Source organism: Lygodium microphyllum, chromosome 29 (genome assembly GCF_053477565.2).
Source record: "Lygodium microphyllum isolate KBCC chromosome 29, Lygodium_microphyllum_v1.1.10, whole genome shotgun sequence".
In the NCBI taxonomy this organism is placed as follows: Eukaryota; Viridiplantae; Streptophyta; class Polypodiopsida; order Schizaeales; family Lygodiaceae; genus Lygodium; species Lygodium microphyllum.
Genome location: NC_141163.1, coordinates 75131561 through 75275739, shown reverse-complemented (window position 1 = coordinate 75275739; position 144179 = coordinate 75131561). Strand labels below are relative to the sequence as shown.

Genomic DNA, 144179 nt, shown 5'->3' with positions numbered 1-144179 from the left:
GTGTGTGTGTGTGTGTGTGTGTGTGTGTGTGTGTGTGTGTGTGTGTGTGTGTGTGTGTGTGTGTGTGTGACTTAATATTGGAAATTTAGACTATTTTGGTGGACCCATTTTTTCTACCTAAAAATCTTGTAAAGATCTTGTTTAAGTACACCATAAGCACATATTCAAAATACTTGTACGAATGTCTTTTCCTTGCTCTTTCTTCACTGAACCTATAGTGTCACGACATCCACCCCTTGTGTGTGTGTGTGTGTGTGTGTGTGTGTGTGTGTGTGTGTGTGTGTGTGTGTGTGTGTGTGTGTGTGTGTGTGTGTGTGTGTGTGTGTGTGTGTGTGTGTGTGTGTGTGTGTGTGTGTGTAAGAGACTCCCCCCTTCAAAGATCATGCTAGACATGGACAACCATGTAGCTACAACACGAGAGAGAGAGAGAGAGAGAGAGAGAGAGAGAGAGAGAGAGAGAGAGAGAGAGAGAGAGAGAGAGAGAGAGAGAGAGAGAGAGAGAGAGAGAGAGAGAGAGAGAGAGAGAGAGAGAGAACTCCAAGACAAGGTGCATATACGAACAACTTCATATGCAAGGCTATGGTCTCTCACTCTTATCTTCTTTTATCTATTCTTCATTCCAACTCAAGCCACCTAGGTAGTTGTGAACTTAACTCTAATTTAACATTGGGCCATGGTATAATGTCTATTGTGTATAAAAATAGCATAAGTTAATAGAGGAGGCCTAATATAACATAGAATTAATCAAAGATCATTTATTGGTGGTTTCTTTGAGTGGCATGTCAAAAAGAGTGTTTATAGGATGACTACTTATTTAGCTCCTAGGGCTAGGTTGGTTAAATCCTATTTGAAGCATGCAAATGGTATAAACTTGAAATTATTATGAATACAAGTGGATTAATTAATCACTATTTTCGTAGAAATGCTTATCCTCAAATAGCTATTTGTGGATGTGATTGAAGAGAATTATCTTAGCTATTGTGAATGTGGTTGATAATTAGAATATTTAAACTAAGAATAATTGAGGCAACAAAAACTAGAAATGATCTAAAATAATTCCCCTACACTCCAAATTTTAACATCATGCACTTTGGAATTTAGTCCAAAAATTTGAACCAAAGAGTAAAATATGGGATGTGAACATCCAAATACCATGTCTTTTTTCCTTTGTTTCCCATATCAAGTAAAAGTGGTGTTTGAAGGGGATTGCCAAAGGTGGGATGTAGATAACTTACCCAAGCCCACCTTGGGCAAACCTAAGTTCATTTTTGAGGACCTTTGGCAAAGCTAAGTTTGTTTTGAGGACCTTTGACTTGAGGGATCATTCTATGGATCCCACCATTTAACTCTAGGTCACTTGCTTCCATGAATCAATAGTGATCTTGTCAAATCCAAAAAGCTATCCATTGTCATCATCAACTCTCCCCCCTCCATAGCTTCTTCTTACATTGACTTGTGCCAAATATTCCTAGTTAAGTCCCATGTTGTAGATAGTCGCATGTAGGAGGAATAGGCCAAAGTGGCCGTATGATAAATAAATGTGCCTTACTTTCTTTACTTGCACTTAAATTACTTTCCTTAATTACATAATAAATTCCTTTACTTCTAGGTTTGTACCACTTTCCCACTCATTATGTCGACTCAAGCCACCCAAGTAGTTGTGAACTAAACTCTAATTTAATATTGGATCATGATATAATTTCCATTATATATAAGAATAGCATGAGTTAATAGATGATGCCTAATGTAATGTATAAGTGATAAAAGATCATTTATTCCTATGATATCTCTTAAGCATGATACTAAAACACAAGTCTAGGGACCTATTGAGAGTGGAAAAAGACTTAATTTTTGACTGATTTTTGTTGTTCTTGAGGCCTGAATGGTTGATTTTGATGGATTTTGAGTGATGATTGGTTGTTTTGGAAATTTTTGAGAGTGTTTTGGATAATATTGATTATGTTTTGGTAACTCATGATGATTCTTAGTGGAAATATGAAGCTCTGTGATGTTCTGACTGGTTCTATTTGAGGTTCTGATTGGTTTTGATACCTTCTGTTTAGCTTCCATTTTGTTCTGATTTTCTTCTGTATGAAGCATGGATTGATGATTGATGAAGAAATATTTTGAAAGCTTATTGAATAGTTTTTTATAGTTTGGAATGGTTTTAGTATGAGTTATGAGGTTCTGTTGTTCTCTGTTGACCTTCTATAACCCTCTGATGAACTTCTGTAGAGCCTCTGTCTCTGTTCTGTTTATGTTCTGTTCTATTATGTAGATCTTCTGTAAGTGTTCTGTGGAATGTATGTGTGACTTTGGGAAAGTTTTCTAACTTTTGGAAAGGATGAGTCTAAGTTCAAAAGAGCTAAAATAAATGGAAGAAGTAGTTACTGAAGACTAAATAAAAGACTAAAGTGATAGAGACAGAAGTTAGCTATGAAGAGACACTGTAGTGGCTCTGGTGCCCTTTCATACCTCCCATGCCTCTTGGGAGGTGCATCCACTACCTAAGAAGGATTATTATGAGTGATTATTGAGTATTATAGTGAGGAGAGGATATACTATTGAGAGAGAGAGAGAGAGAGAGAGAGAGAGAGAGAGAGAGAGAGAGTCAGAGATAGCCAATTCTATCAAAACAATGCATCTATTTATGAGAGATTGAGAGTGAAAACTATGAAAACAATGAAAATAAATACTATGTGATTATTTCCATTAAAAATGGTGTATTATTTTGTGTTTCTTGTTCTATTGATGGATTCTATGAAGATGTTGAAGATTATGGTTGATTCTATCAAATCTGTGGGAGATATCTACTATGATGCTATGTGAAGATTTGTTCTTTTCCTTGTTGTGATTCTCAAAAGAATGAAATAAAAGCTTGTTGATGTTACAAGATAGATTTTCTTACAGTAGGAACCCCTTTTCCTTGGTGTTCCTCTCGGGGCTCCATGTTGAAATTTGTCATCAACAAGCATTAGAAGAGGCTGAAAATGAAGGAAATGACATTGCCAAGAAGAGGAGAATTCAATGGATGCTTGCAAAGTTCCTTCTTCCACTGAAGAGTTAGAGATTCTTATTTCCAAAGCCACTTTCTACAAGAAGTTTATCCCACAATGGCAAAAACATCTTACGCCATCATGATGCAAGCTCTATGTGGTAGACTATTTTCTCTTCTTGTTGAAGCAACAAAGACGTGCATCGTGGTGGCAAATTGTTTGGGAACAAACTGAAGAGTAAAAACAGAGAGAATGACCATCCATGGAAGATTTGGCATTCATTGACATCATCAAGTGGGAGATCGTGAAGAAGCTTCAGGAGTTGTGGTCAGTGGAGGTTCATGAAAATAAGAAGGAAAAAAGTTGGGACCTGTTTGTAGATACTCAACAGCAAGATACTTGGGATGCTTGGTATTCTGACAATCTTCTATTTTTTCAATTAGCAACCCACTGGAAGTTGGTAGACAGAGTGTTCTTTACAACATACACTATTGAAACCATTAGAAGCTGGCATTATTATGATGATGGCATAACAATTATCCTAAGAAGAATAAGTTTTGATACTTTCAAAATGGAATATCTCCCCCTCTGTAGTGGTTTGAAAGCTAAATTCAAAGATGTTGAAAAGAAGGAAGTAGAAGAGATGTTGGCCAGAGAATCCTCTAGAGACTGAAGCCCCTCTTTGATTCTATTCTATTGAGTACAAACCAACTGTTTGGAGCCAACCCCCTGATGAATGGCACAATCAAGAGGCAAGCGTTAGAACGAGTCCAAAGGTACGTAAGAAGAGAGAAGGCAAGAATCAAGGTTGAGAATGAGCTTGTAGCATAAGCCTCCTTTGATGCCCTAAAAGCACTCTTTACAGAAGTCCCCATGGTGACTCAAGGTCCCCTTCCTAGTCAGATTCGTCGTGGAAATATTGATGACAGGCCAGCAAATGTAGTCCCATTGCCAATTTTTAAGGGAGAGTACAATGAAGACCCTGATCTTCATGTAGCAGAATTTATGGTAGCATGTGTGGCTAATAATGGTAGAATCCCTGAGTATTGGTTAGCAATATTCCTCACCACTTTCAAGGGCACAGCGTTTCAATGGTATGAGAGACAAGTAGTAGAAACTTTTGGCACATGGGACAACTTGAAGTTGTCCTTCCTCACTAAATTCAGGTGTGAAGGTTTTGAAGAGCGGATGCGAGAGGAGTTCATGAGTCCTTTGGAGAAAGAGTAGAAGCGTATGTCTCACGAATGAAATCCATCCTGAAGAGATGGACTAACCATCATTTGGATGACGGTATCCAGAAAGGAGTATTCCTTAGAGGCCTACAACCAGAAGTTCGCAAGTTCATGGAATTAAGAAGACCAGTCAATCTGCAAGTTGTAGTGGAAGGTGCAAGATTGTATGATGAAGTTGAAGCAAGGTTGTCAATGACTCCAGGAAGAGGAGTCTTATCTTCTCCCATGCGAGGAATGGTATACCCACCAAATGCAATCCCAGGGATAGTTCCCAACCCCTATTCCTAGATGCAAACATTGACGCAGTATAATGTACCTAATCCACAGTGACCGCAAATAACAATGCCTCAAATGATAGTTCAACCACAACAACAGTGGTCTCAAACAGCTCCTCCAATGGTGACTCAACAACAGTGGAACCCTACCAACTGGAATCAACAACCCCAAGTCTCAACAGGAGCTCTGAATTAGAACCAGAATAGAGGACCCTCTAGATCAACCCAACCAGTGTATATAGTAATAACATAAGTTTCTCAAAACCCTACTACAAGTACTCGAGGAGGTGAAAATCTGAAGGACTACTTATCTAACTCAGTCGCAAGTATCAAGAAAGAGCTTGTGGATTTGATTACAGAGCAACTACAGACATTGAAGGTGAATACCGCCAATATATCCACTCTTGTAGGAGATGGAAGAGATGTGATGTGTTCAAATACATGGTGCGGAAAGTGCCATCAAGCGGGGAATTTATTCACTAAATGTACCTGAAAGCCAACCATTCCTAGAGCCTTCTGTTCATATTGTTTGAGGAAGAACCATATAGAGGATATCTACTCTCTGAAAGAGATGCATGAATGAAGACAGAAAGATGAAAACGCAAGATTCAACTTGCTAGAATCCAAAATGACAACGCAGGATATTGGACCAAAGCCTAAGGAGTTTGGTCCTAATTTTGGTCCAATGAGGTTTCCCTCTCAAAGTTACAGAGGATGACAGTATGTTGGCGGTGGTTAGAGATCAGAGGTGGAATATTACAGATGTGGAGAAAAGGGTCATATCTCACTGAATTGTCCAAACCCTAGAAGATCTAAGAATTACAATCCCTTATATAGTCGATGCAAAGGAGAAAGCCATACTACAAAAGATTGTCCAAGTCCAGCCCCTGTCAAATCTACTTCTAATACCCAACAAAAGATCCAAGAACCTGCTTCCAATTTGGTGGAATTGGAAGTTGCCACAATAACTCCAACAAAGAAAGGAGAACCCATAGTTCCAAAAGAGAACGTTCCTTCTGCCAAGATGGTGAAGTTCAACCTCCGTCGGGAAAAACAGAACAATGCAATCCAAAATAAGGAAGTATACAGTACCATAGAGCCGAAAAGAGCTATAGAGACTGTTGCAGAGACATGGTGAGAGGTCTAGGAAATAGAGGATGCAGAAATACATCCTCATGAAGAAGAAGTGCATGTGCTTCCACTCCTAGAAGAACAAGGGAAGATAAAAGTGGGTGTGGCCCCATTTCCCAGTTGATTGGAAAAGCTTGTGGATCCTATCAAAGATTATGATTTGGTCAAAGACCTAGACATATTTAAACCAAGCCTAACATTCTGACAGTTACTGATGCTATCTCCTAGTTGCCAAAAAAGGTTCAAAAGCATCTTGACAAGAAGACATGGCCTAAGGATTTCTCCCCTAACGCCAACAAAGTCCAACAGAGCCTCAAAACCTGTGAAGGAAGTAGATGTGGCCAACACCTTCCTGGATCTTGGAACCCCAGAGATTGGCGTATGGATAGAAGGATGCTTTATTTCAGATGCATTGATTGATGGAAGCTCATCAGTAAACATAATGACGGATGTTACAATGAAGGATCTAGGTTTGCAAGGAATTCAACCTACATAGTGGCTTATCAGATTGGCAGACCAAAGAAAAATTAAACCGTTGGGCATCCTCCCATACATAAAAACAACCCTGGCAGGAAGAGACTATTGGTTGATATATTTGGTGGTCAAACTAAATTCTTATGGGACCTCATACCCTCTGCTCTTGGGAAGACCTTGTCTTTTTTAAGCCAGAGCCAAGACAGACTGGTTCAAAGGCACCCTAACCCTAGCAGAGGACCCAATAAAGTGATGTTGAAATTATATGGATCGTAAAAAGGCAATGGATCCACATCCATCAAAGTCATAATAGACTCCTCCAATGAAGTAACAGATGGTACAGGAGATGAAGAGACTGCCAAATAGATCTTTCCCAAGAAAATAGAGGCACAGTCCCTAATAGTGGGCACTGTAAGCCAACTACTGAGAGAAGTAAAGTATTTGTCCATGGGAGAATACCTCCTACCTCAACTCGCATTGACTTCTGAAATCACCTCTGACAGCGAGATAGAAGCATGGATGTATTGTTCTCCCTGTTACATGGCAGTCGTAGAGTCAGAAGTAGAGACAAAAGCAAAGATAGAGGCAGAGGCAGAAGCAGAAGCAGACACAGAGGTGGAGGACCTATTCTTTTCCTATAGATCCTCTACAGAAGCAAAGACAAAGCCTCCAAAGGAAGAGGATGAAAATGATGAGGAAGAAAAAGAAGCACATTATGGAAGTGCAATTGAAGAAGATCCTCTGATAGTGGACAATCTTGCTGATGCCCCTATACAGAGACCTCAGAGGCCAAGGATCTTGGGGTGTTGGATGGAATGACCATGGTTCCATTTGGGTTGACCAATGGATCACAAAGTATGCAAAATCTGCATAAGAAATGGATCAAAGGTATAAAAATTAAGTTCACCAATGGCTCCTGTCGCCCTGACCATTCAATCTGGAGAAAATATGATGATGATGTCCCTTGTCAACAGAAGCCAGAGCCATCAGAGCCAGGCTTATAGAAGGTCCGTACTATGTGACATTCCTAAATGCATCCTATGAAGATGAATCCGTAAGTCCATAAGAAATCACCACTCACACAAAAACAAACAAAGCTCTGATATCCTATTAGCAATCTCAATAAACAAATGAGTCATTTGTTCAGAAGGAGGACACTGGTCTTAGTGGAACATCAGAAGATGACACTAATCCCTTGAAGGAGTCAGACCTCTATCCAGAAGCAATCTGTGGGACATTTATCCACGAAGTGGAAGGTGAAAGGCAAGTGACATTCCTGGATGCTGACGGTACTAAACGTCACCTCAAAGTGGGTCTAAATCTTCCAGAAGAAGAACTAGTAGTCCTGTGAGACCTACTAAATGAGAATTTAGACGTGTTTGCTTGGTCGTACAAAGACCTAAAGGGGATAGATCCTACAGTCTGTCAACACCACATGGATCTAGAGCCTAATGCCAAACCGGTAAGGCTATGTTCAACAATTAAAGAGGCACTTCCACTTTTTGCTCTTAATTCCCTTTAAATCCAATTGCTAAAGCCATCCATTTGCTAAAAAAAGGAAGAATTAAGTGTAATACTATTTTGAAATTGACAACTAAGTGCATATAAATCCACCTTAGGGTTGAATGTGGCTATGCTAAATTTTCTTCATCCTACCCACTTAAAATCAATATAGCCAATTGATGCTAATCTTTCTCATTTGATGGAACTTTATACCTAACCTTGACTTTGGTTGCTTGAATGTGATTGATTGCAATATGGATGAAAGTAAAAATCAAGTGGCAAGTGAAATTCATTGTATGTAGTGAGTCACCGCAATAAAGGGAAATACCTATCCCTATCCTTTTCCATTTGATTAATTCCCTACTTCCACTTGCATATCATTAAAGGGATGAAAGAATTCTTTTCAGCCTATTGCATATCATCACTATTTTTCTTAGCCTTAGCATGTACCTTGCCATGTCTATACCCACAAGGAAAAGTGGATGCCGAGCGAGTTGGTAGGAAAATAGTGAGGTGACCCTCCCCTACTGATGATGACCCTGAAGGGGAGCACAATCTGGCTTAAGAGGGAAATTTGCACACCCCTCAAGTCGGATCCCACGCATTTTTTTCAATTCAGGTGTAGGTATATCTCTTGAGCCAAGAATTGACAGTGGTATTTCAGTAAGATTAGTGATTCACAAACGTTATAGACATTCAGCAACAAGAGAACATGGTCATTTAGCCCTCTTGATCACTACAGGTGACAGGGTAATTGCTAATCATTTTCAATAGTTACCAATCAATTACAAGTGTTTCTTGGATATCTACAGGTGCCCTACAATCCATCACAGGTCTACTAAGTGTTTTGGGTGTCTACTAAGTGTTCCTGGAAATTTGCACACCCTCAAGTCACGGATCCCACACATTTTTTTCAATTTAGGTGCAGGTATATCTCTTGATCCAAGAATTGAAAATGGTATTTCAATAAGATTAGCGATTCACAGATGTTATAAACATTTAGCAACAAGAGAACATAGTCATTTAGCCCCCTTGATTACTACAAGTGGCAGGGTAATTACTGATCATTTTCAATCATTACCAATCAGTTACATATGTTTATTGGATACTTACAGGTGCCCTACAGTCCATCACATGTCTACTAAGTGTTTTGGGTGTCTACAAGTACTCCAAGAGACAATTCACAGGGTATTCACAGGGTATTTACAGGGTGCAGGAATTCACAGGACAGGTACACAATTTTTGCCACATAATTTTCTATCATGATCTGATCTAAGAGCTTCATATCTTTCTTCAAAAGAGAACATTTCAAGCTTTGATTTCAACCAAAAAGTTCAGTAATCAGACATCAGGAGCAAAAGTTATAATAGTTTTTCTAACGACTAGTATAGTGGGACTACACCTAGACAGCTGATAGGGGTGCATTGTTCGAGGTCATTACACCTGTTACCCCTCTTGCAAGCTGAGATCTTAACAAATCTAGAATATTCCCACTATATGAGCTTCCTTCGGGTCAAGAGATCATTGGAATCAATGTAATATTAAGCAATATATTGTCAGTTTTCTCTAGAATAGTAATCTTTGACAGCAACTATCCCTAATGGCCAAAAACAAAAGGAAAGGCCAAGTGATAGAAACCATTCAAGAGGATATTAGAGATTATGTCAACTATTAAAATAACACCAATGAAGTTTGTAATCAAGGCCAACAAGATGAAGGTGTAAGTGCTAGTAATGCTCATAGTGTATGACTTGGCAATGATGAGAATCAATTGTTTCATGAATCTTTTAGAGACTCCATACTTTCAAAAGAGTTGCGTATGCTGAATATTGGGATGCATGACACTCATGAACAACTCTCTAATTCATTAGGAAAGATGGAGAAAACATCCAATGAGGTGAATGAGAGTCTTCAGCAGTTGGTCAATTTTATGCAGAATGGATTTGAAAATGCAATAGCAAAGTCTATGAAAAGTGGATTTGAAGATGTATTAGCAGTCACCATCAATGACTTGAAAACTCCAACCACACCTTCTACGCCAAATGTACCCACTTCTCATATTGGAAATACTTCAGCCCACCAACCAAGTAATATGAAAGGAAAAGGAATTGATTAGCTAATAATGTCAACATTTGAGAAAGGAGAGCCATCAACATTCAAGAGTGCCTATTATCAGCCACCACCGATACCATCAGAGCATCATGCCCATCCATAATTCAATTCAAGACATGAGTCCATTTATGAAGAGGAGGAGGACTTAAGAGAATATGAGAATGAAGAGTTTCATGGATATGACCCGTTTCACAAATCCTTTCCTTTCCAAACTACCATCAAGCAAAAAGAATCAGAGATGCATGATAAGAATGGAAGATTTGAGGAAAGAAGGTCATTCCATGATATCTCTAATAAAGAGAACTCATTTTATGGTCAGCCCACTAGTGGAACTTCTTTTGGATTTGGTCAACCAAATCAAGATGGTAATTATAGAGTCTTGGAGACAATTATCCTTTGGGCAGCACTCTAACAGTTTTCAACCAACCTATAATGAGAGGGAATACAAAGAGAAGATCACCATTTCCAACTTCAAGGGGGATAATGCATCTCCAACGGAGTGGGAAGAATGGATAAATAAATTAGAGATGTACTTTACACTTTTTCATGGCCATGATGAAGCTAAGATCTATTTTGGGGCACTCCATCTTGAGGGCTACGCACATACATGGTGGAGATACATGCAAAGAGTTGGTCGCACTTTTGCTTCTTGGGAAGAGTTTAAGAAGGCAATGTTAGAGGTGTTTGTCTCTCCAATAGAAAAAGAAATATTGCAAAGAAGATGGTATGGTCTTCAACAAAGGAGCATGTCCTTTTATGACTTTATGCTTCAAGTGTGGAGAAAAGTGAACACAAGACCATAGGCTGAAATGTAAATCCAAAAATAGCAAGCTCAATTTTGTCATCATTGATGAGCCAAATGAAGATGAAGGTGAAGAGGGAAATGTGTTTCATGTGGATGCAAACCCTATGGTTGAAGACATGCATGATGAGGATGATGGAACTAATTCTGAGTTCTATGATATTGTGGATTGTTTTCCCTTTGATCTGGGTGATTCTTTATGTGCAATTTCTCATGTTGCATGGACCAGTTGTAAGGGGGAAAATACCCTTAGACTTGAGGGGCTGATCAATGGGAAAGTGGTTCATAAACACAAGCAGCACCCATAGCTTCATAAATACCAAATATTTGCATGGGCTGAAATTGCTACCTCAACAAATGCAAGTGCCATTGAAGATCCAAGTTTCCAATAGAGCTTATGAATCAAGCAATGAAATGTGCCTACACACTCCTATCACCTTATCTCATTCATGTCCCATACAAGTGGATTTGATTACTTTAGAAATGGGACCTATAGATGTTGTCATTGGCTGTGATTGGTTAAAGTCCATCGGGAAATTTTTAGTAGACTTGGAAAACATGCAAATGGAGTTCAAATGGAATGGACATCATATAGAATCGAAGGGCATTGGTCAAAAACAATTGGAACTCATATCCATGAAGAATTTGCGAAAAGAAATCAATGCAAGAACATGTATCTTCACTCTTTTGTTTGAGAAACTAGATGAAGAGCAACTATCAAATCAACCATCTTCTTCTTCAAAGAAAAGGGATCCAAGGTTGAAAGAGCTATTCGAAGAATACAAAGATTTATTTCAACCACTATCATCTTGCCTCCAAAGAGAGAGGTTGATCACCATATCGACTTGCTGTCTAATGCAAAACCCATCAACAAACCTCCCTATCGCTTGTTAAAGTTTGAAAGGGAAGAGGTGGAGCAACAAGTCAAAGAGTTACTGCAAATGGGTTTAATTCAGCCAAGTCAATCACCATTTGCCTCTCCCGTGCTCTTGGTTAAGAAGAAGGATGGATCTTTTTGCATGTACATTGATTATAGGCAGTTATTAAACAAGTCTACGATGAAGAATAGATACCCGATTCCACGCATTGATGACCTTTTGGATGAGCTCAAAGATGCAAAGGTCTTTACCAAGATTGATCTTCATTTGGATTATCACCAAATTAGAATGAAGGAAGGAGATGAGTATAAAATAGCCTTTAGGACTGAAAGAGGGTTATACCACTTCTTGGTCATGCCATTTGGGCTTTCAAATGCACCCACTACTTTTCAAGTTCATATGAATAAAATATTGTAGCCTTTCTTATTCAAAACAGTCCTTGTATTCTTTGATGATATCCTCATTTATAGAAAATCCAAGAGGAGCATTTGATGCATGTACGATGGTCTTTGGCATATTAATAAGACACACACTCTTTGACAAAACGTCAAAGTGTTCTTTCATGGAAGATGAAGTGGAATACTTGGGTCACATTGTAGGAGAGCAAGGTATTCTCGTGGATCCTAACAAAGTGAAATGTATTAAAGAGTGGCCTACTCCTACAAATTCTACTTCTTTGAGGGGTTTCCTTGGATTTTCTTCCTTCTATAGGAGGTTTATCAAAAATTATGCTCACATGGTGGCTCTTTTGATCAATAGGTTGAAGAAAGAGGCTTTCTTTTGGGACTCCATAGCTAACAAGAGTTTCAATGAGCTGAAATCTCTCTTAGTTTGAGCACCTATTCTTATATGCTCTGATTTCTCTAATGAATTCATTATATGTGCAGATGCTAGTGTGTGGGAGAGGAGTTAGGGATATTCTATATCAAGGCCATGGATTTATAGACTATGAAAGTCGCAAGCTTGATGATAAGGAGCATCAACTACATGTCTACGAACAAGAGATGTTGGCAATTTTGCATGCTATTAAAAAGTGGCATCACTATATATTTGACAACCATTTCAAGGTTAAAAGCAATCACAATGTGCTGAAACATTTCCTTTCCCAACCAAATTTGTCTCCAAAACAAAGGAGGTAGCTAGCTACTCTTCAAAGCTATGATTTTGAAATATCTTATATGGTTGAAAAAGATAATATTGTGGCAAATGCTTTATCAAGAATGTGAGCATGTTCCATCTCTACAATTTCACTTGTGCATAAGGATTGGATACATGGTATCCAAGAAGAGTATTTGCTTGATGAGCAAGCATCAAAGATGATGAAGGAATTTCAGCAAGACAAAGGAGAAGAGTATCCCATCTACAAATGGCATAATGGTCTTCTTTGGTATCATGGAAGAGTGTATTTGGTTCCCCATTCATCTTTCAAGCATCGAATTTTGCAAGAGATGCACTCTTCACCCTTAGCGGGTCATCATGGATTGTTTAAAACCTTTGACAATATCCATAAAAGTTTCTATTGGAAGGGCATTTGGCAAGATGTTAAAGACTATGTCATGAAGTGTTTACCATGTCAATAAAACAAGGATTCCACACTTCTATCTAGAGGTTTACTTCAGCCATTACCCATTCCTCGAGGGAAATGGACGGACATAAGCATGGATTTCATCATAGGATTACCAACAATGAAGAACAGGTGGAATAGTATCTATGTCATTGTGGATTGATTGACTAAATCAGCACATTTCATCCCAGCAAAGGCTCAATTTACAGTAAAGCAAGTGGCTGATGAGTTTATGGAAAGTGTTTTTAAACTCCATGGTATGCCATTGAAGATCGTATCTGATCGTGATACTAAGTTCATGGGAAGTTTTTGGAGGAGCTTGTTCACTTCTATGGGAACAATTTTGATTACCAGCATGGCATATCATCCCCAAATAGATGGCCAAATGAAGCATGTCAATAAATGGTTGGAAGTCTACCTTTGATATTTTTTCCATGACACTCAAGCTCCATGGGATCATTGGCTACATCTTGTTGAATTTTATTATAATAACACTCATCATATGAGCATTGGCATGTCACCATTTGAAGTGCTTTATGGATATAATTTATTGATATAAAGCACAAATACATTTGGCCCTCTTTCATGAAGATGTGAATCCACAAGCCAAGGCTAAAGTTGAGAAAATGAAAGCTCTTTTACATCAATGCAAAAAAAACATTAGAAATGCACAAGATGTGATGAAGGCTTATGAAAAGAGGAGGCCTTTGGAGTTTGAAGAAGGAGATTGGGTATTTCTCAAAGTGCCTAAATCTAGGAATGCTTCCCTCAAAGGCGGTCATAATAAGTTGGCTCATCATTACTATAGGCCTTATCAAATCCTCAAACGAGTTGGTGAGTTTGCACACAAGCTTGATTTTCCTTCTTCAACAAGGATTCATTCTACCTTCCATGTTTCCCAACTTAAGAAATATGCGTGTCCAACCATAAAGGTTTTAGAGCAGTTACCTCATAGATGAAGATGGTCTCATCATTTATGAGCTCGAAAATATTATTGTCAAAAGAGAAAAGGTTTTAAGGAACCGTTCACCGCTAGAATACCTTATTAAATGGCGAGATTTTCCCACGGAGTATTCTACTTGGAAACCATCATCATACCTTGATTCTTTTCCATGGCTTTTGTAGGAAACAGAGTAAAATCTGAATAGGACAACTTGCTGTATAAATTTTTTGTCATTAAAAAAATTACTCTACTGTCATCAAAATTGGATTTTTATGGCATGGTTGGATACTTGAGATTGTCCTCTACATTTCTATAGCTCATACATGGTGATTGGACATTTCTTCTTCAAGTTATGGCCATTCTTGTGCAACATCCTGTTTTGGACAGTTTCCAACAATATACTTTGATTTCATACTTGTACTTTATTAACATATGACATCTTCTTCAACTTGGAGTTTCATTTCAGCATGGATCCATTACAAAGCTATCCTTGTAATCTTTCCTTGTAAATTGTCCCAATTCCAACTTTGAGGACAAAGCTCTTTTAGGCGGGGATGGCTTGTAATAAAGCATAAATGCCTTAGCCTAGGGTTAAGTATAAAAGGTGGAGACGTAACATGTAAAGGATCTTTAGCCATTTTGAAGAATACAATATTTGAGGTTTCCTTCCTCCCACCATCTAAGAGGGTGCATACTCTTAGCCACCAAGATCATGGGGTGCATACCGTGTCCCACCTTGGCATGAGGTGAGTATTCATGTTGCAGCATTCATCTATGATTCTTAGTGGCTATGGTTTCTTGACACATATGGTGTATTTCTTGTATTTTCAGTTATTTTTCTTACTGTGAGAATTAGCTATTTTGCACTCCCCCTTGTTGCTCCCCATTTGAACCAAGTGCAACATGGGTTCACTTCAATTTGAGCTAATTTGCATAGATAACTGCTCAAAGAATGATACTAGATAAACTATTAGATGACCTTACTATTATATATGAAACTTGTTTCAAGTTTATCGTTATGCGTATGGAGGAGAGCTTCCTTCAAGAGGTAGACTCAAGCATTCGGGGGGGGGGGGGGGAAAAAAAAAAAAAAAAAAAAAAAAAAGAAATTGCTAAGTAGCCTACCCAAATTGTGGTCTCCCTTGATTAAGACACACATGGCAGTATAGCTATGGATATTGCTATTATCTCTAAGGATTGTGAGTCCCAAGTGTTGCAAATAGAGGATGATTGGCCTTTGAATATAATGCACTAGGAAATTACCGTATTAATGGAAAATTCATCTACTAGCTTCTCTTTGAAATTAGATGGTAGAAAGAAATCTTGCACAATTTGTTTTTTTCAACTTCTCATATGGTTATGCAATTATATTTGGAACTATTTAAACATGGGTATACATAGTTTAAGTTGTAAGATAAGATGCATGCACCCAACTACACATCGAGGGAGAGAAACATATCATCTAATCTTGATTATTAAGAACACATATACATAGATGTGTTAATCAAGATAAATACACAATTTTTAATGAAGATAAGATGCATATACCTAAACATCCACGTGGGACAAGGGAAAGGCACCTCCCCTCAAATATTAGTTGATAGAGTATGTGTATATTCTTGCAATTTACAATGAATTTTTTAAACATATATAGATATCCTCTTTTTTTTAATATGTGATATAGAGACACACATGCTTGTGTGTCCAGGGGAGGGGGAGAGAGAGAAAGAGAAGAAAAAGGAATCCTTTCAAGTATTAGGTTGATACAACATGCAAGTGCCACATTGACAGGTTTATACATACATGTCAACTTTACAAAGATATTAGTTAAAAACATAACTAAATATTGTGTGTAAACAAACAATCCTTTAATAGTTTGAAACTTAGGGTTTTTAAGATAGAACTAGTTTAATTTTTGTTTTATTATTTCATTTTACACATTCACTCTTCATCTTTTCACATCCATCACATATCTCCCACTTGTTGCGATGGATAATCTCATGCACTTTGACTAGTGGATCCATAACACTCTTGTAATGAGATCTTTGATGTTTTCTCAAAGTTCTTCAACCTAGAAAGAATAGTCTTATCATTGGATTCTCCCCTTTAGGTCCTAGAAGATTTTGTGAGCATCATCACCACTTTCCCATACTTCATCAAGGGATCCAACATTACTTCAATACCTTTAGAATAGTGTGTGGTACTTCAAGATGGAAAGAATCACCAAAAAGTGGTGAATGGGTATTTGCCCCACCACATAGATCCTTTGCATAAAGCATGCATTATTTCCACGTTGACTACACAAGGTACACTACCTTTGGAGCTCATGGAGCATGAGTGTGCATTGGCAATTTACCTTCTTACATTGGATACCCCCATAGAGGAGAAGAGCAATGAAGATACAACTCCAATGGTTGCTACTATTACATACATAGGAGAAGAGCTACTTTAGGAGCCAAGAAATATTTGAGAGGAATATTGAATGGTATCAGAGCAAGGGTTGGCTCTCATGGTGCCATCTTCTTTAGAAGCACCATATCTCAATAAACATAACCTTGCCTCCTTGATGCCCATTGAAATAGATAGCTCACAATATTTTCTTCTATCGCATGTGCTACAATATTTGATTATGAAGGAAGGAGAGTTATTCTCATTCCTGGTCATGGATTCAATGGATGACCTAATTTACATGGATGTGAATCCAACAATGGCATAAATTGTAGGATATGATGACACAAACTTAGATACATTGAGTGGTATCATAGCAACATACGAGTAGATTATCATGGCTGAGGAAAATTACCTTATATATGAAGCCAAGTTTAAAATAGTATAGCATGATCTATTTAGACCAGGCTTGAGGTTACAACCAAGGAATTTATGAGTCCCTCTACCCAAAAGGCTACCTCGTTAACACATGACGAGATGAAGATATAAGATGAGATGAAAAATATAAACTCTCTAACAATCATACATTTGCATACAAGGAAACTTGAGTGTAGGGTGTATCAAGTCCCCATGAGTCCACCATGTTGAGGCTAAAGGCGCTTGTGTCTAACTACTTATGTATTCATTACACTCACAATACTTGCACACATGTACACTGCAAGTGGTGGGTGCCCATCACTATCACTTCATTCTTTATTATTTCAATGACATTTGAATAAGAAAAGGTCACGATCACACATTGTGGTTGTTGGAGTTCCCACATACAATGTCTTTCTCTTTTGCTCTCTTACTCTATCCACTATAGCTCTTGTTTTGCTCTTGCTTTCACTTATGTGCTTCCACTCATGGTCTACATTTCAACTAGAATCAAAGCCAATCATTCAAGGAGCTTCATTATCCTTTGCTTCAAGGCGGATTTAAAGCTGCAACTCACAGTTTCATGGCAACCATTGTTCTTCCTCTCCTGAGGTATGCATTGAGTCTTCCCTTGTTCCAAATTGCTCCCCCCTTGTTAAGGAGCTTCCTGAGGTTTAGTTAAGCCTTTTTGAGTGCTTATTGAGCTAAGGAGTAGCCATTTTATACATTTTGAGTAGATACAGAGCATGTTGTCTAAGTCATGGACCGTTATAGCAACTTGATAGTACTGTTGTGTTTTAGTTAACTTTGCATACAATATCAAATTTAGGTATTCTATAGCTAGAAATGAAAAACGTGACAAGAGCTACAAATCTAAGCACTAATAGAATTGATTCTGTGTATTTTTTATTCTATGTTTCATATAAAATAGAATATTTATGATTTGAAAAATAAATGGTAAATTCCATAATGCATGTTTGATGCTTCAAGGATGCTATTTTGGTGCTCATATGGTATAGTTATGCTTTTGGGACTGATTTAAGCTTGAAATAACATAAATTTCACTATCAGTTCAGTGTTGTAATAATAGCATATCCCAAAAGAAAAGACAATAGCTTGTATCATGGTGCAATTTCTTTTGGCAGTTTCTTTTGCGCAATATTATGGCAGTTTCTTTTGATTTGGCTGTGATTTTGGGGCTATTTTGTTGTCATCTACAGCAACTTGTTTGTCTTGGACTATGATTTTGGGGCTATTTTTTTGTCATTTACAGCAACTTTTTTGTCGTGGATTGTGCTTTCATCTCTTGCATTATGGTTGGTGGGTCAAATGGCAGTGCTATCTTTAACATTGAGAAGTTGGATGACATAAATTACAACTATTAGAAGGCACAAATCTGGCAAGTTCTAGTGCCAAAATTGCAAATTAAGCCATAGAGACATGAGGATGTAAATCCCAAACATTTTGATATAGAGGATTGGGCTAAATTGGATGAGTTATGTAAATCTACAATCATTTTGACACTCTTTAAGCAGGTCTATCATAATGTTGTCTCTGACAAGAAGACCTCTTGGCAATTATGGGATAAGATTTGCAATGTCTATGATAAGCAGAACCCTACCTCTCAAATGTATTGGCTAAAGTAACTCATGGACCTTCGTATGAAGGAGGGAACCTCTATGTCCATCCACTTGAATGAGTTTCATTCTATTTTCAATAACTTGTCTTTGTAGGGAATTGAATTTAAGGATAATCTTTCTCCCTTGTTCTTGTTGGTTATATTGCATGAGTCATGAACACATTTTGTATTTCTGTGTGCAAATATGCCTATTGATGGGCTAAAATTGCAGAATGTGGAGGGTGCAGTCTTGAATGAAGAGATTAATAGAAAGAATGGCAATGCGTCATGCACCTCTCCTACTTTGATAGTCAAAGACAATAATGGTAGGAGCAGTAATGACTGTTGTGGGAGAGACTCTCAGAAGTCGCATTCTTAGTCACACGGATAGCCTCGCAATAAGTCCCATAGCCATAAGTCCACATTAACTTGTTACTATTGTGGGAAGCACTGTCATATTTGGTCACAATGCCATAAAATGTGTGATGACATGCACAAAGAAAATGAAAATAATAAAGTGTAGGAAAATAATGATAATTGCAACATTGTCCCTAGCAAGTCTAGTGTCAAGATTGAAGAGATTAATGTCATGCAGACTAATTTTGATGATGACTATATACTTGTAGCTTCTTCTCTTAATGCTTCACAATTAACTAATGTCTCGTCTACCTATGCTCAGTGTTGGTTGCTTGATTCAGGGGATTCATTTTATGTCACTCCTCATCAAGAGTGGTTCCACTCCTATCGTAGAATGATAGGATCTATCAAATTGGGTAAGGACCTGGACTTTGATATTTTTGGTATTGGAGATGTCCAGCTGCAGTTTCCTTCAGGCAATATGTTTACTTTGCATGATGTACACCATGTTTTGGTTTTGACCAAAAGCTCACTTTGGATTGGGCAGTTGGATGATGCAAGTTATGTTATATCTTTTGGTGATTCATCATGGAAGCTTATCCATGGGAATCTTATCCTAGCACAAGTTGCCAAGTCTAGCATTCTTTATCACTTACGTGTATATGGGTCTATCGACCATGTTTTGGTAGTGGCTTCCATACCACATATATCGTTATGGCATCATCACCTTGGGCACATATCATTAAAGGGAATGGAAATGCTTATCTATTAGTGTCTTTGGCCCCTTGAGTATACATGTTTTGATTCTTGTTATCATTGTCTTTATGGTTGGTGGACTCATAACTCGCCTAAAAAGTATGGCATCACGTGCATGGGTAAAGCTCTAACCCTTGTTCATTCTTATGTTTGTGGACCTATACCCTACAAGGCATTAGGTGGTATGAAGTATTTTGTTACTTTCATTGATCATTACTCACATAAGAATTGGGCATATCCCATAAAGCAAAAATCAAAAGTCTTCGCTATCTTTCAGCATTGGCTTGCTTTTATTGAGAACCATTTTGGATATAAGCTGAAATGCCTCCAATCTGACAATGGGGGCAAGTATGTATCTAGAGCCTTTGAGCAATTTTGTAATGAGAGGCATATTAAGCATCAACGAATTGCCCCATACATCCCACCCTAGAATGGTATGGTTGAGTGCATGAATATGGAAACTCAAGAGCAAGTTCATAGTATGCTTAGCTAGGCAAGCTTGCTATAACACTTTTGATTTGAGGCCATTACTACTATCATACATTTGATTAATCAATCCCCATGCACTTCTCTTAACTATTAATTGTAGAGGATGTATGCTCTGAAAAGCCTCCATCTTATGCTCATTTGCATATCTTTGGTTGTCATGATCTCTACATATTCCCAAGGATAAGTGTAATAAGTTGGATCCTAAGTCTGTGAGATGCATCCTTTTTTGTTATGGAAATATAGGTGAGATGGGCTATCGCCTATAGGATCCACAAGCTTGGAAGGTCATCCACAACCATGATGTCAGTTTCCATGAAGAGAAAATGCATAAAAAATCTAAGTAGGTCATTGAGATATGGAGGGTGATATTTTAGGAGCCTCATGTTAGTACACAGCTAGCTAGATAGCCTACGCATTGATGCTCCAATGGCCTAGGACTATGATGTTACACAGGAGGTACAAGCCCCACAACATATTTTTCAATACTCTACTAGAGATAAATGTCATCCTGATCAATTTATGCCCTTAATGAACTGTGTTATGGCGGCAAATACTAGTGATCCTCTTACCAATGATGGGGCCATGTGCAGAGGTGAGAGTCACTCTTGGAGAGGGCCATGCAGTCAAAGTATAACTCATTGATAAAACATCATACATGGGATTTGATTCCTTTTTCTTGTGAAAAATGTGATTTACATTGCAACTAGGTGGACAAGTTGAAGAGTACCCCTAGATGCCCCGAGCTAGCCTATAAGGCCAGATTGGTTTCTAAGGGTCTAAAGTAGAAACATGGTGTTGAATTTGATAAAGTATTCTCTCTTGTTATCAAGATGACTACCCTACACTTGGTTTTGGCTTTGGTTGTGTAGCTCGATCTGGACCTCTATCAAATGAATGTAAAGATAGCTTTCTTACATGGGGACTTGCGTTATGAGATTTATATGTAGAAGCCTAAGGGATTTGAGGAAAAAGGCAAGGAATACCTAGTGTACAAGTTGAGAAAGAGTCATTATAGCCTTACGTAGGCACCAAAGGAATGGTACCACAAGGTCGATGCTTTCATGCATGTCCAGGGATAAACCTAAGGGACATGGATCTATGGTTATACACAAAGGAGGCTATTGATGGCAATATTATAATTTTGATACTCTATGTTAATGATATATTGATTGTTGGAAGCACTCATGATAAGCTAGATGCCTCAAAAAATTAGCTGAAGAAGAGCTTAGAGATGAAAGACATGGGACAAGGCTCACATATTCTTGGAATATGCATCATATGTGAATCTAAGGGTCTCCTTTACTGGTTATAGAAGGGGTACGTCCAAAAGGTTCTTGAGCAATTTCATATGCAGGATCTTAAGCCTATTGTATGTCCTTTATCTTCTCATGTGAAGGTTAGTTAGGCCAATTTTCCACAGTCTAATGAGCAAAAGGATGAGATGGCCAAGACCTCTTATAGGGGGGAGTTGTGGCACACTATATGGCTACACCTGGTAGGAAACATTGGGATCTCATGAAGGGTATCATGAGGTACCTTAAGGGTACTACAAATATATGCATATGTTATGGTGGCTAGGATATAGGAATCGTGGGATCCACTAACTCTAATTATACAACACATGCAAAAAGTAGGAAGTCCACCTTTGGCTATGTCTTCATCTTTAATAAAGGCATTGTTTCTTAGATGTCCAAAGTGAAAAAAAGCATGGCCCTATCTACTACATAGAGGCAAAATATGTTGCAACTAATAAGGCTTGCAAGCTCTGATTAGGCCCTCTGGTCTCACGTACCTTCATATTATTGATGTGGTCTTTACACTACATTCAGATTCTATGAGTACCATTCAATTTGCCAAGAATTTTGTCTTCCATGCGAAGACCAAGCACATTGAGGTGTGCTATCACTTCATCAAGGAAGTGGTAGAAGATAATTCTATTGAGCTTGTAAAGATTTTGATTGATGAGAATCCTATAGATCTCCTCACTAAAAGTCTCTCAATGGAATATTTTGCCTTTCTTAAGAAGATGATGGGTGTAGGATGAGATGACGTCTATTTTTTCATCATGTTGTACTTTATGTACATTTGTACTTTATCATTTTTTCCTTAATCTCTTCTCACTAGGGGCACATTCACCTTTAAGTGGGAGGTTGTCGAGGGTAAAGATGCATGTGCCTAACTGTCCCTGTATTAAGGACATGGCAAAGGGTCAAGAGTTGGTGGTAGTTCATTGAAGGGCTTTGCACTTGGGCATTACTTGGGAAGGATTGATCCTCATATTTTCTTCGTATTCCATAACATCTTTTCAGAGGAAGCTTCATGGCCTATACTATGTATTAAGGCACTTACAAGGCTACTTGGTTTCTCTGGGTTATAGTATAATATCCACAAAGTGATGTTTTTGGAGAATACAACAACAATTAGGATCTTCGGTTACGGTTCTAGTTTCTCTGCCTCTAGAGCATTAGGATACTTATTTGCCCTCTAGTGTTATGCTTTGGTAGCAAATTGAGTAGATATAAAATCCATAATTGGCTACAATAGAAGAAAATTTTTACATTATTAAGGAAAGATCCCTAAGGAAGAAGAAGATGTGAAAGCTCTTGAGAACTAGCTTTGTACTTTTCTATCTTAAAAAATACTATGAATTCTCACATTTCATTGTCATCTTTAGTGTTCATTCTTTGAATTTTTCATCAAAAAAACCAATTGAACGGCTCCTAAAGTAGACTGACAATACCCGCACACCTGTATACTGTAGGTGGCCAATAGGCACCCATCATTGTCACTTCAATCTTTATTCTTTCAATGATATTTGAATACCACAAGTTCAATCACACATTGTGATGACTATTGGAGTTCCCACATACTCTCTTGCCCTCTTGCTCCATCTGCCATAGCTCTTACTTTACTCTTACTTATACTTATGTGCTTTCACACTCGGGCTCTACCTTTCATACTGGGTCAAGGTGAAGCCTACATCACCCTTGTCTAAAGTCCATTACTCTTGCTTCTACTTATATGCTTTCACTCAAGCTCTACCTTTCACATTGGATCAAGGTGAAGCCTCGAGCACCCTTGTCTAAAGTTTAACACCTCAAGCCACTTTTCTTGTCCAAAATCTTGTGTCTAGGGTCACTTTCCTGATAAGAAAGTGCCCTTAGATGCCATACTTTGGACAAGGGTATTCTATGCCTCATCCTGACCCAAGATTTCACCAATTGATGCATAATGATCCAATACACCTGCTTCAAGGTTTCATCACATTCCATTAATTCTAGGTAAGTTAGTAATCATACTGTTAATTTGGTCGTGTGGTTTAGGATGAGTTTGCATCGAGGTAAGGTGGAGCTTGACATGTGGATCAATGAAAGGATTTTTCTCTAAAGGAGTACCGCCACAACCATGTTACCAATACAGTGGTTTTTCATTAGAAATGCTCCCTAAAAAGGAAGGGAACAAACATGAAATTTTGATCATTCACTAGGTTTAGAAATTTTTAAACAATACATGTAATGTCCAACTTGGAGAAGATCGTGCTCTTCAAGCAATCAAAGCTCCTTCATTTATTTGACCAAGCACATGGTAATGTATGTGCTTGACACGTTGGGTGAGCTTGCCAAAGTGTCAGACCTGCTTCTCTTGAAGGAAGAGTTGAAGGGGTAGTGTGTCATTTTTAAAGCAAAGAAATAACTCATTTTTGCATCCAAAGGCCTCTCATCTCCACCATTAAAAAAGCTAAGGAACAAAAAAGATTCATTTGTTGCATGTTATTATATTTACCCTTTCTATTTGTCATTGCAATCAACTATCGGACATATTTTTTCTTGATGAATTCAAGACATTTCTTTTTGTTCCAATAAATGTAAATCCATTAAGTAAATGTATGGTTTGCCTAAATCTAATGATAATGTGTGGTATATAAATGTCTGATGACATATTGTGTATTTACATGTGATAGCATACGATGCATTTGATACATTTGTGTAACCGGATTTAATTATGTCAACAATGGTATATACACATGAAATTGTGTATATGGAATAATATAACTCATATCTATATAATACATATGTGATACATCATGCACGATACACATACCTACTACTAGTTGTGATACATGCATGCGTTAAACATATGTTAATGCTCGTGCATTTCAAGAAACAAAACAAACAACTTTACTTAAAATGATTGGAATAAAGTACACATCACATGGGATAAAGTATATATGCATTCCATTGCCACAGAGTATACAAATTGTTTTGGCTTTCTAACCTATAGCATACATGGCAAGACCTTGCATAAGAAGTGGCATAATCCTATGGGGAAAGTCTCTTTTCGTGTCAAAGCCGAATGATAAAGTTCATATCTTTGTAAATGATGACGGTGACATGCTTTGCATCAAATGGGTCGATGAGATCAGCCTTTGTAGCTATTTGCAAGGCTTCCATGGCTACTCTAATGCATGGTAATGGACCATTAGAGCCGTTGGTGCTTCCCAGTACCTTCCTCGGCTCAACAATCAATTGCATGTCTTGCAATTTTTTTCTAACCACCTTCTAGAATGATGCCTTTAGGATAAGTAACTCGTAGCCACACTGAATATGCCTTATCTTATGTAGAGAAATAGTGCCACATCTCAATCTCCTCTTCTTTCGTGGAGGTCTTCATGCTCTAGGGAGAGCATCTACTACTGATGTTGCTGCCTCTAAGGAGGATCTACCTTGTCCTCCTAGCGAGACCATGCATATGGCCAAGAAATGGCAAGCAACTTGCTTGGTGCATGCCATGCAAGCTCGAGGAGGGTGGGATGGAGGAGAGATGAAAGTTGGGAAAGTTGGAATGGAGGAAAGAAAGAAAGCAAGATGTGAATATGAGAAGAATAATGGAATTTCATTCCATTTAAACCCTAAACTTGGTAAATCCAGATTCATGTACATAGTTTATAATGTGATCATAAATCTATAACCTTTTATCAAAATGCGATAGAACTTCATACATGCACCCATTAGGTGGCAGCTTTTTTTGTAAAATGTCAACAAGGCATTGGTCCAAAGTTTGGCATTTGGAGCAACCTTTCTAGCAAAAAAGTAGGTATGGTGTCTCAAGTGACTTTTCTTGCAAAAGTGGCTAGACTTTAGACCTTTAGACCAAGGACATGCTAGCTTTCTTTTTTACCAAAAGAATTTGGTGGAATCTTGGCCACCTAGCACATGGGCATGTGAATTTTTTTCACATTCCGATGAAATTTGGTAATTGCAAAATTATTCTACTTAAAATTTTAAATGAATCAATAATCGTAGAATTAACCTTGTGATTACTAGTTCCTACAAATTTCACACCACATAGACTATAAAAGGCATCAAGAGTAAAGTGTGTAGTAAGAAATGATAACTTTTCATATGTTTTCGTGTTGAAATTGATAAGAATAGAAAAAACTACAATTAAGTAATCAAACTTTATTCATACTTTTAAGCTAGTACAATAGTTTTGCAGTAAAAAACAATCATGTATCCTATGCACACAAACAACACTATTCCAAAAACGATAACACTATAAATAGCATTCAATTCATTAGAATAAATGCATCCTTCATTTCTTGAAGATTTCTTACAAGTTGAAAGTACTTGGGGGGTCACAATAATGTGCTTTGCATGTATTGGACAACACTGAGCATCACTCATTAAGTCTATTAAAAAAGCCTCTAAGCCCCATTACAAAGCAGAAAGACATTCTTTTGTGAAGCGATCAAGTCTATCTTGACAATGTGACAAAAACCACCTCCATCTTTTTTTTTTTTTTTGATAGAGGTATTACACATTCTTATGAACAAGTCTCAACAAGCAACTAGCCTTTGAAATGACAAGATCAAAAGTGTTGATACTTCTCTGTTTCCTTTAGGGCCACTGTACTAGGCCTAAACTTGCATTTCGTATGGGGATGCTAAGACCCCTCTTAGGGTGGCTCAAGGAAGTAAAGTTAGATTGAAAAGGGGATGCTGTAAAGTGTCATTGTCAAAGAGTGCATTTTGAGCCAATACATGCTCCATTGAGTTGAACACGACATGGGACTCAGAGAAAGCTTCTTCGCAACTACCTTAGGCTTAGCCATATTTCCTATACACAGCAAGAGATTTGGAAACTTAGTGAATAAGAAAGAGAGTGAAACCCTAATATATAGTGCTTAAACTTTAAGACTCATTCACATAGATGCAATCTTTCTCTTTCTCTCTTAAATAATAAATTTGGTTCACAATGAGCACATTCTTCATCTTACTATCTTAGCTCTTTTCAAATCCATTTGTTGCCTTCTTGAAGCCTTCTTTCTAGCTAGTTGGCATGGTTTTCTTTGGCACTTGATGCATCATAGTACACTCTTTTAATGGCATTGCATTATTTAATCATGTCTACATCCAATTCATCAACACTCTCATTTTCTCTCTTATGCAAGAGTTGAGCTTCATTTACCACTATAATCCTATACCACCAAGATAGCAATTGAAACATTGGATCATTACCATTCACCCCCCCACTATGATTGGTTTTTCTTTGGTATATACCGTGTGCTATCTAATGTGACTTTTTCATCCCTTGTGTTGATCAAATTTTGATGCTTACATTTTCTACAAAGTATAGTCCATGTGCCTTAAGGATATGCTACACACATCATATATGAATAAAAATATCTAGAAACATTTATACAATTCATATACTTCCAAGATCTTGACCTTGTACACATACCATGTAATGTATAATAAAACTTTTACCCGATGCATGCACCATGTTTGCATAGAAGCTATGTATAGCATCAGTAAACTCTTGCTTATCTCCATCATCAAACAACATCTTTCAAAGTAAATGAGACAATTTATTGAGACTAATCCAAGCCATGGCTTTTTTCAACCTTGTTTTTCCTCATCACTTCCATCAAGAACCACATAATATTACCTATTATACTCTTGCGGCCTAGAAATTGTGATATTTCCTTCCTCATTGATAGGTGCTTAAAGAAGCTTCCTAGACTTGGCTCCCCCAAAGCAATGCTTTTTGGCAAGTGACCAAATTCTCCTAATCTCTTCTTGTCCTTTTGAATCATTATTTGATGCTTATGTAGCCCAATCTCTCATAGCACTCACTCCACATTTTTATACATTGCAATGGCTTGTTTTTCTGGTTGCATTCTATAATCAAAGCAAATATATTCATGCATAATTTTCTCTTAAAACCTAACAAAAGCATACAACGAACAAATTTGAAAATGATCCAACAGAATCTTGAAAATGGGTTTCATGTGAGATCTTATTTACCACATGTTGATGCAACACTTGTCATCTTTGCCAACTCTTCTTCCCATCCTTTCCTTCCATCGTCTCTCTCAAGCAATGTAGGTATGGATATTTTATGTTTGCATCATTAGAGATTCCACATATGCATTTCAAAGTTTTCAAGTCTCCTGCAAGGCGCCATTCAACTATTATTCACCATATCCTTCAATTGAGAGCATCTCTCCATGTTCTTGGTGATCAATGCTTGGAATGCTTATGCACATGAAAAAGAGCTGTAGCACCTCAAATATTTCCTTAGGAACTTCACATACAATAAGTTGTCATACATGGTGATCTAATTGAATACTAAAGTTCCTTGGGTTGTTCTTATCAAATTATAAGCCTCTATTCATCAAAGTGACATTAACTCTTCCAAGATTTACTCCCTTGATAACTCACTTTTATCCAATTTAATTATGAACTATAATTTACTACTATATTCTCCAATAGACATATTATAATGCATTACTATTACTGACTACACTTTCCATAGATCCAGGCAATAATTATTGACCTTTATAAACTTAACCTCATATGTATTTTTTATCCCTACCTTCAATGTTTTCACTCCAATAATATGCTTGGAATCTCCAATCATCTCCAAAACCTTGGTATTCATTAGCCTTCATGCATCTATTAAAGGTGAAGATTTAGGAAGAGGCATGATTCTATTTCTCTTTGGCACATGACCAAACACATCCTTCACATCCTTGAATATTTTTGAATAAATCCTAGTGCTAATGCCAACCATGTCACAAACAGATTGTGCATCTACAGCTAAGAACTTGTTTGAGAAATCTTTAAGCATGGACTTAGTCACCTTCTCCTTCACAATCTTGAACTTTGGGTTGTTCAAAGTGTCTTTCAGTATCCTTGCATTTAGCAATCTTTGAATGGATGATCCAAGCCTATCCTCACTTGGGTTTTCTTTCTGAGCAACCTTGCATGCCTCGATACATAACATTCACTAGTCATTGTTCACTGTTCACTCTTCATAAATTGGCTCTTTCTTTCATTTGTGCTCCTATGTAACATACTATTCACCTTTTTTAGGTCGTCCAATTATAGCTCTGTCTCCTCATACAAGAGGCAATTATCATGAATAGTTTCCTATATTGTGATAATTTAATTACTTTTTTGAGTTATAATTTCATTCAATTGCTTTACTTATCCTACTGGATTATTTTATTTGAAGTTGATGTGCAACAATGACATCGAGACAATTTTTCCCAATTGCTTTGCTACTTGTGAATACTTTGAACGCTTGTCCATTGAGCCACCTAATGCAACCAAACAATCTATTTCACCCTCGCACACATATTTCAGCAACTTTATGATGCCCAAGAGAACTAGAGGTTTATTGGTTAATGGATCAATTAGATAGATTCCCTCATCAAACCAAAAGTCCACATGCTCCAATCCCATCTGTTTGTAGCTTTGCAAATCTTGAGGGTTAACAATAGTATACTCTATTCTTTTGAATAATGGGGCATATTCAACTTCGATCTTGACATGTCACTTCTTTTTTCTTCTATTCATTCTACTTATTGATTGTGGTCCAATTACATATATATGAATTGATTACATAATTTAGTTGAATGGATGTTGAGTGTGTCAAGGTACTCTACATAAACACACAAAGATATTAATGCAAATAGATGGTTTAATGTCTATGGAGATAGAAGAAAGGCACAATTAAACATGCTGAGATGTTAATGGTATTAAGTGCTTGATTCTATGGAGATGGATTGCAGAGGCTCAAATAGACATAGAAAGATGTTAATGGAAATAGGGAGTTAGATGTTTGAGGAGATAGACACACAAAGATGTCAAAGGAAAGCAAGTAGCTTAGTATGTGATGTAGGATGGATAGACACACAGATATATCAATGGAAATGGAATAGTTGACTGTGAATGTAGAGTATACAAATACATATAGAGTACATACATTGGGTACTAATGATTAATTATGAGCAAGAGAGATCAAAGTAGTTTACTATGTCAAGGTAGCTTGCATAGACACAAAGAACATGTCACAATAGAGCTATGAGAGAGTAGTTAAATGGAGCAAAATAAGCTGGAGAGAAGAGATTTCTGAGAGTTTTCAGATTTTAGATAAATCAATTAACCTCCAAAAATGTTTTCAAATAACAAAAATTTTGACTTCTTTTAACCAAAAGCTAGAATATAAAAAGTTTTCAATTTTTTCCAAAAGAAATTCACCAATTTTTTTCCCTTTTTTCGATAACAAATGAATGTTTCCATATATGTTAATGATTTTGCATTGAAAACTAAGCACTAGAATCCCATAACTAACTTCTATTTAAATATGAAAGTTAGTGGAAAAAGAATTATTGAATGAAGAGAGAGAAGAAATCTAAAAAAATCCTTTGTGGATAATATTAAAAAGGCAAAATGAGATTGCAAAAGTGGAGAGAAAATAGATTTATTTTACTTTTCTTCTCTCCACTTCTCCGTGTTTTAAGGAGGAGAGAAAAGGGGACTAAATGCCCATTTTTAGTTAATTTTTTCCTAATGACAAGTTTATAAAGACTATCTTTGAGTATAGAACAACAACAAGGACCAACTTGATGGATAATTATGCTTGGGTGATGATACTAATGTGATAGATAACCTCTCACAAAGTTTTCCCCACGAGCAAACCGTTGCACCTTGCGTGCAGCCAACAACATCAACAGAGCCTTCATTGCCAACTACACACCAAGATGCCAAGGTCTATGCCTTTGTTCCTTAATCGTGAGCTATAGGAGGGACACTTTATCATTGGATAGCACTGAATTCCAAATCATGAGAAATGCATTACAATTTGATAACATTGGATTTTGTTTTCACATCAAATTCAAGGCTTCTTTTTTGTAATAGCTAGCTTCTTTTGTTGCCTAACACAATGTGATGTTTGCTTGTTATATGGTCGATTACGGCTAGATAAAATTGGATTCCTTTCTCAACTTCGTTTTCATATGTTCTCACTATACAATCGATTACAATTGGATAACACACTAGATTCTTATTTTCAAGTAAATTAGAAGCTTCTTTTTCATAAAAGATGGTCATACTATAGAAAGCATTGCCTTGCTTTTCTCCCCCATGTCTTGAAGTAGCCCCCCAATGTTATCAATGATGTTGCCTAAAATGCTAAAAGCAAACCCCCCTCTCCTCCAAGTTGTATGTTAAGAGAGGAAAGGCATTATTCAAACAATAAGAAAGAGGAGTTGTGACAACTAGCTTTACTACAATGACACTCTTGCCATCCAACTCTCTATATCTTGATTTGCTACCCCAACTTCAACCCAATCCTTATTAATCCCCTTTTTTCTCACCTTCTCCTAACCAAGCTCTCTACTATCCACTCTACTTCAAGAGTTAATTAATAATCATTGCAATATGATGGCCCAAAAGAGGAGTAGTGCAACTATAGCAAAGCAAGTCCCAATCACAACGGGAGTGGAGCAACCGACTGCCAGACAAGTAAATGATTGCGATGACAAATGGATACCCTCATCCACATCCATCACCGGTTTATTAGCTAATGACTTTAGATAAGTTATATTTTTCATTAAAAGGTAGACTCTTTTCCTTCTCCAAAAACCATGGTATTGAATCTACTATGTTTTAATTAAGATATCTTATTATTTAACCCTTAGCTTTTAAGAAGAATGTAGTATACTTTTGCAACACATGAGTACTAGAACCATTGCTTGCTTTGTTGCTTTGATATAATACATCAAATTAATAAAAGTTTTGTTTGAAAAATAATTTATTCTTTGTCTTGGCATATGTGTTTTATTATTATGCTTGGGAAGAAGTAATAAGAAATAATCTATTGATGGATTGAGAGAGGATATAGCTGTCACAAGTACGTTGTTGAGTTCCACCACTAGGAACTGGTTCAGTCATCACAGGTGCTAAGATCAGGCCCGTAGGCAAGAGGTCTTCTTGTAAGGATGCCAAGCATGGCTCTAGCAAGACTTTCATGGATCAATGGCTAGATCGGTGACTTTTGAGCCCAAATGTGTTGGAAAAGGTACCTATGCTAGTTAGGGAATATAGTGAAGGCCCAATACCAATAGTTCTAGTATAAAGGAGTTTGCTATATAGAGTGGTGAAGGCCCAATACCAATAGTTCCAGTATAGAGTAGTCTACTATATATCCAACTATATATCCATGATAATGCTTGATGTGATAGTTTCAACCTAGAATAGTTTGTTGGGTATCATATAGACTATCCGGTATTGTTTTTAGATTGACACTAAGTGGTTTTGTCTCTAGAGCTAATTTTTGTTTACTTGTTTGCCATATGCTTGGCCTAAAACCACAACTACCCTCATCTCCAATCCATATCTATTTCCATAGCCAAGTGGGTTCAATTCTTCCCTTACAGGTCTACATCCTTTTAATCCTCTTATAAGAATAACCATCACCCTACTATCATATCCTTTTTATCATGAGATTCTACTCTTCAAGCTAGTATCAAGGTACCACACCCTTTGTCAGAGAGATTGCAAGAGAAAGTGTCAAGGAGGAGATTGTACAAGGAGATGAAGCCTTAAAGGAACAAACATCATGGCACCAAAAAAGAGCACGACCAAAGCAAGACATGCGGTTGCATGAGCAAGTGAGGGCCTCTTCAACTCCAACCAACATCTAGGTACCACATGTGTTTTCAATAATTAAAGAAATAGGGTATATATGATTTATCTATAAATAGTAGTTATCTTAAGTTAAGAATCTATTATGAATCCCTTGCTTGAGAAGTCCATGAGATAATCATTATAGTTTATGAGGAGGATTTCCTAATATATAGAATCTTCTTAAATGTTGAAATGAAAAGAAGACAATATGAAATATCCCTTATGCATAGTCTAGTCATAAAAGTGAACTTTTATTAGATATGAACCCTAGCAAAGACCTATGAATGATCATATCCCAAACTAAATCCACCTAGTAAGATATTAAGGGTAAACATTATGACAAACTGGAAACAAGGTAACATGAGATACTCTTATTAAGAAAAAGAATGCATTTTTCTAGATAATGGTCCATATGGGGATATTAGACAAGTCCAACTGAGGAACTTCAAGTGCTCAAGTTAAGAAGGGGAACCCATGAACATCTTATAAGCCTTGATGGGAATAAGCTTGAGACATTGAAATACATAATTAAAAGTATCTAAGAAACCTTGAGAGACCTAATTTAACTAGACCAAGTTCCTAACAAAGGGAACTATTCTGCGAAGAGAAGCTAGGTTCCAATGACCTTGCCAATACGAATTAAGAAGAATATAAAGTGCAAAGTTGACTCAATGATATCTAACCTTAGGAGAAGCAACTATGAACCCTAAGTAGTAAGAGACCTAAACCTCCGACTAATTGCCTATAAGAAGTAGAAAGTGAAGTCAAGGAAGAACTTTCCATCCTTGTTGGACTTCAACAAGATTAGATCTAAGACTTGATGCAAATGCATATCAATAATCTAGAAATGTGCTTGCATATGAATACACATGATTAGTTAAGAACTTGTTTGCAAGGGATCGATGGAACATGTGGCATGAAGGATTAATTTTGTTGTTTGTGGTTGCTAGAATTTCTTAGTAAAGTTACTTATCAAAAAGTGAACTGGAGAGAGAGAGAAGACTATAGGAGAGAGAGATGAAGTGCAGAAATGAGAGAAAGAGAGTGACAAGGAGAGAGAAATACTAGAGTAAAAGAGAGAAAGACAGGAAAGAGAAAGAAGTCATTGAAGCTAAGAGTAAGGTAATGAAGAGAAGGACAGTAATGTATTAATGTGTCAAAAGATGAGAAAATTTACATGTCCCCTCCTTTTATACCTATGTGAGTGTGACATGGCATCACTATTATTTACATACTAAATCCTTATTCTTCCCAACTTCTTACAATCCATCCAATCCCAAGGGTTTTTGACCTCAAAAACAAACTTACAATGATTGGAAAAGGATGGATAGAACAAAGTACTACTCTATTTTCATCTTTACAAATGGAAAAATGAATAAAATATAAGAGACGTATGGATTGAAATAAAGGAATGGAAGTAGGCCTCTTTTATATACATGATCAAGAATACTTCAAAAGTACTTGGAGCCTTAAAGTCTTCAATTGATGAGCTCAAAATGAAGTAGAAAACTTGTTGTATAAATAGACCCTACTGAACCAAATCTGCCATAGCTTCTGATAGAAGTATCTAAATGAAGCGTGTTACATGTCAAAATGTAGCTCTTGAAAAGTACTTTGACTCTATGCAGGTAACATAATTCTAAAAATTAGGCAGAAAAAAAATTATTCTAAAACAATCTGTTGGTCGAGTCCCTATCTGTACCATAACTAGCTCCATAGTCAGTAAGCTTCAGCCACATCAATGTATCCCTTAGGTAAGTAAACTCATCTAATATGGAATCAAGCCTCCAAGAAGCTTCCTCAAGTGGTAAATCTCTCCATTTGATCAAATATTCAATTATGGAACGAGATTGAAGCTTCTTCTCACACTGACCTATGATAGCCTTTGGGATGTATTGAATAAGACCTTCTTCATCAATAGGTGGCAGCTCATCAACTATATCAACAAGATCACCATAGAAAGGCTTGAGCTGACTAACATAGAATACATTATGAATCTTAGTGGAAGAGGGTAGCTCCAATCTGTATGCCAAGTCTCCAATGCGCTTCAGGATTCTGAAGCGCATCGGAGACTTGGCATATAGATTGAAGGATGGATCTGGTAATAAGCTTGCTCATAGATTTTATGGACCCTACAAGATCCTGAAGCGCATTGGAGACTTGGCATATAGATTCCATAAAATTTGTGAGCAATCTTATTACCATATCCATCCTTCAATCTATTATGGAATCTATATGCCAAGTCCCCAATGCGCTTCAGGATCCTATAGGGTCCATAAAATCTATGAGCAAGCTTATTACCAGATCCATCCTTCAAGGTCGAATGCCAAGATTTGGGCACCTTCAACAAAACTAATTCTCATTCTTGGAACTCTAAGGGTCGCCTATTCTCATTTGCATACATCTTCATCTAGGCTTGGGTTTTCCTAAGATTCATCTTACATTGCTAAAGAAGGGTCTGCATTCTTTCCAATCTATCTTTCCCATGAGGATTGATTCTTTCATTGAAAATGATTGTGGGTAATGGCACCTTATAACCATACATAGCCTGGAATGGTGAAACTCCAACTAGCCTGAGTGGAGTTATTGTAGGCAAACTCAGTCAAGTGTAACCAAGAATCCCATGATTTATGCACATCATAACAAAAATGGTGAAGATAATTCTCCAACCACTTATTTACCCTTTCTGTATGTCCGTCAATTCGTGGATGGTAGGCTATAGAGGGAGCCAACTTAGTGCCCTTGGATGTGAATACCACCTACCAAAAGTTACTCATGAACTTTGAATCTATGTCATGAACATTCACCTACGGTAATCCATGTAATCTAAAAATCTGCTCCATAAACTAACTGGCCACTTGAGAAGCAGTAAACTAGGTCTTGGTTGGAATGAAATGAGTTGCCTTGGTGAGTCTGTCCACCACCACATATATACTATTCCATCCCTTTTTGGTAACAGGCAAGCCGATAATGGAGTCCATGATAATGTGCGTCCATTTTCATGTAGGAATGGGTAATGGCTGCAACAAATCACCTGGCTTATGGGTGTTGCCCTTATTTTTCTGGCAAGGCATATACTTCATGACGAAGTCTTTGACATCTTTCCACATCCCTTTCCAATAGAAGCTTTTGATGATCCTATCATAGGTTTTGAAAACTCCAAGGTGTCCAGCTAAAGGCAAAGAATACAACTCCTCCATAATTTTCCATGTAAAAGAAGAAGTAGAGGGAATGATAATCTTGCCATTTAATCAAATGAGACCATTTTGAAGTTGAAAATGTGAGTTATCTTCCACGAGACCTTGGTGTAATTTCTGAAAAATATGGTGGAGCTCTTCATCCAAAAGATAAGCCTCTTGCAGTTCTTCAATCCAATCACTATGTAGCTCAATTACATTGCTAAAACTTTGCAAGCCCACATACGAGAAAGAGAATCAGCCACTACATTGTTGCTTAGGAGTAAGATTAGACTGAGTCAAAAAATACTTAAGGACCCTATGATCACTTTGAACTCTGAAACGGCTGCCATATAAATAATAGTGTCATTTCTTTATTGCATACAAGATGGCCAACATCTCTTAGTCATAAACATTCATAGCCATTTTCTTATCTATAAGTTTGTGGCTTTCAAAGGCAATCACTCCATGCTCTTGTAACAAAACAGCCCCAATGCCTTCGCCCCCACTAGCATCACAATGTATGGTAAACTCCTTCAAAATATCCCAGCATAGTAGAATAGGAGGAGAAGTAAGGAGTTCCTTTAACTAGTTGAAGCTACTATCTACAAGAGCATCCCAAAAAAAAGCTTCCTTCTTCAACCTATCATTCAAAGGAGCTGCAATAGCTGTATATAATGCTTGATGAATTGAAGATAAAATGAAGATATACCAAGAAATCCTCTAAGTGTAGTGGGAGTAGGTGTCGGCCAATCTTTAATACATTGCACTTTCTTAGGATCGGCCTAGATCCCTTTTTCACTAACAATATGTCCCAATTATTCCACTTTAGTCTGCATGAAAGAGCATTTATTCTCCTTAGCAAAGAGTCTCTGATGTCTCAATACATCAAAAATATTCCTCATGTGTAATAGATAGTTTTGAAGGGTCTTATTGTAAATCAAAATGTCATCGAAGAAGACCAAGACAAGCTGAAAGAGGAAAGGCTACAAAATCTTGTTCATCAGACTTTGGAAGATAGCTGAAGCATTTGTAATCCCAAAAATGGCATCACTAGAAAATGGTAGAGCCCTCGATCAGTCCGAAAAGCAATATTGTTTTCATCATGCTCTCGCGTATAGATCTAATGATACCTTAACCTCAAGTCAATCTTCGTAAAGAATCTAGTCCCCTTGAGTTCATCAACCAAATCATCAATCCTAGGTATTGGGTACATGTTCTTCACTGAGATCTTGTTAAGATCCCTATAATCAATACACATTCTGAAAGATCCATCTTTCTTTTTAACTAACAAGACCAAAGATACATAAGGTGAAAAACTAGGTTCAATGAATCCCATTTCAAGAAGCTCCTTGATTTGCTTGGCTACCTCTTCTCGCTCACACTTGGACAATCTGTAGGGTAGTTTATTGATTGGCTTTGAGTTGGGATCCAACTCAATGGGGTGATCTACTACTCTCTTGGGAGGCAATGAAGTAGGCACCTCAAACAAATCCCTGTACTCCTCAAGAAGAGCTTTCAAGGTTGGGTGACTTGCTAAATTTGTGGACTGATCTTCAATCTATTTATTCAAGTGCAAAACAAATATATGTGAGTGCCTCTTGTACTCCTTTTTGAGTTGTTGAGTGGTGATAAGGTGAAAATTTGATTTACTAAAAATTCCCTGTAAATGGATGAGTTGTCCATCAAAGATAAGCTCCATATACATCTATGAGAAATCCATAGTGATTTTTCCTGATGTTATCAGCCAATCACAACCGAGTACAATATCTATGGGTCCCATTTCCAAAGTTATCATATTTACTTTTGCTTCATAATTTTGAGCCACATGTAAAGAAACCTGTGGGCATATTTGAGTGATGATTTCTTCTTCACCATTGGCCACCTGAACTCCACTATCTATCAAGATGAACATGGCCTTCCCGTGAATGTTACCCTTCATATGAAGTGTATTAGGGCTCCTAGCACCTATCTAAGCATCCATGGAAACGGAACAACTAGTGGCAGCAAGTGGCTCATTATAAATCCCTCCAAGGTCAAAAGGAACACTGCTAGACTTTGGATTCGTATTGGTTGAAATAGATTTAGGCTTCTTGTCCCCTTGTTTGAAATCAACTCTAGGATTGTTTGATATCCTAAAATTGCTTTTAAGGTCTTGAAGCATTGAATGATGGATAAGTTGGCACTCTTAAGCTCCCACTTCGCACGTGATTGCTGCCATAAACATTGCCAACTTGTCCTTGTTTAAAAATAGTCCTTGGCTATCCATAACTAGGCTGAAATGAAGACTCCCTTCTATATTTCCTTCCATAGCGCTCTGCAAGCTCAATAGCTATGAAAAGAGTGGTAGAGTTTTGCACCATAACATCAGCTGATAATGAAGGCTCTAAACCGCACATATACTTGTGGAGTTTAGCTTCATTACTAATACTCTCTACAAACATGGTAAGATTGAGGAATTGGTTGGTATACTCTCTTACACTTAGGTCTCTTTGCTCTAATACATACCATCTCCATGCCAATTTCTCTTTTTCAAGAGGAGAGACAAAGACCTCAACCATAAGTGCCTTGAATGCATCTCAATTCTCTACAAGTATGTTCTCCTTCTTTATGTATCTCCACCAAGTATACACAAATCTCTCCAAATGCAAGGAAGCAAAATGAATCATCATATCATTAGTTCCACGAAATATATCAAAGTAAGATTCCAATTTGGAAATACATTCCTCTAGATCAAATGGTGAAGATGATTGACCATTATACTTTACCAAGATGATCTTATCTTTCAGCTCTCTTTCATGGAAGGGTTGCTACCCCAAAATAGATTGGTCATGAGTATTAGGCATGGAACCTCCAAAATGAGATGGAACTCTCCCAATAGGTGGCTGAGAACCAGTATGAAACCTTCCCATTGGTAGAGGACCTCTAGGAAGTTCGGTATTCATCCCAATAGCTTGGGAATTGGCACCATTCAAACTGCCCAAATAGTCATCATGTCTTTGTGAAGTCTCACCTGCTTCAGCCCAAAAGCTTGGGAATTGGCACCATTCAAACTGCCCAAATAGTAGTCATGTCTTTATGAAGTCTCGCCTACTTCATATTGGCTATTTAGAATATCCCTTCGTCCAATGATTCCATGACCTTGACCATTTTAGTTAAGTGGCTGAAGTGGGACAAAGGATTCATAGTTTGAATGAGCTTTCTCCTTAGCTTCTTTGGATTCCATTTGCATTTGCATCCATTAGGAGAATTGAGCCGTTATTTAAGTATTAGATTCTACTAACTTGTCAATGAAGCCTTTGTTTAGGTAGTGGAATCCACTAACTTTTCAATGGAAGACTTCGTTTAACTAGTAGACAATACCATCTACTCCACTCTTGATAATAGCTCTATATGACATTGGGCATGCCTACTCTCATGTTCACACATGATATTGTTGAGTGCATTGATTTCTTCATTCACTTGAGGCTCTTTAGGGCCCTCTTGAGGTATACTATCCAGCATGGAATCTTTGATTTGCTGTGCATACTCATCCTGGGCCTTATTCTTGCCTTTATGCCCTGCCATAGTAGTGCAATCCTACAATACCCCTTGTCAGAAAATTGGCTATAACTTGAGGTAGGAAGCTCCAATTCCAAACCTTTTGATTCAAATTGAAGCCAATGATGTCCTCTTTAAAATGAGCTATAGCACTTCATAACAAGTTTAGGACAAAAAATCCTGCAATTCAATCTCTAAGTCTAAACTATCTAGACATGCACCCTGTTTTCACTTATAAATACCATGTTTCAACCTCTTGGAAGGGTAAAATGGTGGTTCCAAATTGCTACCAAACCTTGTAGGAGGCTGAATAGAACATGTATACATGTACTTCAGTAATGAGATTGGTACTTGTAAATACCCTACATCGCCCTGTAAAGCCCATGTTTTGCCCTGTTTTGCTCTTGAAGATACTTGAGACTTTGAAGGTGCTTCAATCTTCAATTCTTCAATTGATGTACCTGTGTGAGGAATAAAATGGCAGGACATGCTCTGAATCACGAGGAGGTGGGCAAAGTCCCCTCCAGGTTGATTGGTTGCACCCCTTCGGGATCTTCAATAGTGAGGAAGGGTCACCTTTTGTTTGTCCCACTATCTCCCCCAACATCCATCTTTTTCCTCGGTAGGAATATCAACATGACACTAGCATACTACTCTAATCAATCAGCATGAGATGCATTACTGAAATATCCATTTATCGGCCCTTTTCATGAAATGCAATAGAATGGAAATTTTGAAAAATTGGATGGAAAGAGGATCTTACTAATGCAATTCAATGACTCACTGATTGCTAGTACTTAACCTTTTATAATATTTCAATCTTAGGTAAAAGAATGTGTCAATCAATGAATTAGAGTTACCCTTTTCATGAGATGCATACTTAAATATCCATTTATCGGCCCTTTTCATGAAATGCAATAGAATGGAAATTTTGAAAAATTGGATGGGAAGAGGATCTTACCAATGCAATTCAATGACTACTGATTGCTAGTACTTACCCTTTTATAATATTTCAATCTTAGGTAAAAGAAATGAGTCAATCAATGAATTAGAGTTAGCAATCTCATCAATCAATACGCTTAATCAATCAGATTAAATATAATGCTAAAATTTTTAGTTTAAAGCTACTAATTTAGTGATTGGATCAAATATGCATCAAGCAGACATTGCATTATATGAATGGACTGATTCAAGCAATGGTTGGCTGAGATTTGATGAAAATTATTCAATTCTATAATCTCTCAATCAATTGGATAAATCTCAGCAAATGGATGAATGAGAGATTAAGAATTGAATAAGAGTACCTTTAACATGGCTGATGATAACTTGATTAATCTCCAAATGCTTGATGAAGCCTCCGATGGTTCAATGTTGCCAAAATAATCTTCAAGGCTTGTGTATTTAATGCTTGGGAGCAAGCTTGAAGCTTCAGCTGCTTAAGATTGAAGCATTAAACCCATTTTCCCTAAATTTTAGCTCTGTGAAAGCTCTTGAGCTTCAATCTTTGACAATTTGTGCTCAATCCTTGCAATTTCTTCAAGAATCCTTACTAAAATGATCCCACGTGTTGAAATAAGGAAGAATTATCAAGAAATTGAAGAGAATTGAAAGCTTGAGTTGAAGCGTTCATGGATGTCCATGGACTGCACAGTTAGGGTTTACAAGAAGGCTGAATATTGAAGAATGGAGTACAATCTTTGAAGTTTGCTAAGAGATTTCCCTTGTCAATGGTCTGAAGAAGTATCAGAGGTTGAAGATTCAGCATGAGTAACAGGGAGCAAGCTGCAATCAGCTCAAAAAATCTATCGCATTTTTCGATGATGCCTCTTGCTCCATGGCTAAGCTCTCCTGTGGCATATGGGTTATCATTATAAAGGTCTTGAAGCAAGGAAGTCAAAACAGGTGTTGCTTTGTCCAAATGAGCAAGGGTTTGAAAGTTAGAGGGAGATCTTGATGGTAGACTCCATGAAACCTGTAATGAAGCTCCAAGAAAGGAAAAAAGAGAACCCTCTCTTTACAAAGTAACCACAGTTTTGCTCCCCCTCTAAGCCCGGATAACTCCCATTTGACCTAGTTACCTCCAAATTGCATGAAAATTTGATGAAGACTTGCTACTTTAGCTTTCCACCACCCATATCTATCCTTAAAGATCTCCAGATACAATCTCCTTCTAACTATAAATGATGTATTGATGTGTCACCCATATCTATCCTTAAAGATCTCCAGATACAATCTCCTTCTAACTATAAATGAAGAGAGTGGCAATAATGAAGCAAGGTAATGAAGAGAGTGGCAATAATGTATTGATGTGTCAAAAGATGAGGAAATTTACATGTCCCCTCTTTTTATACATATGTCAATGTGACATGGCATTACTATTATTTACACACTAAATCCTTATTCTTTCTAGCTTCTTACATTACTTCCATATGCATATGATTACAAGGGAGAGTATTGACTTTCATACTAGTTAAGAACAAATCAAGTATACATCTACAAGCAGAACCCTGAACAATTGGATTTAGCCCAAATTATATAAAATTTTCTATGAAATAAAACAATTAGCTTGAAATTACTAATTTTTTTATTTTATTTGTGTTTATGCTTAGATTACATGAAAAAACCTCTAATTAAATGACTAATTTAAAAACTACTTGTAAATCTCTCGCTAATATGGTAGAATAATTAAAAAACTAAAGAACATCTTGTGTGGATGATTAGGAAGTGGCTAGGAAGCAAAAGGATCGTACTCATCCTAAGGAGGTATCAATTGGTCAAGAGACTTCTCAACGAGACAGAATAGGATTTTTTGTAAGAGTCAAAAGTTGGCTACCCTTTTCTATAACCTTCTGCTTTTATATTAATTCTTATTGTGTGCAAATGTTGCTTTTTAAGACTCTTTCCATTTGTAGAGAATGTAATATTATATCATAAAGTACATTTTATTTACTTACAAAAAATAATAATCTTTTGAAGACTAAATTCAAAGTAGTTTAAAATCAATATAAGTAATACTTTATGAGCAAAGTAGATAATATATTATTTAAATTTACCTTTTTTTTTTCAAATTCAAAGTAAACCATCTCTTACAAACAAAAAAGAAAAATGTAACCTTTTAATACAAACAAAAGGTTAAATAGAAAGGTTTAGAATTTTTTCAAAAATAGTTAGGGCCACTTTAAAAATTAGAAATTGCCAATTAATTCACTATTTGAGAGGGAAAATGTAAGCTTTTGCATAATCAATTTTCCTCAAAGACTAGTATGCATGTTTTGTTTACTCCTTAAAATCTTGAACCCTGGAAGAAAAAAATCTCGTGAAAGTGGATATGAACATGTCTAAGACCATACCCATTGAGGTGGCATGAACAAGGCAAGGCACCTTTTGTAGAAGTAAAACCCAAGGTTTGAACTCGCGCACCCATGATACTCAACCCACAGACTCAAACAGGCCCACCTTTTTGCAACTTTTAAAGTTGTTACTCAAGGCTGTTATTTTGGCTTTTTCCCCTTCTCTTTTTGCACCTTATGTAGGAGTGGAACCCAAGGTTGAACTCTTACAGCTACAATACTGAACCCACACACTCATTGGTATTATGATGTATCCGAATGGAGAGGAAACACACCCACCTTTTCGCAACTTTTAAAGCTGTAAATCAAGGCTGTTTTTTTGCTTTTTCCCTCTTCTCTTTTTGCCCCTTTAGTAGGAGCGGAACCCAAGGTTTGAACTCACACAACCACAATACTCAACCCACACTCAAATACACCCACCTTTTCACAACTTCTAAAGCTGTACCTCAATGTGTTTTTTTTTTTTTTGGGGGGGGGGGGGGCGCTTTTTCCCTCCTCTTTTTTGCTATTTGGTGGTACCTACAAGCAGCCTTATAAACCTTATATATCATTTCAAGTAATTCCTTTCATTTCTTTGCAGAGTCAAACATGGCTTTTTGAAAGCTCAAATCAATGCCCGCCTCCCAGACATTAACCAGTTAGACCGAGTCTTAGGCCAATTAGACCGTGAGAATGTGAGAGCTCAATTCAAGAGGTGCCTTAATTTTTTGAAGGAGCCGGGTGCATATACAGCTCATTTGATGAGAATCAATACTGGTGAGGTCAGGCTAGGAGCTTCTAGTGATACATCACCAGCAGATAGTCGGCATGTCTGTTAGCATTAATAAAAGTTTGCTTCATGGAGAGTTTCTTGTCAAATGATTTAATGGTTGAGAACGTACGGTGCAAACAAATAAAATGCCTTATGTAGAAAGTGGTTGTGTAAACTTTATGCTAGTCTATAGAGGGTACAATACGCATGATCCCTTGTCAATATGATCAAGATCCTAACCATATAGCTGATGCATAGAACACTCCATACAAAGACGTTACTCTCATCTGTAACAGATTCCCCACCAGCCTTAACACTCAACAATGGAGGCCTTGCCCTTGGCTGATAAGTTGATAACAAAAACCTATACAATTGCTGCCAGCCAAAAGTACAAAGAGGCTTATGAGCCAGTTTCATAGCACAGGACCAGGTCAGCTGGCCCCACCATTTCTATCAAAGATACAAGGGGCCTCATGAGTCAGCTTTATCACAGGACCAGGTCACCTTGCCATTCTCTCTATCAAGAAAGGACATTGCCTCCACATATCACAGGACCAGGTCAGCTTGCCATTATCTCCATCAAAGATACAAGGAGGCTCATGAAAAGCTATCACAGGACCAGGTCAGCTTGTCATTATCTCTATCAAGAGGAAACATTGCCTCAACATATCAATAGGAAATGTCTAGTAGCATGAGATGCTGAGTCATGCTAATATGGAATTGAAAGCAGCAGTCGTTGGCATCTATAACATGAGAGCTCATAGCTGTCCAAGGAGCAGCAAAGCTAACACATTCTCTTAGACAGCTGCAGGCTGAAATGAAGAAAATGTTCTGCCACAACGTTGCAGCATGCATCATCAAGAAGAAATTTCCGCCTCAACCTGAGATGAGCTTTCTATATTTGTTTTGGACTTCAAAGCTGAGAACTCTAGAAACTGCTTCAAGTATTTCTTTGTCCAACCAGGAGGGGCACCATACTCATCCACAAGGTGTGATACAAAGTTGTCTACCTGTTCTTTCTGGCAACATCAGAGAGCAAGGAAATCAATCAGGAACATGGCCAAAATGTATGACTTACTCACCACTACATATCTATTTCTTGTGCTGAGTCAACTAGACTGAAGAGAGCAGAAACTGGTAACTACGTTCATTAACTTCAGAACTCTGTTGTTAGATAGAAAGTAAGGTAGTTTCTAATTATCATATCAATTCAGCTCATACATGCATGCAGAGGGTCAATGACTCCAACATAATCTTATAGCTAACATGAATTATGGTGATTTGACACAACAAATCACCTCAATCGGGCATCTCACCTGATTATCATAAGGTTTATCAAGATCTATGTACTGAGAACCAGCAGCGATACGAGCCTTAAGAGACATCTCTTCTTCTGGGCTCAAACCTGACAATGAATCACCTGCATTCTGTATCTCAGCAAGCATCTGTAAGAACAAGGATTTTAGTACTGATGTGTGTATCTTCTGAAAAACAGCCCTTAGATACAGGAAGTACGCCTTAGCAATGATGGGTGCGTCATCTAAGACAGCCTTCAGAGATAAGTGTGTCTTACCTTCTTCAGTGTTTCATTTTCTGAAGTTGCTTGATCTCTTTCTTTAGTGAGCTGAAAAGCCAAGTTTTCCAATGCTATTTTCTCCTCCTCTTTACACTTGGCAAGGTCCAGATCTTTCCTGAGTTCAGAAAGCTAAATTGCAGATAGCCCAATTCAACAACACACAGCAAGCTTCAATCAAAAAAGGGATGTCTGAAAACAAGAGCAATTTCTAAAAGTGTGATGGTTATACAGAACCTCCTTCAGAGCAGTATCTCTCTCAGATGCCAATTGGACAGCAACTGTCTCTAAAGCACAGGTGCTTTCTCTTAAGGGCCCTAATTCTTGTTGCAAGGTCTTTTCAACCACTCGCATCCTCTCTGACATTGCATCTACAGCTTTTTTAAGCTCTACAACCTGTGTTAGGCATAAGTAAGTAAGGCAAAGACCAGACACTCTATCTTTATAAAGGCTTTTAAATGGAGCCTCCAAAAACCTGCCTCTGTTATGGCTTCATCTCGTTCTTGGGCTAGCTGCATTGCAACAGTTTCTAAAGCCTCCTTCTCAGCCACAACACGTGCATAGTCAGCAACTTTTGTTCTCAAAGACACCATCTGCAAACATCGAGAGTCTCTCTCTCTCTCTCTCTCTCTCTCTCTCTCTCTCTCTCTCTCTCTCCATAAAAGGTAATTGTATTAATTACAAAAAAAAAGTACAAGACTGCATGGTTACAAGATATAATATGGCTCTAAGCCATCATGCATAAAGTCTAAGACATCACAGTGAAGGTACAAAGGAAAATGAACTATCTTGCCATATCTCAAAACATATTCCCTATACAAAGGCCAAGAAAATGAGAGCTCTTCATAAAAGCACAGCATGTTAAATGTGTCATGTAACATCTACATAGTCCTCTATCATAAAGCATCAATTTGGGCTTGCCTTTTGTTAGCCAAACTTCATCAATGAAATCTTAGCAATCTTACCCATGGGTGTTCCAAATTGTGTGAGGCTGATATGTGCCAACGGAACTACAGAAGCCAACCATCCCCTTAGTTTAGAGTCATAACATTGATTCCCCAAGTTTAAGCATACGGCGAGTGGGCTGCACTAGCTTACCACGCGACTTTTCATCCACAGTAACAAAGCAAGAAAACGTGTGACCACATCAATCAACCTATCACAAGGATGTGTATTTTTTATTCTTTGCTTAGCATTTGGCTTAGGCACTAATCAAATGTGCATATGTGAGGTGTTCATGTGATGTGCAAGTCAATCAAGTCACAATGATGGGCCAAGGATCCAAAGTTTGCAGCAGGTATCAAAGGCAAAAGTTGTAACAAGTTATACTAGTCATGTACTAGTGGGTGCCTAGTGTCTATTTTGGCCTAGAGCAATTAATTGATCAATAAATGTCAATGATGACATTAGGAACTACGCATTAATCAATTAATTAATACCAATACATAGGACCATTTGGGAGTCAAAATGGCCTAATCAATTTGATTGTGCATAATTTTTTGGGCAAGGACAAAGGGCTGAAATAAAGTTTCAAGATAATTAATTCTGAAAATGAATTAAATAGCTGAAACTTTCAATTAGAAATCTGCAGACTGCCTCTTTACAAAACCTTCCCAAGCAAGTAAGGGGAAGGTTGTTGGGGGCTGGTTGAGCCTCATTTCAACATTGTGGAAGCTGAGACACAAAGGGAGGAGGCTGTTCCACCATGCACCAGCTGCTGAGGAGCCAGGCCTGCACCGGCTTCTAGGCTAGGATCAATAGACAGCAGCACCAATTGGGCAGTTGGCAGCAAGGAACTGTTGTTTGGTGCCTTTCTTCACAAAGAAATTGTGAGTTTGTCTTTCCTCAGCATTCTCTAACAATTTTCAGAAGTTCTCAGCCATCCTAAACAGGATCTCAGCCATCTCCATCAAAATTCAGCCATTGAAGGTGAGCATTTGCTACCAAAAAACAGAGAGTTTACCAACTATCTTGGGTCCTACACCAAGAAATTGAAGGTCTAATAGTTGAAATCAACAGCTAGAATTCAAAGATTTTCAGATATTTCGAGGGACCGTCCCATCCTGAATTTGGGGTTTATTTTAACCAACCAAGGGTCAATTGGAGGCCAATGTTCTATTAGATCAAGGGGAAAATCAGATTGATCATATTTGATAGCAAGTAGCATTGGAATTCAGAGGATATTGGAGCAATCTCAATGTACTTCCAATTGCAAAACACATGTAAGAAATACCGCAAGAGCATAGTTGCATCTATACGTCACACGGTACTGTCCATACCCTATGATACGGTACATATCTATACAAAATCGTACGAAAAAATGGGCCTTTTCTGGCCACTGTGTCTAGCGCGTCTCCCCAGGTTCCTATGCGTTCCGCCTACGCATGTCATCTTGCGTGACACTTTAGGGAGGTGGGAAGCCTTGGATACTTCAGTCCACCCCCTTTTCCAGCTATGCACTCCTCCCCCAACCCCCCTTGGATTCCATCCAGCTCACAGCCTTGTTTGACTATTGACCCCTCTTTGACTGTTTGATCCATCTCTCATCTACAAAAGGTGCTCCTCTCCTCCATGCTTCCACACCAATTCAACAAGCATTTGCCATTCTCATCTCCCTCTCTTGGATCTTGAATGGATTTGTGATTCGTGAAGCTCTAGCCTCTCCCATCCCCTCTCTCTCTTGCTCTTTCAAGTTCTAACTTTATCCCAACCCTCTCTCTCTTTTAACTTTCAAAACTGAAGAGTCAAGACTCAAGAATCTCACTCCCCCCCCCCTCTCTCTCTCTCTCTCTCTCCAAGCCTCTGCATCTGTGAAGCTCTATTTGTGATTCGTGAAGCTCTAGCCTCTCCCATCCCCTCTCTCTCTTGCTCTTTCAAGTTCTAACTTTATCCCAACCCTCTCTCTCTTTTAACTTTCAAAACTGAAGAGTCAAGACTCAAGAATCTCACTTCCCCCCCCCCCTCCCTCTCTCTCTCTCTCTCTCTCTCTCTCTCTCTCTCTCTCTCTCTCCAAGCCTCTGCATCTGTCATCGGCACCATGACTCATGAGAAAAACGAGGCCTTCAATTTACACACAATCCATGTGGAGAGGGATACAAAGAAGTCCAACTCCCACCATTGGATGTGCAAGTATTGTAGGAAGCGCTATACAAGTGGTGCAACCCGGCTTCTCCAACATCTTTCCAAGACGGAGAGGCAAGTTGCTCCATGCAAGGAAGTCCCTCAAGACATCATGGATGAGATTCTCACCAAGATGAGAGGGGGATCCACAAGGGGAGAAGGAAGTGGTGCACCAACTCCTATGCTTGCTAATAAGGAAGCATCGAATGTGGGCGTAACTTCAACCGATGCGGAAGAGGCCTCTACCATTGATGGTTGGGACTCCACATCCGCATCTAGCTCTAGCAAAAGACAAAGAATGAAGGCTCCTGCGGCACTGGAAAGACAATCCTCTCTCTCTCAAGCTCCCGATCATGTGCGTGGCAACAACTTGCGAACATTGAAATTGCACACACGGTGATTGAGTGCAAACTTACATTCAATGTCCTAAAGCAAGAGCAATGGAAGAAGATGGTAAAATCCATTGCCAATGTGGATCCATATGAAGGATGGACTGGTGTCACATACAACAACATGAGGGCGAAAAAAATTTATGAATAGGAGAGGATTGATAGAGCCCTTGATCCTATTCGGACTGCATGGATAAAATATGGTTGCTCCATTTTCATCAACGGATGGAGTGATCTTAAGAAACGGGGTATCATCAACATACTCATCTCATATTCACTTGGCACTTAATTTTTGCAAGCCGTAGATACCGGCAAGAGGGGAAGGAAAACAACATGCTCATTCATCTACCACCACATTTAGAAAGCTACCATTGAGGTATACATTGCCTATTAAATTTATTTCACTTTTTTTCATTATAATTTATGCATAACTATCTATCTCCCTATTCTCTAATATCTATCTTGATTTTCTCTTTCCTCCAAATCCCTATCTCTTTTGATTCTTGAATCTTGAAACTTGAAAGGCTCAACTCTCTCTTTCTCTCTCTAACCTCCAAGTATTATTACTTACTTGTTATTTGTGGTTGTAGGTGGGCCCCTCAAATGTGGTGCAAGTTGTTACCAACAATGCATTGAATTGTCTGCGCATGGGCCATTTGCTTGAGGCCAAGTTTCCCATGATTTTGTAAACTGTAGTGATGGGTTAGCACGAAGATCGAGACAGTAGGAGTTCCTTAGGCACGAAGAGACAGAGAGAGTGGAAGAGAGCAAAGCAAAGAGTGTGCACGATTTTAGGTACAATGACGAGTGTGTACCTTTAGGTTTTTAGATATGTGTGTGTGTGTGTGTGTGTGTGTGTGTGTGTGTGTGTACAAGTGCTAAGGGTGTGTTCACCCCCGACAAAGGCAATGTCAGGACGTGTAGCAACCATAGCATACATCAAACTGCCAATAGCTGAAGCATATGGTATCTTGGCCATTTCATCCTTCTCATCATCAAATGTAGGGATGTCCTCTGCACTGAGTTTCACATATGGAGGCAATGGAACCCCAATTGTTTTTCCCCCCTCCATATTGAAACACTGCAAAATCTTCGAGACATACTCCTGTTGAGATAGATAGAGTAAGCCTTTCAATCTATCTCTCAATATTTGCATACCAAGAATGTGATTTGCATCATCAAGATCCTTCATGTCAAAGCTGCCATGAAGACTTTGCTTCAGTGAGTTCATAGTTGTACTCGTACGTAGTACGAACTAGTTCGTACCGTACGAAATCGTACCAAAAAACAAGTACCTTTTTTTTTTTTGTGGTTGTTGTTGTTGGTGGTGGTTTGGATTGTTGACTGTTGTTGTGGTGGTGGTGGTGATTTTGTAGCCTTGATCGATCAACCAAGAAAGGGGGTGGAAGCTTGATTAGACTCCTCATACATGTTTTGTTATGATTTATCCTAGAGCCAAAGGCCATACATAAGGTATTCAAGCAGTTCCAAACGTTTCTAATTGATGTCCCATCATTTTTCACAATATGTTAGTGTCATCAATAAATAAATTCAGCACCATTTAAGAATCATCAAGTAGCTTAATCCTAATGATTTTACCTTTGTTCACAGCCCATTTTGCACCACCCAACCCAAAGCATTAGTACACATTGCTAATAAAACTAGGCCAGAGGATAGCTTGGCCTAATGTACCTTCTGAGAGTACACGAATTAGTGAATGTACCGTCGGTAGCTGCTTTAGCCTTAGCAATGCCAAACAAAACCATAACAAAATTCATAAATCTTTTACCAAAACCTTTGGTGGTTTGTTTGGTAATTGTTAGTCTCACAGGTCATTTTGGCCTCTTGTATACATTAATAAAGCATCTCATGTCATTCTCTCTCTCTCTCTCTCTCTCTCTCTCTCTCTCTCTCTCTCTCTCAAGCATACATGACTCTTATTTGTATGATCATTCATGTATGATGTATCCACTCCTATGTATGTACTTGTAAATTGTAGCGCATGTTGCGCATGCGACATATGCCATAGAGGTTTTGGCATGTTACCCTCAAGTATTCATCTTATATACTCCAATAGCATTGCTATTTAGACTCTTAACATCTATTCTATCATCTATAGTTCAAAATAATAAAGTTATTTTTTTTCGTACTAATATCGTACCGTACCTTATAAAATCTTAAGGTACCATTTAGTACCGTATTTTATCGTACCGTACCGTACCGTACTTTTCGAACCTGACAACTATGAGTGAGTTTAAGGCATGAGTATCCCTGCCATCAATCAGCATGTCATCTACATACAAAACCAAGATAATTAGGCTGCCATCTGCTACCTTCTTAGTGTACAAGCAGTGATCCACTTGACTTCTATGGAAACCTTGAGACTACATAAATGTATCAAACTTATGATACCATTCTCTGGGTGCTTGTTTTAGTCCATACAAACTTCTTTTGAGTTTACATACCATCTTCTATTTCCCTTTTTCCACAAACCATTTAGGCTGCTGTATATATATGTCTTCATGCAAATCACCATGTAAGAATGCAGTCTTTACATCCATCTGTATGAGCTCCATATCTTCAGCTGCAACCAAGCCCAAAATGGTTCTCAAGGTAGTCATCTTGACTACAGGAGAAAAGATCTCATCAAAGTCAATTCCATGTTCCTGCTTGTACCCCTTTGCAACCAATTTTGCTTTGTACTTTGGTGAGGAACCAGAAGTGACTTTCATCTTATAAAACCATTTGCATGGAAGTGTTTTCTACCCTTTAGGCAACTGCACCAAGTACCAAGTGCCATTTTTTTCAAGAGATTCCATTTCTGACAACATGGCTTTATACCATTTCTTACTGTCCTGTCTGTCCATTGCTTCCTTGAAGCAAGACGGTTCACCACAGTCTGTCAATATGACATAATCAGCCACATAATTTGCACCAAGAATGAATCTATCAGGTTATCTAGTAGCCCTAGATGATCTCCAAACCCAATGATCATTGTTTGCTGGTTGTGAGCATTTTCAGCTTGCTATCCTGGCATTTCAGCCTGCAAATCAACATTAACAGCTTGTTGTCCTAGCTGTTCCTGCACATGTTGTGGCTCATTATCATGGGCAATAGCTGGCTGATCATTTCCAGCATTATTTTTTGCTTTACAAGTTCATTTATAGCAGATATTTGCTGCTGTACAACGGGCACATTTTGCTGTCCAAAAGGTATTTCTTCCCGGAATACAACCCTACGGACCTCCTTAGTCTTTTTAGGCTGTTTATGCATGCGATCTTCCCGGAAAATAACATCATTGTTGCGTACTACTTTCCTTTTCTCGGGATCCCACAATCTATATCCCATTTCACCTTCGTCACCATATCCTAGGAAAATGCATCTACAAGACTTTGGCTCAAGTTTGCTGCGTTTTTCTTTACGAATGTGCACAAAAGCCTCGTAGCCAAACACTTTCAGGTGAGAATATGAAGGTGGCTTGCCCAACCACGCTTCTTGGGAAACTCCCCCCTCCCCCCTCCAAAGACCTGTTTGGTGACAGATTAATTAAGTGAACGGCTGTCGTAACAACCTCTGCCCAAAAACCATGGGGTAATGCAGCATGAGACAGCATCGTACGGACCTTATCCTGTATGGTCCGATTCATACTCTCTACAACTCCATTTTGGGGTGGATTATGAGGGACAATGAGCTCCCTCTTTATCCCTTTGCTGTCACAAAATGCCTGAAAGGCCTTGGATACATATTCCCCACCATTATCAGAGCGAAAACACTTGAGTATCTAATCAGTTTGATTTTCAACCAATGCCAAGAATTTTCTGAACTTGTCAAGCACTTCATCTTTGCTATGAATAGGAGAATCCCATACCTTTCGTGTAGCATCATCGACAAAAGTGACAAAATATTTCTTTCCCCCTAAAGATAATCCTAGCATCTGACATAAATCTGAATGTACTAACTTTAGAGGAGAAGATTTCAAAGAAAGAGACTTTTTGTGAGACGTCTATGCATGTTTACGATAAATACAATGATCACAATGCTTAAAATCAGCATAACGAAGACAAGGCAAGTAACCCAAACGAGAAAGCACTTTCATTCATATTGGACTAATGAGTCACAACTGGCAATGCCACAAAGAAACGCTTGGCTACTCGGTCACATCAACAACATGATCACTCACACTAGATACATGAAGAGAATACAGAGTATCACTTTTACAGCCTCTCGCAATCACTCTAGATCCCTTACAGATCTTCCATTTTCCATCATCAAAGGTAGTATGAAAACCATCATCATCTAGCTACCTTGAGCTAATCAAGCTCTTCGTAAGCTAAGGTGCATGCCGTACATGCTGAAGTGTGAAGGCAGAGCCATGCTGAAACTGTAACTGCACACTGTCAATACCTGCAATGTCACATGCATAGTTGTCCCCAAGATGGACAACACCATGTCGACCCCCTATATAGACAAAGAACCACTCTCGATGAGGGGTGACATGAAAGGAAGCACCTGAATCGAGAATCCAAGTATGCATGTCCTCATCTGTATCTGCAAGTAAAGCATGTGCACCAAAGTGTGAAGAGACCAAAAGTACGTCATTCCCACTATCCTCACTGTCATGAGTGACTATATTCACCTCTTCAATTTTGACACTACTCTTCTTGGATTGACCCTCTTTCTTCTCTTCTTTGCTATCATCTCTCTTCTTGCCTTTTCCTTTCTCTTTCTTCCATTTGTAGCAGTCACGTTTAAAGTGACCCTTCTTGCCACAATGATGGCATTCAACATCTTTGCCACGTGATTTACTGCGTCCCTTGCTATCATATTTGCCTTTCTGCTATGATCTACCCCTAGTATGCAAAGCACTGCAAGACTTACTGGATGCATTATTCTGCCAATTCATTTCTTCCATGAGTAGAGCACTCTCTACATCAGCATACAAAAGGATCACATTAGAGTTGCTCATAGCAGTTCTGAATGTATCCCAACTCTCTAATAGAGTGCAAAAAAAGAACGTAGCCTTAAATTCTTCATCAATCAAGAACTTCAAGGCAGCCAACTGGCTGAAAATAGAGTTAAACTCACTCAAGTGAGTAGACATTCCTGTATTCTCTTTCATATGCAAATCCATAAGCTTTTTCAGCCAATACACTTTGCTTGCAGCACTCTTCTGTGTATACAGCTCTTCCAGTCTAGTCCATATAGCGTATGCAGATTCAATGTTAAACAGCAAGGCATCAGAAATTGATAGCTCGATGGTTGAGCGTGCAAGCTCATTTAACTCATCCCAATTTTCATGTTCCATGTCCGCGGGCTTTGGCCCTTTGGTTTTGATTGGCTTTGCTTGCTTCTTTTGCAATAGGATATTATAGCACTGTTTTTGCCAAACTGCAAAGTTATGTGCTCCTTCAAGCTTCTTTATGTGCATGAGATTACTGCTGTCCCTGCTATCAGCCATGATTTTCAGCCCAAATGTGACCAAAAAATCAGCAAGTGCAAGCCCAAACTGTCACCCAAGTGACCAAGGTACAAACAAGTATCAACCAGCAATAAATGACCACATAGAAGTGCAGATTTCAGATCTGTAATTAAATTTTCAGAAGCACCAAACCATGTGCTACAGCATTCTACAACTGATTACAGTTGTTCCAAGGGCATATGCATCACATTACATGAGAATCCCAAATTTTAGCTGCAATTTCTGTTGTACATGTACCCACGGGCATAAAATTTGACACGCACGGTCAAAAGCCCCAAAATTTTTGTGCTCAAAGCATCAACCACACATCTGCATTTTCTTTGTCATGCATAGAACAGGCCAATTCTGCCAAAATAGAGCAATTTCAGTAAAACCCCCAAATTTTACTAAGTGTTGATGTCCAAATTGCATGGAATTGAACTTGCATGTGCATTGAATGACCAAATGGTGCACAAATTTTGCCCAAATTGCAAAAGCCCCAAATTACACAGGGTCCAATGTGCGTCAATGTCAAGAATTTGGGTCAATTTCAGCCCCATTTATGCATGTACATGAAAAGCCCCAAATGTCGGAGGCAAAATGTCACAGATTCCTGCAATTACTGAGACAGATATTACTGTTCATCTTGCTCGCACCAAATCTGGACAAATCCCCAAACTTTACAAGTCCTGCGTGCACTAATTTCAATGAAATTGAAAGAATTTCACTAAAATGTGAAAAAACCCCAAAATTCTCGGGTAAATGTGCACCGACTTTGCAATTTCTGAGTCGAATTGTCCAATTTTGCGTTAAGATCCCAAAATTCAAGAAAAGCCCCAAATTTTTGGGCTTGAATTGCACGAAAATTTGTGTTGTGCCTCCACACATGAACCCTCGATAGGGGAACTTCAAAAAAATAATTTTGGAAAAAAAAAATGTTGAACGACACGTCAACGGACCCACTGTGCAGGTCGCCGCCTAGTACCTCTTGTTGCGTCGCGTGTGGAGGCCGCCACCAGTGTCGTCGCTTGTGCAGCTCGCCAGTTGCTGAGCTTATCAATGTGTATGTAGATCGCCACCCTGTCACGTCGTGCAGCTCGTTCGTCAGCTGCTTTACAGGTGCCGTCCACCAAGCGTCGTTTGGTCCCGTTGAAGAGAAAGTGCCGCCTGATGCCACGGCTACAACTCCCACCAATCGCCTATCCAACTGGCAACATGTCAGATGCCTAACGACTGACTGCCTCACGCCTGCTTGTCAAGTAAGAAAACGACCTCACAACCTGCACGCCTACTTGTCAGCTCTTGCTCGAAATCCGAGAGATACGAACGCCTCAACCGCAGCTCTGATACCAATTTGTAGTGACGGGTCAGCACGAAGATGGAGAGAATAGAAGTTCCTTAAGCACGAAGAGACAGAGAGAGTGGGAGAGAGCAAAGAAGAGAGTGTGCACGATTTTAGGTACAATGACGAGTGTGTACCTTCAGGTTTTTAGATAGATATATATGTGTAAGTACAAGTGCTAAGGATGTGTTCACACCCGAGCACATTTAAAGGCACAAGGGCCTTTATTCCCAACATAAACTCCATGTGCAAGTCATTGTTCGGACTTGCTCATGGAGGACATTGGGAAGCTCAAGTGGGTGAAGAGGGTGGTCCACAAAGCTACATTAGTTGTCACCTTCTTCATGGTAAAGGTAAAGGTGCTTGCAACGTATCATGAGCACAGTACACTCGAGTTAAAGAAGCCTTCTTCAACTTGGTTTACTTATATGTGGTTGTTGCTTGAGCGCCTTTAGGAGGTGCGGTCCAGACAATGGTCTCCACTCTAAGGAATGAGCGAGATGAGCATGAGACAAAGGAGGCCAAAGCCATGCAGCACTTGTGCGTTAATGAGCATTTTTGGCAAAAAATCTGTCCCATTGTCATTGTCATGACTCCCTTTTATAAGGTGTTACGTATGAGTGATTGCGAGGGATTCACCATGGGCCTTCTCATTCACTTCTTTAGAGTGGCATTGGTGTAGACACGTGCTTGCACGGTGATCACAGAGACAACATGCACATGTTCTAGAGATAGCAGAGAGGCAATGGGCATGAATCCATAAGCCCATCCATGGTTTTGCCACATTAGTACATCTGGCCTACAAGTTGCCGACGGTCATGGATGATAGAGAGCTCCATTTGGACCAACTTGCTTATTTGATTCATGTAGTCCCTATGGGTGACTACAATGCAATGCTGGAGGAGCTAGGATGCTATACGAATCAAAGAGAGCATGTGGCTTTTGCTTCTCCAACTTGTTGGAGGAGAGAGTCACTTATGAAGCCTTTATTTTGGTGGCAAAACTTTGGATACGCATTGGAGACTCTTCAACCCTTAGCCATGAGAGTCCTTGCTCAGGATTACTCTTCGGGTGCACGTGAGAGAAACTAGAGTACCTATTCTCTCGTTCACACGAAGATTCGTAATCGGCTTACCACACGACAATTAGAGCGGCTAGTCTATTGCTGCACTAACTTACACATGATGAGGACTATGATGAGCATGGGTAGTCCAAAGCATGTAAATACTTAGCCATAAAATTTAAAATTTGTTGTTTTAAACTTTAAAGTTTATGCTTTACAATTTAGACTATAGCATTTACAATCTTACGTGCATTGTGTAGGTAAATGTTGATACATTCAAGTTGACGAGCAACCAGGGTTGTCTCCGTACGTAGTACGGAGGATTGATCCATACAATACGATACATACAGTATGGTACGGTACGTATCCGTACGATTTAGTACGAAAAAATATACACTTTTTTACCACTCTCCTTTAAGTCTACAGCTTTATTTTTTTCTTTCTCCTTTCTTTTTATTTTCTTCTTTCCTTCTTATTTCTCCCCCAACTCTCTCTCTCTCTCTCTCTCTCTCTCTCTCTCTCTCTCTCAAGCTTCTCACACCATCTTTTTCTCTCAAGCCTCTCCTCTCTCTCTCTCTCTCTCTCTCTCTCTCTCTCTCAACCTTCTCTTTCTCTCTCTCTCTAGCCTCTTCCTCTCTCTCAACTATAGTTGCACTAGTACCACATACGAAAGGTTTGATACTATACCATACTTTAAGTACCGTACCTTACGTATTAGTACCATAAGGTACCAACTTAATGGATACATCTTTCCCATTCAAACTGCACTTTGAGATGAGCTAAATGCTCCTTATTATAATATGATTCTCCCATGAGATTAGGTTATTTGAGATTCAAACAATTTCTCTCAATCTTCCCTCTCTCAAGCTCACACTTCTCTTATGTGTATGATCATGCATGTATGATGTATCCACTCCCATCTATGTAGTTATAAGTTGTAGGTAGCAGTAGCACATGTTACGCATGCAACATTAGGTTTTGGCAAGTTACCCTCCCAGTACTCATCTTATATACTCTAACAGCATTGCTATTTAGACTTGAAATATCTATTCTATTATCTTTAATCCAAAATAATCAAGTTATTTTTTTTCATACTAATATCGTACTGTACCTTATAAAATCTTAAGGTACCATTTAGTACCGTATTTTATATTACCGTACCGTATCGTATCTTTCGTACCTCACAACTATGCAAGCAATACTCTTCCAACTATACATCAAGAGGTGAACGAGGAGGAGATGATTTTTGTGGAGCTCTATAGAGACCTTATAGCAGCAAATATACATGACACTCACAGTAAGCATACTTGTGGGCAAGGAGTTCGAGTAGATGGTAGCAAGGGCATGGTCATTTGGCGCCCTCCGATATCGAGGAGAGGTGGTTCAAGTGGCTTGCAAACATATGTAAGACAAGGCTCTAGTAGCTCACATCTCGTGCCTCATCATGATATCCCCCCCTTGCCTACATAGCTGGCACCTAGGGAGCCATCATGTGATGATGATGGTAACCTCATCAATGAGGATGAGTATGAGAATGTCTCATCATCCAATGCTAAGAAGTCATCTTCACACTCTCTTGATGAGCAATCAAATGGTTTTGATGATGATGATAGTATTGCCTCATCATAGATTCACATGTCTCTCTTTTTTGTATCTACTATCATTGTATGCACATGTCACTATGATGCATTATCCGTGGACTATGCATGTACTAGACTCTAGTTGTATCGCATGTTGTGCATAGTCTATACAACCACAATGGCCACCCTCATCTATTCATCTTATTCTGTAATGAAATGGCTATTTTCACTTTATCATTTAATGATTGATGGTTTTTTTTTAACATGTTAAAAAATTTTCTCGTACTAATATTGTACTGTACCTTATAAAATCACAAGGTACCATTTAATACCGTATTATATCGTACCGTACCATATCATATATTTCATACCTGACAACTATGCCCAAGAGACACCATTTTTTGGGCCAACTGCGAGTCTACTACCCAAGATTAATCAATAACATTTGGACTTCAGTTTACGTGAATTTATTACTTGTTGTGCCTAGTGTATAATCAAGTCATTCGCCGCCCTTTCGGAGATCATGGCTCCACTTCCAAGATACCATCAACTCCCTTGAATTGGTGAGCCCATGGCACTTAATTGGAAGTCAAAAGCGTTGCACACATACTGAATTTGTAATCAGCTAAGTGCTACAGCAAGCATGTCTTCATACAGTGAGATGGCTCTATTGGACGATTCACAAGACAAAGGGGGAAATGCATTGCCTAAGGCACTTAGTATGGGTAGCAAGCTAATAATGTTGTAGACCAAAACGTGGGTCCTAGAATATGATGACAAGTTCAAGGATCGATTGAGGACAGCACACAATATATTCGCGCAATTGACAAATAATCCTCAATTTACCCAATTATTGAACTCATCAAAGAAGGACAGCAAAAGCAAGAAGAGAAAGTTGTCTTCTAGAGATTTGGAGCAGCAAGATGTATCAAAAGAAGAGCCTATGCAGCCTCATGATGTTCCAAATGTAGGCAATGAATGAAAGAAATTGGTGCTGATGGGGCAATTAAGTGCAAATGTAAACCCAACTTGGAAGTGTCAATCCAATGAGATAGCAAGGCATACATGCTAATGTGGGTCACCCTCCAAGCAATGGCTTGTAATGCTTTAGCTATGGGAATGCATGGACCAAATGTACATCGTATGCAGCCACTTATGCAGGATATGCAAGGCCCAATGTATCCAAGTATGGCAATTGCAATGCAAAACCCAATGTATACCAATGTTGGCATGACGTATGAGACCCAAATTAGTATGTTTGCTAGTGCATGTATGCAGCTTGATATGTTTGGGACTCATGAAACAACTACTAGTCGTGCAAATGCACCATTTAATGCTGATCAAAATGTTCCTACAACAAGTGTACCCTTTTTGTAGCCACCTTCCAATGATAACTTGGCAACGAAAGGCAAAACAAAAGACTATGATGAGAGTAGTAAGCAATGAAGTTTGAGGATGTTAGTGGGGCACAAGATAGATTGAAAGCCTTGACTTTCATTCAGATATGGCCCTACTTAGGAAGAAAGTTCACTAAGTCGTCAAAAATCCAAAAGATAACTTCTTTTCTGAAAGGAAATGTATTGCAATGGTGGTCCACACTTTTAAGTTTTGATGCAAGGTAGAGTAGCGTTAATATGGATTTAGTTTAAGCAATTGTTTACTTCTACTTGGTTGACGAGCACCTTCGAAGTTGATGTAATGACCCTACAACATAACTTGAATGCATTGCCATGCAAAAATTTGGAACAATATAATAAGAAGTTTTGGGAGTTGTTGCTGCCTATCACTTCTTATCGTGACGTCCCCCTTTCTCAATAGATTGAAAGGTATTGTTGTGGGCTGCCCAAAGAGAATCATGAATTTTGCATTAAGACCACTGTGATCACCATGTCACAACTCATTGAGACACCATGTCCTACTGATGCTTTCCTATGTGGGAAATCTTTAGGCTTCAAGGGTAACAAGGATAGGTCACCAAAGCAAACTTCCAAGGCTAGGCAAAAATAGCAAGGACATGAAAGAATGCTGCCCAAGGTAAAGAATTAATGGCTACAAATAAATGCTTCATCTATGACCAAAAGGGACAGATGGCTAGGAGCTGTCCTAATAGACAGCAAACTGAAAAGACTGAAAGCAAAGAGGAAGCAAAGGGTAAAATCTTAAAACATCACTTGGTTTAGTCCCTAATGTGCTAAGTGATAAGCCGACTACGGAAGCTACTATTGAGCTTTTACAGAGCATGGGGGAAAGAGATCAATATGCTTTGATATTCTTTCATGCTGGTGCATGAGTGAATTTTATCTCTACAAACTTGGCTGCCCATCAAGGCATCAAAGATGAGAAGATGGGGCCTATGGAGAGATTAGCATGGCATGCAAGGGGCATGTACAGCCCATCAAACCCATCATTGGGAAGCCTTGCATGAATAACACAGTGAAAATTTCAGCCTTTGAAAAATTAAAGGAAAATATGACTTTAGATCTAGTGCTTGTGTTGCCAAATCTTAGAAAGTCATTCATAGTACAATATAATGCTTGTGCAACCGGAATTGGGGCTCTTTTAATGTAGGATGGTCATGTAGTATTCTATGAGATCCGTGTTCTCCATGGTGGAGAGATGATTTCACTATACAGATAGATCATCAAACATTGCACTACTTTCTAGCTCAAATCGAGTTGTGTGAGGAACATAAGAGATGGAAAAACTTCCTCTCTGTGTTTCGTTTACAAATTGTACATATAGATGGCAAAAAGAATGTAGTGGCCAAGGCAATGTCTTCTAAACCTCAGATTTTGGTTGTCAATATGGCTATGCTACTAATTCTGATTTTGCTAATGTTTATGATCAACTATGCAATGGTTAGAGGCCTGAGCATTATGTACTTAGAGATGGCCTTTTAATGATGCATGGACAATTGTGTGTCACGAAGCAATTGAGGCCAAAGGTGATGACAATGAGTAATGCTTCTCATTATGCAGAACATAGAGTTATTTATGCTACATTTAAGGAAATGGAGCACTTTTTCTATTACCTTTTAGGCACGATGTGGGGCAATTTATCTCCACGTGCATTGTGTCAAAAAGTCAAGTATGATACGCAAAAGATGCCACACTTGTTGTAGCCTTTGCCTATACCTAATATGCCCTAGCAAAGCATCGCTATGGATTTTATCATTGATTTTTTTAGGATTCCTACAAGGAATGATAAGATTTAGACTATCATATATAGCTTCAACAAGCAAGCCCACTTCATTTCTATTAGGAAGAAAATAAAGACTGATCCTATGGCACATTCTTTATCCAGCACATATTTAAGTATTGTGGCATGCCTAAGTCGATTACAAGCGATCAAGCTCCATAAATGACCAGTTTGTTTGGGAAAGGGTTATTTGAAAATATAGGTACCACACTGAAATTTTATTCATCCTTCCATCCACAAATAGATGATAAATCCGAGGCAAACTCCACAGGCTTGGATCTCTTAAGGTGCTATGTACCAAAGCATAAGATGCAATGGGAGTAGTACTTGCCTTTGGTTGAGTTTTGCATATAATAATACAGTGCATAGCTTCACTACTAAGGCTCCATTTGAGATTGTAGAAGGTGGCATGAAAGTATCTTCTATTTTGCACACTAAGCATAAGATCTTTGAGATTGATCGCTATGTTGAGAACATGGATGCAACTTATCAAAAGATCAAGCAAGCACTTTAAAGATCACAAGAGAAGCAAAAGAGAGTAATCGATTGCCATAGACATCCTTTGCAGTTTGCATAAGGCAATTATATATACTTGCATTTTGAAAAGGTAAGGCTGAAAAAGATAAAGAGCAAAGAGAGATTGTATCCAAAGCTAAATATGCATCTATATGAATTCTTCAGGTATTGGAGAAGATCAGCAATGTTGTATATAGGCTGAAATAACCTCCACACTCCCAAATACATAATACCTTTTATGTGAACTTATTAAGGTCTTTTCAAGCTAATGTGCCAAAGGATACGTCTGCCGAAATTCAACTTGAGGTTGAGGACCTGGATTAGATTTTGGTAACCAAGCAAATTGCAACACATAAGGAAAGATTAAAGGTAAATTTTCTAAAAGGTATTTGGTAAAGTTTCACAGCTATTCACCAATGAATGCTAAATGAATGGAAGAGAGAGACTTGATAGACCCTTGTCAATTATTGCAACTTTACCTCAATGCTTTTTAGTTAGAATCGACTTTATAATGGACTCAATCAAGCTCAGCAAAGTAAGGGTCCAAAGGATTGCCTAATGCTTGAGGGGAAGATAGCACTTCTACTCCTCCGGTCATGGACATCTCTAGTGTATAGTGGCTCTGCTCGGATGTATTCAACATGCATCGAAGGCACTATTGCTCACAATATGTCTACCATGGGATCACTATTCACTGTACAAGTCATTGTAATTGGTATGCATGTGCATATACATTCCATTGTGACTCTAGATTTATATTTTTGTATCAAATTATGATCATCAAAGGTTCGTTATCACTTGCTAGTTTACGTGGATGTTCATCAATTTTCAATGGTATTCATCTAGTTCTTATGGACAGTAGAGTGTTATACGATACCATTGATAGTTCAGCATTGGTTTATGCTCTATGATTGTTTGGTCAAAACATTTGTGGTACTCTATTCATGGATGCAATTCCATGAGATTCGGACAGCAAATTTGTATTCTTTTTTGTGTATTATGTTTTGCTTATGCTGGCTGGAAATTTTCAGCAAGTGTTTTGCAGTACCATGGTTAAGAAATAGCACCCAATGTTGTTTTACTAGGATGCTTAATGGAAATTTCAACGTAATATCTTTTGCTTTCGGCACATTACAATGCAATCAAGGACGATTGCAAGGATTTCAAAGGAGAAGTTTGTCAAAGGGACATGTTTTTTTAAAGCTTTGCTTAGCATTTGGCTTAGATATTAATCAAATATGTGTGTGTGGGGTACACATGTGATGTGCAAGTCAATTTAGTCACAATGAGAAGCCAAGGATCCAAAGTTTGCAAAGGGTGTCAAAGGCAAAAGTTATAACAAGTTATATTGGTCAAGTGTACTGGTGGTGACATGACTTTTTAAATTTATTAATTCTGAAAATTAATTAAATGGCTGAAAATTTCAGTTAGAAGTCTGCCACTTGACAAAACATTCCCATGTGTATTCTGAATTTTCTCTCCCCTCAGCATTTTCTAACAATTTTCAGTAAGTTCTCAGCCATCCTGGACAAATCTCAGCCATCTCCATCAAAATTCAGCCATTGAAGGTGGACAGCATGAGCGTTTGCTGCTGTAAAAATTAAAGGTTACCAACTGCCTTGGGACTTGTGCCAATAAATCAAAGGTCTAATACTTGAAATCAGCAGCTGGAATTCAAAGATTTTCAGAGATTCCACGAGAATATCCCATCCCGAATTCGGGGTTCATTTTAACCGGAGGCCAATCCCCTATTAGATCAAGGGGCAAATCAGATTGAAGGCTTATTGATCACATTTGATAGCAACTAGCAATGAATTTTGGAGGAGATTGGAGCAATCTCACTATACTCCTTCCAAATGCCAATCTTGAGTCTACTGTCCAAGATTAATCGATAACATTTGTATTCCATTTATATGAATTTATTGCTTGCTGTAATTTGTGTATAATCAAGTATTCACCAACCTCTCGGACACGGAAGGCTCACTTCACATCCCTTCCTCCATGACGATAAGGTGAATATGCATCAAATAAGCTGATTTACCTTTACCATGACTAGGCATTTATTCCAATAAAGCACTTGTGTTACCTCCACTCTAATAGGATAACCCATACATTCTAGTGATAATACCTTGCAGAATAACATGATCTTGCCAACGCAAACTGTCAAATAGCCTCTATGCAGCTGATAGGGCATGCTTGTGTCTCTGAAAGCAAAGATGAAGCTAACTTCTATGCTGCCCTAGGCCTGGTCCCTGTTGCTTTTTTCAGCTCAAAGAAACACAAAGGGGTCATTTGCAAAAGCTTTCCCAGCCCACCAAAAAGAGGCCAGACTCAGGAAACTACGCCACAATCATAAGACACGTATTGTTCCTAGACCCTATAGTTGTGGAAGGTTTGTCGCAAAGTCCATACTGATATCTTTGAAACACACCATGTGCAATGGACAAGTTGTAACAACCCTGCTCGCTGTCCGTGCAGAATCTTAACTTTCTAATAGATTGGAAATTTCATTGAAGATGTTGAATACATGCGGCACATCTTAGGCCAATAAAAATGCCACTTTAACTTTTCCGATATCTTTAAAGAAGCTTTTTTACCTTTGAATTGGATGGATGCAATTTCGAAGACTGATCTTAGGTAACTGATGGATCTCTTGCTCTATTAAATCCATATGTATAAGATCTGCCATGTGCACAAGATCTGTATTCTAAACTCCGGAATCCCTTGTCACATATATGTAATACAATGTACATGGATGATGTGTGCCTCTACATGATACATGTGACTATATGGTGGGCACAACAACTAGTGTGGAATAATGGTCAGTGGAAAGGTCAAGTTCAAAGGAATCAAACCCAGAATGTTTGGTGACACCAACAGGTACAGCTGACCCCTTCCAAAATACAATGGAGATCCAACAATAGTAAGATCAGGTCCATATGAGCCTATGACTAGGTGGAAAACACATCCTATACTTATGTATTCTATTCTCATCATGGCAGATCTGCACTTGGAAAAGAAGGCTATGGTGGTGTCTACATGTTGCACTGCAGCCTGTGTTAATAAATACAAAATTATAATACATACAACCCTATATATAATTTGTATGCTGGTATTGAAAAGCAAGCTTTTATTATAGAAACTAAGGTCGAATCCACAATCTCTCGTAAAAAGGACACCTGTCTAGTACTTTGTACAAAGTACTCTGAATACTACTAGTTTTCTTGATAGCCAGCAGAGCAACATATGGGCTGAATCAATCTGATGCTGAATTGATCAAACAAAACATGTATAGAGGTCATTGATTACTGTCAGGGTTATCTCTGTACATAGTACAGACTGATCTGTATGGTACGATCCGTACAGTACTGTACCGTATGTATTCATATGATTTAGTACGAAAAAACAAGCCCTTTTTTGCCGCTCTCCCCCAAGCCTACACACTTTTTGTAGCCAATCACTTAAATAGAAATGGAGAAACCAAGAATAGGCAACACAATGTTAACTTACTAGCTTAATAGTATTCATGCTTCTAAGGTTCAAAGAGCTTTAATCCTTATATTTTCTCCTTTAAAGTTTATGTCCTTCAAAAGGTCACGAAGTAGAGTGTGATTGAGGTGGTCACCAATGCCATAGGATGGTAGTGAAAGAAAATGCCAATGACAACAAAGGGCTTTGTGTTTCAAGATGGCGATGGGTGGGGATGAACAAGGTGGTATAGACAAGGCAAATGGAGGTAATCATCAACATTAGAGATTGCATTGGAGCAAGAGGCATCTGATTTGTAGTTTGCAGCCACAGTTTGTCAAATACAAATTTAGCAAGTTTTCGAGTTGAATTCTGTCTTAAAAAACTGCTTACAAGTAGCCCACAAGCTACAAGGCAACTGCCGGCATTTATACAGTAATCATAGTTGTCAAGTACAAAAGGTGTGATACCGTACAGTATGATAAAATACAATACTAAATGGTACCTTAAGATTTATAAGGTATGGTACATATTGGTATGATTTTCTTTTTTTAAAACTTGATTATCTTGGACAAAAAATAATAGAATAGATAGTCTTCAATTAGATTTGCCCCTTGATTTGGGCAGTCATTTGGCCTTCACTCGCTTTGATGGAGATGGAAAATGCCTTAAACTCATTGATTTGCTAGTCCCTTCACTTGAGTTTGACTGAAAACAACTTCAACCCTGTTAAATTCAAGTCTTGCAATTTTTGGTTTCTCAGCTTCTGGTGATCTCAATGCTATAATCTTTGGAGCAAGGTGGTAGAAAGGATGGGAGATGTGAAAGAATGCTGAGGAGAGAGAAAAATCAAACTTTCTTCGCAAAGAACTGAAGAAAATCAGTTATTTACTGATGCTACCATGCCTCAACAGCCTGTAGATGCTGTCAACTGTTGTTGATTGGTCTTTTCTTGCCCTTGGCTATCTCAAAAGTTCCTCCAATGACTGTAGATCAGACCAACAGCATCTTCTCCCTCTTGCAAGCTAAATACGCTAAAATGCCTCTCTCAAATCTCTAGAGATGTTTTTCAATCTTACATGGGCATTTTTGACAAGTGGCAGCCTTTCCAAATGGTTTTTCCAGCATTATCCATAATTAAATATTAATTCTCAATCTTTAAATACGAAAAATTAATCTAACAATTATTTCAGTATCCAAAAAATAATTTGTTGGCGTTAGGTATCATTAAATGTCACTTTTCTAGTGTTACCAACTAACACTTATGGCCAAATGAATGGCCTAGGACAACAACTAGCACCAAATACCATCAAGTACCTGTGCGGCATAACTTATAGGACTTAGCTCACCAAAGCCTCATAGTTGGTATTGGCAAGACCAAAGGGCATGTAACCCAAGACTCCTATTTATACTAGAGTTGATAACGTCAAGAGAGGAGGTTGAGGAAAAGCTTGTAGATGATGACATCATTAATGACATAAGTGTGTTGATGTAAGTGTTGATGCAACATGATGACATTATCACATAAGTATTGCTAACATAAGCAATTATGTAAGCATTGATATTCTAGAGTCTTCCAAGGAGTCTTCTTTTTAAAACTTACTTGAATCTTCTAAAAGTTTCTAAAAGATACTAGATTTCTCGGTGTCCATGATATTACCCTCTCCTTTAGAAACAAGTTCCATGAGGAGCAGTAGGATTTCTTAGTAAATCTCTTGGCTTCAATGTACGTCATCAATGAAATTCCTTTACTTTAGCAGGTGCTCAATAAAGGCTAAAGGCTAGCTCCCATGTTTACTCACTAGCATCGTAGCCCCTCCAATGTACAAGCTATTCAAGCATAGTTGAGGAAAACTTTAGAACGGGAAGAAAAATGGGAACAGGAACAAGAACAGGAACTTTCAAAGGGGACCAAAACGGAAACTGAAACGCCACATCATCAAGGCAAGACGAATGTTACATGATATCCTAGTTATTAAGGTTTAAAGACTTTTCTTTTAAAAACTTATATTTATCAATATGCAAAATCATAATTATAAGTTAAAAGATAATGATGAAGCTATAAGATAGAAGTTCTTAGTTAGAGAGAGAGAGAGAGAGAGAGAGAGATATCAAAGTCTCTATTGGTCATAATTGATTCTCATAAGTATTGGTATTGATTGACACACTATAGTTGGAACCAAACAGTGGCCACGATCCTTGTTTCAATTGTTCACTTTTGATGTCCATATGTGGAAGAACCACAATTTTGCTTTTATGAAAGGTCATGATTGAAAGGGTGGGTCCCTTTTTGCTTGTAAAGGTTGTCACTTAAATGATTGATCCGATTTCACTTGATCTATACTCAAAATGGCACATTTGTGACCTAAAATAAATAATGTTTTCTTAAAAGGGCACAAATTTTCAATTTTTGACCATAAATATTGCATCCCATTCCATGGAGACTTCTTATGTCCCGAAATGCTTTGTGAAAAGTTTCAGATTTGGCTTGAAATGCCACATGGCGTAGTTTCGGGATTATGAAACATTTCGGTCCAAGAAATGTGTTTCAGGAGATTTTGACCCCATTTCGGTGTTTCACCCCTTCTTAAGTGCCGTTTCATATAACTATATATTCAAGTCTTCCACAAGAGATACTAGAATAAAAAACAATCTTGACTTCGTACTCTAGGTGTCATTCAATCTCAACCGATAGTGATGGTGGTAGGTTCCTCCCCCTTATTGAGGATATATAGCAAGGCTCCAAGACGAGACATTGAATACTAGGTGAATTCTCATGGATTGTGATAACCAAAGACGATAAGTGACTAGATTCACTTGGCCAATGATTTTTAATGGCCCAAGCATTTGATAATCCGGCTTCTCAAAGAGCAAGAACAACATAAATCTTGCCATAGAAGCCAAACTTGATCTCCAATTTTGTAAGTTGAATGTCACATTTATTGTCGAATGTCATTGTCCTTATATCTTTCTTGAGAAGCATCATTAGGATGACACTCGGATTGCATGCAAATAAATAACTGCATCTATTGCAGAAAGCCTCCGAACATTGATTCAGTCCCCTCGGACTTTTCAAATAGGCTTACCTTCGACTCCTTTCTATAGCTACCAAGGCAGCTACAAGGTGTCAAAGGGCTTTCTTGATGTAGGCTTGCCTCTCAAAGTTCTTGGAGTTGATTCTAAAGATCTTGGATAGCTAACCCCAAAGCCTAAGGTTTCTACACTCTTGAATTTGTTCTTGAATATTTTGCAAGGTGGTGATGACACTATCCATCACCATACCCATCACAACTAGGTAAGATCAAAGTATGCAGTCTTGTCAAATTATTATGTGGGTGACAAGAACTTGACAAGGACAAGGATTGTCACCTCACAACTTACAAGGAATTAACTTAAAGACAAAGAACTTGATCTTTTATTGCAAGAAGAGAAATTAAACCAATGTACTTGAAACAAGATTGATACACTAGTATTTACAATAAGACTAGATTCTCGATACAAAGCAAGATTTTGATACAAGACTAGATCAAAGACTAGACAAGACAAGACAAAAATTGAAGATATATGGCTTATATTGAAGCTAGAGAGGACTTACCTCACAAGAGCCTCACAACTGGCGTTGACAAGATTGAAGGGCTACTACAAGCCCCCTTTTTATACAAGAGGTGGGGAGGTTAAGAGAGAAGATTAAGGGAAAGCTTCTAGATGATGACATCATCAATGATATAAGTATTGCTCATGTAAGCAATGCCGATATAAGCATTGATGCAACATAATGGCATCATCAATGACATAAGCATTGCTACATGAGCAATCACGTAAGTGTTGATGCTCTAGCGTCTTCCAAGAAATCCTCTAGACCTTTCTTCGAATTTCTTTTAGAAGTTTCTAGAAGATACTAGATTTATTGGCATCCATAACATGGAGAGGAGCTCCATGATGCTTTTGATTCCTAGAAGGCCTAGCCATCTTACGGACAAGTCTCTATAATGAGATGCTCTTTTTGGAGCACCTACCAATTTCTCATGGGAAAATAGGGATTGTGGACATTTCTCTCATAGATCGAAGCAAGTATTCTTCAATTATAGCATTGGTCATTGTTGGTACACTTTCATTATGTGGATTCAATTCCAAGGTGTATCTCTAGAGGGCGTTCTCATTAGAGAGCATCCTTACTAAGCATCCTCTAGTGGATTCGTTTGTTTGTGATTGGTCCTGTGGTGAAAGAGCCATTAGGGTCCAATTTTCCAAGATTTTCTCTTATCATCATGGCAGCAACTTCCTAGTCCATCCAGTCATAGGGGGGATTATGGCAAATGGTGCTTGAGAGAGGGCAACTAGTACCCTCTGCAAACTTATTTAACACTCCCCTTCAAGAGTGCTTTGTAATTGGCCCCTCTTTCGGTTTATTTTTTGGTTCATTTCCTTATGTGAATCCAATAGCAGTAGTTGGGGAAGTATTTGCATCTTGATTCCTCACTAAGGAGAGATGGGCCATGTAGTTCACAATTCAGTGTACATTGATTACACATGGCTAAATAGGATAGATGTGACTAAGGTGTACAAGAGCAACATAGTATGATGATCAGTGGTCCAAGCCATGCATAGATCAAGTCCATGGTTCAAGAGACTGGATGGTTAGTGCCACTCGTGGGTGGATGGACACCTCCTAGAGTAGCATCATGATCCTACAAATTAGATTTTCGCTTTTCCATCTTAAACAGCATGAACAATTATAAATGCATTTACTCCAAGATTGTCAGTTCCATTACTCAATCATTTCATCATTGTCTTCTCAATCAACATGGCACTCCTTTAAGGACCTCAAGACAGTGACTTTGGGGGTGCTGAGCCACAAAGTAGCAAATGGGACAATGAACAAAACGTGACTCTTTTGATGGCAGTCTTAAAGTAAAAAACACTTGAGGTAGTAAATACTGTAAGAATTTTAAAGGAGAAACAACGATGTACAATATATTGATAGGATAGAGGACACTTAGTTAGCCCATAATTATCTTTGCATGTGTCTAAACATGTTGATCCACTAATATAAAGAGCAAAGTACTTTGACACATTTACCAAAGAGAGAAATGTTTTTAAAAACAAAACTTCTGCAATTTAGGATAGTTACTAGCATTATACTATGTTGGCCACAACATTCAGCTTGTAAATTGAAGAACAAGAAGTAGCACTTTTTCAGAGAATAAAGTATCTTGCTTTCCAGCTTGGGCAAAAACATGCCATCAAGCATCTAATTTCACATTAGAACAACAAATCCATTGGTCAAGCCCATCATCTTTAGATAGGATGGACATAATCAGTATCTTCATATATAAAGAATCAGAAATGAGGCTCTTAGAACACACTTACCTCATTAACTGCTCTATCACGCTCATTGCGGAGTTTTTCAAATGCTGCTAGTACTCGTGCATCTAGATCCTGTATAAGACTTTTAAGAGGTTAGCATATTGTTCTCACATGGGCTTGGGAGCAATATGCTCTGCATGACTCCAGAGGGAACCTGGAGCCTGTCACTACATATAGCAACTTGACCTTCACTAATGCAAGAACTTTGAAGAGGCCAGTTCAAACACACAAATCTGTAGCTTTTCTTTATTAAAAACAACGGACATACTTGAGGAAGCGATAGGCTTGTTCTTTGAAGTTTCGTTCCATCACGTTCAACCATATCAGTGATGGCCTTGATTGGAGAGGGAGTCAGAGTCACAGGCTTGCCTTGAAACATTCGACTACCCCAAGAGAATGCAACCATAAATTATAATTTGTAAAATCATAAACTTTTTTGTCTTGTGAAGAAGACTGAAACCACAAGTGAACAAAACAAGAGCTTTTTAGAGCATTATCACACAGTTGAATAAGCAAAACAATGAAACTTCAAACAGATACCATTAAAAGAAGGCTTGAGAGTCTCCTCAAGGACACAAACATGCAGCATAAACCATACAGAGCAATTTTTCTACAAGACAAAAGGCACCATTGAGCATGCATTTACGAGCAAGGTGGAGCAATTATTCTTGTGCGCATATGGTACATGCCAGTTTACAGAATCTCAACATTCCAGTCCTTTCTGTGTTTTGAGATGATAAACTCACTAATAAACACGTTACATAAAAATACAACTTGAGATTTCATTTGGTGCCATATGGTTTTTGTTTTCCACAAAACAGACCTTCAAACATTGTCAAGCCTTTTGTTTACCATAAAACAGAGTTTCACATGGGTGTATATAGTTGTTTAACCAAAAGGAGAAGCCATCCAGGTCCTTTTGAAATATGCCATCCAGACCCTCTAAGGGGCTAAAGCAACAGAACCTAGAACCAATTCCCAAGTCTTGTTGAGTGCCTTTGTTTCTGCTTCTGCTGTCTCCTTAAACCAAAGAGTCAAAGGAGTATAACAATAGCTAACAGATTCACTCAAACAGGGAGCATCATCTGTGTGCATGATGTCAAAAACTCCCTCTATGTGTTCCATTTGAGATGATAAAACAAACTAGCTACTTTCAGAAGTCTCCAACCATACTTCATTAAGTCTCCGGTTTAGCTTGTGTTTCCACACATCTTTGCAAAGTAATTCAAGAAGGCAGAGTCGTAGATGGCCTTGCAATCACAAAATAAGTGTTTTGGGTTTACGGTTGTTTTGTGTGATTCATTAGCAATCACCGCCTTCTCCTTCCCTCATTGTTGTTCAGGATTGCACACACACACATTGCTCCTACACTGTCCCGGCAGAGAGACTGTTTTCAAAGAATTGGCATGTCCAATAAAACATTAGTGCTTGCCCACTTCATTGTGGATATGCAACAGGGGGCAGAGTACAATAGGCTACAGAAAAGAGGACTAGCAATCCATGATCCCTGCATCTAACTTGCCATGGATAGTGAATCATGATCCAAGTGAGTGGGTATCCAACACAGCCACACCAGGATAAGCATGTGTGCTCACTTGCAGGTAGATGGCAAGTATGTTGTGCAGGGGTGGCATTCCTGGCAACAAAGTATCAAGGTGTAGAGTAGCATGCACCTGAGGGTAAGATATAAAGCTTAGCAAAGCCTTACACCTTGATGCAAAGGATCTAAGATAACTTGTGGAAAAGAAAAATAACTTGGCGAAGATACAAAAGATCCTAAGCCTAATGTGGTAGACTTAGAAGGAATAAAACCTGAAGAAGATGATGCAAGTGTGGAGTTTAATCCTAAGCTACTGAAAGCATAAGGAAGAGAACCTGAATGATCATTTGAAGAGGAAGGGATGGTAGCAACTTGAGAATGAGTAGACACCAATAACATGGTCATATGAAATAAAATGTTAAACTATCAGGTATACCTATGGGCATGATTTTGCCTCTAGAGACTCCTCTATTAACATACTGATATTGGTCTCAGTCTCCATAGTCACTTATGACTGGTTCCTGCACAACAGAAGGAGCAATAGAGAGGGGTTTCGGTTCACTTAAAATAAACAGATCATATGAACCTGACACTAGGCCTTGGGTAAAATGAAGATGTTGGATCACCAATCATCCCAAAAGTGGCAAGTCCTCCTTCAGTGAAGAGGTGGCCAGCCTCACCAGCTAAATGCTCCAGTGAATGAGCAACTCTTGTCAGAATGTACAGAGATTATTGAGGAATGTAGTTAGGCATCCTTCTATGCAACAATTTTGTGAACTCTAGGTTCATGATCCCCTCAACATCTTTGAATTGAAAGAGATGAGGGAAAGAATGCACTGTCCTCCTTGAGAGAATCATGCTGTCTCAAGGCCAAGACGGCGCTATAGGCTCCCAAGAAAGAGATGTCTAAGACATTATGAGTTAGATTTGTGTCACCCATGCAAACTCGCACAAACCAAGGTTTTCACAAAAGATGTGCAAGATACTCTTTCGAAGATCATCGACCGATTCGATATCCCGAGGGCATGGAGGAGATGCCATGGTTCATGTCAACGCGATGGTTGCATGGAGCTTTGATCATAGCATCTCGCGAAGGGGCAAAGGTCTCAATGAAGGAGTGGGAATTCTCAAAGGGATGTAGTCCAAAGGTGATGAGGTGTTTAGGATTTGTCGTATTTATATTTTATATGCGACATCTAATTTGAGTATTTCAATGTACAGTACAAAATATATAGTGCAGCATGGTCACGCGGATGGTATTTCTGCGTGGAGCGTATTGACAAAATGCACTCCACAATGGACTGTGGTATCATGGCAAGGTTCGAGCAGGACAGCCAGTGACGAGGAACGGATCCAAAAACGGTTATAGATGAGATGGAGTATTTTGGAAACTTGCAAAGTATTGTTATAATGGATTACTATAGCTTCTCCATGATACTATTCCATGTGCAATGGTTCAAAGTGGTACTTGAAGGCGCTAGAGCAACAATTCGACGAGGTCCATCTAGATTTCTCGAAACACATTCCGAAAAAAAATGGACGGATTTGCATGACACCTTTGTGTTGCCGGCCCATTGTGAACAGGTGCATGAACTCATTTTTTTGTTAATTGTATTACGACATGGTACATGTCACAATAGTTTAAACTCTCTTGTACGTGTTTGTGAACAGGTAATCTTCTATCCAAACCCCCGACAACCTCAATGGTGGTATGTTATACCTTCAACTGCTCGAAGTGCAAGAGTATATGATCAAAGCGATGTTTCGAGCATAGATGAAGACAATATACAAATAGAGGGGTCGATATTGCAAGGGGTGGAGGCCATCGAAAGCTTGGAGCCAGCATCACTTAACAATGATGAAAATACAGGAGTCCAAGAATTCTTTGAGAACGAGGTGGACTCATCCTTTTGTGGTGACATGTCTATCAACCTTTCAGTGTATGCGGAGTTGTGTCAAGAGATTGACATGGCACCTACTAACACATTGTAAACTTAAACAAGAATGTAAGACATAAAAGAGAATAAGAATTGATGAAGGAATGATGGTGTAATGAAATGAATGAAGATGCTATACGTGTATGGGTGCTCAAGAAGTGAAGACTGCCCAGCAACCATGGGCTCTCATGGGAGTGAGCTGAGAGAGAGTGCCAGAGTGTCGTTCTCCATGTGCTGATCCTCAATATAGCAAAACCACCAAGAATGATGTCAATGTAGTGGATGGGAGCTAAGGGTGATGAGTTACAGCAGCCAAGTGCCAATTACTGACAAAGATGATGGCGTGTAGCAGCTGACAGAAAATACAGCAAATGGAGTACCACGTGACATGCTGGAATGTCAACTACACCCTGTTGAGAACCACATCATTTAGTATAGTTTCCCTCCTTCATTCCTATTTTTGGTTTCCATTTACAGCCCCAAAAGGGCTTTAAGGGGAAATACCAATTGACAAACATAGACCCAAGATAGAAGAAATGCACACTAAAATGCCAGAGCTCCCATGTCTCTATCAGACTCTAACAAGAGCTCGCAACAAGGAGATGACAGACTAACAACCCTAAAATAGGTAGCCTCACACCCCCTCTCAGATCATGGGAGTGTCCAAAGACCCAACAATCTCATGTGATGAAACATGGAAGCCTTGGGCAAAGGCTTTGTGAAGAGATCCATTGAGTTGTCCTCCATGGGACAGTAAACCACCAATAACTCGAAATCCACAATCTACTCTCGAACATAATGGTATTGAACCTCAATGTGCTTCAAGCGACATGAAACCCAAGGTTCTTAGCCAAAACTAAGGCACTCTAGTTGTCCACACGGAGCTGAGTGGCTCCAGTCTTGGAAAAACCAATCTCTCCCAACATCTGACCGGAGCCATACTACCTCCATAGAAATAGAACAAAGAGCACAGTATTCTGCCTTTGTAGGAGAAAGCGCCACAATAGACCGCTTCTTAGTACTCCACGAAATAGCTACCGATCTAAGGGAGAAAGCAAAACCTATAGTGGACTGTCTCAAATCCACATCACCTACCCAATCACTGTCACTCCATCCAAAAAGAGTAGGCCTTTCTCCATACATGATCCCATACTATCGAGTCCCTTGTAGATGGCGCACAATGCACAAAGCAGCTCTCTACTGAACCTAAGTAGGAGTCTTCATGAAAGAAGACAACAAAGCCACCACAAAAGATATATCCAACTGAATGTAAATCAACCAGATCAAAGAATGACCAAGGCACCTATAACATGTAGCATCTGGAAGGGAATCACCTGTTGCCAATAACTTGGACTCTGGGCCCATGGGCCAAGAAATAGGCCGACACGCAGCCATACCAAACTCCAAAAGTAGCTCTAAGATGTACCTATGCTGGGAAATAAAGATGCCATGTGCCATCTGATAAATCTCCAAACTAAGAAAAAAGTATAGGATCCCAAGATCCGTCATGTCGAACTCCTATCGCAATATCTCCTAAGTTCGATCAACCTCTTGTGAGTTACTCCCTGTGATAATAAGGTCATCAATATACAAGATGACCAGCACACACCTATCACCCTCAACCTTATAATAAAGATTGGGTTAGGCCATAGAGAGCCTTTTGCAACCTCTAAACATGGTTCTCCTTCCCCTATACAAGAAAACCAAGAGGCTGCGAGACATAAATCTCCTCCTCCAAGATGCCATTCAAAAAGGCCCAGTTCACATCCATCTAATAAATCGGCCAATGGTGATGAGCCGCTAAACCCAAGACAGCTTGAATAGTGGATATTTGAGTTGTGGGTGAAAAAGTCTCAAAGTAATCCAAACTTGCATGCAAAAAGAATCATGTGGCAACAAGCCATGCCTTATGCTTGTCCAAGGTCACATATGCAAGGTATTTGGTCTTATAGACCCACTTCACACCAATCTTCTTCCTCTTCTTTGGATAAGGAACCAACTCCCAAGTTTGGTTCCACTTGATAGAATGAAGCTGAACGTGCTCATCTATTGCATCTTGGATTTCAAAAAGCCCTACCAGGGCTACTCTTTACATTTGACATCAAGGATCTAATTTTATTATTCTTGTGCTTTATGTTGATGACATGCTTGTCACTAGGACCAATGTTGGTCAAATTGCAGCATTTAAGGCTGATTTACAATGCCATAAAAGATCTTGGTCTACTTCACTATCATTTGGGTATCCAATTTGCCACTGTTCAAGGGGGCATCATTATGACATAGTCCAAGTATATTGGACGGCTTCTTCGATGCTTTCAATTTGAGGATTGCAAGCTTGTGTACTCTCCCTTGGAGCCTAGTTTCAGATTCACTTCTGATGATGGTAGCAAATTCTTTGATACTGCTTTATATTAGCAAGTTGTTGGATGCTCGAATTATGTATGTTACACAAGGTCTACTCTTCATTTTGCTATTTGCTAGTTGAGCAAATTCATGCACAGCCCTTCAGTATTTCATTGGCAAGTAGTGAAGCATGTCTTTTGGTATCTTAAAGACACCCAAGATCTTGGCCTTTTCTACAAGGTTGATTCTTCACTCTCTTTGCATGGATATTCTGACGGTGATTGGGTTGGATGTTTAGATTCTCGTGTCTCTCATAGTGGCAACTACATCTTCTTGGATACATCTCTTGTTCTTGGTTCAGCAAGAAACAAACTACAGTTGCTACTGCTAGTTGTGAAGCCAAGTACATAGTAGCATTCACAACCACGGTGAAGTGTGTTTGCAAGTTACTTGCAGATTTTATGTGCACCGAATGGCTCCGACACTTATTTATAGTGACAACTAGAGTGCTTTGGCCATTACGCAGAACCCAATGTTTCATACCCGTCCAAAGCATATAGAAGTTCATTACCACTATGTTTGTGAGTGGATGTCAGTTGGAGAAATAGAGTTGTCTTACATACCCACTGAAGACAACTTAGCAATATTTTTACAAAGGCTCTTTCTTGACCAAAGTTCCAAGCTTTTTGGCAATCTTTGAACTTGATTCCATTTGTTCCATGATCTGTCATACTCTATATTGTCATAGGTTGCTATATCCACTTGGATGAACTTGTGCAACCACGGCCTTATATTTTCTTTCATTTTCTAGGATTCTGTCATTTTCCAAGATTAATCCGTCCATTTCATGGAGGGGGATTTGTAGGCCATCTGATGGGCTGCACATGCATTGATGCTCTTCAAAGTTTCATTAAATGAAGTTGTTGTCCCTAGTGTCCTAGACACTAAGTGACACTAGGGTTAGGGTTTACTATGACAGTTAAGCCGTTAGGGTTTCATTTTTTATTATTTAAAGACACTTCCTGCCTCATTTTCACATAAGTGTGGCATTATTTTAATGTGATCGCCTCGAGCATTGTACTCTCTCTCTCACTTGTCAATACACAGTTTCTCATTCATGATTGAGTATTATTGTGCATTGATTAATTCTTTAATTCTCATTCGTTTTCTATTAAATTAATCACACAATTGCTCCAAGCCTAGACCAACATGATGCCAGTGAGATAGGCATCCATATTATCTCCTCCTTCCATATGAACATCTTCGAGTTGCTTATGTAGGTGAGTTGAAGTGGATGCAATGATAAAAGCATGGAAAATTATCATAATAGAGTGCTGAACACAAGAGACAAAGGAAAGAGAAACACTGCACAAAGAACTCAAAAGTAAAAAGATGCTCAGGAAATGGAATCCATATACCAAGATATGAGGCAGTACAGAAACAATGTGAGTCACCAGCTATAAAGGCACTAGCACCTACCTCTCTCTCTCCACCAGAACCTGTTAGAGGATGAATGTAATGACTGTGGAGGAGTGTTTGAAATAAATAGGCAAAAATAATGCCATAACGATAGCAAGTTGGCTAGCATTTAATGCTAGTCAGCGAGCATAAAATGCCAAAATAGCCACCATAAAATGCCTAAATAATCTAGAAAATAACCTAGTGTCCTAGCCCATTGAATCACATACACACACTCAGCCATGAACTAACACATCTACTAACACCCTCTCCCAAATTATGGGTGATTTGATACAATACAATATACAATGATAAAATCCCATCATAGTATGTACAACAAGGACCACCAGAGTAGAACACAAGAGTGCTGAACACAAGAGACAAAGGAAAGAGAAACACTGCACAAAGAACTCAAAAGTAAAGAGATGCTCAGGAAATGGAATCCATATACCAAGATATGAGGCAGTACAGAAACAATGTGAGTCACCAGCTATGAAGGCACTAGCACCTACTTCTCTCTCTCCACCAGAACCTGTTAGAGGATGAATGTAATGACTGTGGAGGAGTGTTTTGAATAAATAGGCAAAAATAATGCCATAACGACAGCAAGTTGGCTAGCATTTAATGCTGGTCAGCGAGCATAAAATGCCAAAATAGCCACCATAAAATGCCTAAATAATCTAGAAAATAACCTAGTGTCCTAGCCCATTGAATCACATACACACACTCAGCCATGAACTAACACATCTACTAACACCCTCTCCCAAATTATGGGTGATTTGAAACAATACAATATACAATGATAAAATCCCATCATAGTATATACAACAAGGACCACCAGAGTAGAACCATGGATACCCAAGCAATAGGTGCACAAGCCACCACCAAGGTGCCTCATAGAGAACCTGATGTCGATGTCAATCATACCAGCTCTTGAAAATAGAGAAGAATCATAGCAACTTTCAATATCTATCAAGAATGTCTCGTAGTAGCATATAAGACCAGCCTATCAAAAACGCCTTTGAACATATGTGACCATGGATTCCCCATCTTTGGCTAGACTACCAAAGTGTCCCCTCATGTGAGCTCAAGCCTCAAACTAGGAGCCAATCCCACTCTCTGTCAAAAAGAACTAGCTCATCATGAACCTGGATGTCAATCCCAACTCCGGGATTTGAATCGGGAAGACTTCAATCGATGCATCACACTCCCTCTTTGGTACTATAGAGTTGTGAGAGATAACTGCATCATCTATACTAGCAACCCAAAAGGGAGGCCCTTGCAGCCATTGCTCGGGCCGCATAGCGGGAGCCTAAACCTGGACCTGGAGAGGAGGAAGACTTGCCAAGAGAGTCGCCACCCTTTATCGCTGTCCTCACTTGCTCCTTCCGAAAAGCTGCTAATGTACTACAGTCCTTCCGAAGGTGTCCTTACTTGCCACAATAATAGCATTGAAACTTCTTCTTCCGTTGTATGGCACCCCTCTCTAAAACTAAAACATTTAAAGCACCAAGAGATAGCATCCTCGGTGAAACCTAAAGCTGAACAAAGCAAGTCTCCAACATAACACAGATAAGTAAATAATGTTTGCATGTTGATCATTAGGAGGAGATACCAGAGGAGCCATGATGAGGAAGATACAGAGAAGATGAAGAAAGACAAGGGATCTTCAAGGAGAAAAGTATGCCAAAAATGCAAACTCACAAGGATTACACAAGTTCAAAGCAGTAAAGAAAGCACATAGAGAAGATATCAACAGTAAACAAAGTGTAGTGATAATAATATGACAATTGGATGCACGTGAACCTTCTCTAAAGCGAAGCAGTGTATCAGAAGGGAAAAAGACGAACCAAAACACAGCCAGAACCAGCCTGAAACCTATCACCTAGCCTTGCATAGAAGCAAAAAAGCAAAACGCACATGCCGATGACAAACAACAATTAGGAACTGCAATAAATGCAGTCAACTTATAGGCAAAGAGATCGCCTCAGCCTGCTCTCCCCAAAACGCAGATGTGGAAGGTCAATAACAACCCCCTAACCCTGAAACAACTCCCAAAAAACAATAATGCAAATGGCAGATTGCAAAACGCTGAGAAAATAGCAGAAAAACAGGCCGAAATTTAGCAGAGGAAGGTCACCCACGCTGTAAATTAGTCGCAGAATTCAGAAAGAGGTCCAATCAGCAGATGAAAAGTTAAAAACTAGACCGAAATAGTGTAAAACAGCAACAAAAACAATGATCTTGCAATCTAATACTATGTCAAAAGTGGATGCAATGATAGAAGCGCGGAAAATTGCTGTAATAGACTGTTGAACACAAGAGACAAAGGAAAGAGAAACATTGCACAAAGAACTTAGAAGCAAAGAGATGCTCGGTAAATGGAATCCACATATCAAGATATGAGACAATACAAAAACAATGTGAGTCATTAGCTGTGAAGGCATTGACATCTGCTCCTCTCCCTCCACCAGAACCTAACAGATAACAAATGTGATGACTGTGGAGGAGTGCTTGGAATAAATAGGCAAAAATAATGCCATAAACAATAGGAGGTTTCCCAGCATTTAATGCCGGTCGTCAGATAGCATACACTACTAAAATAGCCACCATAAAATGCCATATAAAATGTCTAAATAATCTAGGACATTACTTGGTGCCCTAGCCCAATGAATCACATGCACAGACTTAGCCATGAATTGACATATCTACTAAAAAGGTAAGCAACACACACTTCATTGCACACTTGATATGATGATGCAAGCTTCTCCCATGCTTTCTTGGATCTCTCGCATGATTAGATGTGTGGAATGATAGAGCTCTTCACAAATAAAGCAATCAAGGCATGTGCTTGGGCATTATGGCTATCCCTCGAATCTAATGTGGGGTGGGAGGCATTGTAGAAGAGGAAAATGATTTGGCATCATGAGAGTCACCTTGCAATGTGGAAGCGAGAGGTGGTACTGGTGTTGGAGAAGTCGGCCTTTGCTCGGTGCCATTTGCAACATGCCATAGATTCTTTGCAACAAGAACATTCACATCATGTATGCCCACATCGGGTAAGTGGTGCCATCAAGCTTGTGGTCAACAATAAAATGATATTTTCCAAGTGAAAAGAGAGACAATAAATGCCTGAATAATAATAAATCACTTATAGAAGAGATGTTGTCTCCTCAATAAAGTCAAATAATATGAAGTTTTTTTTTTTTGTTTTTTACCTGCTGAGGAGAGAAAAAAATATGCAAAAATAATTATTTTCAGAAATAGAATATTACCCGATCAAGGTGGTAATCAGCAATGCTAAAATCAGAGATTAATGGTTGAAAATGCTCCAATAATGTGGACAACAGCAGAATATACTGAAAATTCACCCAATAATATGCCGAAATAATAAAATTGTCTTCAATGTCGAGAAAAAATAGGGCCAGCAGTCAAATAGTATGATTGGTGGAATTGGGCAAAAGCCCCAAATTTGACCCAAGAAATGAAGAGAAATTGGATAAATTTTTACCCAACTAATGTTCGAATGCCGTGCCTCAAGGTGAATTGAGCCTCAATATTGATTAATTTTGATGAATTTTAGAAAAGCCCCAAAATTTCCGAAGAAATTGGAGTAAAGTTGGGCTCGAATGATGAAAAACCCCAAATTTTGTCAAGAATTTGAAGAGAAACTTGACAACTTTCGAGAAATTTTTACCCAAAAGATGCCAAATGTCACACCTGATGATGAATTGAGCCTCAATGTCGATGAAGAAAGCCAAATTCTTGAAAAGCCCCAAATTTGGCGGCAAAATTAGGGTGAAATTGGGCTGATTCAATGAAATGCCCCAAATTTGTTGATGGCACAATTGATAGAGAATGCCTGAATTTTAATGAAATTTGGACCAAATTGGGTAAGTTTGACGAAAACCCCCAAATTTGGCACAATTTGTGCTTGAGGGGATAGCTGGTGTAAACAGGGGCCTGACTGAAGTGAAAAACAATATGAATTAGTGTTTTTCACTTAACACGAATGGAAGAATTGATTTATTTAACAAATCAATGCTGAAAAACTGTTGGCTGCTTGTCAGTGATGTGGTGGGCAGGATTAACAACGATCAAGCAGCACTTTTGATGTGGCATGAGTATTGGTTGAGTCGTCTGAAATGCATGGACTTGTTAGTATTGAGGTGCATCGGGCAACAACATGATGAGCCTCACAATGTGTTGATATGGCTTGTTGGCCTTGGTGTGTCGGCTAGCGAGTAGCAGGTTGACGAGGGCTGACATGTAACAACTAGCAAGTCAAGTTGGTGAAGGCAGCAAACAAGTCGGTGACAAGCACTCAGCATGGCAGGTGGTGCCACAGGTGTGACAAGCAGCAGGTTGGTGGCCTAACAACAAACAGCAAGACTAGATATGAGAGAGTGTTGAATAATGAAGCGCAACGCACCAGGCTGGTCACCAAACCACAACAGTCTAAGGCTGAAATCTAGTAAATGCAGCAGTGTACCACTAGAAGAAGGCTGAAAACTGATTATCCGAGCCAAAGAATTGCCAAGTGACAACAAGAGAGGTCTTTGCTGATGTAGATGGCTTGCTGGACAGCAAAAACGTAGTTACTACAACAATTGCTCGGTGGGAGAGATGGCAACAGCTTGTTGCTTGGCACCAAATGTTGAAAATGCAGGCTGATCAGGTGCTATGATGATGCAGCAAATGGAGGCCTCCAAAGATCAAGGTGATGGCTAAAAACAAGCCGGCTAGGGCTGGATAGTGATAAGCTACAGTCGGAGATGGCTAGACGATAGATGGTAGGTGGCTGATGTGCATGGTAGAGTGAGAAACCTGCACAAAAAGATAAGGTTGAATGGTGGGCAAGCTATCTATTTATAGATGTTGAAGGGTGCCCTAAAAAATTAGGGTTTTGGGGGACCACTAAAACTCTCTCAAACCAGATACCAAATTTGCATTTTTCATTAATTAAGCATGTTTTGGGACTGTTTAAATATGCTAATCAACTATAAAGCGTGTTTTAGCTCAATAGAGATTGCACCTCCACTCCCCTAGTGATGGACAACTTGGTTATCTAGTGGATCTCAAATGTACTTGATTCGTATCCAGGGTATTGTATGTTGACAATATTTTTGTAATTCGGATCACTATCAAGTGTACAAGTCAATATGAGTTGATATGCATATGGTATGGTTTGTACCTAGGCTCTGAAGCTATGCATTTGCAAGGTTGTTGGTATGTATGTAATACGTGAAATGTACATTTGGATGTGATGTGCATTTGCAAGGCATATATGGGATACATGAATTGCATGCAATATACATTTGAAGGTGATACAAGAGAAATACAACTGCATAAGTTACATATGGTTTGCATTTGATGTATGCTACACGTGAGTATCATGTAGTACATCATTGTGATGAGGCACTGGTTATGCTTGATTTATGTATTACAATGCCTTAGTAGTCAAAACAACATTGGATTTCGGAATGTGGTTAGACATGCAGAGAGCATGAGCATGGTTAAGCAATAGGTGCACATGTTATTGTCAAGATTGTGGGAGAGAAGGAAGGAGTCTCACTTGTAGCTTTCTTGCTTGCACAATGGGGAAATACACACAAAGGTGGAGGCTGAAAACAGTTTTCCTCTTCTTAGTTGTGTAAGCCAAAAGAACTCTAGTACATAGAAATAGAAGAACCCTATATATGGGTCTCAAACCAAACTCAACTAACTAAGGTGGCATACTAACTGAGCCACGAACTAGAGTAGATAAGGATAGCTGTGTCATCTAGCTATTATTCATGGGCGGTATACCAACCGCATCTGCAACAACTGACAAGTCGGTGACATAAATGCGCAACGGTCACCCTCGCATATCACAAGTGGAGCTCGATATCTCAACACTCCCCCTCGAGCTCAATCCCAATTCCTGCACACCAAGCAGGTCTCTGAACTTGCGCAGCTTCTCTACGCCCAATGCCTTCGTAAATATATCAGCTACCTGATCCTCTGTGCTGACATAAACTAGATCAATAAGACCTAGTAAAACCCTCTCCCGCACATAGTGATAATGCACCTCAATGTGCTTTGTTCTAGCATGATAGACTGGGTTATTTGCCAAGTGTATACTGCTCATGTTGTCACAATAAATGACAACTGGCCCATCTGTAGGCTGATGCATATCATAAAGTAGCTTATGCAACCAAGCTACCTCACATGCAGCCATTGCTGCACCCCTGTACTCAGTCTCCGTGCTCGACAAGGCAACTGTAGGCTATTTCTTGCTGCTCCAAGTGACTGCAGCACTCCCAAAAGAGAACACATATCCACTAATAGATCGTCTATCAGAAATACTACCAGCCCAATCAGCATCAGTGTATCCATACAACTGTATCTGAACCCCAGTCTCATAAAGTAGTCCATACTACAATGTGGACTTCACATACCTGAGTATGCATCTAGCCGCATCTAAATGCGGTTTCCTTGGAGCCTGCATAAACTGACTTACCAATCCAACAGCATAGCTCAAATCTGGCCTGGTAATAGTCATGTAAATCAAACTTCCTACTATGCGTCTGTACATAGTAGGGTCTTCCAGAAACTCACCTGCATCTGCACTCAGCTTCACATTCTGCTCCAAAGGAACTGAAATAGGCTTACAGCCTGTCATCCCATATTTGGACAGCATGTCCAATCCATACTGCCTCTGTAAGAGCCATATCCCACTTGGTCATCTAATCACCTCAATATCCAAGAAATAACGCAACTCTCCCAAATCCTTCATCTCAAACTTCTGCTTCAATAGCATTTTCACATGAAGGATATCTTCATCACTATCACCTGTGATAATCAAATCATCAACATAAATGACAAGTAGCATAATACATTTCTCTGTTTTTCTCACATAAAGTGAGAAATCTGCCTTGAAAATCTGAAAGTCAATAGTGACAAGATACTCTCCTATCTTGTCAGACCATGCTCTAGGTGCTTGCTTCAAGCCATACAAGGCTTTCTTCAACCTGCAAACAAACTCAGGATGAACAGCATGCACATAACCTGGTGGCTGCTCCATATAGACCTCTTCTTGCAAATCACCATGCAAGAAGGCATTCTTTACATCCATCTGATGTAGAGACCATTCCTTTAATGCAGCCATAGCAATGACTGCTCTTACGGTTGCCATCCTTGCAACCGGACTGAATGTTTCTTCATAATCAATGCCATATGTTTGTGCATACCCCTTGACTACTAATCTTGCCTTGTATCTGTTCACAGAACCATCTACATTGTGCTTCACCTTATAAACCCACTTACAGCCAATTGCATTTTTACCTTTAGGCAAAGGTACCAATTCCCATGTAGCATTTGCTTCCAAGGCATCCATTTCTTCATCCATGGCTTTCTCCCATTTTTCTTTTCCCATGGCTTGCTCAAAAGAAGTGGGTTCTGGTTCCTGTATCACTTTGACCATATATGCATAGTGAATGGCTGTAAATCCATCATATTTCAACCTATCCACAAGATACCTAGCTCTCGTAGACCTGCGCAAAGTAGGTTCACTCCCAGGTGCTCTCAAAACATCCCTGGTCTTCCTTACTCCAAGTGTAACAATAGAAGGAATACCCAACTCATCATCAATGCTCTGTTCTGAGCCACTGGATTCACCATCCACATAAGAGTGACCTGCATTCACATCAAACATGGGCTGATCTACCTCTCTTTTCATTTTCGTGATACCTGCATACCACTATCTGCATTGCTTTGAGAAGATTCTCCTGATCTCAATCTGTCTGTCAATAGCGAAGAATGTGAACCGCTGCTAGAGGACGCTCCAGGTCCACTAATATCTTGTGACTGCTGTTGTGAATTCTGTGCAGCATTACCATTTTGTGCATCTACATTATCAATCACATTTACTGGTTTATACCAGCTACTCATCTCATCAAAAACATCTCTGCTCACTGTAAACTTACGAGTAGAAGGGTTATAGCATCTATACCCTTTCTGCTACAGAGAGTAACCAATAAAGATGCACTTCTCAGCTTTTGGATCCAACTTGGATCTCAACTCATCTGGCACATGAACATAGGCAATGCAACCAAAAATTTTCAAATGAGAAATATCTGGTTTCCTACCAGTATACCTCTCCTCTGGAGTCATCCCATGTATTGCTACAGTGGGAGTCCTGTTCATTATGTAGACTGCTGTAGCAACTGCCTCAGCCCAATAAAAATCTGGCATGTCTTTTTCATTGAGCATGGCACGAGATACCTCTCCAATATGCCTGTTTTTTCTTTCTGCAATTCCATTTTTGTTGTGGGGTATAACTACATGAATATTGCTGCTTTATGCCATGCTCCTGCAAGAACCTTGCAAACTCATTTGAGAGATACTCTCCCCCTCCATCTGACCTTAGGCATTTTATTTGCAGGCCTGTTTCTTTTTCAACCATAGCTTTAAGAGTTTTGAAATACCCAAAAACTTCACTTTTCTTTTTCATAAAATACACCCAAACTTTTCTGCTATAGTCATCAATAAAAGTGACAAAATAATAACAGCCTCCAAGAGATGCAGCTTTAGTGGTCTACACATCAGAGTGGATTAATTCCAATGGCTTCTTACTCTCTTGAACATGTCTAGGAAATGGTTTCCTTACCTGTTTTCCAAATTGGCAGGCTTCACATACCTTATGCATTTCTGCAACCTTGAATTTAGGCAATCCTGCAACAATATTTTGGGCCTGCATTGATTTAAGTCGTTGTACATTAACATGACCAATGCGTTTATGCCAGATATCAATATCTGCAACTATACCGGTCCCGTGTGCAAACATTGCTGCACTCAATTCAGACATGTCTGCATCATCCAACGTAAACATTCTGCCCTTCTTCTTTCCTTTTGCTATCAAGCGACCTTTATTTTTCATATCCTCAACAAAGCATCCATGAGAGTTAAATCTGACCTGCAAGCCCTGCTCAACCATTTGACCAACAGAAACTAAGTTCTTGGTGATATTCAGGACATGAAATACATCCGATAGGTATTTCTTTTTCCCATCTTGCATAGACAAAGAAATTTTTCCAATCTGCACAATAGAATGTGCAATATCATCACCAGTCTCCACAAATCCTGATTTTTCCATTTTCCTTGCATCCTGCATCCATTCTGCATGACCCGTCATGTAGTTTGATGCACCTGAGTCAACATACCACACATCGTTTCTTTCTTCTGCACTTGTCATAGAATTGGTCATGTGCTGCACCATAAACAAATGCTCATTTCTGTCGTCGCCCTGTCTACTAGAAGATGCATAATTCCCTTGTTGCAATTTTCCATTCATGATGTCATTCTGCTTTTTATAGCAGTCATTAGCCATATGACCCATTTTACCACAGTAGTAGCATTCAACATTGTTGTTTGCATTTTGGCCTCTTTGCCATCCACCATGACCTCTTTGGCTTCCCCTGCCTCTAGAGTTACCACGTCCTCCTCCATAGGACTGGTTTTCTTGAGTTTGCTGCATATTCTGATTTCTACCACGGCCTCCAGATCGGCCTCCTCTACCTCTGCCTCTACCTCTTCCAACATTTGAGTAGAAAACAGCTTCTTTTAAAGTTCCTCCTGAAGAAGATGCACCACCATTTCTCTGCTCCTCAGAAATTAAAAGAGCAATCAACTCCTCAAAATCAGAAATTCTTTCACGGACGGAAATGGATGTTCGGAACTGTGCATAATCCTTTCCTAGACCATTCAAGGTCACAGAAACTAAATCGTCATCTTCCACTGGCAACCCAATGGAGCAAGTGCATCTGCAATCTTCTTTACCTTCATGTGGTAGTCATTGATGCTCATATTTTCTCTTTGCACATTATGCAACTCTTGCTTGAGCTGCATTTTCCTAGCTTGCGTATTTATGCGATACATTTTTGACAAAGTATCCCATGCCTCCTTTGGCGTACTTGCATCTTGAATATGCACAATCATAGAGTCTGAAATGCTGATAGACAACCAGTACATAACTTTCCTGGCTCTCTCATGCCATGCTTTAAATGCCTGCATTTGCTGTTGATTGGGAACATCAGAAAGAACTAGTTCTTCTTCATTTTCTGCAACAAATTCCCAATATCCTTTTCCCATAAGAAAATTCATCATTCTAAACTTTCATGCTTGGAAGTTGTTCTTGTCAAGCTTTTCAGTGACAATCTGTGAAAGAGAATCAGACGCCATTACAGAACACTGCAAAAAATTCTGTCACTGCAAGAAACACAGCTTCAGCCTCACAAGGGCAAATCTGCAAAACTGACGAAAGTGGTGTTTGACCACACAGTCACTTCCTAGTGACGATTTTGCATCAACAGGCAACAAGAATGATTCTGTAACTCCCAATGTCTCTGCGCACAGGCATACGATGCAATTTCTACAGTAACTTTTCACCGACCTGTAGAACAGTGGTCGCACAGCATAAAACTGGGCCTTTTCCTGAGTACGTGCAGAAAACTTCCGCCTCCAAAACAGGCCCCAAAATGGCCTCAAATCAAAAAAACAAGGTCACCAAGGGCTAAAGCCCTTACCCGTAGCATATACTATCCTCTTGCTTCACCGCGAAGGGCGTCTCAACCTGAGACAATGCACTCTTGCACTTTCCGGCTGTGCTACATGCAGAGACTTGCTCCCAAAACAGAAGAATGAAAGCAACATTGATCCTCTTACCATAATACCGCGAGATTGGCTTGCTTTCTTGAGCTCCTTACCACGAACAAGGCTCTGATACCATGTCAAGATTGTGGGAGAGAAGGAAGGAGTCTCACTTGTAGCTTTCTTGCTTGCACAATGGGGGAATACACACAAAGGTGGAGACTGAAAACAGTTTTCCTCTTCTTAGTTGTGTAAGCCAAAAGAACTCTAGTACATAGAAATAGAAGAACCCTATATATGGATCTCAAACCAAACTCAACTAACTAAGGTGGCATACTAACTGAGCCACGAACTAGAGTAGATAAGGATAGCTGTCATCTAGCTATTATTCATGGGCGGTGTACCAACCGCATCTGCAACAACTGACAAGTCGGTGACATAAATGCGCAACGGTCACCCTGGCATATCACGAGTGGAGCTCGATATCTCAACAGTTATTTGACTATGATGCTAGCATGTATTTTCAGTAGTGGCAATAGATGCTTTGGCACATCGTAGTGCAATGAAGGACGATTTGAAGGATTTCAAGGGGGTGGTATCATGAGGATATGAAGTTATATTATTTTGCTTAGCATTTGATTAAAAGTTAATCAAATGTACTAATATGACTTGCACATATGAAGTACAAGTTAATTATTTCAGAGTGTGGGACCCAAGACCCCGAGATATTAGTTGGTACCAAAGGCAAAAGTTGTAATAAGTTATGCTTGATAGATAGGAGGTGGTGCGCACTAGGCATCAATTAATGCCAGTCTAGGGAGTCAATGACTACTCAGGGATACTTGGGAGACAAATTGGCCTAGCCAATTTAATTATTGATTAGTTGAATTATTTTTCTGGGCACTAGAATAATTATTAAATTAATAAGGTGGATAATACTGAAAAATTGGATAAAAAGACTGTCACTTGGTAAAACTTGATCATGCAAGTGGAAAAACGTTTTTGGAGTTGATGAAAGCCTATTCCAGTCACAATGAGAGAGGAGATTGTTAGAGAGCAAGAAGATGCTTCTAACGTGGTTTACAACCACTAGAAACCATTTTTACAGCTGATAGCAATTTGGAGCTCTCTAAGAGCAGGTGACAACAGCCCAAGGTCTTTCTGGTACAGGTGACAGCATACAAGAGAGGGCAACAGTCTTTCTCGTAGTCAAGTTGTAGGTGACAGCTTCCATGGTTGTTTGAGCAAGGCAATAGCAATATTTCAGCATTTCTTGCAATGAAACTTTAAAATTTCTCTCTCTACAACATTCTTTCTCATCTCCCAACCATCTCTCAAGTTATTTCAGAAAATCCAACCATTTGAGTCATTAGAGGTGGATATATTGGAAAATCTCTATTGTAAACCTTAATTTATAGTAGAAATTAGAGTTTAACAACCACCTCATGATATGTCCTCAAAATTAAAGGCCTAGAACTTGAATATCAGTAGCCTGAATTGACGAATTTGAGGAAGATTCAAGAGGCCAACCAACCAATATCAAATTTGAGGCTGAATTTGTCTTTCAAGGAGAAGGGTGAAGGCGAATCCCCAAGCAAACTAAGGAGCAAATTGGTTTGGAGGCTTGTTGGTCAGTTTTGATAGCAAGTGACACTTGGATTAGCGGAGGAGGTCAAAGGATCTCAGTTATACTCTATCCATTTACAATAAAAGTTAAAGACATACCACAAGGAGCACCAATTTTGGAGCCAAGTAGCTGTCCATTATCCAAGATTGAAGTGCTAAAGTGTGCATTTTCACTTTATGTAAATTTTATACTTGTGGTAATTATTGTTAAATCAGGTTATTACCATCCTATCCAAAGAGGAAGGCTAGTTTCACCATGAGCATACCACAATTGATGAGACTATTGAATGGGAGGTTTGGCGTTTGTGGAGCTTGCTTTAAACCACACAAAGCTTTCTTGAGACAACAGACTTTGTGTCTTTAACTACAAATCCTAGAGGCTGAGAAATGTATACCTCTTCAATGATATATCCATGGAGAAGTGCCATCCTAGTGTCCAACTAATGCACCTCCCAATGAAAGTGGGCAGCAAGGGCAAATAATACTCCTGATGGTACTTATGAGAGAGGCAGGAGCAAAAGTCGATTCCTTACTATTGAGCATAGCCCTTGGCAATATGGCAAGCTTTGTACCTATCAATAGAATAGTCTAGCTTTCTTTTAATTTTATAAACCGATTCGATACATATTACACACTTGCCACGAGACAATGGAATCAATCTCTACCTTCATTGCTTCTACCCAACGATCATCTAAAAAAGAATCTTTATAACAAAGAGGTTCTTCATTGCATGCTACAGCCACCAATGCACATACAAGAAGATTACCTTGTTCTTTACAAACAGAGGCTCGTGTGCAGGCAGCCAAAGGAAGAGGCTGCTTGAAGTCTAGAGTATCTAGCAACCAGCAAAGGACTCTTTCAGAGCTGCTGAATTTCAACCGTTGTATGCTCCAACTAATCAAGAATAGGGGCTGCTCTTCTAACAAGGTATCATGATGCTGTTGTGGCTGTAAATCAGGCCAAACAGACTACTGTAATGTATCTGTAGATGTGGGAATGAAGGCTGAGAAGAAGGATCAGCCATGAAACCATTAGGAAAAGTGGTAGTAGGCTGTATAGGCTGTTTTTGACAGTCCAGCAAGGGGTGAGAAGCATTTTCAACAAAGATCACATCTCTACTAACAATAACCTTGCTTGTAGAGGGTTGATAAAGGCAATACCCTTTACCTTCAACACTATATCCAATAAATATACAGCTAACAGCCTTATCATCCGGCTTATGCCTTTTCTGAGAAGGCACATGAGCATACACCAATGATCCAAAAATCCTCATATAAGAGAGAGAAGGCTTGGAGCCAATCCCTACCTCATAAGGAGTGATGGTGTGTAAAGCTCTCATGGGACACCTGTTCAAAACATAAGCATCACAAAGAATAGCATCGAATCAGAAAGAATTAGGCAAATTCTTACTCTTCAACATGCATCTTGCCATCTCAATGGGTGACCTATTCTTCCATTCCACTACTCCATTTTGTTGCAGGGAGTAAGCAACCGTGCATTAGTGAGAATGCAAAAGTCGCTTTGTTTTTCCACGATGGCAATTAACATCTTGAAGCAAAAGAAAACTTCAAACTTAGATTTCAGCCCATATACTGAAGTGAATCGAGATTTTTCATCAATGAATGTGACAAAATGTAGGAATCCACCAATGGATTTGGTCCGCATATAGGACCACAAACATCACTATGAAGGAGATGCAAAATAGATGGCGAATGGACATGAGAATTCTTAGGAAAGGAGAATCAATGTATCTCACCAAGTAAACAACCTTCACAAATGTGATTCAATGGCAAGTGAACTTTTGGAAGATCTTTGACCATATCCTCTAACTAGAGCTTCATCAATGCTCGATAGTTAATGTGACCAAGCCTCTAATGCCATGAATGTGTATCATGAAAAGATTCTTTTGATAATAAGGGACTGTCAATAAGATTTTCAGCAAGTTGCTGATCATAAGTGTCAAGACAATAAAGACCCTTAGCGAGGGTGCCTGTCAAGACAATGGCAAAAGAAACTTGATCATCATATGATGCACATCAAGGGCCATCAAAAATGACGTGAAACCCTAAAGTTGCAATGGTGGCTGAAATGGAAATAAGATTCTTCTTGATGCCGGGCACATAGTGAAAATCATGCAATGTCAAAGGAGTGTGTAACCAGCCTTCCTCCTTGGATAGGGTGGTAAATCCCTGATTACAACTTAATTACAGCAGAAAACAATAAATGCAAATCTGAAAATACAAATTTACCTACTGATCTTGGACAATGCGCACCCGATTGCGCCCCAAAAGTGGCACCCCTTTCGCTATTTCTTTAGCTTTATTGAAGAAAAGTTAATTTACAATGGGATTCTCCCAATCCCTTTCGGTATTTCAATTCCCCTTGCTATCCAAAGTGACCAACAAATCTTCAATCTATTTTGCCCCTTGATTCAGGCACTCAATTGGCCTTCACCCACTTCATAGACGATGGAAATACCCCAAATTCAATGGCTGACTAGTCCACCTGAATTCAGCTGAAATTCACATTCAGCCTTGTTGAATCCAAGTCTTAGAGCTTCCAATTTTTGGCACACTTCCCAAGGCTGCTGGTAAACCCTAACTTTTGCTGTAAATTAGGGTTTACAGCAAAGAAATTTGCAATTTCTCAGCCTCCAAGGGTCCAAATGCTAAGATCTTCGGAGCAAGGGTGTGAAATGACTTGGAGATGAGAGGGAAAGCTATAGGGAGAGAAAATTCGAAGTTTTGTCACGAGGAATGACTGAAAATCAGTCAAGTTCAACTGCTGCCCTACCACAACAGCATGTAGATGCAAAAAACCGAAGAAAATCAGTCATTTCCTACTGTTGTTGTCACGGGGACGTGAAATCTTGAGATACTTTAATCTTGCTAGTAACATGTGCAAGGTTGTTTAGCACATGTGATGCACATGGCAGTTATTTCATGGGAATGGGCCAAGGACCCCAAGAATGCAATGGGTGTTAAAGGAAAAAGTTGTATTAAGTTATGCCAACTGGGTTTTGGTGCTCAGTTGGTGCCAGGTTGGACCCTAGGACAATTGTTTGGCCATTAAGTGTCAGTGGTGACACTAGGGACTAGCATTAATTAATTAAATAATGCTAGTCTAAGGGTCAACAGAGGTTGGGAACCACTCCAAGTTGCAAATGGCCTAGCCAATTTCATTACAGATGGGCATGTTTAATTTTGGGCAGGGTCAAAAGGGATGAAATTAATTTTCAGAATTAATTAATTCTGAAAAATTAATTTAATGGGTGAAAATGCATTAGGAAGGCTGCCACTTGGCAAAACTTTCCCATGCAACTAGGTAGAAGGCTGTTGAAGGGTGGTGGAAGCTGATTGCAGCCATTCGAGAGCTTGGTGGAGGGAGAGGAGGTGATCAGATTTGGCTCTGAGAGGCCACGACGACTGATCGCGCGCCGGGACAAGACAAGGGGCAGCAGGTTTTCTCTTCCGCCTCAAGAGAGGCGGCGGTAGAAGAGGAGGGCTCGCCAACTGAGTTGGTGTTAGCCGAGCTGGTGTTTATCCCCCTTTTGAAGCTGTTGGTGCCATCAGATTTCTCATCAGAGCTACAAATCAAAAGATACATTTCAGCTCATTTTCTCTCTCTGCAGCATTCTCTCATCTCCTCCAGTCTATGCTCAAGCATTCTCAGCCATTGGTAGCAGAGTACAGCCAAATTTGGTGGACAACTGAGAGTTTACTGCTGTAAACCCTAAATTACAACAATAATTAGGATTTAGCAGCCATCTTAGGACCCGTGCCATCAGTCAAAGGCATTATACACTGAAATCAGCACCGGAAATTCGTGGAATTGTGAGGATTTCAAATGCCAACCCATCTATTGTGAATTTGGGGCAGCACTTGACCAATTGGGGTTCCATCAGAGCAAGTCCTGGGTGAAAACCAAGGGGCAATTTGCCTGAATGCTTTGCTGATTTTTGGAACAGCAAGGGGCTTTTGAATCAGCAAAGGAGATCATGAAATCTCGGCTTGTAATTTATCCATTAGCAATTGAAATTAAAGAAATACCAAAAGGGGCCGACAGTTTTGGGGCCAACAGGGTGTCCACTGTCCAAGATTATGAAGGTAAAGTGAGCATTTCAATTTATGTTCATTTGCCGATTGCTGTAATTAAGTGCTTAATCAGGTTAAACCACCATATCCGAGAAGGAAGGCTAGTTTCATGGTTTCATTGCAGGGATAATCACTCAATCTCTTGATTTGGTGAGCTCGAGGCACTTGATTGCAAGCCAAAGCTTTGTGCTAGTGCTGATTTTGTGCTCAGCTGAGAAATTACAGCAACATGTCTTCATACAATGAGATGGAATCAAGCAGTGATGATGCCTCTCAGTATGGACATTCTCATGGGAATGAAAGAAATGCAATGCCTAATCTTGGACAAGGCTCTCATGATGGACAACAAGCTGAAAATGTTGCTGTTGGGCAAGATGCAAGGCCTTCAAGCCGTCATGAGGTAGATGACCAGCAAAGTGAAGAGGAATTTGATGACCAGTTCAAGAATTGGATGAGGACAGCAGCAAATCTCTTTGCTAAATTGGCAAAGGATCCTCAGTTCACCCGATTTTTGAATGCTCTGAAGAAGGACAGCAAGGGCAAGAAGAAGAAGTCAACTTCTACACCTTCGAGAAAGCAAGGTGCACCGAAGGTAGTGCCGAATCCTTCACTTCAAGCTCCTAAAGAGGCCAATGAAGCTAAACAGTTGGTACCTACAGGGCAAGGAATGCAAATGCAAGGCCATTATGGAAGTGCCAATCCAATGGATTTTGGACAGTCGGGCATGCATGCTATGATGGGGCAGCCAGGATACTTTGGTGGTAGCTCGATTTTTCATGCAATGGTTGGCCAAGGGCCGCATATGGGAATGCATGGCGCAAATCCCTATGGTATGCAGCAACCAATGCATGGTGTGCAAGGCCCATTGTATTCGGGTATGGCTGGAAATGTGCAAAACCCTATGTATGGTAGCATTGGCTTGATGCTTGGGGCACAAAGTGGAATATTTGGCAATGCATCTACACCCCCGAATGCTTATGGGGCTCAAGGAATGACTGCTGGTCATCCAAATGCTTCATTTGGGCTTGGTCATGATGTAAATACAGCAAATGCACCCTTTTTGCAGCAGCCAGTGTATGACAACTTGACTCCCAAAGGGGAAGCAAAAGACTATGATGAGGGTGGAAAAGCAATGAAGTTTGAGTCCTTCAGTGGTGCACAAGATAGGTTGAAAGCTTTAATCTTCATTTAGTAGTTTGATGCAGCCTATTCACAGGGAAACTTCACCGAATCCTCTAAGATTCGAAAGGCAGCCACTTTCTTGAAGGGAAATGTATTGCAGTGGTGGTCCACGCTCTTGATGCAAGGTAGAGCACCGTTAACATGGGTACAATTCAAGCAAATGTTTGCATCGAATTGGTTGACTAATACCTTTGAGGTGGACATCATGACAACTTGGAACAAGCTTGATGCAAAGGAATGCAAGAATTTAGAGCAATACAATAAGAAGTTTTGGGATGCATTGCTGCCCGTCACTTCTTATCGTGCCGTACCCCTTCATGAGCAAGTGGAAAAATATATATGTGGGCTGCCCAAAGGAATCAAGGATTTTTGCATAAAATCCACCTTGTCTAGCATGTCTCAGCTCATAGAGATTGCTGCTACAGCCGATGCTTTGCTAAGTGAAAAGGATTCGGGCTTCCAAGAGAGCGGGGAGAAGCCAAATAAAAAGTTGTTTAAGGCTGAGAAAAGAGGTATATCTGAAAACCAACCTGAAAAGAGGCCAAAACAGCAAAGGAAAAGGCTCGAAAACATTGGCACAACGTAGGGAATTGATGGCTACAAATAAATGCTTTATTTATGAACAAGAGGGTCATATTGCAAAGAACTGTCCCAATAGACAGCAAGCTGCAAAATCAAAAAATCACGGAGATCCTAAGGGTAAAAAGCCCAAAACATTAAGGGGATTCGTGCTCGATGTTGTTAGTGATCAGCCCAATGATGATGCTACTGAGTTGTGCAGAGCATGGGGCAAAATTAGGAATCAGCATGCGTTGATCTTCTTTGATAATGGTGCACGAGCCAACTTCATCTCTACTGGCATGGCAGCCCGTCTACGCATCAAAGAGGATGAGATGGGAGCCATGGAGGAAGTTGGAATGGCATGTAAGGGTCATGCAAAACCTGCCACACCACTCATTGGAAAGCTTCGGTTGCACATACAGGGATATGTGGACAGCGAAGAGTTTTACATTGCTCCACTTGAGGGTTGTGATGTGTTGCTTGGTATGCCATGGTGCCACCGTATGCATGCAGTGATTGATTCATATGCAAAAGAGATCACTATTCAACATAAGGGAAAGACATTCACACTTGATGTAAAGTTGAAAGGGGAATCTGTTCCTGTTATATCTGCAACTGCTATTTCTAAGGTAACGAAAAATCATCTTTCAACGTATTTAGTTTTTGCTAAGGATAAGGATGATAGTGAGAACGTTGGGAATGTGTCTAAATTAGAGAGGGATCGCATGTCATTTCAGAAAATGTATGCTGATTGCTTCTCTCAGTCACTTCCAGAGCAGCTACCATCTGAAAGACCCGAAGATCATGACATAGATCTTATCCCTGAAAGTAGTCCTCCTAATAAACCACCCTATTGAGTCAGTGCAGCCCAACAGGAGATGATTACAAGTCAGGCAAATGAGCTGTTAGAAAAAGAGCTGGTTCAGCCCAACTCATCTCCTTTCTATTCTCCAGTGCTTTTGTTGCAGAAAAAGGATGGTTCATGGCATATGTGCATTGACTATCGTGCTCAAAACAAGATCACGATAAAGAACCGCTTTCCGATCCTTCGGATCGATGATGTTATGGATAGATTGCAAGGGGCAGCAATATTCAGTCGTATAGATTTGAAAAGGTGGTATCATCAGATATGCATTAGACCGGAGGATGTGCCTAAGACAGCTTTTAGGATATCTTTTGGGTTATATGAATTTCTTGTCATGCCTTTTGGACTTACTAATGCTCCTGCCACTTTTAATCGAATGATGGATCGCATCTTTCGACCACATAGAGCATTTGTGGATACTTTCTTTGATGACATGATTGTCTATTCAAAGAATGAGACGGGGCATAGAAAGCACTTGGACATTGTTTTCAATGAGCTACATAAGCACAGGTTGGTTATCAATGACAAGAAGAGTGAATTCTTTATACATGAAATCCACTTCTTGGGACATATTGTATCGGTTGATGGTATTCGTATGGACCCTGCTAAGGTTGAAGCAATACATTCATGGCCAGCTTTGAAGAATGTTCATGAGATCCGCAGCTTCTTGGGTTTATGTTCTTACTATAGGAAGTATGTATGCGGGTTTGCTGAAATTGCATCTTCGTTGCATGCTTTGCAAAAGAAAGATGTGCCATTTAGATGGACAGCAGTGGAAATTTCAGCATTTGAAAAGTTGAAGGAAAAGATGACTTCAAATCTTGTGCTTGTGTTGCATGATCTAAGGAAGTCATTTGTGGTTCAGTGTGATGCATGTGGTAACAGCATTGGGGCTGTCCTTATGCAAGATGGCCGAGTTGTGGCTTATGAGAGCTAAATTCTCCACGGTGCAGAGAGGAATTTACAAGTTTATGAGAAAGAGCTCTTGGCTGTAATTCATGCACTGTCTACATGGAAACATTATTTGTTGGGGGCTGATTTTATAGTGCAGGCAGATGATCAGACTTTGAGGTACTTTCTGACGCAAACAAAGTTGTCAGAGAAGCATATGGGATGGGCAAATTTTCTCTCTATGCTTCATTTTCAGATTGTACACATTGATGGTAAAAAGAATGTTGTGGCTGATGCACTATCACGTAAGCCACAAATTTCAGCCGTCACTATGGTTTATCACACTGAGTTGGATGCCATGAAAGAGCAATATACTGCTGATTTGGACTTTGCTAATGTTTATGATCAGCTTTGCAATGGCCAAAGGCATGAGCATTTTATGCTAAGAGATGGATTTCTGATGATGCATGGACGACTGTGTCACAAAGCAGTTGAGGCCTAGAGTGATCATTGAAAGTCATGTTCCTCTTTATGTTGATACAGAGGTATTGATGCCACAGTCAAGGCAGTGGAGCATTTCTTTTATTGGCCAGCTTTGAGGCATGATGTAGATAAGTATGTTAGGGCATGCATCATATGTCAGAAGGTAAAGCATGATAGGCAAAAGATGTCGGGCTTGTTGCAGCCCTTGCCTATTCCAGATAGGCCTTGGCAGAGCATTGCTATGGACTTTATCTTTGAGCTTCCTAGGATACCTACAGGGAATGATGGGATATGGACTATTATTTGCAAGTTTAGCAAACAAGCCCATTTCATTCCGATGAGGAAGAAGATAAAGGCTGATCATATGGCACAATTATTTATGCAGCACATTTTCAAGTATCATGGTATACCTGAGTCGATCATCGGTGATCGAGACCCTCGGATAACCAGTCTATTCTAGAAGGGGTTGTTTGAGAATATGGATACCACGCTGAAATTCTCATCATCCTTCCATCCACAGACAGATGGTCAATCTGAGGAAGCAAATTCCACAGTGTTGGATCTTTTGAGGTGCTATGTTTCAGACCACAAGACACAGTAGGAGCAGTATTTGCCATTGGTTGAGTTTGCATACAACAATACGGTGCATAGTTCCACTGGCAAGGCTCCATTTGAGGTGGTTGAGAGTGGCAAGAAGATTCCACCTATTTTGCACACTAAGGATAGGATTTTTGAGGCTGATCACTTTGTGGAAAGCTTGGATGCAACCTATGCAAAGATAAAGTATCCACTTCAGAGATCACAGGACAAGCAGAAGCGGGCAGTTGCTCGCCATTAGACGTGCTTTGCAGTTTGCAAAGGACAATTATGTATTGTTGTGTTTCGAAAAGGCAAGGCTGAAAAAGATGAAGGGAAGGGAGAGGTTGTATCCGAAGTTAAGCATGAGATACTATGGGCCCTTTCAAGTGTTGGAAAAGATCAGCGATGTTGCATATCGGCTGAAATTACCTCCACATTGGCGGATACACAATGCCTTTCATGTCAGTTTGTTGAGATCTTTTCGTGGTGATGTGCCAGAAGATGTATTTGCTGAAATTCAGCCAGAGGTTGAGGAACTAGATGAGATCTTGGTACCCGAGCTGATTTTGGCACATAAGGAAAGGAAAGTCAGAGGTTAAGTTTCCAGAAGATATTTGGTGAAGTTTCAAAACTATTCACCAATGGATGCAAAATGGATGGAAGAGGAAGACTTGGCAAACCATCCTCAGTTGTTGCAACTTTATCTCGATGCCTTTCAGTTAGAGCCGACTTTGGATCTGGCTTACTCAGGTTCAGCAGAGCGGGGGTCCAAAGCATTGCCTGAGGCTCAAGGAGGAGGTAGCACTTCCACTCCACCAGTTTTGGACAACTCTCGTATGTAGTGGATCTCGAATGTATTCAGCATGCATGCATCCAAGGTACTGTGCTAACAGTATGTCTGCCATGAGGTCACTACTCGGTGTACTAGTCACTGTGAGATACATGTATATGAGTATGGTTGTCACCGCGGCTCGCGGCTCTGAGACTATACTTATGCATGAGTTTTTGGAACCAATTTGGCATGAGTTTTTGCCTCAATTTTGAGATTAATTTTTGATTAGTTTCAGCTCAGTTTTTTATCAGTTTGAGAACCATTTATGATCACTTTGGGATCAGTTTTGCATCAGTTTCTGATCAGTTTTTTTTACCATCAGCTTGTGATCAGTTTGGAGTCACATTTGCAGCCATTTGTGATCAGTTCTCATAACAGTCCACGATCAGTTTATGATCAGGTCATGCTCAAGTTTTAATGGTTTACAACTGATTCCATGGACAGCCGCATGTAAACGAATGTCATTGACAGTTTCAGCCATGGTTTATGCTAAGAAATGCTTTATTGTGGTTTTGAAGTCAGAACGGTTGAGAAACATGAGTTATGGATGCATCCAATGGTTTCTAGCAACAGTTTTGGACTGTTTTTCAGTTTTCTATTATGTTTTGCTGGCTGGAAATTTTCAATAAGTTTTGTGCATATGCAACGGTTCAGCATCAGTGGCCAATGTTGTGGTGACTGTCATGCCAAATTAAAATTCCAATGCAATATACTTTTGCTTTGGCCCAATACAGTGCAATCGAGGACGATTGCAAGGTTTTCAAGGGGGGAGGTCTGTCACGGGGACATGAAATTTTGAGATGCTTTAATCTTGCTAGTAACATGTGCAAGGTTGTTTAGCACATGTGATGCACGTGGCAATTATTTCATGGGAACAGGCCAAGGACCCCGAGGATGCAGTGGGTGTTAAAGGCAAAAGTTGTATTAAGTTATGCCAACTGGGTTTTGGTGGTCAGTTGGTGCCAGGTTGGACCCTAGGACAATTGTTTGGCCATTAAGTGTCAGTGGTGACACTAGGGACTAGCATTAATTAATTAATTAATGCTAGTCTAAGGGTCAACAGAGGTTGGAAACCACTCCAAGTTGCAAATGGCCTAGCCAATTTCATTACAGATGGGCATGTTTAATTTTGGACAGGGTCAAAAGGGCTGAAATTAATTTTCCAAATTAATTAATTCTGAAATTTTAATTTAATGGCTGAAAATGCATTAGAAAGGCTGCCACTTGGCAAAACTTTCCCATGCAACTAGGGAGAAGGCTGTTGGAGGGTGGTGGAAGCTGATTGCAGCCATTCGAGAGCTTGGTGGAGGGAGAGGAGGTGATCAGATTTGGCTATGAGAGGCGACGACGATTGATCGCACGCCGCGACAAGATAGGGGGCAGCAAGTTTTCTCTTCCGCCTCAAGAGAGGTGACAGTAGAAGAGGAGGGAGCACCAGCCAAGCTAGTGTCGGACGAGCTGGTGTTTTACCCCCCTTTTGAAGCTGTTGGTGCCATCAGATTTGTCATCAAAGCTACAAATCAAAAGATACATTTCAGCCCATTTTCTCTCTCTCTACAGCATTCTCTCATCTCCTCCAATCTATGCTCAAGCATTCTCAGTAATTCTCAGCCATTAGTAGCAAAGTACAGCCAAATTTGGTGGGGACAACAGAGAGTTTACTGCTGTAAACCCTAAATTACAGCAATAATTAGGGTTTAGCAGCCACCTTAGGACCCATGCCATCAGTCAAAGGCATTATACACTAAAATCAGCACCGGAAATTCGTGGAATTGTGAGGATTTCAGATACCAGCCCATTTATTGTGAATTCGGGGCAGCACTTGACCAGTTGGGGTTCCATTAGAGCAAGTCCTAGGTAAAAACCAAGGGGCAATTTGCCCGAATGCTTTGCTGATTTTTGGAACAACAAGGGGCTTTTGAATCAGCCAAGGAGATCGTGAAATCCGGCTTGTAATTTATCCATTAGCAATTGAAATTAAAGAAATACAGAAAGGGGTGCCAGTTTTGGGGCCAACAAGGTGTCCACTATCCAAGATTATGAAGGTAAAGTGAGCATTTCAATTTATGTTCACTTACTGATTGTTGTAATTAAGTGCTTAATCAGGTTAAACCACCCTATCTGAGAAGGAAGGCTGGTTTCAGTTGCCCTGCCTCAACAGCCTGTAGGTGTTGTCTCCTGCTGTTGATTGGTCTTCTTTTGCCCCTGGCTGCCTTAGAAGGTCCTCCAATGGCTGCAAATCAAACCAGCAGCCTCCCCTCCCTCTCTCTTGCAGGCTGAATTTATAGAAATGCCTCTCTCCAACCTCTAAAGACGTTTTTCAGTCTTGCATGGGCATTTTTCACAAGTGGCAACCTTCCCAAATGGTTTTCCCAACATTTTCCATAATTAAATATTGATTTTCAATCTTAAAATACTAAAAATTAATCTAATAATTATTTCGATGCACTGAAAAATAATCTGGCTGGCCAATAATTAAATTAGCTAGGCAACTTCCATTTCCGAGTGTCTCTGCGTCATCTTTGACCATCAGATTGGCGTTAGGTACCATTAAACACCACTTCTCTAGTGTCACCAACTAACACTTATGGCCAAATGGATGACCTAGGCCAACAACTAGCACCAAATACCACCAAGTACCTATGCAGCATAACTTATAGCAACTTTTGCCTTTGACATCCCGTGATTTCTTCGGGTCCCGGGCTCGTAAATTTACTTTAATCCCAATTGCACCTCACATGTGCATCATTTACTTAATCATGTGATTAAAAATTAATCCACATGTTAAGTGAGGTTTCAAAAATACATGTCCTCATGACAAAGTGCCTAAGAGGGAGACAACCTGCACATGTCCAATGCCTTTAACTACATAAGAGGCATTGTTAGCACACATAACTCTACCCCCATTAGGTACATCAAAGAGTGAAAATAATGTTTGGCAAGAGGTGATGTACTTAGATGCACCACTATTGAAATACCAAGTAGAAGCCGCATCAGTAATACAAAAAGAAGCATCGTGAATAGAAGGATTATACTGACACGGAATGAAAAAAGTATAATCCTTAAACTAAGAATAGTTCGCAGTCTCATATGTAAGAGCAAGACCGGACTTCTCCTTTTCCGATGTAATGCGCTTACAACATTCAGTGATGTCATGCCCTGTCTTTCGGCAATAATTACAATATGAAGAAATACTATAAACGCAAAAGGCACAAAAGCAATCATACGACAAAGCACAGATTCATAAACTCAAAACATAGTTAGGGTTAGGGTTAGGATAACAAAGAAACAGTGAACACAATGAATAATGAATATACAATGCTCATGCAACAACACACTACACAATGAAAACTGAACCTCGAACTCTCATATCTCTGAGATCAAGGTATAGGTTATGAGCTATAGAGTGTGTCGTATGCCGAACGAATCACGAATCACAGCAAACGCAGCCTCCACGAGTCGAACACCAACAAACAAAGCCAAGGAAGGTTAGATGTGATGCGATCAATAGTGTAAGAGAAAGAAAGACTAAAAGCGCAGATACCCAAAAAGAGAGAAAAGCTAGGCGACAGCTATTAGGTGCAAACGCAGAAAACGAGGGTGAGAGAATGTCAAAGTGGCAGCCAAAAACTACAAACACAGCATTCAAAAGAGAGAAGATCAGGGCAACAACAAATAGCTAATGGTGTCAGTACCAAACTATAGGTAACAACTCCTGGGACCTAGCCACAACTGCAAACAGGCGAGGAAGACTGGAATCAAGTACTAGATGGTAGCAAGTGGCTGACCGTAATGTCCTCCACGAACGAGGTGTGGGCAACAAAGATGAGGCTCCCGAAACCTACAAAAACGAGATTGAGGGAGAGTGATGGGCTACATGCATATTTATAGAAAGTTTGGGCCACCCAAATTAGGGTTTTGCATGTGGAACACAATAACTCTTTAAGATCGCGTTTCTTTTTCAAATAAGAGGTTTTCTTCATTAATTAAGTGTATTTTGGGGCTGTTTAAGTCAGGCTAATAATTTTTAGCTCAACACACCCTCTCACGCCTAAAATGAGCCATGAGAAATAAGCCCTTGATATATTTTTTCTTTTACCCCAAGGCATCCCACCCCAAAGAAGCCAGGGCATCAGGCAAAGGGTGCACATCGGCTACCCAGTGACTTACCAGCACAATCCCACACACTACTAGGAAAAGTGCCTATGGATTTCTGAGAGAGAGAGAGAGAGAGAGAGAGAGAGAGAGTGTGTGTGTATGTGTGTGTGTGTGTATGCGTGTGCCAGAATTGAGCCTCCATGTCAATGAAGAATGCCAAATTCTGAAAAAGCCCCAAATTCAATGGCGGAATTGGAGTGGAATTTGGTCAATTTGATGAAAAGCCCCGAATTGGTCCTGGACTGTGCTTGAAAAGGGGCTTGTGTAGAAACAGGGGCTTAAATTACATGAAAATAAGGAATACTAGAATATATTAGATAAAAGCATAATTGTTGTTTTTCTAAAACAAAGGTGTGTCAGCGAGAACAGGAAACACAGCATCGCTTTGAAAGGATGTCAACTAACTTGTTGACGTAGCTACCATAAGCGGCAATGGGCAATTGATGGAGAGCCAAGCAGGCGACACTTCAAGCGTGACCGTTTGGTCGCAGCGCATGGCAAGGCAACGACTAGTCATAGTGTGGTGATCAAGCAAGGGTTTGTGACGGGCAGAAAGTGCATGAAGATGGCAACAACACAATAGGGACATGCCAAAAAAAGCAAAAGTAAGTCACATCGGCAAATCGATGACAAGCAGCATAGAGAGCAACAGGTGCAACAACCAACAAGCAAATCGTCAGGACCACTTTGGTGAGGCGAGACCACCGTGGCAGGTCGTAGTAGGGCAACATTAGCAATTGAAGGTAATGTCAAAAGATTATGTGCCAGCGAGACAATAGGGTTTGCGGGGAGGAACACGAAGTGAACTCGACAAACATGGAGAAGAGAAGAGAATAAAGAAAAAACTATGATGAATGGAATGATGAAGTTCTAAATCATGGAGTGAATGTGATATAAGGGAACAAGGGTGCCGTAGCACAAGGAAGATGATGAAGACAACCACAAACCACAAACCGCAATGTCCTCCTAAAGGGGTGTGAGGGCGGTGGAGAGGCTAGAGAGAAGAGGTGACTGACTGAATGAATCAGCCGTGAAGAATGAGTGAGAGAGTGGCCTATAAATAGGCATAGTCAGTCTAGGGCGGTGCCCCTTTCTAGGGCTACAAACCCTAAACGCAAGACGCAGAAATGCAAAAACGCAAACTGCGGGTGAAGGGTGAAGGGTTTCTCAACACCCCCTCTCAGGCCCAAAAAGAGGAAGAAGAGGAGTGAGGTGGAGATGGAATGCTCCATGCTAAAGAATGCTCATGCAGCAGGTGCCACTTCGACAGTATCCCTCATGGGGAAATTGTTCAATTGCCCAAGCGCCCTAGTACAAAGATGACGAAAACATGCAATGCATAGGAGGAATGTCGAACTTTATGTGGTGCCGAGAACCATAAGGATATGAATGTACTTGATCTCAGGAGGTGGCTCCATGTTGACATCCACCCTGTAATCTGAGAATACCACTTGAAAGGAGACCTTTGAAGATAATCAAGACAAGATAAGCTGTAAAACCCAAAACTCAACCTCAGGAGAAAAGCCACTAGCTCTGTGACTCCATACTGAAAGGAATACGAAGGCCTAGCCACCAAGCCCCTGCTAAATACCCTAGGGCCCCGATCAAGGTAGATCCTCTAGATCTTGGGTATGAGTAGAGGAAATGACTACTCAAAGGAGAGCCACTCCTCAAAAGTGAAAGGTGGTGGTGTGGGAAGAACTTCGTGACACATAGGGTCCCTCTCTAAATCGGAAGGAGTAGAAATAGGAGCCCTCTCTGAAGACGAGGAAGAAGAACTGGAAGCCCCCTCTGAGGGCGAAGTAAGAAAATTCCCCTCCGAATCCCAGTCTAAGAGAGAAAGGGAATCCAACCACTCATGGCTCACGGATTATGAAACATCTGATGACGAAGGAAGTGTCGTCGGTCGTGCCAAAGAAGGTATCTGGGGTTCGGAAGAAGCCAGAAAGCACCCAAAAGTGGCCTCTCGAACCTAAGTGGAAGAGGGTGGGGAAGAAGGAGGCTCAGGATGAGCCAAGGGTGGGGAACAGTTGTGGGCGCTCAGGAGAGTGGACTGTGGAGGAGATGTGGATAGTGGAAGCCATTGTACTCGAAAGTAGGTGGGGGAAACCTCCGTGCAGTGGGGTGGTCTCTAGAAGGGCTTATCACCTCATAAGGTCTTAGAGCCTCCATGTGCTCGAAAGGACTTAGTGCATGTCGGTTGCAGCCTATTGCCTTGAGCATAATACTCTAATAGCCGAAGCAAAACGATCTCTGTGGCCCAAAAAGGAGAGGTGGCACAAGGAGTGCCTGGTGGAAGACGCATATACTCCAAAGGGGTGGGGAGCAAAGATCGATGTTGACAGTCTTCGGTGGGATGACTGTTCATGCTACAGTAGGAACACCCAGTAGAAGGGCAATCTGTCAGTGGAGATGCCATGGTACCGGTTTGGTAAACTGGACAAGGGAGGGTGGGAGGGAGAAAAGGGATATCTTCCAATGCGCAATGGAAATGATAGAGAAATCAAAAGTTGATGCTGAACCCGCCACTGGTCTTTGTTTTCTCTGATGAGGAGAGAGAAAGACTAAAAACGCAGGAAAAACCAGCAACAACAGTCAGCATGTTGAAATCAGCTCCGAACAGTGTGTAGTAGGCTGGAAACAGGGGTCAGACTGTTGTAGACAGCAACAACAGCTTGGACCGCGATGTCCTCCGCTTCCGAGGCGTGGGCAGCAAGCTGAAATACCTGAAATCTGCAAAAACGAGATTTTTTTCTGAACGGAGAGTGATCAGCAACAGTCGCTCTGCTGTAAATAGCTGAAAACTGCGGGTGGAAGGCTGGAAACCAGCACCAGACTGTAGATGACAGCAAGGGACAACTGAGACTGCGATGTCCTCCGCGAAAGGGTGTGGGCAGCAAGCTGAAAACACCTGAAACCTGCAAAAACAAGATTTTGATGCACTGAAAGAAGAAGAGAAGTTGATGCCAAACCCACCACCAATCATTGCCATTACTCGAGTGGAGGATGATTGCCGCCGTTTGAGCAAATCCGGCTCTAATACCATGTCAACAGATGACATACCAGCGAGATAGTAGGGTTTGCGGGGAGGAACATAGAGTGAACTCGGCAAACATGGAGAAGAGAAGAGAAGAGAGAATAAACTCTGATGAATGGAATGATGAAGTTCTAAATCATGGAGTGAATGTGATACAAGGGAACAAGGGTGTCGTAGCACAAGGAAGATGATGAAGACAGCCACGAACCACGAACCGCAATGTCCTCCTGAAGGGGTGTGAGGGTGGTGGAGAGGCCAGAGAGAAGAGGTGACGGACTGAATGAATCAGCCGTGAAGAATGAGTAAGAGAGTGGCCTATAAATAGGCATAGTCAGTCTAGGGGGTGGTGCCCCTTTTGGGGCTGCAAACCCTACACGCAAAACGCAAAAACGCAAACTGCGGGTGAAGGATGAAGAGTTTCTCAACAGGAGAATTGCCGGTGCAGTGGCAATGGCTTGTGGGGCAGCCAGCCAAGCGGAGGCTCAATGGCAATGGTTGGTGGCAAATGAACGCGAGCGACGACAAGGGTGACAAAGGTAGATGGCTTTGATACCACTGCTAGCCTAGGCGTGGAGCAATTGTGCAATTAATTTAATAGAAAATGAATGAGAATGAAAGAATAATCGATGCCCAATGATATTGAATCACAAATAAGAGACTGTGCATTAATGAGTAAGAGAGCGTACAACACTAGAGGCAATCACACTGAATAATGCCACACTTATGTGCAAATGAGACACGAAGTGTCTTTAAATAATAAAAAATGAAACCCTAATGGCTTAACCGTCATAGAAAACCCTAAAATAAACCCAAATCCTAGTGTCACTTAGTACCTAGGATACTAGGGGCAACAACTGCATTTAATGACAATTTAATTGCCTAAAGAGCTCAAATCATGGATCAAAGGGAATCAACACATAGCCCACAAGATGGCTTACACATCAAAGATCTTATTAAGCAATTATTAAATATTGATGAAGAAGTTTCTCATAATCAGCTTGTTTTTATCACTCTTAATGGTCTACCGGAGTCATATCAAGATTTTGCTACCACTTTGCAATTGGTAACTATGGGTAATCAAGTTACCTATAATTTTGACAAGCTTGTGTCTCTTTTGTTGCTAGAAGAACAAAGCCAACTCAACCACAATGCTACCATGGCAACTGAACAAGCTATTTCCACCCATCATCGTGGAAAACCCAAACCCATGGTAAAACGCAAGAATACTAGTCAAAAATCAGCAAACTTTCATGTTGGTAATCCTTCTTCTTCCACCCCTTCTACATCGAAGACACCCTTCCATGTTCGCTCATCCTCTTCCAATCCTTCCAAGGGTACATTCAATAAACCTAAGAGGTGTAATTATTGCCAAAAGACAAGGCCCAACATCATTGAATGCCATAAGCGCATTGCATCAAAGAAGAAGAATAAGGAGTCGATCTTGCTCTTACACATGACATCGCAAACTATTCTTAGTTTAAGGATTATACTTTTTTCATTTAGTGTCACTATAATCCTTCAATTCATGATGCTTCTTTTTCTATTACTGATGCGGCTTCTACTTGGTATTTCGACAATGGTGCATCTAAGCACATCACTTCTTGCCAAACATTATTTTCCTCTCTTTCATATACCTAAGAGGAGTATAGCTATGTGTGCTAACAATGCCTCATATGCAATCAAAGGCATCGGGCATGTGCAGGTTCTCTCTCTCTTGGGCACTCCTGAGTCCTTTGACATTGCATGATGTTCTCTATATGCCCGACATCAAGAAGAATCTTATTTCCATTTCAACCATTGCAACTTCAGGGTTCTGCGTCATTTTTTATGGCCCCCGATGTGCAATATATGATGATCAAGTTTCTTCTTCCATTGTCTTGATAGGCATCCTCACTAAAGGTCTCTATCGTCTTGATACTTACGATCAGCAACTTGCTGAAAATCCTATTGACAACGCCTTATTAACAAAGGAATCTTTTCATGATACATATTTATGGCATCAAAGGCTTGGCCACATTAACTATTGAGCATTGATGAAGCTCCAATCAAAGGATATGGTCAAAGATCTTCCAAAAATTCACTTTTTATCAAATCACATATGTAAAGGTTATTTACTTGGTAAGATGTATCGATTTTCCTTTCCTAAGGATTCTCATATTCATTCACCATCTATTTTGCATCTCTTTCATAGTGTTGTTTGTGGTCCTATGCAAACCAAATCCATTGGTGAAATTCCATATTTTGTCAAATTCATAGATGATAAATCCCAATTCACTTGGATATATAGGCTGAAATCTAAGTTTGAAGTCTTCTCTTGCTTCAAGACTTTTATTGCCATGGTGGAAAACCAAAGCGGCTTTTGCATTTGAACCCTTCGCATTGACAAGGGGGGTGAATATCTTTCCAAACAGTTTTCAAAGTATCTTGCATTTAGAGGTATTCATCATCAGTGCACTGTTCATGTGAAAAAACTACTAGGGTTCACACTGAGAAAACACAAAGTATACAACCACAACAAAAACACAAAGACATAAAAAGTGATGTGCAAAAACTCAAACCCTAAATGCAAAACACAAAATGCAAACACAGAAACAAACACATACAAAAAGAAAGAGAGAGAAGACTTTGAAGTGAATGAACTCTAAAAATGAATGTAAGAGTATAGAAAATACTTAAGGACCAAGCAATAGAATGTCGAAGTGTAGCGTCCACCAAAGATGGATCTCGAGTGCTATGACCACCAGTCGGAGTGTCGGAGGTGAGGGAACTACTAAACTTGATGCCAAAGGCTGCTGTTGAGGAACCAAACGCAAGCAATAGAGGTAGTGAATGATGACAAGTGATAGCTAGAAGGTGCAAACGCAAGTGTGGAGCAATTGCCTAATGAAGCAAAAGTATTGCTTGGCACAAGCTCATGATACAAATGCAAGCTAGCACAATGTCCAAAGATGTTGATGATACTTGAAGTAATTAAACACAGCCAAAGAAGTGTCAATTGGAGCTGCCAATGGTTGTCCGGGGCGAAATGCATCAACAATAGGAGCGCTAGGCAACGGGCAGCACCTGAAAGGGCAATTGCCACGAGCTGGAGCAGCACATGCAGTGATGACAGTAGTAGCGAAGGCTAGACAGCCACATGGAGGAAGGCTAATGGCTCAAATCAGCATGTAAGGGTAAGAAAGCTTGCACAAAGGATAAGGCTTAGTGATGGGCAGCCTATTTATTTAGAAATGTAGATGGACCCTCCCAAATTAAGGTTTTTCATTAATTAAGCATGTTTTAGGGCTATTTTAGAGGCTAATCAGCATGTAATGCATTTTTAGCTCAACAATATGTGATGCATATGTACATGAACATCTTTTGCATGATTTTATGAGAGTGAAAACTACTACTACTCACTCTTACCTTGATGATAATTGAGCTTATCCCTAAGGGATTGGGATTGAGTAGAAATGCATTCCTTCAAGGGTGTTGCTCATCTTCCATTCTCAATCTGTCTCAATTTCTTTTTAAGTATTGACGGCTATCTAAGTAATTGTCATATTCAGCCTCAAGTATTTATTCTATCTATATTCCTTAAGTGACTAAGCCTCAAAAATTAGTGAATATTATAATTGTAAGCATACTAAATTGTTCAAGGTATTTACACCTTGTCACAAAGTTACTACCACTTTTTATCCGCAAACTAATGGACAGACCGAGAATTTCAAGTATGCCATGATTACCATCCTTTGTTGCTACTGTCAAGTACAATGGCAACTATGAGGTTTTTGTCCGAATCCCTCTCCCTTTCATCTCTGGTACGGCAGCGACTTTGGTCATCTCGTTGATGACAAGCATGAATCCTGATGACATGGCAGGCATGACGATGTCAATGAGTTTTATAGTGATAATGATGCCAATGATGAAGCTAGTATAGCGACGGTTCAATTCAATGATGATGACAACATTTGAGAATGGTGGCTGAAGAATAAACATGAGAAAATGAGAAGTATTAAGGTTCTTCTTCTACTAACCCTAATATTATAACACCCCCCCCCCTTCCACAAGCCCCTGTACATAAGGGGAGCAGGAGTGTGGGGATATTACAATGCCCGCAATTCTCTTCAAAGCTAAGAGATCGATCCAAAAGAATTCAACTAGCTTTGAAGAAGAGTATGCTCTTGGTAAAGTGATATCACATCCAGGCATAACACCTCCCCTACCGCATGTGCTCCCTCCACTTGCATCACACACTCTTCGGACAAACTCTCCATGGTTGGAAAAAGAAAATCCACATAATTTGTTGTACAAAAGAAGGGAAAAGAAAAAAGGAATTCTCTAATCCAACCGCAACTTGCTCACCATTGAGAGTTGGCTGTAATACACTAGGTCCTAATTTGTACAACTCGATAGAATATGAGGAAACACAAAAAGATGGAAAAGATCTTCAAACCTTTCTTACAGCACTTAATAGAGATTTTTACAAGTATGGCTTCAAGACCCTAAGCATGAACGAGCAATTCGAATCCACGAAGTTGCTTAATTGACCTATCCAGACAGCTCTTCTTCCATCTCAATTGCCGAAAACAATCTTCACCACAACCAAGCCATGAACTTTTTGGCTTGCCTCGATCTCATGTGCACTTCAATACATGAGCAAGACTCTCAATCCTTGCTGCTCCTCACAATTAGCCCGAACAAAAGGAGAAGAAGATGTGTTGTTAACTGGATCTCTATTATCCACTTTCTTAGCACTCACCTTGTCCACAACCTCCATCCCAACACAACCACAAGTTGCCTTAAAGAGGTCCTTGTCCATTGTGCAGTAAGACACTAAAAAAACGTGACTCCGATTCAGCCAACATAAATAAGTTGCCATGTCATCAACAAGGTTATTAATGTTGGCACCTTTTTTTTGCTGACTGAAACGTGTCCAAACAGCCATGAATCAACTACCTCTCCCAAAAACAAAAGAGATCTACTGCGGTCATGACCTATAAAGAAATGGTATGGCAAACACAGAAAAATGCAGTGTACCACAACATGGAGAACATAGTCTGCAGAATGCTGAGTTGTAATGAATGATAGTGAGAATGAAGATGATACAATCAGGGGCCTCTAGGACCATCATAGAGGTGTCAGGAGAAGGTGTTGGAGTATGTCGTACTTGAACAGGTCCCAGAAAGCAGCAGCAGCAGCAGTCTGGATGAGCTCCTGAAAGATAGATGCACCATACCACACAAGAAAGTAAAGAAATTTCCATACAATCAGCTTGACCTTCGAGGCCATAAGGCAGGACTCATGCAGGATAGGTGTGAGATGCACTATCATAAGGGCACAACTAGTAATAAAGTTGCCGGTGTATCATCACCATCCACGATTATATCATAAGGGCACAACTAATAGTAAAATAGCTGATGACAAATTGTGAGTGTCTCTAGGTTATTTATTGACAGCCATGACACCTCGCCCTAATCATGTTGATGGTAATGATGACGATGATGACAGCATCTCTGGCTATGACGCTGATGGTGGCGACAATAAAGGCTGTGATCAACAGAAAAGTCATACCCCTGTCTGCGGGCAAAATTACCTGGCAAGCAGGATGGAATACAGTACTCCAATGAGCTGCAGAGTCTCGGGGAAGAGAGGAAGGACTTCAAATGAGTTCAGGATGGCCTCCAGGAAGAATAGCCCACCTGCAAAGACAGCCCCATAGACGGCCAGCTGGGCCACGGTCAATTCGTCCAGTGTTCTGGTGGCTGCGTCCAATACATTATCATTCTTGACGGCTGCCTTCGCGTCACCTCCAATGGCTTCTTCCTGCTGCTGTTGTGTTTGGGCAGATGATTGAGAAGGTGCCTGGCTTGCCAATGGCAGGTTCAACTCGGAGGGCGTGAAGGGGGCTGCGGGCGGTGCGTCTTCCACACCCTTGAAGTCGTCTGTGTATGAGCATCTTAGCACAGGAGCTTGTCGAGAGAGCAGAGGCTGAGGGAGCGTGTCTGGGGGTGTGAGCCTTCTTGCAGTCAGGCATCTCCAGTTGCTGCTGCTGCTGCTGCTGCTGCTATTGCTGTGAAGGAGAAGAGAGGCCTGTCTTACGGACGACATTGGCATACTCGACAATCAGAGATGCCACTCTAATCACACCTCGTCGAATGTTTTAAGGAATGTTTTTAATCGCTTGCCATGCATCTCCTGCCATCCTTACAATTCTTTTTTCTTTTCTCATTGGTTGGATATCCTTTGCAACAGGTATGTATATCTCCTTTGTGCCATGTCCTTCGATCCCTTTTTCCTTAATGCGGATATTTTCTATTTCTATCATCGTACCGTAAATCTATACTAGGCGCTCCGTGCCTAGACTCGCCCTGGCAGGTGCGATTTTTATGGGGGGGCGGGTGCTGGAGGTGTGGCACCCGCCCCCGCATTCTCTTTTTTTTTGTGGGGGAGATGGGGGCTGCCACGTGGCACCCGCCCCCTACCTCTCCTTAACTAATATACCATAAATCTATACTAGGGTGGGTTCTTTGTGTGCGAACATTATGTTTCGCAGCACCTTTGCACTATCCCCTCTTCTCTTTTTTTTACCTCCCTCTCTCCCCTCGTTTTTAAATCTCTCTCTATTTTGTTTCTCTCTCCCCCTAGTTTTTCTTACCTCTCTCTCTCTCTTTCTATCCCCAAATTTTTCTTACCTCTCTTCCCCTAATGTTTTTACCTCTCTCTCTCTCTCTCTCTCTCTCTCTCTCTCTCTCTCTCTCTCTCATCTAACGGCTACCCTAGTGGTAAGCCACTTAATTTGTTAACCCACTAACCCAAGTTCAACATTTCCCTTTTTCTAAACTTATTCTAAATGACTGTGTGGAATGTATGCATTGAACCAAAGACTTCTAATCACCACGCGTTCAACTTAACCAGCTGAGCTACATCCATTTGATCAACCCCTCTCTCTCCCCCTCCCCCCTCCTCTTTTTTAACATCTCTCTCCCCTCTTTTTAAAATTTCTCTATCTCTCTCTCTTACCTCTCTCTCTCTCTCTCTCTCTCTCTCTCTCTCTCTCTCTCTCTCTCTCTCTGACTAGACCTACATGAGAATTGAATGTCTTTCCCTCCACTATTGATTTTGAAATTTGATTTGGAGTGAGGCTACAATAAGATTCAAGGGAGGTTTTGGGAGATCTAGGGATCACAAAAACAATAACAAAAATAACATATGGTATAGATATAGATTCCGTCCACTTTTGCTTTTGAAATTTCATTTGAAGGTTTAGGGCTGCAGAAGGTTCAGGGGAGGTTCCAAGAGGTTTGGGGATCACCGAATCGTTCCTTGTACTTCGCACTCATGGAATGCTATGCAACTTTGCACTATTGCATAAAGTGGTGTTGCAAGGGAAGTGAAGTTGTTGTGCCTCGCTTCTTCAACACACACTATATTTTGCTTTTCTTATCTTTTCTAGAGAAAAAATGCTAGGTTGCTTTGCGGCAACTTATTGAGTGAAGCTATAATGAATAACATTGTGAAAGGAACAAACTTGCTATTCACACATTGTCTTTCCTTTTCCTTATCTTTCTCTCTATTTCTCTCAACTTTATTCTTTCTCACCCTCTTTCCAATGAAATTTGTCTCTATTTTTTCCCTCTCCTTCTCTCTCTCTCTCTCTCTCTCTCTCTCTCTCTCTCTCTCTCTCTCTCTCTCTCTCTCTCTCTCTCTCTCTCTCTCTCTCTCTCTCACACATTATTTCTCTCATCCCTCTATGTTTCTTACATCTCTCCCTATCTCTCTCTTCTCATTTCTCTCTCTCTTCATTCCTTGACTAACACGATGGCATCAGTAAGCCATCTAAAGCCCACTCTTGTCTTGCCACACCAGTCCATGCTGTGGGTTTGCCACCCACCAGCTCGCATACATGTTAAACTCCTCTCTCTCTCTCTCTCTCTCTCTCTCTCCCCCCTCAAATTGTTTTCTTTCTTTTCTCTCTCTTCTCACCTCTTTCTCCCCCTTCAAATGTTTTTCTTTATTTTCTCTCTATTCTCACCTTTGTCTCTCTCAAAATTTTCTCTTTCCTCTCTCCTTTCAAATAGTTCTTTATTTTCTCTCTCTTGTCTCCTCTCTCTCTCTTTCTCTCTCCTCTTAATTCTCTCTCTCTTTGTCTTTGTGTGTGTATAATATATTTCCTTTCATTTCTCTCTCTTCAAAATGTTTTATTCTCTTTAAACCTCTCTCTCTCTCTCTTTCCAATTTTGTCCCAATGTACATATTCTCTCTTATATTTCCTCTCTCCATTGTTTTTATATCACTCTCCTTTTATTTATTTATTCTATCTCTCACTCTTTCTTCTTCTTCTTCTTCCTCTCTCTCTCTCTCCTCTCTCTCTCTCTCTCTCTCTCTCTCTCTCTCTCTCTCTCTCTCTCTCTCTCTAATGAATTGATTTATTATATTACTATATTCTGAAAAATTCACACACACACACACATTCTCTCTCTCTCATGCTCTACTTCTCTTGGCTACCTCTGCCCATCCTTGCTACGCTTGGGCTATATGTCAAACCCCATTGCCACATAGGCAATGGGGCCCTCTCATGTTTTCCTTCCTCCATCCTCCCATTCGAAAGTGTCGGCAATCAAGATCCCATCGGAGAAGGTGATCAAGTAAAGCCACCGTCGTCTTGGTGATGGGCCTGACGTGATGGCCAACATTTATTGGCATGTAACTAAAAGTGGCTTTTCCTCTCTCTCTCTCTCTCTCTCTCTCTCTCTCTCTCTCTCTCTCTCTCTCTCTCTCTCTCTCTCTCTCTCTCTCTCTCTCTCTCTCTCTCTCATGCCATCAGGTGCCTGTGACCTCTCTCTCATGCCATCAGGCTCTTCCCTCTTTCGCACTCTGTAGGTACCGTACCCCCTGCTGCGTAAGCTTGACAAAATGATTCAAGATGGGCTCTTCCCTCTTACGCACTCTGTAGGTACCCCTTGCTACATAAGCTTGACAAAATGATTTAGGATGGCACCATCGAAGGGCTCCCTCCCTCTCCCAGATGCTTCCATGAATGCTGCCCAATTCATCACCGACAATAATGCATCCATTGTGCCCAATTCTTCACAATATTGAAGAGTGTACTTACCTCCACTACAATGTATATGGCACATGTCTTCAACTTCAACAAATCCTCCAGGCTTCAAATTGAAAAGTCATTCAAATAGCTCTCCCGCGGTCTTGAAATCAAGAACCTATCCACCACCAAATAGGGTGGGACGTAATCTGTGCACAATTGGAAGATGGTGGTGCTAGCATCGAGCCACTGGAGGACAAATCCCTCAAACATGTTATTCCAACTCCTCAAGAGCCAACTCACAACAATCATGGGCTGTCATCTTATGCTTCTGACTTGAAAATGCTTCAATTCAAAGTTATGCTTGGCCTAGCCAACATCTACTAATGGGATGCCATGTGCTCTTACCATGCCCCCATCAAGATCCCCTAGTCCACGAGAGCTCAAAACCTTGTCAAATAGTGGCAAAATCTTATTGGGGTCCCTCTAACAACAAGCAAGGGGATCCTTCCCTTGACTCGAGCATTTTGCTTAACCCGTTCCCATTCCTCCCTGAGGTAGAATAGACATCAAGCCTCCTCTTTCACTTTTCATGGACCCTCCAACCTGTGGCATGTTGCTGAGCCTTGCAGAGCATTGCCCTCAACCTTGGAGTCTCTTCCTTGCCTTGGAACCTTCTTCCTTGAAAAAAGAAGTATATATGTTTGGATAGTCATTGGTCCATGGCTGGAATATCACTAAGCATGGCTCTTATAAAATATTATCTATGAAATTGTATACTTATTGTGGAAATATATTTAATATTTTTATTATGTCTACACCTTGTCAACCATCTACTTTGAGTATTGAGGTGAGCTATCATCACTGTTAATATTGGATTTGTTATGATTTGATAGAAAGTTATTATAACTCAACCTGCATAATGCATGGTTAAATGCAACTTTGCAAATGTTTTATTAATAATGTTGCTCTTTGCAAATTCAACTTTTAACTACAAAAAAGTATTCTATAAAAGCTAAACATTTGCATCCCATAACTATAAAATTGTCTCAAAATTTGTGAAGAAAAATATCAATACCTTTTTGTTTTTTGATGGAGACATGCATGAAAGTGCAATTGCCACCACAAGGGCCCATCCATGCTTTATCCTTACAATGGGAGAAGTTAGTGGATACCTCTTCCAAGTATGACATCATGAATATAGCTTATATTCCCATGGACCACATTGCCGATTTTATCAAGGGTGAAAATGAAAGGCCCGATGCCCCCACAAACTTTCGTGTCCAATGGACTAAAAAACATAGTGAAGGGTCATTAAAAAAACCAAAGCATGATAGTTTTAAGGAGCTAAAAGTGTATGAAATTTTACTCTTATAAGACATCATGTTACAAAAGTATTGACTTTTTGTTTTCATAGAAGTATTGGATCTTTGTTTTCACAAAAAAATTTATTGGATGTGTTATAGGTATTGGTGCACATATGGACCGAAGGACTTGAGGGATAAGGCTTTGGAGCCATGACTAGTAAACAAAAGGCGTGTCATCTCAAGCAAAAGAGCATGCGGATGTATATGCCACTTTGTGGTATCGTAGCTATATATATAGCCTTGGATCGCTCACATCAATTATGTGCAACATCAACATACAGATCATGTTGGAGAAATTTGCCACGGCTCCTTGTGTGTAGTAGATCCACCATGTCAAATCACATTTGCACCATGGTTGTCTTATGGGATGAAGGATTTGATTTGTGAAATGTTGCTTAAGGGATTCACTCCCCAACAGGTACTAGTGCAACACATTCAATTGATTCGACAAAGTACTGTTCTAGGCACATTCCAAGCCATAAGAGACACTTTCCTAACACTTCATGATATACTAAATGTTGCTAAAAAATTAGAAGTGTTATCTCTAAAGACTACTTCAAATGATGCAAAAATGGTCCATAATTGGGCTTTAGCCAATCTTAATAGTACCTTCTTTTATCAACCTTATGGTGATGGGGATAATCCTTTGATATCAAGTATCCAAACAACATGGCAACTTCAAATGCTAAGTATGGTCATAATAGCTTGCTAGCAATGGATGCGACATTCAGCACTAATAAATATAACGTACTATATTTTTAAATCTTTCTTAGCTTTAATTTTGTAATTATATTATCCTAAAGTTCTTTGATTTTTTAGCTTCTCTTGGTAGTTCCATTTGTATACAATTATTGTGTTTGATCACTTTCGCAATGGAGTGCCTGTGGCATGGACCATTACATCCTGTTCTTGTACCATGTTAGTTACATCATGGCTAGCTACATTAAGAAATCGAGTCTTGGACTATAACAAATCATGGGAACCAAATGCTTTTATGGTGGATGATGCTCAAGCAGAAATCAATGCTATTCAGTAAGGTTTCTTTCTACAATTACATTTGCTATCTTTTCTCCTCATGGTTAACCACAAAGTGATTTTATGCATTTGTATTTTCATAGGGAGGCTTTTGGTGTTTCTATATATCTATGTATATGGCATGTGAGAAGGAGTGGGCTAAAAAATCTTGTGCGTAAGGTGGACAATTTTCAAGTTCATGCTAATATGTTTAGAGCACTTGGCAACATTATGAACATGCAAGGTACACCTAATTCACATGAGAATGCCAAGATAGATGAGGCTCATACTCTATTATCATAATTTTATGAAAGATACAAAGAGAAAGCATCATTCATCAAGTACTTCAAGAATACATGGTCATCTTGTATAGGTAACCCTATATACAATAGTATGCTTGTAGTACTATAAGTATATCAAACTAACAAAGTTATATATAATTATCTATTTATGTGATTTAAAATTTATGATTTCACCTTCAATATGTAGGAATGTGGATACGTGCTATAAGAATTCTTCCTCATGCAAATCAAGAGATAAATGGTAGCATTGAGTCTTATCTCTGGGTTTTGAAGAGTCACTTTCTTAGTGAGCGACGTAACTTGCATGGTCGATACATCAACTAGTTGATTGAGAAGTTGGTTTGCTCTTGTCATGCATACTATTGGTACCAAGATATGCTAAAAGATGCAGGTTTCAAGAAGAACTTTAATGTTCTAAAGGTTGTAGAAAACTCCATTCAAAGAGCTAAAGAAATACCAGATTCTCATGTGAGTTTATTGCTAGTGAAAGAAGTCAGGTTTGCACAAGAGATGGGCATTGGTACCATGTTCAAAATGGTGATTGTAGTTGGGCATGTTGTACTTGTGATTGGTCACAAACATGGAATATATGTAAACATCAGACCAAGGTCCTTATGTTAAATGGAATAGAAGTGGAGACCATTGTAGGAAAGTCCATGGAGTTATATGGTACACAAATTCATGAGCACCAAAGCATGTATTTAATATATCACCACTATGGATGATTCAAGAATTCTCTAGTCATTGTTTAATGTCTACATTCTAAGTTTTTTCTTATTTTGGGTATAGGACAAGTTTTACCCTCAGAGGAGATTAGGTCACATGTCCACTCACTTGACATGCACACTATAGAGGATATAGGTGTGATTGATATTGACAGAGCAACTAGCACACATGAAGAACATGCTCCCTCCATGCAAGATTTGGATACATTATACATGCAAATTTGTGCTAATATAGGTATGTGTGACTCATACTTTTGATTATACTTTTTTATTCAATTAAATTCTAACATGTTCTTTAAACAAAGGGGATGAGAGAAGAGTTCAAACCTATGCCCATAGACTTTTAATGTGACTACAAAAGGAGCCTCAACAATACAAAGCATCCCTTCCAAATATACACGCACATCCTTGCACTACATTCAAGTCCATCGAGGATGGGTTTGGGAATACATTGAGAAGAGCAATACCTTTCATTGAGAGTGGTCATGCTTCAAGGAGAAGGTGTAGGTCAATAAATGATGATCCCAAACCTTTCCCCTCTATTGCATGGAAAAAAAGAGTGAACATGCAATACAAGTTGGTTGAATCAGCAAATGCAAGTGGAGGGAGGTCATCACATTGTGATGATAGCATTTCAAGAAGTGATGAAGAAGTGCAGTAGTACACTTCTTTATGTAAGTGCTATTCCTTTCTAACATACTTGTATCGATGTGTTACTTCACCATAATGACTATGCTTTTTGTGTTTTTTGCAGTAATGCCCTTGATGATGCCATTTTTCTACCAAAGTTCCTTATGGTTATTCTCATTTAGCTTGGCAGATATCCCCTCTTTTTTAATCTCTCATTGATGTGGCCTTGCCACTTGATTCCTTGTAAAGACAATTTCTTTGAAGATTTATCATCAATATAGTCATTGGTCCATAGCCAACACATCATTGAGCGTGGATCTAATGTAATCTTGTCTATGAAATGGTAAAATTTTGGTGGAAATATATTGGATACTTTTATTATGACTACACACGATGAATAATCTACTATTAAAAATTTGAGTGAGGTGAGGTGCATGTGAATACTTATTTTCAATTCATTATTAGTTGTTATAAATTTATTAAATCTCAATCTATGCACATTGGTACCATGTTCAAAATGTTGATTGTAGCTGGGCTTGTTGTATTTGTGATTGGTCACAAACATGAAATATATGTGAACATCAAACCAAGGTTATTATGCTAAACAGAATAGAAGTGGAGACCATTGTAGGAAAGTCCATGGAGCTATATGATGCACAATTTCATGAGCATGAAATTATGCATTCAATATATCACCATCATGGCTAATTTAGAGATCATCCAATCATTTTCTAATATCTATGCTCTAAGTTCTTTCTTATTTTGGATATAGGACAAGTACTACCCTCAAAGGAGATTGTGTCACATGTCAAATCAGTTTATATATGCACTATAGAGGATATTGGTGTGACTGATATTGACCAAGTTGTTGGAGCTATATATAGCTCCAACAACTTGGCCAATATCATGGATGGTGGTGACAAGCTACACTACTTGTGGATGATTGTAAAAGATGACGTGAACCAGGTGTGTGGGGTTTTGACTAGTGAGGAGTGTTAAGTTCTTAGTGCATGAAGTGATATGTGGCCTAGTTCTTATCAAGAGTGAATGTCCTAAAATAAGGTGCCATATGTTGAAATACCCTACCCGAGCAACTTTGGCTATTGGTGATATGTTTCTAACCTAAGTGGTGTGTATGTGCCTATGACTAAAGTACTTGAGAGTTCAAATGGGGTTTCTACTACAAGTGGGATGAGGTTTGCACCTAAGGTAAGACAATAGTGTGAGTTGCCTAACCTAAGAGCATGTGGTTTTGTGAGTTCCTATTCTAAGTGCCAATGGGAGTGACTTAAGGAAATGTGACCTATACTGTGAAGATGTGAATATGGCTTAAGCATGGGGATAAGGTTTAGGTGTGTAACTAAAATTCATCTTGTGCAAAGGGGTGCTCTCCTAAATAAGTTTAGATGGTGTGACTCTAAGGGTGGTTGGTCCATGCCTAACCTTAATTTGGGCCCCCTAGGTTAGGTATCTATAATATCTAAAGTACATGGCACATATTCCTACTATGCAAGTGCTAGGCATGTGCCTAAATGGTGTGAGAATATATTTTCTAAGTTGATTAAGGTGAATTGAACCTAAGGTGTGTTTAAGGGAATTGTTCAAAGGATCTAAGTGTAGTAAAGGTGCTAGACCCATGGAACTATGATGCAAGGAGTCTAGGTCAATTTGATGAGTCTAGCAAAACTTAAGTTGTTTTGTGCCACAACTTGGTGAAGGAGTGTAAGTGTCCTAGTGAAGTGTGACTATGTGTCTTGAATAAGATTTGATCTAGATGCACCCTAAGTAAGTGTAGCTAAGTGCGTCTATGTGGGATGAGCAAGTGTATTAGTGGACATGTATAGTGGATCTGTGCTAGTAGATGCAAGGAGGTAGGGTCCCCAACCCCTTAAGGGATGATGGGACTAACCTTTGGTTGAGTGATGTGGTTGTTAGCAAATGTTTGGAAGCACACCTATGGTTTAACTCCTAGAGACCCAAGTGTGGGTGTGTCACGATGATGTAGGTGGGTGTTAACTAGTGGCTAAGGTGAGGGTTTATAACCTAGCCTAAGAGTGATATTAGAAGATGGTGTCAAGGCTCTAGGATTAGAACGATTAGGTGGTTTAGGAGTACTCAAGGGTCAAGTAACCCTACCTAGCCTTGAATGCAAATGTCCTAAGGTGGGGTGCCCTAAGTATGGGTGTCCTAAAGATATTTTTCAAAATAATGAATTGATATTGATATTGTGTAGTATCTTTCTCCAAAGGAAATGTTAAGCCTTATACATTGAGAAGAGCAAGACCCTTCATTGAGAGTAGTTATGCTTCAAGGAGAAGGTGTGGGCTAGTTAATGATGATCCCAAACCTTTTCCCTCTATTGCACAAAAGAATAGAGTAAACATGCAAGGCAAGTTAGATACAACTGTATAGCAACTACAAGTGGAAAGATGTCATTAGGTTGTGACGAGGGCATTTCGGGAAGTGATGAAGAAGTGAAATAATACAGTTCTTTATGTAATTACTTGGATAAAGTTTTATGAATAGTTCACATTTTTGTTTATAGTATGGGTGTAAAATACTTATTCCATATGACAAATTTCAAAGTATTAAATGCATGCTCTCAATAATGTTGATATTGTTTTTTGTGCATAATACTCCTTTTTCAAGTTAAAGGATATGTTTTCATTGTTTTGTGTATGCACATGTAAGGGATGCTATAAGATATTTGTAAAGCATGAAGGTATAAGTGTAGATGAATGTGTAAGGTGTAAGGTTATGTATATGCATGTATAAGGTATGGTGTAATGTAAGGTTATATAAGGTGTAAGGGATGGTGTAGAATGGTGGTAAGTGTATAAGGCTATAGGCTGCAAAGGATAGTATTGTGGTATGTAAGGTATACATTATGGTGTAGGCATGTGTAAGAGATAGTGCAAAGTTATGTAACACTATAATGGGGTAAGATAGTAAGGTATACATTATGGTGTATGCACATGTAAGGGATGGTGTACATGCTTTTCACTTATGCAAGGTGTAAGATACATGTATGCATGTGTAAGGGATGGTGTAGATACTTGTAAGTCTATAAAGGTGTAAGATATCATGTAGAGCTATGTAAGGCATAAAGGTGTAAGGTATAGTCTAGAGGTATGTAAGGTTCATATTTGGGTGAAATGTTGGTAGAGAGTTTTGTAAGGTGGTCAAGGTGTAAGCCTAGATGTCAACATAAGGTATCAAGCTATGGTGCAAGTTGTAAGGGAAATATATGGTGTGATGTGTGTGGTATAAGGGATGGTGCATACCAAAGAAAAGTGTTCCAATATTATTCTTTTAGTGTTATTCTTTCCTAAAGTAATAGTAATTGGAAGGTCTAAAGATTTGTACCACATTATGATTTGGAAATTGTAGTGTAAAGCTTTAGGGATATAAGGGATTGGTAAATATATGTTTTTGGAAGATTTGGTCTAAACCTATGAGGGTGCAAGGTTATTAAAACTACTAATGTTCTGAAGATATCAAATCTATGTATACTTTTAATTTAAGGTCTCCATTCATGTTAACCATACTAGTCAAGGTCGTCATGTAAGAAGCTGGGAATAACAAATTAGTGTTAATAATATTGATATTATGCCATGTCACATTGACATTGGTATAAAAGGAGAGAAGATGTAAATTTTCACATCTTTTTGACACATTAATACAAATTACAGTCTTTTTCTCCCTTCTTGCTCACAACTTCTATGGCTTCCCCTTCTTTCTTGTCTTTCTCTCTCTAAATCTAGTCTTTCTCTCTTCTCGTCACTCTTCTTCTCTCTCTTCCTGCAGTCTTTCTCTCTCTTTTGCAGTCTTCTCTCCTCTTTCTCTCTCCTACTACTACTACCTCTCTTAGAGGATTCCTTGGTCTATCTTCGTTCTATCGTCGATTTATAAAGCATTATGCGGCAATTGCAACTCCTTTGACTAACAGGTTGAAGAAGGAGACTTTCTTTTGGGATGCTCTTGCAGATAGCAGCTTCAACCAGTTAAAGGAACTCCTTACTTCTGCTCCTATCTTAGTATGCCCGGATTTCTCCAAAGAGTTTACTATACAGTGTAATGCTAGTAGCCGTGGCATCGGGGCTGTTTTGCTTCAGGAGCATGGAGTAATTGCATTTGAGAGCCGTAAGCTTACAGATAAGGAGATGGCCATGAATGTTTATGACTAGGAGATGTTGGCTATCCTGCATGCAATCAAGAAGTGGCACCATTACTTATATGGCAGTCGATTCAGAGTACACAGTGATCACCGGGTACTCAAGTATTTCCTTAGTCAAATCTCACTCCAAAGCAATATCGCTAGGTAGCTACATTACAGAATTATGATTTTGATATCACTCATACAAGGGGCAAAGATAACATAGTGGCTGATTCTCTTTCTCGTACGTGGGCCTACAAAGTGTCAGCAATGACAGAATTACATAATGACTGGATTGAAGAACTACAGGAGGCCTATCTTTTAGATAAGGAATTCAGCCAAATCTTTCATAAATTACAGCAAGGTCTTATGGAAGAAAACTCGCATTACCAGCTTAAAAATGGTCTTATTTGGTGGAAAGGCAAGATTGTTATTCCTTCTACTTCTTCTTTTAAGCGGAAAATTATGGAGGAGTTACATTCTTCGCCTTTAGCTGGACACTTGGGAGTTTTCAAGACTTATGATAGGATCAACAAAAGCTTTTATTGGAAAGGATTGTGGAAAGATGTCAAGGACTTCGTTATGAAGTGTATGCCTTGTCAGCAAAATAAGGATAGCATCTATAAGCCAGGAGGTTTGTTACAGCCATTGCCTATTCCTACGGGTAAATGGACTCATATTACTATGGATTTCAATACTGGCTTACCTACCACTAAGAAGGGGTGGAATAGTATTTATGTGGTGGTTGACAGACTCACCAAAGCAACTCATTTTATCCCAACAAAAATTCAGTTTACTGCTTCTCAAGTGGCCAACTAGCTTATGGAGCATATTTTTAGATTACATGGATTACTGCAGGCGATTGTCCATAATAGGGACTCAAAGTTTATGAGTAACTTTTGGCAGGCGGTATTTACATCTATGGGCACTAAATTGGCTCCATCTACGGCTTATCATCCTCAAACTGATGGACAGACAGAGAGAGTTAATAAATGGTTGGAGACTTATCTTCGCCATTTTTGCTATGATGTCCAAACCTCATGGGATTCTTGGTTACACCTGGCTGAGTTTGCTTACAACAATTCCACTCATGCGAGCATTGGAGTTTCACCCTTTGAGGCTTTGTATGGTTACAAGGTGCCCTTACCCACAGTCATCTTTAATGAAAGGATCAATCCTCATGGGAAGGAGGAGTTGGAAAGAATGCAGACCCTTCTTCAGCAATGTAAGGTGAATCTAATGAAGGCTCAAGATCAAATGAAGATGTATGCTGATGAGAAGAGGAGGCCTTTAGAGTTCCAAGAAGGAGAGCTGGTTTTGTTGAAAGTGCCCAAATCCAAGTACTCTATGTTAAAAGATGGATCCAGTAATAAGCTTGCCCACAGGTTTTATGGCCCTTACAGGATCCTTAAGCGAATTGGAGATTTGGCATACAAACTAGAGCTTCCCTCTTCTACAAAGATTCATAACGTCTTCCATGTTAGTCAGCTCAAGCCCTATTAAGGTGATCTAGTGGATATAGTTGATAAGCTGCCACCCATTGATGAAGATGGTCTTGTTCAGTACATCCCAGAGGCTGTTATAGGTCAGCGTGAAAAGAAGCTTCGATCACATCCTATTGTGGAATATTTGATCAAATGGAGAGGTTTACTATCTGAAGAGGCTTTTTGGAGACCTGATTCTATATTGGATGAGTATCCATATTTGAGGGAGACATTGGTGGTGGCTGAAGCCTATTGCTTATGGAGCTAGTAATGATGCAGACTAGTTCAAGACAGCACGCTGTTTTAGAACAGTTTTTATCGTACCTAATTTTTAGAATTATGCTATCTATATGGGCTTAAAGTACTCTTCAAGAGCTCCGTTTTGATATATGGTACATCTCATTTGGACATTTCTATCAAAAGTTATGGCAGATTTGGTCCAGCAGGGACTGTTTGCTCAGCAAGCTGTCGACTTTGTTCTGGGATTATTTGTTGAAGACTTTATGGCTCCATTTGCTTCTGAAGTATTTCAAATCATGTAAATAGCTGGGGCTTACTTCCGTTCTTCAAATTCAGCTCATGTAGTGGTCATTTTTCATTCATTTCCCATTTGTAAAGCTGTAAAACAGAGTAGTACTCTGTTCTATCCATCTTCTTTCTAGTTGTTTCTAGGTTTGTTTTTGAGGATAAAAACTTTTGGGAAGGGATGGATTGTAAGAAGCTGGGAATAACAAATTAGTGTTAATAATATTGATATTATGCTATGTCACACTGACATTGGTATAAAAGGAGAGAATATGTAAATTTTCACATCTTTTTGACACATTAATACAAATTACAGTCTTTCTCTCCCTTCTTGCTCACAACTTCTATGGCTTCCCCTTCTTTCCTGTCTTTCTCTCTCTAAATCTAGTCTTTCTCTCTCCTCATCACTCTTCTTCTCTCTCTTCCTGCAGTCTTTCTCTCTCTTCTGCAGTCTTCTCTCTCCTCTTTCTCTCTCCCTAGTTCTCTCTCTGACACATCAATACTAGGTTCAATAGTGGCAATAATACATTACTACTACAAAGAAATCTAGGATTAATAGTGAATGTAATTACATTCAAAGAAATCTAGGATTTATAGTGGCAATAATACATTGCTACTACAATTTTTTTTAGGATTAATAGTGAATGTAATTACATTCAAGAGTATAAAATGATATTTGCATGAAATATTAAATAAAATTAGGATAAATATTAAAGTTAATTATATAATTACTTTCATGTTAATCTTGCCCCTATAGTCAAGGCCATTAATACTAAGTTTAAGAAATGCATTTGTGTTAAAAAAAAGGTAAAACGAGGAGTAAATGCATACGCTAACGAGGTAAAATAGATACTTGTCATTAAATGGTCATAGGCTAACGTAGTGGGAACCATAAGGTTGCTTCTATCATTAAATGAACAGTTAGATGGTGTCAGGTGGGAATCGGGATACTTTCTCTCTATCTCTATGTTGGTGGTTAGAGTCTAAACGGCGGAATACTCTTCTCTCTCTCTCAAAGACTCTGTGTGTGTGTGTGTGTGTGTGTGTGTGTGTGTGCGTGCATGCGTGTGTGTGTGTTGGTGGGACATGGCCTCGCAGCCTGCAACTGATGCTAACAGTACATGGCAGGGCTTGTTGGGCGAATGCCTCAAGACGAATGCTCATGGCGGGGGGCAAGGCTTGTCGGTTGTCCTCAGCTTTCCCGATTAGAGAAATCAAAGTGCCACATGAGCCTCATCGCCATGTAGGCGATGGGGCTTGAAATTTATCTGGACCCATTTGTGCTCTACTGCTTGCCTCCTCCCCAAGCGATGGTTTCCCTCGACCTTGCTTGCTAGCTGCCTTGCACTTGGCTAATCTGCCCATCGCATGCCCTAGCCCAATCGTCTTGCTGCTTGGCCAATGCACCCATTGCCTATCTCTTGCCCCTCAGCTAACCTTAGGCTATGTCCCACCCACTTGGTGCTAGGCGCTTTGAGAGAGAGAGAGAGAGAGAGAGAGAGAGAGAGAGAGAGAGAGAGAGAGAGAGAGAGAGAGAGAGAGAGAGAGAGAGAGAGAGAGAGAGAGAGAGAGAGAGAGAGAGAGAGAGAGAGAGACCCCTTTTTTTCACTTGGACTTGGAAGTTTGGGCATGGTTATAGGTTTGGGAGGCCCTCTAGATGTTGGGGGCCTTCCAAACCTCCAACTTAATTAATTTAGCAATATAGATGTCTCCTACCCCTCTATTAACCTTGGGAGCACCTCACGCACTTGGAGTCAAGTGCATCTTGCTTAGAGAGAGAGAGAGAGAGAGAGAGAGAGAGAGAGAGAGAGAGAGAGAGAGAGAGAGAGAGAGAGAGAGAGAGAGAGAGAGAGAGAGAGAGAGAGAGAGAGAGAGAGAGAGAGAGAGAGAGAAACCCCCCTTTTTCACTTTAATTTGAACATGGAGAGGTTTGAGCATGGTTGTAGGTTCGGAAGGCCCTTTAGACATTCAGGCCTCACAAACCTACATCCAAAATAATATAGTAATATAGATATAGACTATACTCATACTACAATATCTATATCTTCTTCCTCTATCATTATTATTCAAAGCTTTATGTGTGGGACATGCGTCTCTCTTGCCACAAAAATGTGGATGTTGTGACATGTCATTGCTCAAGCTTGCCTTTTGATTTGATCTACCTGCCCACCCAAAAATGAGGAGGGTCTCTCTCTCTTTAGCAACCTCTCTTGGGCTGCGAGAATGGATCTCTCTCTCTCTCTCTCTCTTTATATATATATATATATATATATATATATATATATATATATATATATATATATATATATATATATATATATATATAGAGTCCTCTCACTACCTTATTTTCCTCCTCTCTCCCTATCTCTCACAACCGAGCCATGCACAATGCACCCCTCTCATAGAGTTGATAGTGGGTAACTAGGAGCTCAAATGCACCCAAGTCAATCCCTTCTCTCTCTCCGTCCCTTGATATCTGCGGCTAAGCCCCTCCTCTCTCTAAGTATGGATGACAATTGTTAGATCAAGGCAACCCCTTTCACGTGGTAAATTGCATGGTCTTGAACTTATGCAAGTGTAGGAAAGGCTCTGTGAAGAAGTGGAACATGAAGCCCTTTGTGTCATAAGGCTATAAGAATTTCAGAATTTCCTTTTGGTTCAACGAGAAAAGGAGCATCAACGTAAAGGAGGTGGAGTCAATAGTCCATAACATAAATTTTCCACCATAGGGTCTTGGTCTTCATGGTTGGAGTATTCATCAATTTCTTGATTTTCTCTTCCTCAAAAGCTTTTCCTCATGTTCCTCTTTTTTGTATCATTTCGTGATGGTTGGCCAAATAGGTCTACATTTCGCCACGAAAGCTAAGGGGAGACTAGAGCGAGAGAAATAATTGATAGAGGTGAAGAGAGTCTCTTACTTTAGAGCTCTTGCTTTCAATCTACACTCTAGTTTGCCAATCGAGCAATCTTCTTTTGCCTTCTCTCCTCTTTTTGTGCACGATTTGGATAAAATCTATGTTCTCTTGAAGCATGCAACTTTGGCTTATGGTGTCCTCTTTGTGTGTGTCTAGAAATTCTTTGAGTTTACATGATCTTTTTTGCAATTTTCTCCATACGTGTGTCATAGTTTGGTATGTTTCCCATTTCCACACCCATTTTCACACTACATAAACATGTATTTCATTTGCAAAAAGGAGCAAATTGCCTTACCACTTGCAAGCACTCTTTTAGAATCCCTCCTCTTGGGCTATGGCATTCTCTTTTGATAGTGTCTATTATTCTTTTAGCACCCCTTATATTGATCACAGCCATGGTTCATTTAGGCAACCTTCTTGCCTTTTATGAATTATTTTTTTAAATTTCTTATTTCTAATAAACTCGCCAAATAAGCCTAAACTATCGTCATAGGGCATATGAGCAAAGAGTTTAAGGGGCATAAGCCACGGCCCTTAAATTTTTTTTGAGTGTAGGATGCTAAAGATGGAGAGAATTCCACATTGTGAAAAGCCAAAAGAGATACAAGTGATAAGAGCAATCAAAGGCCATTTTCTTGACTCCAAACACCTCCTCAAGAAGTCTTGGCTTTGTGAGGGGCATACCCAATAAATGGTGCCCCTTCTTCACATGGTTTGTTGATCTTGGTGAAGCACTCCATGCATGGATGTGCACAGGTACATCTGTCAAGTGATTAGTATTTTTGGGCAAACTTGAGGCCTATTGCACTCCACACGATAACGCAATGTTCTAGGTGTGGTCAAGGAGGGTCAAGAAGGAGCCAAGAGAAGACCAAAAGAATGAAGAGCAGTAGACCTTGCAATCTTCCATAGTTGCACATGGTTTATAGTCTAGGGTCTCTAACCAGCTATGCACACCTCTCTCTCTCTCTCTCTCTCTCTCTCTCTCTCTCCCTTCCCGCAACTCACTCGATGCATTGTACATAGTTTGAGGCTATCTTGAAATTCCATGAAGAGAATACACATAACATTTACTTCAATTGTCAAGTTCCAATTCAAAGACCATTTTTATCTTCCATCATAGGTTCATATGTTTTAATAGAAAAAGTGCTACTTTTAAGTTTGGTGCTTCAAAGTTTTAATTTAGTATGTTAAGAGTAGCTTGGACTTAGTAAAGTTGAGCATCACATCAGATTTTGATTGTAGATAATAAAACATGTGCATTTGAATGTTGGTTTAGAGTGTGTGCATGTATAAGAGCTAGCAATGCATGTGCATTTGTTAGTCTGTTTGGGGTAAAGAGCACTAGAAGAAGGTTACACTATGATGCAGATATCTACATGTGAGTAGAGTGAAGGGAGATTATTTTGGGAGAGATGAGTGTGTATAGATGCAATGATCCGGATCTATGTGTTGAGAGTAGGATTTTAATGACTTAAAAAAAGCAAAAAATATGCCAAATTCTGTCAATTTGAAGTAGATATTGAAGCTCGTTGGAAGTGAGGGATGTGGATTTGACAATTTTAAGCGATTGTGGAAGGCAGGATTTAAAATCACTTTTGAAGATGGATCTTATAGTGGTCTTGGATTTTCCATAAAATTTTTAGGTGTCGAAATGAGGTGGAACAAGCTCTAGGCAATGCAGGACTCTAAACTGATCAAATAGAAATTTTCGGATTGAGAATTGACCACCAGAAGTTGGAGTTGCCAAAGGCTGGGAAAGAGGAGGAGCAAATGCAATGGAACAAGTGTGACCTTTTGGGCCCCCTCTAACCCCCAAAGTTTCATGTGACCTAGGGGAAGGGGGTGTTTTCTTTTATGAAAAAAAAAAGGAAGTCACCCTCCCCAGCGACATGATGAAATGGGAAGAGGGGAGGCTATGAGGTTATAAACAAGGCTATAATTTGATTGCATCAGCTTGATCCTCAAAATTTTTGCCTTCTATCGCTCATCTTGGATATGTAATTGATGGCATGAGCATGGAAGTGCAATCTCAATCTTTGTCTCTTCTCCCTCTCTCTCCTCTTGAGGGCAATTCATGCAAGAACTTTTTAGAGGAGATCGGGATGAAGATTGGTTGTCCTACTTGAACCAGATTGATGTGGAAGCATGCCGAAACTGAGGAGTGATGACCAACAATGTTTGGAGACCAATGGCATGTTCAGTTGCTATTCGTAAAATCAATTCTTGAGACTCGAAACTCAAAAAATGACAGTAAGCCTCTTTTAATGGAAATTCATATTCTTTTTTATAATTCATGGTGTAGATCTTGTTCATATGCAATGAATTTTTAAAAAAAGCTTGGTTGTGATGTGTTAATCGTAAAATGCAGAATCCATGTTTGTGTATGTGAGTTATTATGTTTTGAAAGCTTGAAATGTGTGTTTTAAGTGGAAAATTGTCGTTTTTCTTGGTTTCATGTGATAAATCATGTTCATATGGGATAAAATCAAATGTGATGATGGATTAGAGTGTGAATTAATTTTTTGAATTAAAAAATTAGAAAATATTATATTTTACATAAAGAAAATAAGAAAAAAAATATAAAAATGTGGTTTTGAGCGAAAGAAAATAGGAAAAAAATAGTTTTTGTATCAAAAAAATTATAGAAATTTAGAATTATATTTGTGCAAGTATAATGGAGGTAAAGCACAAGGGTTGGCCTCACTTTATCCTCGTTTGTATGTTTTAGTGTGTATTTACTGCTTTCGATATAAATAAAATTTACATGAAATACCCTTTTAACCTATCCATCGAATGCAAAATCTTAAACAGTAGGGGGAAGGGGATGGTGGGAGTTAAGTATCATTTGAATTATGATTTTATGCATATTCTAGCATTATAGGATTCGTTTGATTTAAGTCTTAAAAAGAGCAGTAGCATGGGTTATTCCATTGTTGTTGTTGCCTTAGGAATGAAGCAAATTGCTGCTAGAGTGAAATCATGAAAGGGCTGTTTGTGCACATCCACACTGATGGATTTATAATTTTACTTGTTTGAGCACATATATCATTCACTTTGCATTCACATTTTCATACATGGTATCAAGAGAATCATTCCCTGGACGCATTGCACTTGGATGCTTAGATACTTTCCCAAGTTGAGTGTGAGAACACCTTAAAATATGGCTCTATTGTTATCGTTTCCTTTGGCGACTAATGTGGTAAGGATTGTATTATCTCCCAGAACATTTTATCAAAAGAGAGGACTATGTACATGTGTGTTATATGTTGAGACGGTGCATATTGGGGCTAATCCCCAAGGTGTAGGAGAGCCGTAGTGGGACCACAATGATAAGCTAGGGGGTGCTCCCTTTGTTTATGTTAGGAGGTGCTAGTCACCGAGATGTTTGGATACTCTGTCAACTTGGAGTGGGGAAGGGCATCAAGTTGGACTACAATCTAGAGATGGTATCTACAAATGCATTCTTTCGATAAATCAGTTCATTGTGTCTATATGCACTTAGGTGTGTGGTGGTGGGGTTGTTTAGGTGAGCTTAAGAGGCCCATTTAGAGTCCTAGAGCAAGTGTTGGACCCATTTTTGGCCTTGATAGATGGTGCATTTGCTAGGATGATCCACTAATAAGTGGTGGTTTCTAATGTTGGTTAATTAGAGACTAGTTAGTCAGTTTATGCCAAAGAGCATTGAGATAGACCCATTATTTCCCGATAAACACCATCAAGATGAGATTCAAAAACAAGAAAGAGCTGAAAGGGCTAGATAGTGAGCTGAAATCCTTAGGAGGTACTCCCCTCAATATAGTAGCCGACACCCCTACGAGGGAGAGGTTTTAGTGATCCTAGTGCCACAAACAGTCCATTAAGAGAAGGAGAAAGCTCGAGTACTCCCGTTATCCCAGTAAGTCAAACCACTTCAAATGGGTTGCAGTCGCATTGTTACAAACTCCTATAGCAAATCCGGTTGTCATTATGATGCAACCTATTGCAATTCCTACAGGAACGTCGGATTTGCCAACCTTAGGTTTCCCTCTACCCATCTTTAATGGGTTAGTGGAGGAGGCTGAGGAGCTTCACATCAGTGAATTCTAGAAACTCATGTTTAATTGTTGAATTCAAGACAAGGGACATTTAATGGTGTTCTTTAACATGACCCTAAAAAGGAGGGATGTAATGTGATATCACTGCCTAGAAGCCGGTACCATAACCACAATTGATTTATTCTTTGTAGCCTTTCGAAGGGAATTTTCCCGTGAGAGAGGTGGACAATATTGGCTACATGTTCTAAATGCGATATGTCAAGAGTCCCATGAAAATACCTAAGCATATGCTAAGAAGATGAAAGAGGTCTTTCACAAGTTGCAAGCCTCTATCCCTATCCTATCCCTATCCCACCTGCTGCTGCTACCCAACTACAATATTTGGACTGGATCTCAATATCCAAGTGCAATTGATTAATGTCCTTCTAGCAAATATATATTTTGCTATAACCTAAGTAGAGGAAGTAGAGTCCCACTTGCAAGCGGCCTACACATCGATGACAAATATAAATTTGAGCCTTAGTCTTGGAAATAATTTGGGATTGGTTAGTGGAGATCAAGATGTGATCAATACCCCTGTGACCAACTTGAATGGTAGAAGAAGCATGATGCAAAATGTGCCTTTGTTGCCAACTCCTCCAACTGTTGTTAAGCCAACAGCTAGCCAAAGGGCTCCTTTTGTAAAACAAGGGTTAGTCTAGGTAGCAACCCCTTTACAAGTTGTGCAACCTAGTGGGAGGGTAGCTATGGAAGCCACTGGTTATGAGTCCTCTACATCAAACATTATAGGGAAAATAAAAGATATGATGAAACATTATATGGATATGATCATTGAGCAATACCACCAGATCACCATAGATGTTAATTTTTTGAAGTGCCAACAAAATCTGATGGGTAGTACTAGAAAGCCATATGATGGGGTCCCATTACAATTCAGCTGTAAGTGGTGTGGTGGGTAGCATTTTCCTCATAATTGTCCTAATGTCAAATGCGATATGCGGAAGGTCTAGTCACTTAGCCACTACCTGTTGGAGTAGGGTTAGTTCTCTCCAATAAAGTAGTCAACAGCCTGGCCTGTGAACCATCATGTGAATAATGAGAATACTAAAGGAGAGGGCCCTAGGAAAATTTTGCAAAGGGGTGAAGCCACACTCAAGAAAATGCCTAGTGGGGTAAGTTTGGTTAAAAATTTGCCAATCAGTGAGAGTTTATCTCCTAACAATGTTAGGATAGTAAGTAGGGGTCAGAAATCGAAAGACACTTAGAGATAACCCTAGTACAAGCAAAGTTAACCCAAATCTAGTAGGGATGGTAAGAAGGTATTGGATGCTGAGACTGGTCCTCTTAAAAATGATGGTATTTTAGAGGAGCATGTGGTCAAAAGAAAATGGAAATCGAAAGAAAAGGAGGGTACTAAGATTAGCAAGAAGCCAAAAGAGTGACTGGTGGGGAAAGAGAAAAGAGTGGTGGCAAACTTTCGTGAGTTTGACCTAGCAAACATGCTATGTGAAGTCAAACCGAATGTAAATCTACTACAACTAATCCAATTGTCACCGAACGTTAATAAGAAGTTTAATAAAATCCTACAAAAATGGGTTATGTCGTAGAATTTTTTGTGTCCACCAAGTGGGTAGTGAATGGTGGGATCATGTAGAGAAGCACTCCCCTAGGATGTAGACATATGTCAATTAAATCTTGATAGACAATGCAATGGTGCATTCGTAAACATTATGAGTATAGATTTATTGGAGAGGTTGGGTCTACCAATCCAAAATGATATCACTATGATTTTAAAAATGGTTGATGATAGCCTAAGACAACCTAAAAGAATGGTAGAGCAAGTACATGTGATGATTGCTAACATTGAGTGCATCCTTGACTTTTGTGTTATCCGATTTGCTAGGAGGCCAAGATATCAATTGTTGCTCGGATGTTTGTGGATATTACATTCCGATTGTTTGGTGGATATCCTAGTCTAATCCTTAAAAGGTGGTTGTTATTGTGGCCCTAAGCCCACCCACTTGCCCTAGGGAAGTTCACAGTTTTGTTTTATTTGTAGGGTACTATCATCGATTCATTAATGCATTGGCTAAACGTTTGTTACCCTTGACAAATCTTTTTCTCACAGCCGTGTTTTTGAATGGATAGAAGCATGCAAAATGGCATTTGAAGATATTAAAATGGAATTATCCAAAGCGCCAGTTTTAAAAGCTCTAAAAAGGGGGTGAGATTTTTTATAGATTCATGGCTACAACAAGGTGTGGTATTAGTTGTTACCTATCCCAAATTCAAGAGGCACAACTTTATCATCCTATTGCATTCACAAGCCAAAAGTTAGAAATTTCAAAGCTTCATTACAGCTATTTGGAGAAGCTTTGCTTGACTATGGTATTTGCCACCAAGAAGTTCAGACATATTCTTTATGAGAACACCAAGGCAGAGGGATTGCGCTTATTACTAAACAAGCTTCAATCCCTTGATCACTTAACTAAGTGGTTGATCTCTTTGTAGAAGTTTAAATATGAGATTAGGAGCAAACCACCAAAGCTACAAGGTATCGTAGAGTGTCTAGTAGATTTTGGTGCGCCTAAGGAAGAATGGACTGATATTAGTGACTACAAGGACTTATGCAAAATTGATTCAGCCTTTATTCGGTCATGGTATGCATTTATTATGCATTATCTATCAATAGGCAACGCGACAAAAACTCTTTCTAAATTCGAGAAGAGGAAGATTAAGTAGCAAGCACTTCACTTTTCAATAATAATAGGTGTCTTATATAGGAAAGGTGTGGATGAGATTTACTGTCGTTGTGTGGTGCCCGATGAGGTACCCTTTATTCTAGAGGAATGTCATGATTCAACATGTGGAGACCATTTTGTTGGACGGCTCATCACCTAGAAAGCTTTACGTGTACTGGCTATTGGTAGCCGATGGTTTTTAAGGATGCTTTTGCATATGTTAAGTGTTGTGATGTCTGTAAGAGACATAATGCTAGGGAAAACATAAGTGATCACTTAAACCTATTCTTGTGACTTTGCCCCTTGAGAAGTGGGGCATTGATTTTGTTGGACATGTGCATCCTTCATCTACTATGCAAAAGCAGTGTATCATTGTGGCGACAAAATGATATGAAGCTCGAGCTATGATGAAGGATAATGCCAAGGAAATAACTAGCTTTATTATGGAACAAATTGTTTGCCATTTCGGTCCACCTAAAGAACTAGTGTCTGATTGTGGGACACATTTTTTGAATAAGGTCATAAAAGCCTTGGCTGAAGCTCTAAAAATTAAACATAATAAAACCACACCATATAATCCCTAAAAGTGAATGGAGAAGTAGAGAGTACAACAAGCAACTCGTAGGGAGTTTATACTACAACGTTCAAGAGAGCAACATGCCACACCTCATTTAAGTTGGTATATGGGGAAGAGTATGTTTTTCCCTTGAAAATTGAGTTACCCACTTGAGGTTTATGTTGAACCATTCTTTGGGTGAAGAGGGAGCATTGCAAGAAAGGTTGACTCCCTAGCATATCTTGATGAGATCTGATTGTAGGCTTTGTTACGTCAACAGGTAGGAAAGAAGAGGGTGAAAGCACTTCATGACCTTCGTGCTAAAAGATATAAATTTGTGAAGGGTCAATTGGTCCTATACTATGATGCACGTGGTGAGTTATTTCCTAGCAAGTTAGAACACCCAAATGGGATGGCCCTTATAAGATTGTTCGTATAGGAAAGAATGGATCTACAACCCTTTTAGTAGATTTGCAGGGGATAGAGTTTAAAAACAAATTAAACTTTAATAAGTTGAAGCCTATTATGTGTAGGGGCAGAAGTCGGACTTGGTATCTTTGTAGGTCTTCTAAGATCGAGCTTAAACTTATAGTAGGTGCCAAGGCAATTGGATGGGTAGAATCATTCCTTATCTTGAACATTCATATATAAGAGTAGTGTTACCACCAAGATCGAGTGATCTGGTGGAGTAAGCGTTATCATATTAGCGAGTGGCAAGACGAATATTTCACATGGGATATTAAGGTCTACTTCTACCATTGTCATAGGATTCTTATTAGTGTCCCTATTGAGTTTATTGAGGAAGGAAGGATTGTACCTGTCATACATCCTCTCTCCCAGTATGACTTTGACCATCATAAGTATGAGTAGACTAATCGGTATGGCACGGCCTATCAATGAAGCATAGGTTCTTACTTTGTATTTTGATGAAGCTTCCACAAGGGCTTGCTAAGCATGCGAGTGTCAGTGTGATTATTAAAGACTCTCGATGTAGAGTTGTGATGAAAATGGGCGTTTATTTAGGCATTACTTTTACTAATAACATGGTAGAATACAAGGCCTTAATCATGACGTGGTGGCACCCACCGTTCATTGGTGAAAGGCAACTCGTAGTTAGTGATCAACCAATGGAATGGGACTTATAGTGTGAGGGATCCCATTCTGCAGATGTATCATTGTGCAATTAAGATAATACTTCAAATTTTTGAGACAATGAATTGTTAGCTAGTTCGTTGTTAGTGGAACCACTTTGTGAATTTGTTGGCAAATTATGTCTTTATTGAGGACATATTTCTCAATTATGGTCATGAGGGGTTATTTGAATTTCCTGATCATATTAGCCTAGGACTACTGTGGGGACTGCTTGTTGACACATCTTATTATGGCCACCGATGGTTAGTATGGGTGATAAGCCAGGTAGCGATTGACCGTTTTTCTATTCTTTCATGGACACATAGGATTATTCAATGATATATTCACTAGACACCACTTTCAATTTATGCAAGAGGCCTAGCTAATAATTTGATGCATTTAGCGTAGAGATTGAGTGGCCCATCCCTTGGTCTAGCGTTGTATTTCAATATGATTTATGTGGGGGTCAAGGGTTTGTTTTTAGCAATAGATTGTTGAATGGTGTGCTTCACAGCTATATTTTTGTTAGGCCAAGAGGGCCGTTCTGGTTGGATTTAATGTTTGATTTCATTAGGCCAAGAGGGCCATTTATTTGTTTAGTGTGGGTACAGTTGACAGTTTCTTGTCTCAGTGCTATACTAAATAGATTCAATGGAGTACTTAGAGCGAGCCTTTTATTGCGTTGAAGCTTCTTATAGCCAAGTCTAGGTGATGCCCTTCCTTTACGAGTTCATTCCCTTTGTGCTATGTATGCATATGCGTTTGTGGGGAATTTTCTTCTTTTAGGGACTAGCAAGTCAAGGCATGAAGTCCTAGGGTTTGGTTCTGTTTATTTGGGGAAGGTCTACCTCCTATGAGGGCATTGTCTAACATTTAAAGATCTGTTTTGGGAGTAGTTCTTAGTGACCCTGTCTTGCTAGCCTACTAGACAACTATTTCTAAGAGTTTATATTAGTTGTAAGGCAAATACAGAAGTTGCCAAATAAAGAAAAGAGAAGAAACAATGAATATATCTAAAAATCTAAAATGTGGAGGTATGTAAAAATAGGTTTTAACCCCTGGTAAAAAGAAAAGAAAAATTCTAAGAGCAGATGATCATTGCCTTGCGAAGACTTGGTAGGTTCCTGGGGGGATGAGTCAATACCTAGGGCCAATGCCTCGTCTTCCTAGGGGTGACATTTAGTCAAAACATAAATAAGGATGGTTGGAGAAAAGATAAAAGTAAGAGAAAGAAAAAAATTTAGTGTCACCTATGAGAGCTTGGTAAGTCCTTGGGTGTTGAGATAGGACCTAAAGCCGATGCACTATTCTCCTTAGGTCACAATACGCTCAGCTCCCTCCTTTTTACACGCTTGAGTATTAAGTCTTGAAGTGTTAAAAAGTTATTCAATCAAAAGTATCTAAAAATGAAAGACCAAGCTATAGGAGTCCTCGCTTAGTAGGAGTTCCTAGTCTAGTTGCCCTAGTCAGTTAGACAAGTCAAACCACCACTTAGGATGACTCTTTTGATAGTTCTTCTTAGGCAATCTATGTTAGAGTAGCTAGTTAGCGACTAACTTTGGCCTTCATATCAGATTGTACTTGTCCTATCCCTAAAGCAGGATTTTATGACCCAAAGAAAACTAGAAATGTGCTAAGTTCTATCAATTTGAAGCAGATATTGAAGCTCGCTAGAAGCAAGGGATGCAGATTCGACAATTTTAAGCAGTTGTGAAAGGCGGGATGTAAAATCACTTTGGAAGACAAATCTTATAGCGGGCTTAGATTTTTCATAAATTTTTAAGGTATTGGAATGAGGTGGAACAAGCTCCAGGGAGTGCAGGACTCTGAGATAGTCAGGTAGAAATTTTCGAATCAAGAATTGGCCATCGAAAGTCTTAGTTGCCAAAGGTCAAGCAAGAGGAGGACCAAATGCAATATGAAGATGACTCATGGGGAAGGGGTGTGACCCTTAGGGCCCCTCCAACCCCCAAAATTTCACGTGATTGGGGGGGGGGGGCACTTTGTTTAATGAAAAAAAAAAAGGAAGTCGCCCTCCCTGGTGGCATGATGAAATGGGGAGAGGAGAGGCTATGAGGTTACAAATAAGGCTATAATCTGATTGCATTAGTTTGATCCTCAAATTTTTTGCCTTCTATCACTTATCTTGGATCTATAATTGATGGCGTGAGCATGGAGATGCAATTTCAGTCTTTCTCTCTCCTCTCTCTCTCTTTTCTTGAGGGCAATTCGTGCGGGAATTACTTAGAGGAGATCGGAACGAAGATTGGTTGTCCGGCTTGAACCATATTGATGTGAGATCATACCAACGCTTAACGAGTGATAAGCAACACTATTTGGAGACTAATGGTGGGTTCGGTTGTTGTCCGTAAAATCAATTCTTGAGACTCGAGACCTGAAATATAGCAGTAAGCCTTTTTTAATAAAAATTTAGATTCTTTTTTATAATTCATGGTGCAAATCTTGTTCATATGTAATGAAAATTTTTTTGAAGCTTGGTTGTGATGTGTTTGAGGGCTTTCAATAATTAAATGCAGAACCTATATCCATGCATGTGAATGATTAATTTTTGAAAATCCAAAATATGTATTTTAAGTGGAAAATTGATGTTTTTCTTGGTTTTGAGTGATCAAATCATGTTTATATGGGACCTAAAGCTTTACGATATATTTGGGCTAGACATTTCTTTCATAGAAAATATCAAAAAATACAATTTTAAGCTAAAGAAAATAGGAAAAAAAATGGTTTTTGTACTTAAGAAATTATAGAAAATTGAAATTATATTTATGTAAGTATAAGGAGGTAAATCACGAGGATTAACCCTCATTTGAATGTTTTAGTGATTATTTAGTGCTTTCAATACTAAGAAAATTTACATGAAATACCCTTTTAACCTACCCATCGAATGCAAAATCTTAAATGGTAGGAGAAAGGAGATAGTGGGAGTTAAGTATCATTTGAATTCTGATTTTATGCATATTTTAGCATGTAGCATTCGTTTGATTTAAGTCTTAAAAAGGGCAGTAGCATGGGTTATTCCATTGTTGCCTTAGTAAACGAAGCAATACGCTAGAGTGAAATCATGAAAGGGCTATTTGTGCACATTCACATTGATGGATTTATAAGTTTACTTATTTGAGCACATATATCATTCACTTTGTATCTGCATTTTCATACATGGTATCACGAGAACCATTCCTTGGACTCATTGCACTTGGATGCTTAGATACTGACCCACGTTGAGTGTGAGAATGCCTTGAGCTATAGGTCTACTGTTATCTTTGGGGACTGATGTGGTAAGGATTGTATTATCTCCTGGAACATTTTATAAAAAGAGAGGTCTATGTGCGTATGTGTTATATGTTAAGATAGTTCATAATGGGGCCAATCCCCAGGGTATAGGAGAGCCGTAGTGGGACCACAATGATAAGTTGGGGGTGCTCCCTTTGTTTGTGTTATGAGGTGCTAGTCACCGATATGTTTGGGTACTTTGTCATCTTGGAGTCGGGAACGGCATCGTGTAGGACTAAAATTTAGAGATGGTATCTACAAATGCATTCTTTCGATAAAATCGGTTCATAGTGTCTATACGCTCTTGGATGCGAGGCAGTGGGGTTGTTTAGGTGAGTTTAGGAGGCTCGATTAGATCCCTAGACCCAATGTTGGACCCATTTTTGGCATTGACATGTATGTGTGAGAGAGAGAGAGAGAGAGAGAGAGAGAGAGAGAGAGAGAGAGAGAGAGAGAGAGAGAGAGAGAGAGAGAGAGAGAGAGAGAGAGAGAGAGAGAGAGAGAGAGAGAGAGAGAGAGAGAGAGAGAGAGAGAGAGAGAGAGAGAGAGCATCCCCTCATGATTTGCACATAATATAATATACATATCATTATATGGAGGGATATATGTATATGTTAAATTTATGTAAGCAATGTGAAGAATGCTGTCAGTTTCTATCTAGATATCGAAGTTAAGAGATTACCAATTGCCATTGATATATTATCAAAATAGTGAAACTATATTTTGAAAGATGAAGCTTTTTTTTCAATAACTGATATGGGACAATCTTACAAGAAAAGGTATATTTTTTAATTCATTCATCTTTTTGTATGGTTGAGATACAAAAAATTATATTGTGCACTTGTCTTTTTTGGGTACTTTAGTATTACTATAAGTAGGGATATTATTTACATATATGTATACAAGTATATGTTTAAGTTAAATTTATGTGGTGAATTTAAAGAATATTCTTAGTTTAGTTTTAGGATACATCTTTGATTCATATTAAAAGAACATTTAAATATCTTGCTACATTTATAGAGAATATTTTTATCTCTCTCCCAATATTATAGAGTTGTGCCAAAGTACGCATAGAAGTATAGATATAGCAAGCATTGAATAAGTTAGTTGGCATGTAGCAAACTATATAATTATGGCTCAAGTACCTTTGAGCAATGGGATCCAAGTGCCTCTCTCTCTCTCTTTCTCTCTCTCTCTCTCTCTCTCTCTCTCTCTCTCTCTCTCTCTCTCTCTCTCTCTCTCTCTCTCTCTCTCTCTCTCTCTCTCTCTCTCTCTCTCTCTCTCTCTCTCTCTCTCTTTGTGTGTGTCTGTTACAAAAGTTCAAAGTTAAAAAAGCTTTGAGTGTGAATCGCTAGGAGAAACTAGGCAGTGCGAAGTGCCTAGTCTATATCTATACTACAACACTATCTTATCTCCATGAATTATAAAGGCCTCAATGAACCTAACATGGCAAGATTTATTAAGGGATGGGTAAAAGACATTCAGCCTTTCCCTAATGTTCTTTGTTTACAAGAGGTTAAAACCATGGAGGAACATCTGGTTGGTAATTTAAAATTAATCTACAAGGAATTTGAATGGGTATACATTAGACATAATAATAGGAGTGGAGGAGCAATTATTGGAATGAATATAAATTTGAAAAATTTGATCCAAAAGACCATAGTAGATTAGGATAATAGATGAGCTACAATTCACTTGAAGGACAATGAAGAATTTGTTGTGGTTTCCATATATGCCCCTTCTTGTAATCCTCAAGAGAGAGCCTCACTATGGAACTCTCTTTTGCAAATTCACCACCTAATAATATTAACAGGTGATTTTAATATGGTCAAAGGTATCAAAGACAGAATTCAAATGAAAGGCAAAGTCATTTTAGGTAATGAAAAAGTGTCATGGATGAACCGTGTGTCTTACCAAGGTTTGGTAGATGTGAGCAAAGAAACATGATTTACTTGATCCAATAATAAAAAAGGCTCAACGAGAAAGGCAAGACTTGATAGGACATACATTTCATCAAGTTTGCTCTTCACTTTTGCTGATGTTAGATGTAAAATATATAAAGATATTGTGCTTCCTTATCACTTCCTAGTGTCACCTCACCTCTCATGCAAAACTAACCTAATCAGAGCTGGATGGTTTCATATTGACGCAACACTATTAAAAGATAGAGCAGTTCAAGAGAAGAACAAGAGCATTTGGGATCAAGCATTTCAACTCACAAGATCCCCTACCCAATCTTGGGCCTCAACCATTACAGTTACTTAGGATCTCTTAAAACAAACTAAACAAGAAAATATCATGAAATGAACAACTAACAAGGCTCTAAAGTATGCTAGGATAGCTGAATTGGAAACTAAAATCTCACAAGGCTAGGTCTCTTCCCAGAAAGAATTAATAGTAGTCAAACAAGGACTCAGGGCTCTTGAAGAGGAAGAGGCTAGCTCTATTAGGCTATATACTAGAAGTTGAAAATAGATAGACCTACTAAAGAGATTTTCAACACAATTTAAAAAAAGGAAAGAGGACCTAATTCCCATGGTTATTGAAAAGATGGGGATGTAGCTTCTTCTAAGGAGGAAAACCTAAATACAATTAAGAATTTTTTTTGAGGAAATCTTTTCCCCAACCAAGGTCCAAACAGAAGAAGTTATGATGGCTAGAGCTAGGAAAGACCCAAGGTAGTACCAAGCTCTCTAGCCCGAATAATGGGTTCATACCTCTCAGAAGTAGAAGTAGGGGACATAATAGACAACCTCTCTAATGGGAAAATCCCTGGCTTGGATGGGTTACCAAATGAAAATTTTCAGGTATTCAAATCACAGTCAATCTAGCCACTACTTATGGTCTAGAGGGAGTCCATCAAATATGGAGCCCTCCCAATAGACATTTGAGCGATCAAATTGATACATAAAAGAGACAGAAAAAACTCTTTATCCAAGTGGAGACCAATGACATGTCTATTCTCTACATACAAGATATTTGCCAAAACTTTGGCAAGGAGACCTAGTCCCCATCTAGATGGCTAACTCAAGAAAAAAAACAAAAAGGTTTTATAAAAGTTTTGAATTTTCCAACAAGAAAAAACATGACTTCATGTTATTTAAATGTGATTTTTAATAAAGCATATAACATAATTGATTTGTGCTTTATTCTACAATCTCTTCAAGATATGGGGTTGGGCAAAAGATTTATGAGGTCTGTTAGTATACACTTTGGAAATGCAAGTGCTAGAGTTGCAGTAAATGGAGGTTTGTTGGCCCCCTTACTTTTTCCAAAGAAGGGAAGATATTTAGACTTCTGGGCATTGGAGTGGGGTTTGGAGTCACTCTCAAACAAAGGTGGGGCTGGGTGATTGGAAAAGTAAAAAAGAAGCTGGAGTACCATAAAGGTCTCCAATTCTCCTTTGCAGGGGGAGGAGAATAGTGATTAAATATGTCCTCATCCCTTTCACCATCCATTTCCTAGCATGTTGGAGAATGGCTAGAACTGTGGACTCAAAGCCCTTGAGAGCTTAGCAAGAAATTTTCTCTAGTTAGGAGATAATGATAGGTTTAGATTGCCTAAGGTAGCGTGGGAAGACTCCAGTCTCCCAAAGAGGAAGGAGGCCTACTAGGTTTTCCTGATCTAATGACTATAGCTAACAAAATGGATAGTGACAGCCTTCCGACATGAAATTGAGGATTGGGCAACTATGATCTTCAATAGCTATTTCACCTTCCAACTAGAGGAACACCTAAGATAGAAATGACTTAATGTAGTCATAATAGCATTTAGCAAAGCCAAAATAACAATGAAAGGGTGCTCAAATCTAATGAAAATCCTATGATTACCATGCTTGACTTACAAATATAATATTGTACTCTCCCCAAACAAAAAACTCTCACATGGATTGCTTCAAGCTTAGTATGGTTTAGTCTATTCCAAGGTAGCATAGATAGTGACCTACTCCCTTAAGCTCACAGAATCTCCACAAAAGGTATAAACTACTGGGGTGATGTGTGGGATTACTCCAAAGGAGAATGGATCAATCAAGCTCAACTTAGTAGACTATATAGGTTGGACAGAGTAGAGATCTAGTTGATACAACAGAGGCAAGCATGCTGGGGTCCTAGCCTTAATCCAACTGAATGAAGAGTTCAACTATAGAGGACTATGCTAGTGGAATGATAGATCCCTCCTCCTCCCAATACTAGATAAGCATACAAATAATAAATTATTCCAATTATTCCCCAAACTAAACAAAGGATGGAACCTCAGCTAGAAGA

At 39.4% G+C, this 144179-nt stretch overlaps 1 protein-coding gene across 1 annotated transcript; it reads right to left on the bottom strand.

Moving 5' to 3' along the window:
* Positions 1-42637: 42637 nt before the first annotated feature.
* LOC148010809 (uncharacterized) lies at positions 42638-112233 on the bottom strand. The gene is made up of 8 exons (XM_087671302.1): positions 111594-112233; positions 70072-70186; positions 69807-69875; positions 44782-44895; positions 44540-44698; positions 44303-44434; positions 44046-44174; positions 42638-43748 (listed from the first exon to the last, which is right to left on the bottom strand). Exons 1-8 carry the CDS (start codon positions 112112-112114, stop codon positions 43587-43589), a joined length of 1401 nt encoding a protein of 466 aa, XP_087527428.1. The 5' UTR covers positions 112115-112233; the 3' UTR covers positions 42638-43586.
* Between the last annotated feature and the right edge of the window lie 31946 nt (positions 112234-144179).

Excerpts from the sequence above, each read along its gene's own strand:
- LOC148010809 (XM_087671302.1), bottom strand. The coding sequence starts at position 112,114 with ATGCCAATGTCGTCCGTAAGACAGGCCTCTCTTCTCCTTCACAGCAAT. Across the intron at positions 44,699-44,781 it reads GAGATGAAGCCATAACAGAG|GTTGTAGAGCTTAAAAAAGC; the intron begins GCAGGTTTTTGG and ends TGCCTAACACAG. Across the intron at positions 43,749-44,045 it reads ATAAACCTTATGATAATCAG|AAAGAACAGGTAGACAACTT; the intron begins GTGAGATGCCCG and ends TGATGTTGCCAG.